Below are 144,179 nucleotides of genomic sequence, written 5' to 3' on the forward strand. Positions count from 1 at the left end.
GGATGGAACAGAGAATGGTGACCTAACCATATGCCACCCTATATGGTAACTTGACTGTGAACATCTTCTGTTATCGAGTCAAAAAGGCTGGGGAGGGAACTCGCTCACTTAGGTGCCCATGGCCAGCTTTGCGTTCCTTTAGGGTAGGAAGGTGGAAGAATGAGACCTCCCTTGGGGTGAGACAAAGGAGAATGGAAATCCATGGACACATCAGATGCAAGGTGGGAGGACAAATATAAGTATGAAATAAGTGGGGAGAAAAATCACATGTTACTTAACCTGTTGTGAGGCTGCAATGCAAGGAGTGGTTCTAGGGGTTTTTATGTTATCATATCATATATTCAGGGCACCATTCCTGAGGTTTTTATCGCAATGACTGCTTGGTCTGTCAAGATAGAGTCCATGAAACAGTTTGAATTTAAAAAAACAAAAACAGCCACCTCTTTTTTTCTGCCTAAAATGAAAATTTGCTAGTATTTGTCACAAAAATTAAAAAGAATGTAGGTTTAGCAGCTCAATGTTAAACACTTTTGAAAATTAGTATAAAATCTTTCAAAAAATTTTATTTTCTATTTTCTTGCAAAGATGCTAGTACATGTTTGGACACGTTACATTGGACGTTTTTCCTTTAGCAAGCAGCTAGAAGCAGTATTTATTACAACAATCTCATTTAAGTGGCACTTCAAACTTTGTAAACTCTGCATTTTCCTGTTATACCACTAGGTGTGAGTGTTGGAGCTTTTTCTGGTGTTGGTTTTGCAGTAATGTCTATAGAAGTTGCTATCGTGTGTCCTGATGAATTCCCAGTCACTCAAGCAATTCCCAGCTGAACCGTGATGACTATCCAGTGTGCAAATGTAAAATCACTAAGTGACTGTCGGCTCCATGATACAGCACCCGTTTGCAGAGCAAAATACCCCAGCTGCATATGAAACTGGCTCTTGCATCCATTTTGCCAGCTGTACATGCATGTACTGGGGAGTGGGAGTCCCTGGTGCACAGTTTTGTGTGACTTTTGCAGAGATGAGGAACCCAGAGTTGGAATTTGAAGGGAAAACGTCACTGGGAGACCTCAGAGGATTTCAGAAACAAATTGTGGGAGGCAGGTGTAGAGAAGGGAGACTAACCTGCTTGAATGGAAAAGATGGGCAATGCCATGTTTGACAGGAGAGAGGAAAAGTAGGGAGCAAAGGTTGGGAGACAAGAACTGGTGCAGCAGCAGGTCGGAGCAGGCCCACCAGGCAGCAAATACTTATCCTCACTCTGAGTTCACTTTGCTCAGGCACATTCGGTCATTGAGAGGAAAGATAGCGGCTGTTAATTTGACAGGATGGTTTGTCTCCCTGCTGTGTTTCCGCTTTGTTTTCTGTCTGTCTTGCTCCAATTGCAGGCATTTCTGGAGGAGTTTATCTTCCTGCCATCAACTCTCCAACTCTATGCACCTAAGTTTTCCTCCATCATTTTTCCTGTTTACTTTATGTCCCTTTGTTATTTCTTAACTAAGCATTCTGCTGGGAATCTTCAAATTGATTACTGATTTCTGTTTGGTGGGTTTTGTCTCTGTGCAGTAAATCACTACTAAACAAATAGTTATTTTTGTCTCTGGTGTCTGTATCCACTGGTTGATAAACGTCCATCAATACTATCTATAAATGGTTTCAAATCCTGTGTACAACTTTAGAAGCTTGGCTGAAATAGATTGAATAGGACATAAATTTATAAACTCCTTAAAGGTAAACAAGTTCTGGAATTTGTGGTGAATTTTCAATTTGACTGTAACTGTAGGGATATGCTGAGATACTGACCTATTTCAGACAAGCCAGAGGTAAAGATGCCATACAAAATTACTGCAGACTTTTAATCATATTAAAATGTAGGTAAAAGGAGTATTGATCCCAAACTTAGCAAAGGTTGGTAGATTTTGAAAGAAAATTGGAGATATTTGGGAACTTTTTGCCCCTTTATTTTAACTCAGGAGCTAAGTGAGAGAATTCAGAAGCAGGCCAATTTTACAAAAACATTAAGTGTTGGAAAATGAAATTAAGTACAACACATTACAATTGTGCATTGAACAGTTGCATCTCATACAGAACTTAGGCAAGCAGGGATCCAAATTTTGTCCTGTGGCATGTAGGTACACTAGTAAAAATTAAAAGTATAGTATAATGTGCCCAAAGATGGTACCCCTTTTGAATCCTCAAGAAACGTCCTAGCAAAGAATGGCCTTCACATGGAAGCATAAGCTGTCGAAAACAATACTACAATTAAATACCAGTAATCATAAATTTATTGCATAATTTAAGAAAATCTTGCACAACTAAAAGATAAAAAGTAGGAATTAGCCTCCAAGCAGCAATATATTTAAATATCTAAATGAAATTCCTTTACACAAGAGAGAAACTGCTATTTATAACATGAAGGCAAATCTCTATTGTGAGGTTAAGAACAGCAAAAAATAACCAGCGCATTTTACTTCATTTTCAAATGTCAGGAGTTAAATTGGGAAAATTTGCATGTGGCTAAATGAGCTGTGGTTTGGGCCCACTCTTTTGTGCCAATCAGGTGTGCTGCAAGCCGTGTGGAAAGAGGTGAATGAGCCGTGATGTTGTGCCCATGAAGGGGATCCTTCCTCTCTGCTTGTGCTTTCAGGCATTGTTATTGTCTGAATTACAAAGCCTCTCTCTGATCCTGCAGGAGAGAAGGCTTTTGCACTTCTTAAGACGTTACATAGTAGAGGTATGATCTAGTCTCAGGCTGGTTTCTTCTATGGGAATGTTCCAAACAACATCTAATATTTAACCATAATTGAGACGTTTAGAAGCAAACATGTTCAGACTAACTTATGTTTTAGAACAGCTACTTCCTCCATTTTCTAGCAGTTTATCACTTTTAACTCCATGTAGCTCAAAAATTAACATCAGATTTTTCTGTTTTATTTGGCTTTCTTAACCCATAGGTAAAACTCTTGGTCACAGATCCATCCTGTTAAATTCTGTAAGGATGATGGCCATTTTTCACAGGAGCTCACATAATCCCAAAGTCCCTCTTAAGTACTGGAACTGAAAGGATCCCTACACCTCATACTGGCACATGTCACGATACAGCAATCTTTTGTAAACTTCCAATAAATTCACTAGAATTCTGAGTTCAATACTATCCTACCATAGAGATACAAAGTACAGAAATAGGAGGTGAATTCCAGCAACCCGAACATCAGGCTGAAATAACATGCCAAAATATGAAACAATGTAGGTCAAAACTTACAATATATTCCTGTACATAATGAGAGCACTCACTTAACATAACATTTTTAGCATCTGAATAGAAAATAAATTAATAGAGAAAACTTCTGTTTCAGGAAAGAGTGAGTACAATGCAGGAGATGGATATTTTTAACTCGCCACTAAGTGGGAGGGGTTACTAACAAGCAAAACTGCATGTTAATAACCCAAAACATAGTAATGGTCATTTGTATATGTAATTATGGGATCAGAAATTCACAAATATATCTTTTGGCAGTACGACAGACTTCATCCACCCACTTGCCTTGTGACGACTGAGAAAAAAAGACACAGTTTTCACGCTTCCCCCCATTTGGTTGGGCGCGATCCCAATTGAAGTACTGTAGAGCCATGCCATTAACATCAACAAATTTCCCTTCATTTATCATGTCATTGACACCCAACCAAAACTCAGACACTCTAGGCATACTTTTCTTGCCATAATCTCGAAGAGTGTTTGTTTCATCGTTATTCCTTGGGATAGCCAGTGTCCCTCCCTTGGCTATGCAGTCTTCGTTGGCTTCATGAAAATGTTTGGTGCCTTCTGATACAAGGTAGCACTTCTTATGGGCCTTTGTCCCACGAAGACAAACTGTGAATAGATATTGGTTTGCATGTTCAGTAAAAGCTTGGGCTATAGCTTTGAATAATGTTTCCTAAAATGGTAATCTTCTAAAGGTATGTTGGGAATTAAGCAGACGAGTCCCTCAGCAAGTGAAAGGGTCTTGCCTCCACAGAGTGGGCCTGAAAGTAGCAGTAGGATCAGACTTTCCTGCTATTCATCCCGTTTCCGTAGGACCTTGTATGCAGCCAGCATGTTGGCGTGCCTTTGGGGAATCTGAACAGACTGCTCACAGGCACTCTGCAAAGCACCTAGGACTACAAGAGATGGCCAAAAGCAGAGCATGCTCTTACAGCTGCTCCAGAGAAAAGGAAGGGTAGACATAGCTGTGATATTAACACCATGAAGTGCTTTGGAGATTCTTTCCTGTGTTTATGCTGATAAACCTCAGGCATGATCTTGAGCCCCAGATTCCCTCCAGCAATGTAATTCTCTCAAGGGTTTTTTTTATTTTGCTGTTTCAGAATGCTAAAATATAACCCAGGCCTGTTGTCAGTGTATCTTACATCACCTTTTAGCAAATAGTCCTGCCTTCACACATTTTTACCTTATTTCATCAGTCTTAAAATGGAATGGATGAGGTATGGATGTTTGTATTGTTGGCAGATGTGAGTTGGTCATCAGGAAATCTATACTTGGCTTCATAGTAGAGAGAGAGAGATCTAAAGGTCTTTTCATATTTATGATGTTTAAGTGCCAAAGAAAAGTAAAGTTTTATGAATTAACTAAGCCTAGTTCCTAGCAAACAAAGGCAGGACAGAAAAGAGCTATTTTAAATGTGTCCTGCTCACGTGAAAAATATTGTTTTGAAATTTATAACACAAATCTCTGTCTGGATGATTGATAAAAGTATATTTTCACCTGCAGAAGAGTACACATTCACCTCTTCAGTTCTTAATTTCTGGTCTTTCCAGAAAAGTCTATCCCTTCAAACTCTAAATTCAAATGAGATAAAGTGCCTTCAATTTATAAAGACTTTCAAAAAGTGTACACTTATTACTGAGCTTGCATGACAATCTGAGTTAAATAATCTAAACATTTGCATTTATAAATCTGTTTGCTTTTAGTTCTACTGGAACATACCAGGGAAGTCTTGATGTAAAGTCCAAATATACTAGAACATTAATTTGGCATATGCTCTGTAACTGGAATTGCCTTGCAGAACTGCTGTCAGAGTTCTTCCAGTCCAAGGTCTGTGTGGGCAGGCTTGCAGGAGTGACTCCTTAAAATTTGCTTTCCAGCTCTCCTAATACAGATATGTGAAAAACTGATTCTCCTAAGGAAAATACTTGCAAGAAGAGAACTCTCCATGAAGGAGTGTTCCTTCTCGGCTGCAGAAGGTAGCAAAGGCCTTTAATAAACTCCTGTAACAATTATTTTTAGAATCCTGCATGGGACTACTTCCAGATTATTTCATTTATTGCTTAAACTCATCTTGTACTTATATTAGAAATATTATCGTGAAACAATATGAACATCTTCTGTCCTGATGTTTTCTATAATCTGTTTCTAATTCCTGTCATCTGTTCTTGTAAAAAAAGTAATTATGTATCTGATCAACAGGATATGGAAATCCACTTTGGACCATATCCTGTATGTTTCGGTTTTTAAGTATTTCCAGTTGTAGTATTCATTGCATTCCTTAGCTGCATTTTCAGGGTCATCATTTTATATTAGGGCTTATCCTTCAAATTTTAACCTTTCCAACTGCTAATGGCCAAAGAAAAGTAATGAATATATTTGCTAAATGTTGAATTCTTTAACAAATTTATATTCATGGGAAAGGTCAGAGAGACCTTATCTACTTCAACAATGCTGCAGTAATGGTGGAGACTGGCCCTCTTTAGGGAGAAAGTATGTGCTGCTAAAAGGCATGTAGCAACATTTCATGGTATGTAGAAAGGAGACCTAGGAAATTCAAGCAAAAGAAGAAATCAGATTGTAATGTGTGTCTTGGAAATGTCCATAAGCTAAAAAAGCAGCTCCTTTTTCAAGTATCACAAGGTCATTAATAAATGCAGTCAGAGCTAGAGGGGTGATAGATCTCTTTTTGCCAAATTTAGAATCCAGTTGAACAGTGTGGGTTCTGAATTTAGAATATAGCTCAGAATAAGTTTTGAGGATAGAAAATCTCCCAGATCTGGTTTCTTTTCTAAGCCAGTGCATGATTACTCTCAAGCTCCTTCTGGAAGCAATACAAGAATTACTTTTAAACAAGAGTTACTTGTCTAGCACAGGCTCCCTCTTTTAAGAAACCTCTAAAGTCTTCTTATAAGAAATTTAAAATAAAAATATTTTGTAAAGCTCAAAAAGCTCTATGTAACCCGAGATGTAAAACAGGGCAACCCAGATATTACCATGCCGAAGGAAAATATGTTCTGTTTCATGTGAATGATGTAATTTCCTCTGTAGTGTCCTCTTGTACATGTTTAAATGCCAAGTTTTGTGTCAACAACTGTGAAAAAGCACAACTGTCTAGTTGGTGCATGTGTATTTACCCTTCTTGTTTTGTTTGGAAATTTCCATCTGGCTATTTAAATACTTAAAGGACTCTGCACATTTGATACAGGATATTTCTGAACTCACACTGGGTATTACTTTGAAGTTTCATGGCAACATTCACATTTGAATGTCACGAACTGCACCCTTTAAAAAGGCTCAGTCCTTTTACCTTCCTTTTGGGATATTCTCAACCTTTTCCATGAATATTTTTGCCTTGTGAGCCCCTGTTCATATCAAAGCTGGGGACCTAACTCATTGACCCTCCAACTTAAACTCTGAAACCCAGCAACCCTCATTGTGTTGCCTTTGATTATACCTAAAAATCACAGCTTGGGGTTGTGCATAGCAAAGACAAAAGTAGTTCTTGCTCCAGATTAGTTCTTGCTCTTAGTGAAGAATTGTCACTTGTACGCCATTAGTTCAGACTTGATTTTACTTGAATGCTTCCTTCAATGCTGGTCTCATCATTACAGCTATGGCATACCATGCCCTTAAGGTGTTTTATTTCTCAGTCACAAATCCCCATTAAAGAAAAGGATGGGTGTGAAGGAGAGAGGAAAGGCAGGGATAACTTTTGGAAGCCATTGACCAGTGTAAGCTGCTTTACCTGTCTGAAGTGCTTGCATTTCTTTCAGAGCATTTACTTCTCTCCACAATTTGTCAATCTGGGTCTTTAGGTCATCTTTTTCTTGAATAAAAGAAATATAGAGAAATGAACAGATACACACACGCAAATATATTTTTAAAATTATATGTTAAAAGCTGGTTCAAAATGTCATGGGTTTCTGCATTGCTGAGGTATGTTTTGATTTCTTTTAAAGATTTTTCCTTAATGAAAGGACTCCTGTAGGGTTCCTATAAAAAACAGGAGGAATGCACCTTTACCTTTCACCCTCATATTTTGAATCTCATTTTCAGTTGGACCGTATCCTAGTAACTGTTTGAAAACCATGGATTGTTGCAGCTGATCATTATTTTGCATGCTAGTATCTAATTTACGGCAAAACTTGCTTGTTTACTTTTGAACCTGTACACCGTAGTGTATATATATGACATACAAATAATAGCAGGGCACAAGTTGTGTTTATTCAAAGAAATGTTATTTCTGTGAGCATGAAAGTTTCACACAACTCTTGTTTTAACACAGTGAGGAACAACTAATATAATCCAACTTCACAGTCTGAATGCGGACAAGCTTGCTGAGCTGCAATTTCCCTCCCCAAGAGGAGCCTTCCTCTCTCTGTCAGTACAGAGAGGGCCTGGTAACTTCAGTCACACAAATTCAGGCTGAATCACCTTTTGTAGCACTTGCAAAAGCACCAAGAAGATGGTGGGACAAGAAAAGAAGCTGATTTGCACATAACTCCATTTTTGTGTCCTCTTTTCCATTCTTTTTACTTAATCATTATCATATTCCATCACCATCAAACAGCTAGCAGGCATGTTTCCATTGCACGAGATGACAATTTGACTGCAGCAGTAACCAGACCTTCAGAAGCCACAGTAATGAACATGAGGAATAAAGAAGTCCTTTCACACGTAGCAGAACTAACAGAACCACAGTTCCTACAGATCTGTGTTACATCACCTAATCCTGCAGCAGCACCCCAGAAAGCTCATCTCTTCTCCATATTCCCTACTGCCTCTGGGGATAACCCCAGCTGTCCTTCATGACTCCCTTGTTCCCCAAGGCAGGACTCCCAGTTCCCCAATCCATGTTACTCCCTGCAAGTCCCAGTTCACAAGAGCCCCTCTGTGTTCCTCTGCTTCCTGGAGGCAAAAAAGAGAACAAGCCGAGCTCCCGGTGCAACCTTTTCATAGTGGGACACTAATGCAGATTTTTTTTTTATTTTTTTTTTCCCCTCCATAAAATATTGGGAAACTTATCCTCAGGAACTCCATTCTTCTGCCAAATTGTTTTCAGGTTCAAAAGTTATTAGTGGAAGGTTGACAGACAAATGTGCTGGCAAAACAAATGTATAAGCAGCCTGTCGTTAAGACACCAAGCTTAAAACCACAGAGATTCAAAAGGAGAAGGAAGTGTATATATATATATATATATATATAACTGTATAGCTCCAGAGCAGTGTACTCATGTTGTACAATGGCTTTATCAAAGCTGCGGTTTTTTCATTGACTAGGAATTTAAATATTTGCCATTAGTGTAACCTCCATCATACCCTCTTTTATTAGAAATAAGTCTTTAAATTAAATACACAGACATTTCCAAACAACATTCAGCGGTTTTGTATTTGCTCTGTAAGCTTTGCTCTGGGAATTTACGCCTCATCTTTTTCTGCTAATTCTTTTTCATTAGTTTGACTTGCCATTTCACAGTACTTTTCACACCGGTAAAGCAATATTCCACAAATATTAGACAGACATTCTGTTAAAATTAGGAAATGGTACAAAACTCTGAACAATAACTCTTGGGAGACTGAATGTTTTATTCTGCTCTTTTCCACCATATGTACATAAATTTCCATTCTTCTAATCTTAGTCAATCTAACTATGTAACTAAGAGTGATCGGCCAGAGTCCTTGCTCAGCTGTACCTGTGAGTCCTAAATAATGTTGACAGAGATGAATAGGCATAACAGAGCAAAATATTTACAACTGTTATACAGCTCTATTTCCATAACTCATTCTGGCACCTTGGCTTTGCTAACTCACATAAAAATCTTTTAAAGGTGGATATAATAGAGACTCAAATGTCCTTTGTCAATAAGCATTTGTTCAATGTTAGTTTCTGGTTCATGCAATGTTATTTAAGTACATAGTAAACTTGTGTAGTCTATAAACTTCTATCCCTCCTCCCAGTTAAACCCCAGTACCTTTCACTCTACGTTTGCTGTGCTTCCTGGCTCTGAATTTGGAAGCCTGGCTGATGGTCTGATCCAGCAGTAGTATGCTTATGAGTAGAAAAATCATAAGTCCAGTTTGTGCCATGTCTCTCTTAAAAAACTTAAGAGAATCTCTTGAAGTTTCTTGTTTAGCAGCTACAAGAGCAAGTGACATAGACACATCTCAGTAGGGACTGACTGAGGTCAGTTTTATAAAAGTGTAGTGATAGGGTTGGCTGTACTCCTTGCTTACGAAATGTGTTTAAAACTTAAGCTGGCTGTAGCATAAGGCACTCCCTTGTTCTCACATCTCATCTGAAATTCCTATTTCCATTTTGAGTTTAGCTGGGGCAGGTTGCTTTTACAGAGGCTGGACCAGCACTGAACAGTGCACCAATTGCCACTAGTAAGTGCCATATCTCCTGGTTTAACTTTGAAGCCAAAATGTATGGAAAAGAAGATGGATGCTCAAAAACACATTGTGCAATGCCAGCCTCAAGGAGGGGTAGCCAAAAGATTTCTACGAATGTAACAGGCTCACCTAGCACGGCTCTGTCCCAAGATGGTTAAGTCATGACAATGGTCGTCATCTTATTTACACTGAAACAAAAAAAGAATGTCACCCCCTCAGTAAATGCAAACACTGCAGCTACACACACACAGAGTCTATATACATTGAGATCACAGTATGCAAGATGTGCATTTATTATTTTATGAATAGTTAATAAATGCCTACTAGATACGACTGCATTTCTGATTAAGAACAGTATGTGCTATCAGCAGGGACTAGTCAGGGGAACAAAAGATAGTGATACCCTTCTAAAGGTTCCCAAGTCCTGACTGTATGGTCAGAGGAAGAGTAAAGCACAAGATGCTTGAAGTAGGACAGTGTCTCTCTGGACTCTGGAGAGCTCTCTGCATTTGGATCTCTTCCATTTGCCCTTGGGCTCTGTTCAGTTTTGTGGGGCTGCCTTTTAACTGGGATTGCTGTAAGTGCTAGAACCTCTCACTGATTTTGGTGGACAACTGAAATTGTCACAATAATGTGCCCATCCATCACACTTTCCCCCCCCCCCCCCCCCCTTTTTTCTTTTTCCTTCCCCATACCCCAAGTAAGAGAGGGTTTGTTTAAAATATTGACACCGAAGTTATCATTGGGTGATGGGATCCTGACAGGCGCAGTTCATGCCATTCAGAGCTGTTGTTCCAGACATCTCTTTGCCATCTCTGCCTTGGTTACATTCTGCTTACAGTGCCAGATTTTTTCAGAACTGTAACAGCAAGAGACTTATTACTTTATTAAATAAAAGCTGAAATTTAGGGACATGCTGTCACACTACATGACTGCATACTGGCTTTTTCCAACCCCCACATACAGTCTAAAAGCACTTCAGTACTTATAATGTAAAACACACGTACACCATCTGTTTTGGATACCTTTAAACAACTAACTGTATTCTAATAATCTATAACTGGTAAGCATCTATTAATCATTACTTAATAAATTTTTCATAAATGCATCCTGATATAATAGAACTTGGTTTCAGTGGTCCTGCTTCAAAATATTGGAGTGTGTTATGTTGTGTAGGGAAATCTCTGGATCAACAATGTTAAGTCCTCAATGCTACTACAGAGCATAGCACAAGAGAGATGGTTATTACAGGGTCCCACCCACCCAGAACTGTCTAATAAATCACTCGCACAGCTGCACATTTCAGTACACAGTTAAATGTGGAAAGGACTGTCATTCCAACTGGCACACCAGAAACTGAAATGTGAGCTGTCAGAGAGGAAAACAAGGAGCTTTGCAAGGGTCTAGTTCAAAATTTAATCTGTCATTTAGAACTAACCCTAAGTTCAGGGTTGATCCATATTTTATCCTAGTGATATTGGGGCATCAATATAAGTTAATTAAAGGCAGACAACTGAATCAATAACTGCCTCCAGTTAGTTTTTCACTTGGTGCCTTCTCAGAGGTTGTGGAATTGCACATGGAGCTGATCCTGAACCACTGCAGCTTGTAGTCTGACATATTAAACTAGTGCTAATTTTGGGCTACCTTGGTAAGGGAGCTGTAAACCCCTGGAGCTTTTTCGTGTGGAGCTTAGCTGTCCCACAGGCTTTGAGAGAGGCAGGACCAGTAGCTGGGGTCAGAAAGAATTTTTGTGTGTTTAAGGGCTCAGTACCAGAATGTATTTGTTCCTGCTCCTAGGAACTTGAGTTTTCTAACACAGGCTTTCTTTTCTTCCTGTGAAATGAGTCTGACAGAAAAAGATTTGTACTCTACTGAGGCAAGCACACAAATCACTAGAAATGGAGATATAAAGAAAACACAGATTTGGTATTCTGAGAGTTCTTGGCCAAAAGCCTGAGTAAAAACTTGTGCTTTTTGAAGTATGCCATGTTATGTCCTTTTAAGAACAGACTGAAACTCTATTTTGAAATCTTCATCCACCTCATTCAGTAGTCTCTCTGACCATTTTACCAGTCTGTGAGTAGCTCAGCTGGACTTCACTCCTAAAACCTGAATCACAAAGCTGTCCTTACAGCTGACCAAAAGGGTATAGGGGCTTGTTTGTCTAGAATTTGTCTAGAGTACCTGAGAAATAGGTTTCACACTTATGACTGATCTATAGCAACTGAGGAAGCAAGTTTAACTTCTTGTATACAGTGTGTGGGCAGGAGAGTCAGAGAAGAGTCAAAATACTGCTAAGAAGACGTAAACTCCCAGTGCTACTCTGAGGAAGCAGGAAATGGAACCACATAGGAGGCCTAGAGTCTCACTGAAGTGAGTACCTGGTCTGTGTATCGTCTTGAAACCAGCATTACAATGTCATTTAGAGTTGTAAATTTTCTTTTACTAGCATAGTTATAGTAATGTAATACAGCCCAGAGAGTGAACACAGTTATATATGTGTAGAAGTAATTTTTCCTGGGATAAATTATTCCTCTTTCCATATCAGAATGTATTATACAAATACCACCCAGACTAGGATGGGATTGTGCTTTTTTTATTTACACCAGAGTAGTAGAACTTCTGCGTACAAACAAAATCGTGGTTTCTCTTGAAGTGCTTAGTTCACTTCAAAGCACTCTTGAAGTGCTTTGTTTGATAAGAAACATCTTGCAAAAGCCATAGCTGCTGTTATGCGCAGGCACCTGGGTTTTTGGCTCCTGTCTCTCCACCTCATTCCGTTTGCTTTCAGACAACTGAAGCATTCAGAGCATAAGCATCCTTTGGCAAAAGGTTTATTTCAGCTTCTCCACAGAGGCTCTTCAAGGTAAAAAGTCTATTCCCCTCAGAGACAGTTCTACCTTTATATGCTCCTGTAAACTAGCTCAGAAAAACTCTTCATACAGCTGTTTTTTCCTCTCCATTCTCAGCCGTCACTGGGTTTGTGGAAAGAACATGCAATTGGGCACAGACTACGAGAAGTTGGTGTGAGATGAGGACTGGATACTGGGCTGTGATCCTGAAGTAGGTCTGGCTGCAGAAGGGTTACATAGGGTTAAGATCCTATGTTAGGGGGATCATGTCCTTTACTTACCCCCTGAGGTAGTAGAGCTAAAAACACTATTTGTAAGAAAACATCTTTGAAGAAAATTAGTGCTTCAGTCTGCTGAAAAGCAAACTGCTCATATGTTCCTAGTAGACTGGCTATGTTTTGCTGAGACCTACAGTGCCCTCCATGCTTCAGAGCTACTTGTGTTGTGGCATCTTTGTCCAAATGGGAAACTGATGGGCTGTATTTCCTACTGAAATCACAGAACACCCCCCCCTCCCAGCATTTCAGTTGTGGAAAATTCAGTTCAGCACAGGATTTGAAAAAAAAAAAAAAAAGCTTGTACGTGGGTAATTATTTGCCCCTTCTACTTAGAGTATAAAGGGAAAATGAAAACTGATCAAGATGTTGCCAGGCTAAGGAATTTCAAGTGGGGCAATCTGAAGAGCCAGTATAGCCAACAAAAGTAGATAACACAAAGGATGCATCAGTCTTTATGATTGTCTCAATTGGTAAATGGGATCCACTGGTTGATTTTCATTTGTTTCAAGTAAATGTAACAAATTTTGCAAGTTCTGCTAGTCACAGATTATGTCGTGTGTGGAAAATTACTGTATGCTTGGTTTCTTTGGCCTTGAAAAATCTTGCAGTCTTTCTTAAGGATTTGATTGCAGTCCAACCAGGTATGAGGCAGGATTATGGCTGACATCCCAATACCAAAGTTATTTTGGGGAAATTTGTACAAACTGTATGTTTAGAAAAGGGCAGGACTAACCTTATGGTATGTGAGGTTTTGTGAAACTTATTAATAATATTTTGGGGGTTTGCAATCAGTTCAGGTTTTTTCCTGTCATGCTAATTTTCTCTTTTGAAAGGAAATTTTCCAGCTACAAGCAATCTGCTCTGTCCATTAGAATCAAAGGAGGTTCCTGGTTTATTGCAAAACCAGACTGCCCACCAGTGACCTGCACTGAATGTCACTGAGTGTTGAAATGAGGGCATTCATGTCGTCTTTGGATTAAGTGATGCTGCTACCCCAAATGCGTGCCTCACCTTTGCACTATGGCACTGATAATGGGATTGATCAATAAATAGGCTTCTCGAGGTGGTATTTTTCAGTTCCAAAGCTAGCTGTTACTACCTACAGGTCTGGTGCTTTTCAATTCCCATGCTGTAAATACAAGCTTCAAAAAAATGAAGAAACTGGAGATATAAATAATGTATGTGTACTGAAAAGATGCATCAGGGCAGTATTTTGAGGTTCTGGAATAAGTGCTTTTTGTATCTCTGATTTGGGGTCTTTGTCACAAAGCATCTCACAGCTGGGTCTTAGCAAGCAGAGAGGAGAGTAAACAATTTGCAAGAGGCAGCAGAAAGGCTTGTCTTGCATCTATCACACGTATTTAAGGCAAATATCGTTATCTTTCCTATGTGACCAAACTATCTCACCTGTACTCCTTTCATTCTCTTGTAATGGCAGGGAATATAGATTATAGGTTTTAAAGCTGAGAAAATACTGCTTATCAAAGTCAGAAGAAATTCAGAATTTAGAATAGATTCACCAAATCTACATGAAGCAATGTTAGCAAAGCCATTGCACTCTTTTTTTGGTTACCTATCCAATGCTGCTCTGCACTAATAAAGTTGCCTGCTTACTGTGTTCAGATATCTCAAAGGAATGGCACAGTTGCCAAATCCTTTTTACTTCAGGTCTTTAGCTGTAAAAATAAGTAGCTACTGAGTGTTTTACTGACTGTCATTGCCTATTTCTTTAGGCAGGAAGGACTCCAAAGAAATAGCTATTTCTTTAGAGATGAATGTTTTGATGGCTATGTGAAATGTGCAGAGAGAGCAAACCATAATCCCCCTCAAAACAGAGACTTTACAGATCAGCTGACTGTGTCATCTCTAAAGATAAGGGACTTTAGGAGAAAATTTAAAGCAGTTTCTTTGCAGTCCAGGTGCAAATAGAAGAGTTGAATGGGGTCTTTTAAAATGCTACTCCTGCGGACTTGGCAAAGTTTCCATGTTGGGAATTACTGGCAGCAGCTCAGTTTGTTTAGCCCTTGGGATGTCTGTGAGAATGTCTCTCTCTTTCTTTTGTAAACACAAATTACCTGTTGTGCTAATTTTTCTCCTGTAATGTTTACTGCCTTTTTTCTTCCTGGAAATGGTCTGAAAACATCCTGAGCATTTAATTTCTCTCTTTAAATATTTTATTTTTTATCATGACAGTCTCCCTAATATGAGGTTTTCCAGCTTCATATTAACATGATCTTAATAGGTTCTGCTCATCCTTACATGCGCCAGACAAAATGATTTGGACAAAGCCTTGATTTAGGCACTGTGAAGCTCTCTAGACAGTCTGAATTGCACATTCACAGGTTCATAGCAGGTTACAAACAGTGCAGCTTTGCATACTGCCAGTAGGGTCGGCCAGAGTGAGGATTACGTTTTGGCTTGTGTAGATATTTGTAGGATTTTCCTATACCAGATGGAAAATCGGACCTTCTCAGGAGCGTCGTCATGTCTCCCTTTGCTGGCTGCACTTCACCCAGGACTTGAAGGTTCTGCTCAGGGGCTGAGGCCTTCTGCTTCGCCAACCCAGAAACTCAAGTTCCCACCTCGTGTATGGCCATACGACCTCTGAGGTCCCCAACTCCTGCGCCGTGGCCCTTCTGCAGAGGTGCTCTCAGAGCTGCTGCTCCCACCCGGCTGGTGTGGCTGCCCACTGACAGGGAGATGCTTCACTCGGGGGCTGCCAGCCTGGCTTGGGGCAAGAAGCCAAGCCACGGCTCTGCAGTTCAAGGCTGTTACGGGATCTGCAAACAGCTTTTTTACCTTGCTTTACCATGGCTTAGAAGCAGCCCTACCCCCATCCACAGGCACGATCAGCTCAGGCACCAGGCCCCAGCGTTGGAAAACATGTGACGTAGTCCAAATAAAACGCTGTTCTTTAAAATGTAAAGGAAGTTTTTAGCTGCCTGGTCAGGAAGGAAAAATGGTACCTAATGGTTGGGAGATGTCTGCTTGTCTCTGCAGGCAGTGGGAAGTGTCCCTGCCTTGCTGGAGGCTGGGGAAGGGGCAGCTGGGGCAGAGACAGATACTGGAACAAGCCCTACCACCATAGACTATGCATGTCTCTGCCCCCATGATGGGACGAAAGTGCAAACCACACACCACATACTGGGAGATGCTCACACAAGGATGCTGAGAGTGGAAAAGAAAAAATAACCTGTATCAGCGCAATTTTCACTAACAGCCCAGTATGTCTATTGAGAAGTAACATTTGTTTCTGGGAATGCTGCCCTCTTGTGAAAGGTCAATAGTATAACGTCCTCTCCCATCCCATCTTCAGCTCTCCTACCCTTAAGGCTGTGTTTTGATGATAGACAGAGGAGTTACATGCTGTTACTCTATTAGATGTCACTTCAAATGCTGTCCCTAAAATTCTCCCAATTACAACACAGAAATCTGTGAGGGCTTTTTTGAAGTCTTGGTTGCTTTTCCCTGTTGAATTCTAGCTTGGGCAGAAAGAACCATGACAAGGTAGCACAGCATCTGCCTTTCCTGTTAGCTGCTGTCTTTAAGGATTTGAAATCTTAGTAGATGTCATGGGTGGGTATTGTAGCCAGACTAGCATGGCTTCCAATGCTGACTAGCAAAACATACATTCACCTATCTTTTCTGATATGTTCTGTAGCTTGTTTGCTGATAGAACTCAAGCTATTTAGTATCAAGCCAGCTTGTTAATGTCTATATAAAATGTACTCACTGCACTGTCTACAATATTTTATGAGTAGGATTAGTCTGGTTCAGAAACTGCAGGACATTCCAACTCCTATGCTACGTGTTTGGGAGAACCCCAGAGTTTTTAAATTAGAAGCTGAAGGAACCAGCAAGAAGGTGGCTGCAGTTATACCTGAAAGGGTGGACTCATCTGCGTTTTAGGGAGATTTCAGAAGCAGGGATTATGGGTCTCAACATACATCCTTCATAACTGAAGAAATTAATGTTGTAACATTATAACTAGCTAAAAGTGGCTGTTGGTCATGAGAAGGAGGATACAAATCCCCACTTCTCGTCTTTTTTTCTTTGTGAAAAATGAGATTCCTCTGGTAGAGTTGAGGGATGCTGTAAGACATGTACCTCTCTGTGTGCTGCTTGGGCTATGTGTGAACCTCATGTCACACTCCTGGATCATTGCCCATCTCCCATGTGTTGCCAGCGCAGTGCAGCATCCTGTCCCTGCGCCACGACCCCACAAACCAGGTGCAGCCAGAGAACCTGAGCTGTGGCTTTGTAGTGTGGGACTAAGCAGCTGGGGATGTGCAAGTGGCAGGGCCACACACCCTGACAAAATATAAAATGTTCTGGGAAGCTTTTTAAAGAGGACTTGGAGTCACAATGTGATTTGTAAGCAAGACATTTGTAAACAAGATTTTTAAGTAAAGAGAAAAAGAGAGATTTGTGTGATCCCCTGTATGCAACTGCAAAGGCAGCTGATGCTTACATCCATCCACAGCCTGAAACCTGGCCTGCACTGTAGTCCCAGCACATGATGCTACATATTGTGCATGCATGTCTGTCGTGTGACCTTACACATCAGGGAAGAACAGAGTTCAAAGACTGCATTCAGACTTGAAGTTTTTTTGAAACTGAAATTTGATTCTTCAGTGGCAACTAGAACAGCAGGAATAAACAGGGTATTTATTCAAATATTTTCAAATAATACTTTCAAATGGAAAATATTCTGGCATTTGCCAAGTAATTTAGACACTGTCTAAACATAAATTTCACAGGATTTTTCATTATTTCATTATTCATTGTCATGTACATTTTTACTGCAGTTTATTCTCATTTCCAGCAGATGTCTTAAGTGCCCTAGGAATGATTAGGAGCGCACTGATTTTATGTTGCTTATCCATCAAAGTAAAAGAGAAAAGACTAGGCTCTCCTCTGTCAGCTTAATTCTCAGGGTAAATCCACTTTGTTGTATGGCCTTACACCAGTGTTACCCAGTAGAGGATCATGCTCACTCTGATCATGTATTTTCTAGATGCTTCATTACTGTAGGAAGAGCAGTTGCAGACAGACACACAGCAGGTCAAACATGTTTGTACAATAGGGGTTTCAAAAGGAATGGGAGATCAGTTGTCCTGGCTTTGCCAATGTTGTTTCCTGAAATAATGCTATGGGCTCTGCCTGGATTGAATTTGCTTCATATAACAAGGTGACATGATTCCACAAGTTACATGGGCATCTGACTGATTAAATTGGCTGATTAATCTTCTAAAGATCTTTGAATCTCAGAATCACACGTGTTTGATACCACTTCATTGCAGTGGGAGAACAAAAGCTTAGGTTTGCCTGGATTTAACATTCACTGCCCATATTCATGGTTGGTGCCTCCCCAGCCACAGGACAAACCTTCTTTGCAGTTCTTACACCTCTCCCTGCAGGGCCAGGTTCCGCGCTGACAGGGAGGCGTGCAGCTAACGTGTACCTGCCAAATCTTATGCTTTACCTTGCTCCTTGCCCTGTGCTCCCCTTGCAGCAACTGGCAGCTGTACACAGCTGCAGCGCTGTGCTGGCAAGCACAGGCTCAGGCTGCAGCCATGTGCCCTGGTTCCTCCCCTCTCACGTGTGCTCGGCAATCAAACAGTGGAGGGAGCTGCTTTTTTATGGCTTTATCAAGCCCTGTGCTCTCCCTTGCTCAACTGACTTGCATGTTACTGGAAGGCTCTCAGCCCACAGAAACAGGAAAGGGGAAGTTCCTGGGAGTTAAATTCTCAGTAAAGGCAGCAGAGTTTTACCTGCAGTAGGCCAACAGCCTTTGTTCCTTCTCTGATAATTAATGGCAAAACAGTCTGGGACCACCTCCCTACCCAGAAGAAAAGTGGTGCCAGGTTACCAAAGCTGGATATGTACAAGTGAGCCAGTAATATTTGCACGGCACTAGATCTGAGCTAGTCCAGCCTGCTGAGGTGGCAAGACTGACTGCTTCCAGATAGCTGGCGGGTTTGCGCGGTGCCTCATGCTGCTACATAGACTTAACAGCTTGGGTCTCCATTAGTTTGAGGAACTTGGTGCTGCACACTGCTACTTGATGTAGATGCTCCCCAGGTTTCAAGCAATGAATGGTCTCTATCAAGGCAGTCCCTTTGCAAGGGATCTAATGTGACCAGGAAACAAAACAGCTGTTCTAAAGGCTAGCAAATTCATCTCTCAATGCAGGACCTGTAAGACAAGTGCTTGCTTTGCTTATCCAAGCTTCTTATACAACCTGGCACTTGATGCAGGAGCTTGGCTGGCCTTTGCATGCTGCCTCTGGTAGAGCGGAGGGCCACATGTCCCCTGGAGTGTCAGAAGCAGCACAGCTGCAAATGCAGAGGAGCAGCTGTATTCTGTGTGCAAGGATTTTCCATTCTGTACTTCATTTACTTGCTCCAGTGGCTCCATAAAACCCGTATAAACCAATACTGCAACCTCGAGAAAGATAATTAGGTTTGGCAATGTGTATAGTGTATTTTGATATGGAGAATTGAGTAAGGATTAAAAAAAAAGGATCCTGTTGTTTCTTCCCCATCAAATAAGTTACAACATGGAAATAAATATTACTCGCTGAATTTTTAATACTGCAGCTATGATTAGGTTCCTTTAGGGGACCAATCAGCTTGATGCTGTCCCTGTCAAAGCCAGTGGTAAAACTCCTGTGAGATTCCAGTTTGAGTTGAGTTTACCATCTTAATGGGAAGAGGAAGGAAGCTTGCAATAATTATCCTCTTATTATCCTGTTTTGCTTGATGATTAGCAAACAGAACACTGTGTAATAACTTTATAAATCGCTGACATGTTGAACACAACGCAGATCAAAAATCTCATATGAATCATATTATGTATGCTTTATTAAATTAACCTACAATGCTAGGGAACGTGCTGCAAGAAAGACAATATTGAAATGAGACTAACATTTAGTATGTGAACTGTGAGAACTGGTTAGAGCAGGTGTCACGCAGCACAGCCAATGGCATCTACTACGTTTAGGTGAGCAGTTGCAGACTGGTCATTCAAGTGAGACCTTAAAGACAATTCCTTCTGTAAATCTCCTGTCGCATGCCTACGCTGAGTCTCCGAGTACTGCCTCTCTCTAGTGACACACTGCATAAACACACCACTGATGTACGGGTCCAACATCACTTGGCAATCAGACTTTATTATGGCATTTGTTTTTACAGCCCAGTATGCAACACCATTTCCCATCTGATCCTCAGATGGAGCAATCCCAGTTCCACTCATGAGGTGAGAATGAGCCAGAATGGCTGGATCTGCAGTCTCATCTGAATCCAGGCACTGCTTGTTCGAAAAGGCTGGGTTTGGGGATCCAGGTTGCTCCTTTCCCTGTGATGCCTACCATAGGCAATTACTCAGAGATGTGTGGAGAGGAGGATCAAGAAAATAGTAGAAAATGCTTATAATGGCCACATTCAGTGTTGGTTCAGGCTCTGAGCCATCCTATTTGATGAGAAAGCAAGGAAAATTTAGACTATTTTCTCTCAACTGCATGTATTTCTATGGGGCTTTGCTGACATGGTCTCAGCTGAGGGCATGCAGCGTAAGGTTCTGTGCATATCCTTTGCTCTGGAGCAAGTATGATTTGAGACACAGCTTTCAGCCATGGAGGCAAAACTTCCAGCTCAGCTGCTAAGTTTAATCAGGATTCCTTCAGTAAGTGGAGAATTAAATGCCGGAGAACTGTAAGTCCTTAAACTAATTGGCAGTATTATGGCATTGGACAAGTCGCTTAATTTCATTTTTCCTGTCTACAATAGAAATGGTCCAGGAACTCAAAGGGATGCTTTTATACGACCAATGAGATACTTGGCAAGTCACAGGAGACTTGGTTTGATTTTTTTTTTTTTTTTTTAACAGTGGGAAAATATTCCTAATATAAAATGCAGACACTAGAAGGAAAAAATGGTAGCAGAGAAACAGAACAACAGTCTGCCAAAGCAAACTGACTTAGAAAAGAAAAACACTTTACTTATCATCTCTCTTCTGTGTTAGCAACAAAAGAAATGTTTTCTTTTAGCAGCCTCTGGAGAATACCATTGATATGACACATCCTCCAGGCCACGTGATGCCTGTATCACCAGAAGACACCTCAGTCACAGTTCAGCTAACTTCACCCACCAGCCTTTACAAATACTGTTTGGTTTTTAGCTTATCACCTGGCCAGCCATTTCAGGGACAGTACAGAAATCCTTATCATAAATAATGCATCTCGCATACCCACCATCTCACTCTGTTGTTCTGGGGCAGCTAAGATGCTGCATCACTTACTGCCGCACTATGTAGCGAAACACATCTCTCCATGTGGGAAATGTATTTTCAAAGATTACCCAGCAGAAGAGCACAGAATGGTTTGTACTGCAACCTGCAGCTTATCAGGAAAATGATGTCTGGCAGGGACACAGCTAACATCTAGCAGAACACAGCACATTTCCAGTTCTGGCGGTTGCAGACGCAAAGCTGCTTCCCGCAGGGCTGCAGGTAGCAGGAGGCTGATTGCTGGCAGCGGCGCCTTGGACCTGGGACAGGCAGAGAGCCCCTGGGCCTGGTGGGCACAGCAGCTCGCAGGAGCTGTGGGCACGGGTGGCACAAGCACCTCACAGCTGTAGCTCTAAGAGCAAACCTGCCCCCAGAGGAGTGCTCACCTCCTGTTCCCTCAGCCCTCACGGTGGAACAGTTCCCTACTATTTTTCTCAGTTCTTTTGGGCTAATTGTAGCATCTCAGCATGGTCACTATGCAAGGAAAAAACCCCCAAAAGTTCTTCCAGACTGATCAAAGCCTTTCTAATTTCAGAAGGAAAACAAGCAGGCGCCCACCCCTGCAGCCCTCCCTCAGTCACAGACCCCATCCACCCAAACCACAACTCTCTTCCCTCTTTTATAGCTGGCAGCTGCTGTTCCTACACTAACAAGTGCCAGTGGCATCTCTCAGCCCCTTCATTTAATCCCTGGCTGGGCAGTTTGCAACTTTGTCTACTGATGTCTGTACCAAGCATTAAACATCATGAGGGTTCAGAAGCTGCAAGATTAGTCTTCCTTTGTCTTTTTAGATTATGTTTCAGTTGAGTCAGTTTTAAAGCTTTTACCAACAACTGTGAAGACTGTTCCTTTCTAAATGAAAGCTGATCTTACATGATAGCAGGTGTTTGAATTTTTGAGAGACAGGCCAATCACTATGAAGGCTGTCAATATTTGTCCCTGGCCTTTTTTTTTTCATCTTGCCCCTAATGCCTGCAGAAGACAAGAACGGTTCCCATATGTGAAGGATTAATCTACCTGTGTTAAGTCCACTAGGAGTTTGTCTGTCACTTTCTGTAGGGGATCAAAGCGGACATGACCCAGTATTCTTCAGGAGGTAAAAAATTAATTTTCCTGAAGCGCTACCAGAGAACAACGATGATTCTTGAGTATTGCAGGGACTCTAGAAACCCTGCAGAGAAAGTCTGTGACCCCCATATCAAGCCTGGTGAGAGGTGGGGGAGCTGTTAGAGTAGCTCCAAGGAGGATATTGACTTCAGCAACAGCAGTGTGTCAGTCACCCCTTTATACAGTAAAAAGCAGCATCTTTTGAACCTTCCCTTTTTCAGCTTTGCATAGGTCTGGCTGGCTGGGGTAGGAAGCAATAGTGCAGCTGCGCCGTTTACCTCCCAGGTCCGTGCTGATGGGCTGTTCTGCAACCCGGTAAACATGCATGGCTTCATACAGAGAGACAGGAGCTAAACTGAACTCTTGAGTACTGAACACTTCATCTGAAGTAAGTGAGTCAGGTTTCTAGTGATGTGGTAAATAACAGAGCAAGACCAGAAAGCCTTCGAGGCTGCCACACTGGAGTGTAACAGTCTGGGCAGTAACTAAACCCCACACCTGTAACAAACCACCCCACTGCCTCCCTTTCAAGCATACAAATAAATCAACAGGTAACAGGCTGCAAATTCTACTCACTTGTTACTCTTGGGCAGAGACATACATGATTCATTTCTATTCATACATTCATCTTCTAACTCTTCATCATCTCCACTGTTCTCACACTTTCCAGTTTCTACACAGCATACTGGTGGTGAGGTGCCCAACACAGCATTGTTACAAATAGCAACGATCAAGGCAATGTTCAGAAAACCATGCCATTTGCTGCAGAGGTAGTTGACGGAGATAGGCGAGGTAAACATGAAAGGAATGGCTTAGTTAGTTAGGATCAACTGAGCACAATCAATCAGCATGACAGCTCAGACTGAGGAGATAAAGGTACATTTGCATTTATACTCAAACCTGTTCTCTCAAAGGAGAACATTAGGATGTTTGCCTAGATGTTACAAATTACTTGGAAAAAAAGGTGCCTTGATGCAGATAGCAATTATAATGTGTTGATTGTTTTGGCTCTTTCTGCAGTGAAACAAAACACTAGCTCACACCAAGGGACTTAGGTGCTGCCAGGGGGAAAACTCCTGCATGGTTCTCCAGGAACTGGAGGTTTTAAGCGTGTTGTGTGCAGGCAATCATGGCCATAGTAGAAGAATCTTTTCTGAAAAAAACCAGCCAGGATTAATCACTAAGCTCACAGAAAATAACAGGAAAATGGAGGATGAGGTGAGACCTAAGGATACTCAGTATCCTAGGATGATTTTTGCATTTCATCTGGCCAAACGCCACACAAAGGCAGCCTGCTGCATCCCTGCTTGCCTGGTAGCAGCCTGTGTGTGTTAGACTGTAAGACAGCCAAGTAGATGGCCCAGTGGGAAAGCTGGTAGAAGGCAGAGCTTTATTCATAATCACAGAGAGTTTGAAAAGGCTATGGCTGTTTGCTTTCAGCCTTATCCTGACCCTATGATTAGGGATGCACTGATCATTATTTGCTTATTAAGACTTAAAAACAGAGGCAGAAATTTACTCTGCTCCTCTTCACAATCAGCAAGTATTCATATGAGCTTTTAGATTATAGAGCAGATGCAGTAACTATTGAAGTGAGATTTTCCAGGGACATTACAGGCTCTAGAACATGTCCTGCATGACTGGAATGAACCAAAGCTAACATTTCCTCTTTGTTTAGATATTAAACTGAAGTTCATTGAACCATTTCTTCCTTTCATGCAGGGAGACCTTTAAAGCCATGTACTCAAGTACAAGGCTTGAGATAACCTGTAAGGTTTGGTAACCATAATCAGTTCTTTGAAAGAAAAGGTGTAAGCCTCCCTGCAGCCCTGAGTTAAGACCAAGACCCAGGGAGAGTGGGATTTTAGATTCAATCATGTCCTTCTGCTTTCTATTAGCTAATTTGGTGGTGGCTGTTTTGGATCCTGTTGTAAGATTATTCCCTTGCAGTATGTTCATTTCTGAAAGAAACTGTCTCTCTGAGGATAACTTGTGTGTCAATCCATCTCCCAGTGCAATCTGAGTGCTAAAATTCTGGAAACGAGTTTCTATCCGTATCAAAATACATTTCCCTGAACACTTCATGAATGGTGCTTATATAATGTTTTGAATTTCTTAGACTGTAATATTCAACATTTTATATCTAAATTGTTAATGTCCTATAAGGAAGCACACTTAGCCATTTTAATAACCTTGAGGTACTCTGTAATAATAATAAAAAAAATTCTTTGTATATCCCTCAGTGACCAAAATGGAAAATAAGACCTCAAGTTTTCCTCTTAACCAATTCCAAGTCAGTTCCCTAACATGACCATAATATTAGAATAAAACATGTAAGCCAAGGATAATGCTATGCTCAATATTTTATTTATATTTTTATGTAAACATAATTTGCTTTGTAGGCACAATATAACAAAAGCTCTAAAGCAACGAATACAATTAAACAGTGTTTCAGTTCACTTCAATCAGGCTTAAGTTAAAGAGAAGCTTTCACAGTTCCTTTAAGGCAAATTGAGAAATAATTTGTTTCACTTGAAAAACTGTCCAATTATCTTAGAGTTGTTTAAACAACACTGTCAGTAGTAAGCACAAACCTTCATTGCTACTACAGTAAGACTTGGTCAGTAACAAGTCTCTGCATCATCATTTTGTATAGCTTGACCTCTACCATTTCAGACGTGATACTACTGTTTGTGGTATTCTAAAAGGTACTTTGGGCTTGTGGGCCAAATTCTGCTAGCACAAATCCTGCTTCCAGAACAGATAGCTGAAACATTTCCATGAATTTCAGTAGTAACCTTCATATATGCCATATTAGTACCAGTAAAACACAGAGCAGAGTTTAGCTTGCTGATAGTAATGCTCATCTGTGTTGTACTTGGGTGGATCCAGAAGTATTCCTTTGTACTCACTGCAATTACCTGATATTCTGCTGATCAGAAAATGGCCCTAAAATTGGCATGAATTAGCATGAAGAGTTATTTTTACCTTGCTAACAAAACCAGAAAGAACTAGCCAAAATTATCTCATTTGATTGTTGTCCCTATGGCGTCTGTGGCCATGACCAAGATCACCCATCTTTATTTGTCTTGAAGGGTAATTTAACTGTAGAGCCAACCATACTGCGGTTTATAACAGAAGAACGGATTTGCTATTCTGCTTGCCCTACTAATTTAAGGCCTTGAGAATGCCACTTTACTGCCAGCTCGAAGGTCACCAGCAATATTGCTCACTTTGGCGTCAAATCAAAATTCCTAGTTATGTTAAGGTTTGTTGCAGGACAACATCATTACACTAACTGCAAAACATAATTGGGCATGTTTCCTACCATTGTCAGCTTATGAGTCGTGAAAACTTAATGGCCTTTATTAAAAGCCCAATTGGCAAGCCCAATACATGGAAAACTTTCACTGAACATGTATTTTTTCTGTGGATAAAGTCCCTGTTTGGGCCTGATATGGCACTGGAAGTGTAGGCAAATCCAGCCTGAAAAGAAAATCTGCTATAGTGAAGTTCTGTATCAACATCTAGAGAAAACTAAAGTTCTGGTTCAATTAATATTTCAAAAGCTTTTTTGGCATTTTTCTCCACAGTTATTTCTTCTCATTATTTTTGAATTTGTTTAACCCAAGGGAAACTCCTTCAGAATGAACATTCTGCACAATTCTCCGGTATTAGAACAGCAACTTCATGAGTACAGTGTAAAGAGATGGACATTAATACTCAGGCAGCAAGATGAAACAAACAGAAAAAACAAGAGAGAATCTATCTTCTAAAACCACACATAAAAGTCATCCAGACCCACAAGTCCTTTCACATTGAGAAGAACCTGTGAAGTCCTCCCTCTCCACTTTTCTGTATTAATTTTTAACTTCTATCACTACAGGATACTTGCAGATTTAGGTGAACAACTAGCCATGCCTGGAGAAATACTTTCTTTTGAAAAAAATATATTAATTCAAAGATATATGGCATTACGCAAGGTCTCTGACATTCCTTTAGCATCTCTACTGTAGGTGATTGCAGTAATTTTAAAATAATTGTTTTAACAAGACAATTGAGGACCTGAGTAGCTGCTGCTTGGATAGGTGAAAGACATGGAAAAAAAATATTTACTTTTGTCATGTTTACTTATAGTTTCCACGAGTGGGAGGTAGATAAGACTAGCTGGTCTTTGAATACTTGATCCTGCAAATAATTACAAACATAACTGTACATATGGAGCAGAGCTTTTGACAGAACTACTCACCTAGATAAAGTTATCCCTGTGCATAATTTCTGATGGAATTAAGGCCTAAAACTCATTTTTAGCAGGGTTAACTTCTGTAGGAATTCAGCTCCAGCTTGATAGTTGACCAACACATTAGCGATTTCAGAGCAGTAAACTCCGTCAAGAAATTTCTTTCCACATACTGATGAGTGATCCTTACCAATACAATTTAAAAATGAAATTTAAAATTGGTTTGGATTTCGGACACAGATGAGTCAGTATGTCCTTAGCAGAAGATGTTGATCTGTCAATAACAATGCTAATTGCTACAGGCAATTAAAGTTCTGGGTCTAAAAAGAGTGGCTCACTGACCTTTTTCTTTGCCTGTAACATACAGGGTAATAGCTGAGATCAACAGGAAAGCATGATAGTTGGCACTCTGAATGAAGTGTTTAATTACTGGTGCTGATGACTAATGTGATTATACAATACGAATCAAAGTCTCTCAATTAATGATTTCTTGCACAATTTCAGATTCCACAATTCTAAATGAGGTATTTTTGAACATGAAGATAGGATTGCTTATAAAATGATAAAGCATGACTGAGGAAAAGGAAAACTTATCTTTTTTGCAACTTTTATCTGTGGTTCATAAAAGGGAAACTATTTTAACACTGAAAATCCACAAACTTAAAATCCTCCAGTTACTAGAATCTTCCAGACAGCAAGTGGGGAATTTTTTTTTGTTACTGTTTCCAACTTGCAAAAAAAGCCCAAACCCCCAAATAACTTTATGCAAAATGTTGGAATTTGCAGGAGAAAGATGCCCATCTAAAATTACACAGTAAGTTAATAAGGCTTTTAAACTGGAACAGAAAAATCCATGGGACTCCTACAGGGAAACCAGGTATTACACAGGAATGTCATAATACTGCACTGGATGAGAATGGCACTTGAGTTCAAAACAACAATGATCAACAGCTCGTAGCTCAGCTGACTGCAGACAAATACAACACACACTGTACTACAGCATTTGTTCACTGATGCACAGAATAGATTTCCCAGTCTTGTTCCCTTCTACTTCATCAATCTTTCTGCATCCACCACCTCTGACTGTTACTGGATGAATGGCATGCGCTCTTTATTCTCGTTGTCCCCTTCATGGTCTTCCTCCTCTTCTCCAGCTTCACTTGTCTCTGTGCTGTCGTTGGCCATCTGTAGGACGAAAGATGAAGGACATCAGAGCACCTTTCACGTTGTTTCATTCATTCTTATTTCAGTTCGATTCATTTGAGAAAGTGACTTTAAAAATGAAAGAAGACATGGGTGCAACATGAAAGTAAACATTCAGTCTGCAAAACTTTTTTTGGCACCACACCACTTCCAGCTAAAATTGTGAACTGTTCCCTCACGGCTTACAGCTGAATTACCTAACAGAAAGCTGCTTTGTAGGACAGTTGCACAAGCAGACTCTGATCTGTGCACTCGTAGCAAACCGGTATTAAGGCTGTCAGATAGGAAATACAGCTGTGTAGGAAGTTTACAGAATGTGCGAGACCTCTGGTTTACAACCCCTCCTGTATCTGGCTCTTCCAGAAACACTGTTCTTTAACACCAGCTAATGGATGGTATCTGGTCCCGTATGAGGCATAGTGTCAGGAAAACTCAGAGCGCAACTGTTTTACATAAAAAACAATGAAACTTTATAGAGCAGGGGATATGTAGATGCTGGCAGAATACACCCGTGACAGCGTGCAAATCTTGGATTATAAAGGAGTGGGCAGAAACTGCATTTCCATATTTTATTGAAGATGTCTGTACAGGTAGTAGGCAATTGCAGAAATTTGTAGTTCAGGATAGCATTTAAGGAGCACATCATGTTTTTTCATATGGGAATATTTATTATAAGCTGTGTAAAGATGCAAGACTCTCCTGTACTTCACCTTGTCAGTTTGACTTGTCTCTGGGGGCAGAACAAGAGTCTGGTTAAGTGGACAGGTGGTAGTGTTTAACAGCATATACTAGTATAACTCAATTCTCTTATACACCAGCATAACCCCTCTTAGGACACAAGAAGATTCTTGTATTATCTTATAACTATTTCAAAACCAACTAAGCAAGGGACCCATTTACTTTTAAAGAGAAATGCAGTGACATTGTACCTCCCCTGTTTGATTACTAGCCTCTGCTGGAAATAAAAATCTCAAACACAACTTGATTTTAATGGAGAAAAGCAATGCTCTGAAGTTACCCGTATTTTTTTAATTAACAACCTTCCTTGAAAGTGTATCAAATTTGTTCTCACCATCTAACCAATGGCTATTATGAATATACAATATCAAGAGAACAGATGGAATAAATGTATTGATGTTGTGTTATGGATTATTGTTTACAGTTTTAAGATGCAGTTCAGCTAATGCCCAGTTTCAATCTGTGAGGTCCCAAAAACCTTCCTTTTCCTTGCAGCAATTTTGTATGAGATTTGGGGCCAATTTTAGAGTAAGCGCGAGTAAGAGCTTAACTGTAATTCCAGGTTCTTTTCTGTTCTTTTGAAACAGGAGATATCTCAGGTCTGAAAGCAAACTTTATACATCAGCGTTGATTTGAAGTCGGTTTTTCATTACCTTCTTTACTGCTCTTTCCTACATCATCAGTGAACGTTTCAGGATGAGCCTGACTTTCATTTACTACTGCTCTCTGTAATGTTTCAGTACCATGTTAAGTGCTCCAAATCCAGTGGACCAGAGCGCCATCACAACTATCTTCCTTCAGAACATTTCTAGAAGGAAGTATTTAGATATTATACTTCATATATTATAAAAAAAGTAAAAGAAATTCCTACCAAGGGTATACTCTGACTTTTATATGGGAATCAGAAAGCACTTCTAAGTTTGTACACTGAAGTAATATTGACTGTGTCTTTTTCTGTTCAATCAACTTATTCTTACTAAAACAGGAATTTTGTATTATGTGAAATGCCTATTGTTTTCCATCACAGGGACAGGAATCGATGTGGCAGTTTTACCCTGATCTAAGACTTGCAGACACATTTTTGGAGAGGCAGATAGCCATTCAGTATAGAAAAGTAACTGCTGGGACTCTAGGAATTACAATTATATTTCACTTTGGGTTAAATATATAAATTACGATTATTAGTTGTATTTAGGTGCTATGGATTTAGAAGAAAACAGGGTAAAAAAAAATAATCGTAAGCGACATGTCTCCAAAAGTCACTACCATGCTTTAACTTGTGTGACTGTACACCATGTATGTAGTGCTTTGCACTCACCAGAGGAGTGGGTGCTTTCTCCACATCCAGAATTAGTTTTCCTATATTTCCTCGGTCATGGATTCTCTGCATGGCCTCCTTCACCTGAAAGAAAGATAACCTGTTGATCATTTTCAGGCACACACTAAGAGAAGCCTGAATTCCTTCCTTCCAAAACCAGCAATATATTTAAGGCATGCTATGTGCAAGGTCATTCAAATAGCTGCTTGAAACAAAATTAGTAGCTAAACATTTTTTAGTGAATTTGTAGGGCCTGATTTTTGCATTGTGTTTGCCAAAATGAGATGCGAGTCTTGATGACCGTTTCTGAAAAGCACAATACGCACATAATGCTAATGCAGTACAAAAGTAATGGTTAGCTGAGGTGCAGAGAGAAATATAGGCTCAGGGATTAATCCTGACAGGTTGTTCATTAGATTTTCTCTTTGCAGAATATTTGTCAAGAAACCCTACTTTCACTCAAAGTATGAAATGTTTTTCTAATTGACCTATGATATTTTTCAATTAATTTCTTTTGCGTTCCTATAGAGGGAATGCTGTATCCAGGCAGTGGCTGCAATTAATGCAATACTGTTGTTCTCGCTGTATAAGCAAGTATTTCTTTCCTTCTTTTTTCTAATTCTAAGTAAGTAGTGTCCTACAGATACCACTAAGACTTGATATTTAACAGCTGGCTGCAATTAGCACGTGAGAGAAAGAACAAAAACCTCTTCTTACTAGTGCACTGGAGAGGAGCTTATTTTAATGTATGAAGTTTCAGCCTATGAGAGCTCAGTGTTGATGAACTGAAATTGTGTGTGTGTTGCACTGAATGTTCGATGCAGAGCATGCAGACCACTATTAAATCACCGAAAATTGGAAGATGTCAACAGTTTCCTCACTTTCATGGTGGGAAACTTCAGGAACTGAAAATGTACACATAAAGGCTGCTTCATATCCTCATCACACTATTTTTTTGCCGGCATAACGGGATATGTTGAGACAAGGAGCTTTATGTTAATAGGATCTACCATCTGTGACATAGTTTTATTGAATATTTTAAGAATAATGGCATAGAAGGTTGAAACAATATGCTGACTTGGGAACAGGTGGGTCCCACAGTACATTTAAAAGCCTGAATCAGGGTCCAGGCACCTAAGATAATGACTGAATGTCTAATACAGAAGGAGGTATGAGATTTTTAAAGATACTGAGCGAATACAGCTTTCAACTTCCAATTAAATTTAATGGATGTTGGGCACAAAATGTCTTTACCATCTGTCAGCCTTATTTTGAAAGCTGACTGCAGTGTACTCAATATTACAACCCTAATTTTGCAAAGTGGTTCCCTCAATTAGTAAATACCAGACTTAAAAAAAATAAAAATCTGTTAGAACAAAAGAAAAATTGCACTGCAAAACACAATGACTTTCTAACTTAGAGCATAATTGTAACTTAACCTTGGAAAACACAATCTTATGAATCCCATTGGATAGAAAGTTAACCTCTAAATGTAGTCCACAAAATCATAGTAACTTTTATGAAGTTACCTTACAGCATAAACAATACCTTACTATCCTATAAGACTTGTCCTGCACTATGGACAATATTCCTTTAAGAATATTCAACAAAGACTCTGAAGAAGCAGCAGTGGTATTATTTTTTATGACTCTTATTACCCAAATCAAGCTATTAGGAGTCTCTGTAGCATGGCATAAATAACCAACATAGATGTGACAGAACTGGAGAAATAAGCAAACACACTTGCCCATCCATTGAAATTTATTACCAGAACATCATGTGGAAAGCAGGGTATGCAACATTTATTTTAATTTGTACCATATCATATTTAGCAAGACAAGTTTGAGAAAACGTGCTTTCCCTGCATTTTTCACATGCACAGTATCAAATTTAAGACTCTGGAGAAAGGTTCAGGAGTTGTTTCCAGGACACTTGTAAGTAGCTTGCAAATGCAAACAGCAGGCAGAGGCAAAGGGAACAATAAAACTTATAACAGTAATAGTGGCTATGGAATCCAGATGGAGCCATTAAAATACATAAAAAATTTGGAAAAAAGTTTGAAGAGCTGATACAACATCTGTGTATTTTAGTGTTATTTGCAGCTTACCTACCCAGTTAGTCAAACTCTGTACTAGTGCACTGCCATTCAGTACATGATGTCTGAGTTAAGAGACCATGAGCTATTTTATAAATGAGTAATTTTTATGTTCATGGCTGCTAACAGTCCACTTATTCAACCAAGACTGCAACTACTCATTTCCCAAGATGCCTGAATATTAAAACCATTCCCTCCTATACTACAGAGGGCAGAAATCATTAAAAACCTTTTTTTGCTATGCAAGTATGGTTAAGGCTTAAGTTGTTCTATGCAGACTATATAAAAACATTTACTTTTTCATGTGAACGTTGAAGTGCTGCATAGTCTGCCTTTCACAGAGTGTGGTATGGACCTTCTGCTAAGTCTCTGCCTGAGTGTTTGCATGTTACCAATGAAGACAGTGAATCACTCTTCACTTGGTTATCATCAGACCCAGGTTTAACTGGTAGTACAGTGAGGCATGTGGAAATCCTGGAATTTATTGGAGGTTCTCTGAAGTGGTTGAAGTTTGATTCAAAATAAATATCCCTTCAAGTAGCAAGGATCAAAAAGGCTTCCCTCTTCTTACAGAATTGTGTCCCTAAGTTACTTTTCACCAATTATTCTATATTGGCTGCTACTTACATTTGTCAGCTAAAATCCAAGTAAACGGATCTGATGTACGTTGGTTTATAATGAGTTAACTGAATTTCTTGTTGTGCAGTATCATCAGCAGAGGGCTCTTGGATTGGAAATAATGCAAAGAAGTGTTTACTAATATAGTTTCCATTGGAATAAAGGACAAAAATTCTGTTGGCCTTTGTTTGCTTTCAGTATAGCTCAGCCCTTAGAGGGTTTGTGTCTAAACTAATGCTAATTTTAGCCTTGAGAGCCCCCAAATTGACACAGTATGTATCACAGAGCTCTGCACTGGAATCAGAACTATTTTTACACATTAGTGAACAACTGGAAAATGCTTCCACTTTCCATGTTATTTATGTGAAGAAAGTTGGCAAACCAGTTACTGAAAAGCAAGAAAGGCCCAGAATGCTGCACTGCCATGCGCTGTCTGATGAATCCGACATAGGCACTCCTAGGCAGCAGTAGAGGAAAATGATTAATAGCAAAGGAGAAATAAAAGGAATCCCAAGTTTGCCTTTTCCCTCAAGCTCACTTGCATTAATTTGTATTTTAGTTTGACATATGTTTTTAAGTATACTGTAGAGTAGAACCATCTTCCCCTATTTGTTCAGTCTAGTGGAAAATGATAACAAACACAGGAAAAGGACCTTTCTAACTCAGTTTGAAACTATTTGCATTTGCTTTAGGGAATGTGCTTTTATAATTGGAGAAACAATTTTGAACAAGTATATTTCTCCCATTCCTTTCAGCTCTACAAATGGTACAGTCATGGATATGTTATCACATATCCTCGTTCAAGGGTTTTTCAGTAATGACAGTATATCTGGAAATTAAGACGACCTGCGGAATAATGAGGTAATCTGTAAAACAAAAAACATGGTCTAGAAAGACAAAACCAATGTACCTCAAGGTCCTTTACAAGTCATGCTTACCATGCCCTGTGAGAAATATTCAAATTCTCATTTTCCATCATAACTCCCCAAGTGCTGCAGATTTTCTGAGCCTTCTATGAGCTCCTTCCTCATACCACTCTGCTGGACCCAAGCACAGAGCCAAGGAATATAAAATGCATAGAGCTTAACTGGGAATGTACAGAACCATTGCACTGTGTCAGCATTATAGGCAAAATTTAGCAGCTTTAACATTTTTTTAGAAAACTTTAATCTATTAACACTGACTTGCACATTTAAAGAGGTGTTATGTTACCAACAGAATTCTTCAAAGAAGTCTTCATATAAGCACAGGATAAAAAAATCACAAAGCTGGCAAAAGCGGCAGCTTTTTTTTTCTGAAAAAGCCTATTCAAGTATATTTTCCTGAGGGTACATTATGGTTGGGATCTCAGAGCTTCTCTTGGATCAGAGCCATTTCTGTCCATCTGTATCATGTATCATACTGTGAAGAGCAACAATTACTGTCAATAGACCTTGGTAGGAGAGTAAGGGCAGAAATGCCTTCATGTTACCGGTCAGAGAATGTTCTAGAAGAGGTTTCTCTAGACAGCTGTGTTCTCTGGAAGTATAAAGTTTGACAGCTGTACTGAATCCTCTCCAATACCACTGTAGTATCTCTCTTGGGGTACTCCTCAAAAGTATCAAGAACTTTGGATATTGTGTCCTCTTTAAACTGCTTCAAACCGGCTCATCTTCTCCAGCCTCAAATCTTCTCAAAATCAAGCTGAGGCATTTACCTTGACCAACAATGCTAACTTCCAGAATATTGTTTAATACTTTCATCTCCTACCAGACTATATCTTCTCTGTCTTCAAAAACAAGCTGTAACAAGGCCCCCCTCTAACAATTTTTATACAGGTAAGTATTGCAAAAAGTTAGTATTTTTAAAAGTCTGCATACAAACTAAAACAGAAAAGCAAAGAAAAAGCAAGTTGACCAGAGACACTGGGTTCTAGATTCAAGGGACAGATACCTGCCTTGTCTTCCTACTTTCAAACATCTGAGCTCTACAGGCTTTCAAATACAATGCAGGTAATGATATACAGTGAAGAATAGGATTTTGGAAATTCTAACAATGGCTAAGTCTGGAATTCCATGTGGGTCTAGCAGATTTTTAAAACCTGGATTAAGAAAGCTCCATACTTCTTCCTTCCAATGAGAACTTTGACAATAACTGGCTGTGACAACAGTTGTTTGCAAATTCAGAAATGATGCCACACTCGGGGTAATGGCATGCAACATTCTGCTCAACCTTCCTTCACTGATTAAAAAATTAGAACTATTGAATATTATAATCTTGTCCAGTTCATACAAGAGCAACACAAAGAAACCAAGACGAACATCTCAGCACATCAGGACAATGCTTGGACTAAACAGGTGTGTGTATTTTTGGGTATTCTGTTTGTGTGGTTTGGGTGAGTGTTTATTTCTGTGCTTCGTGATGGGGAAAAGATTAGTCTGGTCTTTACTTTGTGGGGTTTTTAAAAGATACCTTTCCAATGGAGTAGGCTGCTAAAATGATTCATTCGTATTGCTAATTCTATTGGATTTGGGAAATTTGACATAATTTTAGAAAGACTGATTATGTACCTTGAAATTACTGATACTTAGGTCTTGATGCTAGCTATTACCAAATAAGCCAAAAAAGAAGACACAAAAATTAAATAATTTTTGAAGTTTGTCTGTGAAATTTTAAAGTGGTATCTTTTTGTAAAAAAATTAAGTTGTCACTGCAGCAAAGAGAAAGTTTTCAACTAGGCTGTAGTTCACAGAGACGCCTGTTTAGTCTTAATTTAACAAAACAGCTAATTTAGTAGTATCACATTAGCTCCAGATATTGTTAAAGAAAAATAGCATGGTATTATAAATACAAAAGATTTCCTGTTCCTTGTAGCAATGATATGCTAAATTGATATGGTATCTCTAATAGAAAAGACAGATTTCCATATTTCTTTAGCTAGTACTTCATGGTAGACCATATGATTTGCAAAGTTTTTATTTCACTAAAAGCAAAAGAGAATACTCTATGATAACAGCCATAAATTATTTTCCTCTACTGAATACACCACCAGAGTATGCACTGGGAACATGGTATGATTTTATTGTAGTCATTCTGTCATCAGTGAGCTGACAGCAAGACTAATTTAAAATAAAGTACAAGCTTGCATTAAAAAAAAAGAGAAAAACATTATTTTGGTTTCTTACTAGCATTTCTAAAATAGTAAAGTAGTAATAATAGCAGAGTACTAAACTAAGAAACCAGCTTTAAAGAATCACATTATATCCAAAAATGACTTACATAAGTTTAATGAAGTACTCTGTCAGCACTCCTGAGTAATTTGTAATACATTTCTATGTGAGAAATGTACGTAAAAAAGGCACAAAGAGCACAAAATTAAGCATGTTGTTACCTGTAACCACTCAGACCGGAAAAAAGATCTTCATACTGAAATTAAAAATAGCAGCTACACACATTTTTTTACTCAAATAGTTTCTACAAACCTAAAATCATGAAAAACAAGGTGTATTCCAAACAGAGCAAGTAACATGCTATCAGATTATGATATTACATTTGGGTATTTGCAGCTAGCTTCTGATTACACTGGTTTTCTATAGCTTTTGATGGGGGTGTGTAAAAACAGTCCATTTTAAATTGACTAGAAGACTTTTTTTCCTGAAATACATCTTGTACACCTGCCTTAGTACTAGTGTTTTTCCTACGTTGTCCTTGGATTTTTCTTGTTTGTTTTTAGCACTAATTTTTCCACAGGTGAAATTAGTAACTGGGACAGATTTCTTGTCTGACTGTTCATCTTAAGTCATTCATTTCAGGTCTCCACCTCTACTGTCCTGGTAGTTATGGCACTGATCCTTCAATTTGCTGAAGCCTGCAACTGAAGTGAGACGAAGTGAGGAGTGCAGTGCCTTACAGAAGATATCTTATGATTTAATCTTGGAATCCCATTACAGAACAAGCTTGAAAACTGTACTGAGACCATGATTACTTTGGAAAGTTCCTGAATAGACATGTTTTCCTGGATGTAAGTCTGACCCTTTATAAATAATATGTGCCTGAAACAAACAATTATACTCCAACTTTGTATTGCTATAGTCAAGCCTCTGCTTATTTATCCATTTTACTTCTAACTAATTTGTTGGCTGTTCTGCATTTGAAACCAAGAGCCAACAGTAATCTCCGCTGAGGTATTCATAAATGCTTGCTGACATTCAGCTGTCTCTGGAACTTAATTTTGTTGTTAGAATATAGCAAAAGCAGTCTACTGCTTTATAAATATGGGAAAAGTTAAATGGAAAATGTATTACTAATTATCTGTTGCACCATTTCACAGGGTGAAAAATAGTTTCAAGCCTTTGGATATTATTTTAAACATAATGATCCATTTCTGTATTTGGCTTATAAGGAGCCAACCTCAGGAGTAAAATAAGAGAGACTGCGAAGTTGGAACACTAAAATGCTCGCTATGCCAATATAACACATTGGGGGCTTTAGGCCCATGTTAGTAATATGGATGTTCAGTAGAGAGAAACAATGAAGGCAACATGCCATGGAAAAACTTTCTAGTGTAAATGTCAAAATATAATGCTTTCATCATCCTACGTGAAGCTGTTCAGCTCATTAAATATAATGAATTTTATAAACTTTTTTTTTAGTAAAGTTACATGTTTACTACAGAAAACAAAACAAAAAAAAGGAATTGAAAGATACTGGTGCAATAGAAGAGTGGATATCCTTTTAAATCCATGAGGTTGAATGCAGTCTGTTGCACAAACTGCCATCTACAGATTACAGTTTCTTTTTTGCAGATGACTTCTTTACCCCCTCACTCTCAGCTAAGGCAGGTTTATTGGATGGTGGCAGAGGACTGTGTACTTTCTTTTCTTGGGCCCCTCTGCTGATAGTGGGTTTCCCTGAGGTATATGAAAGGATTTCTGCTTACAGTAAAGGAATCCTTCATTCCCCTTTTTGGTAAATTAGGCCATAGTATGAAAGGCTGAAGAATCTTATGCCAAGGTTACAAATTTAATCCAAGTCAGAAGTGAAATTAGTTCAATTATCTCAGTGTAATCTGTTAAACCCCCCAATCGTTCTAATGCTGTATCATCACATGTTGTCAAAAAGGTGGTCAGCACCCAAATAAAGGGAAAGTCCCTCACCTCCAGATGGGCACAGTGGAAGAAAGCATCAATTTCATTTATGGTCTACAACCGTAATTTTTCCTTCTACTTAGTTCTACACCTTTAGGTTCAATATTGCTGTTTATTTTCACACATCATTTCAAAGAATCACCTTTTGTCCTCTGTTTACACACTGAAAAGGTCCAAGCCTTCCAGCATGTCAAGACTGCTCCCATCTAGCCATGAAATAATCCCCTCATCCATTGTAACCTGTGCTGCAAAGATCACCCCAAAGTCTTACTTTTCCAGCTATATCCCTTCCCTCTAATACTTCAGCTGATTCTTCAGACTAAAAGCAAAGACGTAAGTAGCAACACTTACTTACTCTCTGCATGTGGCCATCAACCCAAGCCTCTTCTGCCCACATCACCTCCTATGAGCACTTTTACTCTGTCTTATTTTAAGCAACCGCATGACTTTTCCTGTGCTGCATTTACACATAAGAGAAAGTCCAACAAAGACCTCTCCAAAGCTGTTGCTTTAAGGATTCTTTACAGTAATCCCCCAAATGGCAATGTTACTACACCCCTCAAATTCTTCCTAAGCCTCTTTTGCTGTCTATGTGGGAGGCTGAAAACAGCTGATTATTTGAGAAGTAGCTGCCATAGTCATGGAACAGTTACCCCGTGCTCCCTCACTTACTGGCTCATACCGCGTGATGCTCTTGGACAGTTTTTGAAGCAGGGACTGTGTCTTCTTAGGGGTGTGTGTATCACATCAACAGAACCCACACGTGAACACAGCCAAGCCTCCTAATCACAGCTGTAGCACACAGAAATAGTAACAGCACCTTTTAACCATCCGTTATTGTACAGCCAATTTCATATGTAAGTATAATAGGTGGAACAAAGCATTTTGCAACAGCCAAATAGCTTTATCCTGAGGCTCTCTTACTTCTGTTCTCCAAAGAATATGGGGAGAAAGGAGGGAGCACCCATTTAGCGTGCTTAACCATCAGAAACAGAATCATATCTCTTCTCAAAAGTGTTGTTTGTTTAACTGTATCATCAATAAACAAACTTTCAAGTTCAGGAGAGAAGGAAATAGCAGGAACGTAGAGGCCAAATACAAGAAAAGCAGAAACTAGCAAAGGGATTTAGATAATTTTCTAAGCATACAGGCATGTGCTAGAACTTAAAGTTAGAAGCCTTGGTTCAGAAATAGGTTGGCAAAGACAAATATTCATCTCATGGGATCTTTCTAACACTCAGCATGGTCTTTGGTTTGGTATTGTTGTACAGAACAGGTCCAAAATCTACTTCATGGTGCTAGTGTGAGGTTCAGTAGACATTGGAAAGGAAAGCGCACAGCATGACCGCTACTTTTTGAGGAGAATTTAGAATATTCTGTGTATACAAACAAATTTCACTCCCTGTTCCACTAGCGTAACTTCCCTGACATCATTAGGTTGCATGTGAAGGAGAAGAGCAGGTATTGGGGGAGAATAAAAGTCTCAGTTGATAAAGAAATACTAGTAGTGTTCAACAGGCTTCAATTATTCGAACATATGTTCTGTAAATGCATATTATCCTTCAAACATGGTTTTCACACAGGTCAGCACTTTCTGACCACTCCTCCACTCTTGGCAGAGCATGAGCTTTCCATAAGGAGAACTCAGTATTTTCCTTATGAAAGCTAAGCGAGCTTCCTCCTATTACCCTTGCCCTAGTCCTCTATATGCAGCTAAAATAAGGAGAAGTTTAGCTTCTGCATTACTCCTGTGCAGGCTCTCTCTGACAGAGACACGAGCTGTCTGCAAGAGCACTCCTTACCAATAATTAATTCCTCTCTCGCTCACTGTCGTGTGTCTGAGAAGCCTGCATCTGCATCATGTCTGCAAAATCACATGGACAGGATCTCCATGGTGATCGTATCACGCGGTATGCAAACATCAGCTGACTAGTCAAGGTTACTTTGGCAACCCAAGTGTCACAGGTAATGATCCAAATCTTGTTCAGATTTATGAAAGAATAATCTGACTTAAAAACTTGCCCGTTTTTCATTCTAGGGCTGGTTCTGTTCTGTTGCTGTTCATAACAGACACTATTTCAATGAGGCCAGAGCTATCTCCATTAGAATTACAAACACTAATATCAATAATATTTAAGCATCATTTGTATGCAGTAATGAAGAAAAAGATGCATACTGCAGTCTGTTCTAGCTGAGATGCCACACAAGCAAAGCTTTAATACTATAGCTTTCATTAGTGCTATAAGGCAACATCATTTTTACTATCAGACTCACTGCTGTGGTCTATCACAAAGCGATGATGTCTTTAATATGAATTGTGAGCTGCATTATAATTGCAGATGCTCTTCTCAGACCAGAAGAGTTTTCTTTCATGTCATTGGCATTTATGGCTTTTAAAACTGAACACAGCACTCCATCCAAAACAAAAAAAAAACCATGTAGTCTGTCTTCTGGATTATGTCTGTTTAGCTTTGGTCTGTGGAAGGGAGGAAGCTCAAGAAACCAAGGATAACAGTTTCTTAACTTGCTGGCAGCTCTGAGGGAAGTGAACCGGTATACTCCCTGCAGATTTTGCCAGGGAGCTAGGGTATGGGAAGTACAGAGCAAAAGTAAATCTCCCTTTTAGGCTACATTTGCCACAGCCCTGTTAATGTGGCTTGGGCTAAGAGAAGGGACAGGACATGGGCTCCCTGGATAGCCTGTGACACACGCACAGTGAGCAGTCACTGGGCTCCTTCGCACTAATGACTGCATCCTTCTACTCTCAAAAGTCACATCTGTCAAAATTCAGTCCTATTGTTTTGCTGGTGTATTTCCTCCTCCCTGATCTTGAAATGTCTCTCTCATGTTTATGCAATATGATTCAGTGGAGTAATATTTCATTGGGAAACATGCTGAATTTTTTATAAAGCTTTTTTTTTTTTCCCCCCCTAAATGAGTTTGCAATACCTTCCTTTCTCAGGCTAAGTCTTCTTTACAAGCTTTTGTAGAAAAGCTGTTTACCTGGGCATAATTACTGATAATTACCCTACCACAGACACAGTTATTTGGACAAAACCATCCTTTTGCTGGTAGGGGTTATTTCCCTTGAGAGCAATGGAATAACCTGTATTGACCACAATACACTTCCATGGGAATGATGTGCATTCACGATAGGAATATTTTCCTTGCACCGTGTAGCAGAATAGCCAGCAGAAAAGTGCTTCTAGTATTTAATTCGCCTAAATGCCGTGGCAAAAATCCTCCAATTATCTGTTTGCATGGGAGCTCACTATATTGGAGGCTGGTAAACCTGCATCTGCAATTGGCCTGGATTCTCCTCTCTTACCTACACCACTAATTCTGAAGAGACCTCTCAAACTCTCTTCGTTCTCCTAGAGGCTGAGGGTAGGCAGCATCTTGCAAGACAGATGGAAAAGCAGCATAATATTTACAGGATTTTGAATAGGCTCTGTTCCTGCCCATGGTGAATACAGCCAGCTCTTAACATGCAGAAATCAAGCACTGAGCATATGCAAGAAGACGCATCAAACTCAGGGTGTCTGGGGCCCAATTTTCATAAACACCCACTGAAAAAAAAAGTGCATGGGGAAAAGATAGATACAATCAAAATCAACTGCTAAAGTGTTAAAAAGTTAGTATCGTTAGCAATGATTTGGAGCTGATTAGAGTATTTTAGACACAGGAGTAGGAAAATAACTTGGGTCATGGAGTCTATTTCCTTACTGTGAAGCTAACATGTCATGTCACCTTGCTAGCATCCATCTGAAATCAAAAATTATTTTATCCAACTCACCTGTTTATGCTCTGTTACGCTGAACTTTTGTACCAATAGTTTTGCCTGCACACATTCAAACAGAAGGTACTTTTAAAATCTCTTTCATTCCTCCATTGCTATTTGCAGCTGCAAACAGTAGCTCTGGCCTCTATTCCCTTCTGCTGCCTGTCAGCGAGGAAAGACCTTTTCTCCAGAATAGCTTTTAGCCTTGCTGTATGTTGCCATGGCAGCAAGACTAAAACCAGACCCAAGATGAGAAAATGTCAAAGGAATAAAAACTGACGCTACAGGCAAATTCTGACTCTGAGTCCTCCCTCGGCTACTGAAGATACCTATTAAGTTATACATCTTTTAGATGGAGAGCTACAGCTGCAGAACTGTGCCGTTTTCACTCTTCCCTTATTCCTATAAGCCTCTGCTGACGTCAATGAGTATCTGTTTTGCCTCAGTAAAATTCAAAGAAAAAGAGATTTAAAGCCTTGTAATTACAGAATAACTGAGCCAAATCTTGCCAGCTTTTACTCATGGAGTTAACAGGGATAAAGCAGAAAAGAGGCAGAACCAATATCAAATTAACTATTTAGAAGTACTAAAGAGCAGTGCTTAGATTATCAATTTGGTGGGAGTTTTCCTACATGGTAAAAGAGGAGAAAAGACCTTGAAATTTGATCCATCAACACAAGACAATTCCAGCAAGTTAGGACAGCTCAGAGGTATTCAGCGCTTTCACAGTTAAAGACTAGCATTTTGGTTGCAAGCAAAGTGCTACGGAAAGAACATCTTTATAAGTCTATGTGTATTATCTTAGAAAAACCTGCACAGAGTGAGAAGGAAAGCTATTTTTGATTTAAACTGGCACAACACAGCTTTTCTCATTATGACTTGTTATTAACATAAGCTTGAAGAAAAAGGGAATTTTTTTCTGTACTAATATGGGAAATAATTACCTTATTACTTTCAAAGTCAAGGGTTGTTTCTGAAGGGTAGAGATTTGGTGAAGAAATCCCTGGAACACACTCAAGCAGAAAAGCCTCATCTTGTGAATCAGGATGAAGCTTTAAAGATCCTGTGCTGGAATTTCTTTTAGAGCAGCAATAAAGCCAGAACTCCTGGACCCAAATCTTCTACAAGCAGTCTGGCTAGTCGACAGAACGTTACAATCATATTGACTCTATACTGAGATTAACCAGTCTGAAGACAAGCACAGCATTGTGTGGAAGGGATACAGAACTATTGTGATAAAGTTAAAGCATTCCTCAAATCCACTGACCAAAGGGGGATCCCTCCTACATCCCACTTCTGGTTGCCACTACATGCCACTGCCTCTCAGGTGCTGTCTGAGTCTTTGGGAATGCTGGTAGAAACAGCATGGGCCCAATTTATACTAGGAAGATGGCTTCAAGCACATCAAAGCCACAAGTAGAGGAGCTCAGAACTGGTCACCTTTATGGTTACCTTTCCCCATTCTGAGCAATAACGCATCTTAGAGTAAGTTGCAGCCAACTGTGCACACAGGGATGCCCCAGACACTCCTGAACCTTGGGGTATTCAAAAGTGTAGTGGCTCAGATTCCACTCCAGTGAGTCTGGTTTGGTCTGCAGCAGCAGTTCTTATACTGGGGAAAACTCCTTTGGCTGCAAAGGAGTTTTGGCAGTTGCAGGCAAAACGGCACTCTGTATTTTGTTAAGATGCAGCAGTCTCCTGCCTAAATTGAATTCATACATAATGTTCAGTTTGGTGTATTCCTGTATTCCATCACAATCTGTTATAACAATTTATGGCAGGAAATAAACTTTATTACATTCATCACTGTGCAATTAAAAAAAGACATTTTATGTTATTGACTATCAAGCTCCATGACATCAGTTTTTATACTCTTGCCTCAGCAATGTTGCCTTGTGATCTCTTTGAAAAAATGTTTAGAGAAAAAACTGCACCAACCCACAAGTATGTCTTGTTCTCTTTCATATAAGCATACTCTAATAGTTGGAGTGTCATTAAACTCTCCCCCTCCTCCACCCCCAGAACATGCAAACTTAATTACAAGTATACTGCTTTGTGTAGTGTTGTATTGTTGTCTTTCTAATTATAATGCCTAGACTGTAGAATGTGAATGTTGTTGATCTCCTCTGCACAGCCTTGCAGCAGCAATCCTGTCTGGTTACTTCTCTGTGGGAATCTGGCAGACGGAGATCCCTCCTGACACACAAGGGAAAGATCAGACAGCCTTTCTGGAACTATATTGTTTCACAGCCATATGAGAACTTCAAGTCTGAAATACTTCCAGAACCACAGCCTATAACACAGACCATCTAGACACTTGCAGGCCACTATCTAAAGACAGAAGAATCTTTGACACCATACTCTGAATTGCCTCCGAGCTAACTAGCTTCAAGAGGTTCCAAGTCAATCCATGGCTTAATTCTGCCTCTGGGCAAATGGGCACAAACATTGCCACTTTGAGGGGGTAGGGAGGAATGCAACAAACCAGCTTGCAAAATATTAGGTGATTCTCGAACATGCATTTATCAAGAATCAGTGCCCATTCTACCATGGTTTTTGTACGTGTATGCAGTTACACCAGAATATAAATGAAATAGCAAAGATTAGGCTGTTTTCTGCAGGGACTCTGCTTCATTTGAGCAATACTTGGGACGATGGGGCCCTGATTCCCAAGGTTTCCAGGCACAGCAGGCTTTACAATAATGGCAGGGTTAAACCTTCACAGTGTCAGTACCTGTGGATAATATTTGTGGATTTAACACTGCTTCCCTGTATGGCTATGTACAAAACCTTTTAATTACATGCCTTGCTTTCTTTGTCTTTACGATAACACACAGTATTTACGTAGTCCATAGGAATACTGCCATGTGCTAGTGCATCACTCAGGTGGCCCTTTAAACCATACCACAGCTTTAGTGTTCAGAGTCAAATATAAGAAAATTATTCCAGAAAGCGCAAAGTGGCTGTTCTATATGCTGGTTTTTTTTTAGTCTTTCTAACCAACAATCCTTGTCATGTTAGAAGATGAATATTGGTGTAGATTGAAACCCTGTTCTGACCTCATACGACTGTTCATATGCTCCAAATGCCATCAAATTAGGGATGATGCAACCTGAGCTCACCCAGGTAACACTGACATTTGAGGCATGAATAAAGATGGTCATTTAACTCTTATGTGTTATTAGTACTGGTTACTCTGGCTCCTTCCAGGATGCACACACCGTTTAGGTTTGAGTGCATGGGTAGAAGATCAGTTGTACTATCACTTTTTTACTACTATAGTGAAAAAACAGCTGTTCTTTTTTACAGTTGTATGTTTAGACCAAAAGCCCTTCCAACTACCTTCTGGATATGACAAAACCAAAAAACCCACACATGGTTACCTTCTTGTTCTTTCCCAAAATTTCATCAGTACCCGTTTATTGTAATTTCTGTTTATTGGCAACAAAACAGTTTATTTTACATAAAGGAGATATTTCTTTGTGTGTCCCTCACTAGAGAGGATTTGCTTTGTTTTAAGAAGCTGCAAAACTGCAGAAAACTTTCCAAAAGGAAGGTCCTTTTTTACCTCGTATTTTTTGTATCTCATATTATTTGACCAGCACTCCATGCTGATGGCCTATATTACTCCCACCTCTTTTGTCTTTCAGGCTTCTTCCAGTTCTCTAATCCACCAGAACCATCATTCAGTAACAAAAAACTCATTTCTACAGTGTCATTATTAGAGACTTCTCCATAGCTTACCAGCAGCACTGATTTTTTCAGTATTTCTCACCAACACTTTTAAACCCAGACTTAAAAGCACTACAACCTGCGTGACAGTAGTTCCCTTTTTTTCTCCCCTAACCTTCCCTGTCGTGTCCTCTCTTCTTTGTCTTGCACTAGTAAGGGTTGCTGACTGTGCCTTGCTTTCTTCTACTTGAACCTTGTAATAAGATCCTGCCTCATGAAAACATGTGCTTCTTCTGCTACCTTTCCCAAATGACAGGTGATTTTTTTGGAAGTCAGGCACAAAACCTGTGACCAACATGACTTCTGCCAATATAATTTTTCATCATATTTTCTAAACAATTCAAGTGAGTCAAATATTTTTAGTCCCAAAGACCTTCTTTCACATAGCCCTTAGGCTCTTCCTTGACCTCCATTTTGAGCTATTTATTTCACAATAAGGGATCTTAAAATCAGTAATAAAAAATTAGAAATTCCTGTACTACCTGTCTGCTTATTTCAAGGAACTTTAAGTCTTCTTTTATTACTACTATGGAGAAGAAATTGTGCTCCATTCTAGAACCACTATTCCAAACCATGGGAACCAAACTTGACTGGTTACAAAATACAGTAAACATTCAGTCTTCCAGATAGTAAAGACATAATTATTAAAAAGCCTTGGCACTACAATTTCCAAAGTCTGAGAAGCTTCATATGCAAATCCACCTACTAGGATTCAATTACAAGAGCACATTAATACTGTGTCTTTGAAAAAAATCTCCATGTTCTTTTGTAACAATTGATTCTCTCCAATAAAATCCATCCCTAATCAGTAAACCAATTACATAAATTCTTGAAAATCATCAAGGTAAATCCCAAAGGCCTCTAAAGATCCAAATGAGGAAATATTTCTCCTTTGATTTCTTGTATAATTTTTTTTTGTTTCAGAACGTAGTACCATGAGGATTGCAAATCTAATTATTCATAAGTCGTCATCATCATATTTTTTGATTATTCAAAAGACTAAGTCAGATCCTACCATTGGGTGCCACTCTGTAACTTCATTAAAATTGTACTTAAACAAAAACCACTGATACATTAAATTGGAATACAGTTGTAACGTTAGAGAGTATGATTCATTCTTAGCCTCAGTTTGAGCTAAATCAATTTACAATAAGATTGAAATCATTCATCTAGGTAAGATGAAAGGTATTTGAATTTATCTTGTTCGCTAGTTGACGGTTTTACAATAGATTCTGCAGTCCTATTTGCTTTATTACTTAAAATTTCTCCTGGCACTGTTAAAATTCTACGCCCATATTAAGATCTTAACTCCACATAAGTATTGTAGCAATGTGATTGCTATAAAAGTTGATTTAGTTTACAACAAGTTTAATGCTCACGTGGAATACTCATTCAGCTTAGCATTATGTTGTATCGACTGAAATCAAATTGCTATGTAAATGGTAGCAGGGAGCCAAAGCAGAAGTGTTGATGTGACAGAAAGTCACTGGTTCAGCTGAGACAGTTTCTAATCTAGTTCAATTAAACATGCATGTGTAGATGCACCAAAAAAGGAAACGCCATGTATACTAGCTACAGTAATTCAGGAAAATAGGCAAGAACTTTAATAACACACATTTTGCTAGCTCTAGGCTACTGTAGGCTTAACTGTAGGAACTCTTAGAATTATGCTGGATGTTTACTTTAAATTGAAGGAAAAGATACAGCATTGTGTTACTTCTGCTCAAGAATTCAAAAGTTATGCCCTTTTTCATCAGGAAGGTTGAAGATCTTTAAGATATTTTACCCAGGACATAACCATAGCACACAACAGCAAAAAACTCAGATTATTCTCAAGGTTGTTGGTATTTGGTGATGGTAGAGAATTCACTTTTACACAACTTTTATTCTACTAAACTGAATGCATTTATGCATTTAAACTAAGATTTGGAGCTGTCTGTGATGCGCAAAGGTTTATTTCTTACAGATACGGCCTACATTTTCAAACATGCACTTTAATACCACATTCAAAGCCCGAACTTTGATATTCAAACTAGCATATTCAGTAAAATGACTTGCTCATTTGAAAATCTTGAATTGCATTGCTTCCTTTTAGTATTGTTTTCTGTAAGTCAGTGACTGTAACATACAGATTTGCCCTCCAAAATATCTTTGTATTCAATCATTCACAGCAGGCTAGTATATAGAGGAAGCTTTTAGTATTGACAATATATCTGCTTTGCTGCCTTGGTGTTAATTTATATCGTTATCTGTAATGAGCAATAATATCATTACTAAACTTCAATACCACATAAGACTCTCAATTATCACATTAAATTTGGATTATATTATGCTAAGAGATGTCTTTATGCCCAAGAGTAATTTTGCTTTTAAAACTCATCTGTGTTTAAAACGATTGAAAAGAATCTATGAGCCATTTTCATTAGGTAAGAACATTTATCTTGATTAATGATTGTTATGCACTAAAATAAAGTGTTATTTTGGATACAATCATTGCATTTTGTTCAGGATAAAATTATGTAAACCAGAAAAGTAAACTTGCTTCCAACTAAAGTTCCCCACTATACTCAGAAAAGGAGAATTTAATCATACTATGCATTAATGTTGTAAAATGTTATAAAATCTTAAAGCTTTAAGACTTTAAAAATCACAACAGGGAATTTTGGATAATATAAAAAAATAATTCCAAATCAGAACAGCCTCATAATCAGGCAGCATCAGAACAGAGCTGTACATAGTGTGTGCTGCTACTACTACTGCCTAAGTGCCCATCACCAACTTTCACAGCCCTTGGGGAAAGCGCATGAGTCTCTTGGTGAACCCCAAGAGTGGGCTTAAAGCACAGCCTGGAAGATGCTAGTTTCCACCGACTGGGATATTCATTCTCTTGCTCTCTAGAGAGTAATGAATTGGTCCATGTTGTGATGATCCAGTAATGAATCTCAAGGTGTGTAAGGCAGGACTCAAACACTGGAACATGTTGACTCATGAAGTTTAATATTGAGCTGTCCTTCCTAATTACAATCAATACCAGCAATGGACCATCTGGCTAATGTGTAGAAGATTATCTACATAAAACTACAAAATTATCTTATCTACAAGTCTTGTAGGTAAGACATTAATAAGTGCTTTTTTTGGGATATTGGCAAAGTTGTATGAAATAGCACACAAAACTTGTGTCATCTTTGCAATAAAGAGAATCTAGTAACCTAATTACACTACTAGTATGGAAAATAAAAAAAAAGAAAGAGAAAAAAAAATGAAAACAACCACCCAGGAGATGAATTTTTTGCTACTGCTGATGAGATTTCCACGAATTCTACCAGTCTGCCAAAACTAGTTATCAACATGATTAGTTGCCAAGAGACAAACTTGGTTTTGCTGACAGAACTAATATTTTACTTTTTCTTTGTCTATTGTTACACTGATAAGCAGATCCCAGGAGAAGAGCTAGAATGTTCACTTCAGAAAGGCATTTCTAAAGCCAAAAAGGTCCAATTCATTTCATTTACCAGCGTTCTGTGTCTACTAACAACTAAACATCCTTCTACTGTAGCTAAAAGCTTATGTCAATGTTATCTCTTTATAGACCAGGCACCCAAAATCCCCAAAAGCAGAAATGCTGAAGGCGTACTATCTACTGATGTTTCTCACCACAGTAATTTTGCAGTCTCTGAAAGCATCTCATTCCCTTCTGCTCTGTTAACCTTTCTGCTCACTGTCAGTCATGGAAGATAGCCACAGGGACCAATGCTGCCAATGTAGCATCATTTAGACAAAATGGACCTAGCACATTTAAATATATAGAGATATTTCCCTTATTCTTATCTCCCACTCCCCTTTTGATTCTTTTCAGTGACTCCTTAGACAGCTTTCTAGGCATTCATTGATTAATGAAGTATTAGACTCCTAGATTATAGCCAGAAGAAACCCCCAAATAACTAGTCTGGATTTTTGCAAATCAGAGGCCAAAACCTCACCCCATATCATCAGGAATCTCTTCCCAGCCTGAAAATGGAAAGGTTTCAAAGGCAGGAGGAATCTGAATTATTTGTATTCTGTATTGTGCCAGACATATAAGGATGACATTTCTCAGCAGCACCAAGTAGACTTTATTATTTCTATCTGTTTGGGTTTGTTTGGTTTTTTTTAAATACTTAGCACCCAGGAAAATAGGTCATTTTAAATTTGAACTGGTACTAAAAAAAAGTTTCAGAGAGAATGAAAACAATCACTAAGAACTGTTAACACAAACCTTCATGACATACTGGGAGACAAGCTGAATTTCTCACATTAGCAGTGAGAAATCTCCCTGCCAGTTCAACTTGAACAACTGAAAGCTTTCTTTCCAACCACTTGACTAATTAACAAAGAAGCATAAGTGGAATTTTTTGACACACAGGAAAATCCTAGGTTCCATTCAGAGGCTCTTTGACTTAAACTACGCACATTAATAGTGCACAACACAAGAATGAAATAACATCTAAATGTGTCTTCGAAAACTTAGTTTCTAATATTTTCCCTTTAGTACTTGCTATTTATCTAGTGTTTTTCATTTATGGCATCCAATAGTTATTTCTCCAAGTGACAGAAAACACTCACTTTTCTAAATCTTAAGAATTCCTTGCCAGTTAGTGGTACTACCAACTCTGTGGAACAGGAAATAAACTGTTAGAATCCATTTGAAATTATTTCTGCTAGTGGATGTAATGTATTGGCATATATTTCACCAACCTGCATGCAAGACTGGGAGAAAACAGGCAGATATTTCATTGCATTATCAGGTAGAAATAAAGGAATAGATTGAAGCACGTCTGGATCAAGGTTATAAAAGCAAGTAACTTTTGTTGTCTAATACTTCATGAAGCATCTAGAAATTATTTTTGAATAGGGAAATGACTCCATGAAATCCTGTTTTCCTGACTTGAGAACAGCTTAAATTCTGTGACTCAAACAGTAAAAATGAAGTGTAAAACACATGTGCTAGAATCAAACATTCAAGATGGACATAGAAGAAACAGAGTATACTCTATCTCCTGGAGTTACGCACATATTGGTGTTTCCAAAGGTGTCCTTGATGTCTAAAGTATATCCCCTCTGCCTTGGTAAAGCTCTCCCTAACTAGGTCTCCAGCTATTTTCTTCCACAGGTACAGTATCACCATATCAGTTCAATACATAAGGAACATGTGCCAATTTATTACTTAAAAGCCAGCTAATACATTTCAGTAAGCAGACTACTCCTGTAAAATACTGCTTCTTCACAGTAATTAATCAGCAGCTTGCTCCATGTAATAGGTTTGTTCTAATTTTTTCTAATAAATGACAAACCAGTTTTTCCCATATATAATCTCCTGTTGCTAATTTAATTAACTGGAAGAATGTGACTAGTTTATCTTTAATAGTGCACACTTTCTTGAGTGGAATCTATCAATGCTTCCTGTACTATTTTTCTGCCTATTTCCCCCTGCCCTCACATTATCCATCAGGAACCAAGTCTACATGTTGTTTTCCTTTGGCCTGCAGTTACAGAAAGCTATTATCTCTGTGGCACACAAGGGCAGATAGAAATGGCAATCTGTCCTGACCCAGAAACACGTACCATGACTCACCACTGCACTTTCAACTTCCAGTGTCTCATGCCTTCTAGAAAAGTATTTTCTGCCTGTGTATCTCCATAACTAATTAATTCTTAGCAGAGTGCTTACTAAGTAGATTAGAAAAGTGCTGTAGCTGCAGGCTGTATTTATGTTAACCGAGAGAGGTTTAGTCTCACACTAGCCAGCTTCTAACTTTTGTAACAGCAACATTTGAACACAGAATCAATGTTCATCAGAAATATTGCCAAAATACTTTTCCATGTCTGCTACTTCATTCCAAAACATTAAGATACCATTCCCCTGAAATGAAACAGCTTACTGAATTTGGTAGAACACATACCATTCTGAGATTAGAGCCCCCAATAAATGCACTGAATCACAAAGGCTCACAGAGATGCTGAGACACAGCCCAGGGGCTTGGCTGTTAGACACCAGAACTGGAAATTAAAAGATTTTCAGGCTGATCCATGATCTTTCCACTAACATGCTGCGTGGCACCAGGCAAGTGAAGATATCCACAGTCTCTTTTGTTATTTATCTATTAAATGAGTATTATAGCATGAATATTCTCAGCATGCACAAAGGAGCATTCTGAAGACTCTAGATGGCAAAATTGTTTAAACACAGGTATTCAACAGGCAGGCTAGACAAAACAAGCTAAATTTCAGAAGCTGTAAACAAAATAAAACAAAGAACAGAGCTGAAATGAATTACTTGTTTCATTAAATTCCATTCATGTAGCTTAAATTTCATGCAGTCTTTATGAATAATATATAGCAATTGAAAATAATTGACTTCTGCTTACATACTTAACAGACTTAACAAGTGAAGTCTGAGTTTCCTAAACCAGCTCATTTACCCAACCTGATTTTGTGGTAATCATAGCTAGTGTCATGTATCTGAGGCCTTATTACGGAGCCACAGTGCCTGTATCCAAGTCTTGTCTTGCTTCTTTCTAGCTTACTTTTAATAAAATCATAATCACATTACATTGCCATCAACAGTGTGCAAAGCCAAAAAGACTACCGGATTATGCCATCATTTGCTGAGGCAGGTAGGAAGGGTAGAATGAATGATGAAGTAATATGAAGTCCTGTTAAACAGCATTAAATTGGGAAGAAACATAAATGAAATTATATATGCATTTAGAAGGAACTCATGTAAGAGCAGCAAAGATCCCATAATCAGGTATACACAATGTTTTAGAAGGAAAAAAACTGCAATACCTAATTAACCTCCAGTACTTTCAAGGTATGTTTTATTCCTCTAAGCATATAGCACTGAAATTATTTTAAGTTTTAATTAAAATTTACTTCAGATAAGCATCTTGGGAAAAATTCTTTGCAAAGCCTTCACTTAAAATCACCTTACTCATGGCTCAATTTTCATTCATTTAGAACTTGTGTTCATTGCATTTAATGTTAGTGAGGTAAAATTCAAGTGCAACAGCTTTCCCCTTACTCTTCCCAAAATCTGAAAAATATTTTGGCCTATAGCTGTGTATAATTTGATTGTGAACAGAGAAGCAAGCTACCCTGAATTATTCAGGTTTTGCTTCTCTGTCTGTTTTCCCCACATCTCTATCTTGACACCTGTTACCTTAGTAAGACATAGCTCCTTGCATTTTTGTACGCTTTGATATCTGCATGAAGCTTGCGTTAAATTTGTGTTAGACTTGTTTGTATACAAAGAAACAACAGTGATGTACAGATAAAACATTTAAATTTACTTTGAACTACAGATGTTTGTTTTATACATTCAAAGGGAACAGAATCTCATACATCGGAAGAACAAAAAGAGAGTTCCAAGGCAGTATCACAGGACAGTATATATGCAGAACTAATACCTGTAAATCAGGAAAGCAGTTCATGAACAACTGCAAATGAAGTACTGTCAGAGAAATATTCGCAGCATCAAAACAAGCGGACTCTGCATTGTAATGCTAGAGGAGCAATCATAGCAAAGGAAACACCAATATGCTCACGGGAGTTTTCACAGAATGAATTACGTTTCCCTCTTTCTACAATATAATACTGCAAAGTAAATTGTTTTATGCTTATGAAAAAATTATTTTCTTCTGTATTTCAGGGTGGGTCATTACTTTGGTTATAAATGAACTTCCATTTTTACCACGTTACTCCAGATTATTTTGCATACCTTGAAGAACAAATACAGGTTCTAAATGCTATGGAAGTCACTTTACTTCAAAAAAGGTATAGTTTTTGTTCATCTGAAAAATTAGTTTTCATCAAGCAGAAAAGATAAAAACCTGTACATGCCATTATTATATTATCACTAAAAAAGAATAGATACAATATGGTATTTAGTGTTCATAACAAGGTACCAGCCTGATCTGATATTATTAGATTGCCCCCTTACTATGTTAAAAGTAACTAATGGGTCAATTTTCTCTATGCCTTACTATAGTGATACATGAAAGGCTTTTTGCCCTAAAGCTAAGAACAGTGAAAGGCATGAAAAGCTTTTGACGAAATTAAAGTCTCTGCTTTAGGGGGTTCACTGCTATTATTCTGCTATCATGGGTTTGAGATTTCCCGTGCCCCCACCCCAAATAATGTTGGTATCATTGATACCTGAAAGCATGCACTGAGATGGTAATCTGCACAAGAGAATGAGTTCAGTGGAAGAAAACAGTTTTATAGTACTCAAATCCTTTGAAGCCACACAGAACAGTGCTAAAACTAGACATACTGTGATGGCTTTGCCCTCCCCAAAACATACTATAAATTCTATATGGAAAGTGTTCCTTTGTCCAGTTCTCATCACTGGATTGCAACTTGATAAGGCTGTGGTCTTATATGTAAGGTCTCCACTGTTTTCCTTTGCATGCTAATAACATAGAAAGCTAATGCAGAGAACAGAAAGTATGTGAGAACAGCAACGTATGAGCAAATGTTGCTTTTAAAGGAAATTACTGCATCAGCAGGTATTCTATAATGTAATCAGTTGCACTGTACTCCTTTAGGTTTAGGTGTTTAAACACAGCTTGGTTTTTCCTTAGCAATTTACTAGAGAGAAAAGCTCTGGCTTCAAGACAAGGAAATCTCACTTATATAAAAATTGTATTTACAGCTAGACCTGCAACATCACTCAATTATTCAGCGCAAAAAAAAAAAAAAAAAGGCACCAGATAGTGCAGTGATCCTTTCAAACTAAATGAAGGTGCAGGTCTCTTTCCAGTCAAAAATATTCTATGCACTGACCACGAGGCACAGTCATTAGAGTCCTCTGATACTCACATCAAGAACCACAGGGCTTGATCCATATGTGCATTTAGTGCCTTGTTTCCACTGATTTCAATCACAGCTGAGTGCCACAGTATATTCCTGGATCTGGGCTACGGTTGTTGCATTACTATTTGCTAAGGAAGGAGCTGCCGAAGACATTACGACGTTATCACAACAAAACAATGACAGAGGGTGATGTTTAGTGCCTACTCTAAGTACCTGCCTGATCTTGTAATATTATCAGATTATCCTCTTACTTTTTAAGAATAAGTAGCAACTCTACTCCACAGGTTTCAGTATCTTCTTCATTCTTACTGGCCCTAAGGCAGTACCAGTCTTTGATACCATTATTACTACCTAACAGTGCACTCCTTTAAATCATCTGAGAGACAAGAACACAATGAATCCTTTGGTACACAACACAGGTCTGTAGTCAGGAGTTTTTCTACAGTCTCACTGGTCACCCATATGGACCAAAATAGCCCAAGTCTGAAAACTTTGACGTGCCAAGTGCTTTTTGAAACAGGTAGGCTAGTGTGAGGGAAAGGGGCCTACATATACTTTGATGATAGGGACCATATTCTGCACTGTCACTTTCCTGACTGGCAGTTCACGTGCAAGAATTTGTGAGTTTTGTTTTACATGCTGTCAGTGCTACCTTTAACTGCTGTAAATCACCAAAGAAGGTCTATATAACTTCTATGTCAATAACCTGTTCTACCTTGAGTATATATTTTCTTTTGCAATTATAAAAAGCTGAAGAAAACAGAATTTTAACAGAGAAGTGCAATGCGTACATTTCTATTCAACACACTAGGTTTTGAGAACCTTCCGTTTTCATCCTGCTTAATAATCTAGAATAGTCTACTGTATCAAGCCAAAGATTCACAGACCCTCAGGAGAATGCCAATGCATAAATGCGCACTACAAATTAATCAGAATGAAACTAACTGCAAATTAAGGATTAGATAAGTAGTTACTAGCAAAGAAACAACCACAAAGCTCAACAAATATTCACTGAATACTAATTCTGTTTTAAACTCTATTTTTAATGAAATGCAATCTTACTAGACAATCAGCTTTTTACTACAGAACAGTATTTTAAGCATGCACCATCTACAAATTATCTTGTCTTTTAAACACTTGAACGCATAAACAAATAGCTGCAAAATAGCGAGACATCTCAACAGCAGCTAATTTATTGTATGACTTCACTTATCTCATGATGAATAATTCCCCAGTTAGATTTCCATTTTAAAGTATCTATGGATTTTCTTACTGTCTCTCTTAGTTAAATCTTTCTTACATTAATGTCATAAAATGCCTCTAATGGCCTACTTGAGAACAGACTTGACTTTACTAGGATTTATGGATGTAAATTTGAGATAAAAATTACCCTTCCCAAGCCAACACCAACAGATAACACAGCAATACAAGTAGTTTTGCTCCACAGCAGTAGCCAATAGTCTCAATCCTGATCTCCCTTGTATCAGCAATAATCTGAGGCACTGAAGAAAACGGAGTCGCTTTTAAGTTACCATCCTGAATAAATTCTGTCCTACTCTCTCTTCAGTCAGTTGGTGAATGTGTTTAAGCAGCTTGTACTGAAGAGGTGGGGCAATCATCCCAAAACAAAGACCAGTGAAACCAGCAGTCCTTCCACTGACTTCCATGGCCTATGGATGAGGCCCTAAACCACAGAAATCAGAATACCAGAAGAGATTCTATCCTAATTAGAATGATCTCATTGACACTCAGACAAACCTTCATTGTTCAACAGGAATAGTATCAAGCTAAGTCTAGTAATTTCTGAACACTCCTATCTTGAATATTATTCAACAATCAACTAGACATCACTTAACATACACTATGTGATAGACAAATGGGAATCTAATAACTTTCTCTAAACCCTGTTTTACTGCCACTTGAAACACTGTAAAATGCAAAATCTCACTGCAATTACAATATTCTCTAATCAGTACATTCTCCTAAATTCAAGCTGTACTCCTGCAGAAAGTATTAAGAAACAAATGCTGTTCAAGGAACCATACAAGGCTTTTAGAACAATGAAATCTTTTTTAGACAGTTCAGAGACCTATTAAAACAGACACAAAACCTTTCTCTGGCTGTTCTCACAAGCACTAGAACATAAAGCCCTCAATTTTGGGGTTATCATGCAAGGACGTGGTCCTGTAGCAGCCAGACTTAAGCAGCAAAGGGGAAATACCACTGTAAATATAATTCATTGCCTCCTAAGATTGCAAAGATGCTTTTCAGTTCTGATACACGGATGGCTATTGCAACAGATACAGGACTGAATAAGTATTTGTACTGTAATACAGTTTTGGAAGAAAACCAGGTGTCTTCCATGTTGTCTTTAGAGAATCTGCATTAATTTGTGAATTGATATTTGCACAAAGAAGGAATACATGGAAACAGATGAAGAGTGAATAAAGCAAGATGAAGAGGTATGTTGGGGATATGCCTTTCATATATAGATCAAAACTTTTATGAATGTGATGATACATTCAAGTACTTAACCATTTGGAAAGGTGTCCCATGGTTAGACTCCTCTGAGATTTCTTCCTTAAAATGTTTTCATTTTGAATGTCACTTACTGGATTCAAGCTCATCTCTATGGCAGAATTACTAGTCAGAGGAAAAATGGATTCTCCCGTGAGCCTCTGGAGAGGGTGATATTCTTCCATGGAAAACTATTCAATCATTCATTTTCAAATGGATGCAGGGAGTCCACCTTTCTGCCACTCTCTAGTTAAACATATTTATTCTCAATGCTCTTATGGGTCAGGAAATTTCCTCAGGAAATGTCAATGGTAAAAATTAGTCATACTGGTTTAGTCTCTAATGAAGACTACTGAGAATGGTCAAATGGAAGTGGACATTTGGAGAAAATGAGGCTTACTCAATAGGAAATGAAAAGCAATCAAATATCAAACTCTGAAGGGAGGAAGATGTTAGAGCTAGGGAGTTAAAAAAAGAAACCTCCCAAAACAGAACAAAAATACATACCAACTCTTCTTCAGTCTGGTTCCATTTAGTGCTCAATTATGACACATTTTTCTGTGTATCATATTAAGTTGAGAGTCAGCCCTAAGTTATTTTTATACCCACAAAAACATATCCCCCAAATGATAATGCCCTGAATGAGTAATATTTCAGTAATACTTTGCAATCGATTAAGGACACCTCCAGCACTGTTATATCCCTGAAGATACTAGCCAAACATTTCCTTTGTAAATTACCAGATAGCTCATGGAAAGTGAGCAGGCGTGATAAATGAGCTGTAGTTTTCTAGACTGTGCTTTTCAACAGATGTATTTACACATTTCACAATCTACCGGTAGGGATGGTGCATGTTACTGCCAAATGTTAGATGTAATGTTATCAAACAGAAGTCTCCCAACAAATTCCCATCATGTTGACTATTAAGATCAGCCTAGCATGTGTAATTTTTCATGTTATGTCCTCAATCAAGATTTTTTTTTAAGCTATTGTTACTATTTTAAATTATCCTTTTCTTACTCACCAATACATGAAAAGTATGTATTTATGCAAACAAAGAAACTGCAGAATGCCTAGAGACTTGTGCCACTTAAATTTTTTAAATACTTTGTAAGCTTATTTAATAATTAAGTAAAAAGCCCCACATCAAAAACCTAAATCTGATCACATTTCTACTTTACACTGTTCTTCAAAGGGCTCTCCCTTTCAGACAACAGCAGAGGATTTTGTCTTGCCCTAGCCAGCTGCTCTTTATCACAACATCTGATTTCCCTTAAGCAGTTTGATGGTGAAAATTAGCCACTCCCATGCCACTGACTGGTAAAACCCTGAGGTATTAGTGAGTTGCTATCAGTAACAGTGTGGCCTCAGGTAGACGTTTTAGAGAAACAGGAGGAGATTCCTGGGGAAATTGTCATTCCTCTCTTTTTTGCTGGAGAGGAACAAATGGAGCCCATATCATGCTGGACCGTTTGCACCTGCTGTACTCCACAAAGTGGCATGTTGGGGTACACTGGCGCAGATGTAGTGATAGCATAAAAAGACAGATAGGTCCCACATTAGCACAGCCTAAGGCAGTACCTGCCTTGTCATATAACCTGGCCCAGGCACGTACAAGCCCCAGTGAACATGCAATGCATCTTGCTCCAAGAACTGCCATAGGCTGTGGAGTCCCACCGTGCAACCCAAGATATCTTACCTGTGTCCATGACTATGGTGGTGCTATAAGGCCACCTGAATAATGAACAACGTGCTGGGCTCAAAACCCTGCCCACAGGGCGTCCAAAATCTTAATAAAATACAATATTATTAATGTATTAAGTCTGATGGTTACCATTTCCTCGTGGATGCATGGTCATACCAGCTAATGTGTTCAGACAGACAGAATTTTGTCGCAGCACCTTCTGAATAGCAACCGTACAATGATACAACCACAATCCATGTTCAGCAGAGCTCTTATAGATCAGGCACCTTAAGTGATGTGTCAGGCTCAGTGCACTTCACAAACACGTAACACACAAATATTAATCTGGCAGTACTACTATAATCATGCTGTTTCTTTATATGTTAATGTCTGTTCACTCCTCCAAAAACACATATGTTCATTTATCAGCATCTTAAGTATAAAGGTCTCAGAAACCGTGCTCTGGTCAAGGGGCTTATAATTGCCCAGGCTATGATCAGATTAGTTTCTTTACATGTCTTTAAGGACAGCTGAGCAATTAGAAGGAAAAAAAGAACCCAAAACCCCACACTCCACAAATATAACTTAGATTAAAAGTGATTTCTGATTTGACTACCTGTGATACATTTTCAGTAACTTCCTGAAAATCTCCAAGCTTCCAAGGTGTGCTAGCACAATCAAGCTTCAGTTTCAGTGTTATATTTATTAGATCTTTTCCTCAGAATAGATTTTAAGTTGTTTTCAATTATAATGTCTGCATTTCACGCTGCATTTGCTAGTCACATTGCATGCACTTACGAAACAGAAACAATTTTCTAAGATTGAAAAACCACATTCATTATTAGTATTTTCAAGAACTTTGCACAAAGCATTTGAAACTCCAGAAATATTTATGAGAGAAATGCGTGAATAATTCTGGATCATGGGGTTTCTGAACAGCAGGGGCTCTGGAGACAACTTGTGCACAAACTAAAAAGCAGAATACATTAATAACTAGAAAACATATTTAAATCTAATTTTGCATCTAGAAGTGCATATATTGCAGAAATTTCAAAATGGGGAAAGAAATTTTGCTCCTACCTCTTCCAAAGCCCATAATGAATCAACCACAGGCTTGATCTTCTTACTGCTGTAGAGATTTAGGAGTTTGTCCATCACACCCTTGATCAGGCCACCTCGATTCTGTTTGAAAAGTAGATTCAACAGGGAAAATCCAGCAATGACTTTGTTTTCCTCATACAGCTTGATAGGATTTACTTTCTCAACCTGCCACCACTGGAAAGCAATAAACAACAGCAGGATTAGAAAAACATTTTTCAAGAAATGTACAGGAAATAAAAATGTCTGGCCAGGTGTGATACACGACTCATCTGTCAGATCTGAAGCAACAGCCAAGAGCAGCAGTAAGGATTTTATTTAAGGAAGAGGCAAAAATGTATACAGCTGACTGACATGTGGAAATAAAACACAGACTTCTGTTGCATGAGATTAGGGTGTTAGAAGCATGGCGAACAGGTCTGGCTTTAGGACATGGGTCTAGAAGTAAGGAATTTGGACCTCCCTCCTTACTTCTGCTATCCTTCTTTGTTATCTCAAGAGAGCCATGCAAGCTTCCCAAACGTTCGCAAGCAACTCTTGACTATTACTCTTCTTTCAGAAACATGAAAACCATGCACTGCTTATCAGTTTCCATCTACTATCCACCCATTATGTCTGTGATATTTAGGCAAGCCTCGTAATATCTAATGAAATTATTTTATTTCATTTAGCCCAAGAGCATCCTTGAGACCGAGATCCCACTTGCTAGCAAGTTTTATTTGAATGGGTAAATTTTTAATTAAAATTTTCATACAATTTTGATTAATTTTGCAGTATAATTACATAAAGAAACTAGTTATTCTTTTATACAAAATTTGACATACTATTTTTTTATTAATTCTATTTATTCATATTTATTCAGTCAAATACCAGTACTGTCTGAGCAACATTTCAGTTAAAATTGATTTTGTTGGGCCAACCTACCCTACAAATTATACACATCTGGATATGTTTATATTAACAGTAAAAAGGCTGCATAGTAAAGATTATCTTGTTTTAGTTCGCAAACACATGACAATAACAAAGATTGTGCCACTGCAACCATTACGAAAACGTAGGAGGCAAAGAACAACTTCTTGCTACAGTCTTTGATTTATCTTGTTTTCAACTACATAGAGACTTTTGAAGCTAATTTCTCCTGGGAAAGGGTTGTTGCTGGAAGCTGTAAATGAGCTCTGGGCAGAAAGATCATATGACAGATCTTCAGTCAAGGCTTCTCCCTCTTTTTCTTGTCTGAAGGCATCGCTTTCACTCCTGGTTAACTTATTTATCGCTAGCAGTCTGTTTGATCTATTTGTCCCCTTTTCAGTCACTAGGATTTCTGAGCAGATTTTTGTTGTAGTAAGCTGAAGAAAAAAATTTTAACATTTGACTTTTGGATTTGTTGACATCATCAATTAGGAAACAAATGCAACATCATCTCTTTGATATCACTTTGAATGAACACAGAGAACCGAAAAATGCATTTCTGTGTGGAACTAACTTCTGAAAAGTTGGAAATGACTGGACACAAGCCTCATCTTAAGAGATAGATCTCCTTTAATTCACCACACTGTCCTGACTGTTTTCAGATATGAGAAACCTACAGGGTACAATTATCTATGCCCATGGATATGATATTCTGCCATAAGTAAAGAAATAATGCAGTCTAACTTTAAACTTAGCTGCATCAGAGATATATGTCTGATAGCCAACAATTTAAATGTACACTGCACACAGATCCGATTCCTGTCTAGCTGGTGTATCATAAGAAAACACATCAGACCACACTGCAGTCAGAAAAAATGTTCTCTTTAGCAATATCAGAAGCAACAACTTAGTGGAGACAAGTAAGAATGATAAAGATGAAAATGCTACAGAAAAGACTGAAGTTAGAGGAAAGAGCAGAATCACAGTACTGGGACACTTACTGATTTTGCAAAACTGAAGAAGCTTTTTGTCTCTCCAGTAACCATGTTAGATGAACCTGTAAAAGATGAGTACATTCACACACAACTTATTACATGCTGACAAGCAGACCATTTATTATATATAAAATAATTTCCATGATTCATATTTAAGAAAAAAAATTCCCCTACGTTTAGAAGGGACTAGCAGACATCCTTATACTTTGGGAATAAATAACAAAGGGACAAGGTGACTGAGCCCTACAACTTTATAGGTATTCTGAGATGACAAAAACAATCTATCAAATCTTCCAGGAACAGTGCTACTAGGCATCTTGACATCAAAACTCTTCTATAGCTCTTCTTCTCTGCAGTAAAATGCCATTTATCTCCGACACACTTACTTAGCAGCAATCACCACACAGGTGTCCTTTCTCTGCATCTGTAAGGACACATTTATCTGACCACTACATGTGTGAACATACATACATTATACACTACAACCTGTTAACAAATGTAATGACAATTCACTGGCAGGGACTTCATTACAAACAGGCAACCAGCTTGGCTTCTACAGTCCAAGCAGATATCCAAGTGACAACCCATTCATTATTGCCACCCTGCTAGCTAGGCAAAAGTCCAAGGAAGCTGGTATGCTCATCCACGATGCCACTGCACCTTCCACTGCAATACAGATATATTCTTCATTTCAGAAGTTTAGCAATCCCTTCAGCTCTCCTCCTACAGAAGCTTGGCCTGCTCTCTCAACATACAACATGGCAACATGGCAGAACTTCAAGACAGACATGTTTACTCAGTATGTGGAGCAGTCCATGTACATGAATTGAAATTTTTGAACAGAAGCCTGGGCTTGAATTCCTCAAAGTCATGTCAAATAAAAACAATAGCATTCTTCCTGAAATCTTCCTCCAAGCTTCCCTCCCCCAAGAACTATATTACAGTTTCCTTGGCCACACTGTGATTCCTATGGTGTGTAGAATGAGATCCAAGCCTTCTCCTACACTTCTCCTGTATCACCCAATAATGTTTAACAATCTGAAACATATGGTCATTTCACTTTTGGATTTTTTTTTTATTTTTTCTTTTTAAGAGTTTCTTTGTATTACCTATTGTTTCTCAATAATTTAGTCCATGCTCAGCTTCGCTAAAATCCTTGATTGGAAACAGTCAAGTTGAGAAAGTATAACATGGTGGCCTCCAGTTCTAGAAGGAGCAGCATGGGTGATTTTAAGAGATTTTAAGCTTTGCAAAGCTTTAGTTTTGAAATATGTACCTGGCTTATTTCCACTCACCATATAAAATGTAAGTCCCAAGTGGTTTGAGAAGACTGAGGCCTTTCCCAGTATTTTCTCCACAAAGACAGTCCAAAACAATATCTACTCCATCTGTCGAGATTCTGAAAAGCAAGAAAGAAATCTCACTTCAAAATAAGATCCATAGGACTGGTCAGCCAGCATGATACAGGCTGATTGTTAACATAATACTAACACGTTCCAGGTACTTTAGAAAGGACTCTAAGCCTGAGGCTTTGACTACATGAAAACTTTCTCCTCATCAAACTCATTCAGTGCTGGAATTTGAGTTTGTTGGGCTAGCCAACCCACACCTTTCAGGCTTAGAAGAGTGGGAAACCATCTTGTTCCCCCTTCTTGAGGGCTTTCAGTAAAATTATATTACCAAAAACAGTTGATAAAGTTCTTTCTGAGTGAATGAAAGTGTCAGAGAACATTTTTCTGGGTCAGTGAATGTCATAGAGAATGTCATGTGAATTTTTGTTATTCACAGCTTATATTCCTTTTCTAAATTTGTAAGGAAACAGATCTTCCTATCCTAGCTCTTCTCAGATAAAATTATGTCCTTGTAAAGTTTAGTCTTCTGTTTCAGACTTTGTATCAACTAGGCGTCAGCAGAGTGAAATCAAGCATAAAGAGAAGTCACCAAGAGCTAGAAATCCAGCTCTAAAGATACAATCAGGCCATATTATAGAAAGCAGAAAGTATTTATACTGTTTTCCAATAAATAGCTTTATGAATGCAGTGTCAATATGACCTGAAGAAGAAGAAAAATACACCCAAATGCCCTGATATAGTTCTTTTTTTTCTGGCAAAACACCAGCCTGCAAAATCATATCACTGGTTTGATCTAAGTCTAATATCCTACCTCCTAACCAAGTAAACAGCCCAAGCAGTAGTAAATTCTTGATTAATACTCTTAAACAATTATGCAAGTAACTGGTACAGACACTACAAGAAACTTGCAACCTGAAGATTATCAAAGGTTTAAGGGGCAGTCAATAGTATCTAATTCCCAGGAGCATCAATCACTCCTGATGACCATGCCTTCTGCAGTGGTATAACTGCAATGAGCAGTCAGGAAAGAGGTAAAGCTTTATGGCTTGTAATGCATCTTCCTGTTTCCTCACAAAACAAAGGTGATACTCAGGCATCCACTGGTTACAAACAGCAACAAAATCGGACAACTTTACTCTTTGGCACTGCTGCCATATGTGGGGTAATAAATTGTTAATATTCAGGCCACTGGATGAGCTTTCACTGTAAATGAATAATGACTTTGCAATCAAACAGCTTCTGGTGGCTTCCACGGTTGAACTGATTGCTTATCCCCTAGGAACGTTTCCACATTCGTATCGCCTCTGGGTTTTTGGTTTGGGGTTTGGCTGGTTTTTGGGGTTTTTTGTCGTTGTTGTTCATTTGTTTGGGGTTTTGAGTTGGGGTTTTTTCGTTTGTTTGGGGTTTTTTTGACTGCTCCCTGATGAAAGCTCTTCCCTGGAATACCCCAGTCACCTGCAATAAAGCAGGTTCCTACCACTATCCTTTCTCAACCCTGTGCCCACCCTTTCCTGCTCACAAACTCTCAAGAAATGAAGAGCCTTCCCCTTCCCTTAGGGCTCCCCCTGACCCCGTGTGCAGCAGGCAAATGCAGACTAGACGTCTTCCCTGCTGGCCAGCCAAACATTTTAAGCAGAACATAGTATACAGCTAATGTACAGCAAACCAAACAATTACACTGTTCCCCCCACTGCCTCTTTCAAAAGACAATTTGTCTTTACAGCATTCTCAGAATCCCCACTGTACTTTTTTTTTTCTTTTTTTCAATGCAAAGTGAAAATACACAGATCTGAGCAACAAACCAGAGTATTGGCATATTCTACAGGGTGCCAATTCTGACTTTTAATCAGGACTATCAATTGTGCTAATACTACACACCTCTATATCAGGAAAGAAGCACAAACTAGCTTGTTGCATCTACATTTTATCTTTTGTAACCAGTGGTTCTCTGCCTCATTGGTCTGTTGCAAGGTGAAAAAGTATGTGAAAATGCAGGATCACCAAAAGGGTTTTTAACAGACTTAACAGAGCAGAACTCCACCCCTTCCTAACCAGGTCTCCTTTTGATTTCAGTAGTTACAGCGTGTTACACAGAATCAGGGGTGGTGTCAGAGAACTGTCTCAAAAAAAGAACTGTTCTGATGAAGGGCAGAAGCAGCCGTTATCTGCAATCATAAAGTTATCAGAAGTTAAAGGGGCTTTATTCCTTTTTTTAAGCACTGATTTCTGTTGTATCTGCTCCCATATCACATATCCACTTAGACCAGATCCTCTGCTGCCCCTGCCAAGTGTTAGGATTAAGGTTGGTGCTGAACTCGGATTAGTGTTTTCAAGTGTTCTTTCTTGCTGAATCAATGTTTGTAGAGTGGAGATTGCCAGAATTCAGTCTTCACCCCACTACAGCAATTTTCCAGGGGCAGCAAAACACTTAGGTATGTATACTTCCCCAAGAGAAAGGCTATCAAAGGGCTGAAGAAATGTGCTGCAATTCTGAGCTGTAAGAAAATGGCAGGTGTGTCATCTGCTGGACAAGCCCTATCTTTTTTAGTGAAACTTCCCATACAGAAAAATTTTCCTTTGATAGAAAACGTCCTTTGTGATGGATCATTTCAAATGTTCTCTTAAACCCTGGGGAGCACTCCAGAAACAGTAGCAAGACACCCTGCTTTCTGCTCCAACACCAGTCTGGATTGCTAACAGCTCAGACCAAAGTCTGCTATATACCGAAGGCCCTCTTTGAGGGCTAGTAACCCTCGTACCAAGAGACCTTCTGAGACTTTGCATGTCACTGAGGAACGCACAACTTTGACAGGGAGCCCGTCAACTGTACTACCTTGGGGTGCCCCTTTGAGAAATTTCTTGTTTTATGCCCAGCTACATAATCTAGTATTTTGACAAATACAAGATGAAGGGAAAACATTATTCTTATCTGACTAGTAAAAATCAAAAAAACATTTTTTACTAAGATTTTCTTATCAATTCTAACATTTTGCCACCTGTATCAACATCAATATCTAAAACCAGCAAACTGGAAAACAAAGTATTTGAAAGCATGTAAATAGAAACACACATGATGACTTCAAAAGGCAAGAGGATGATTCTAATCTGAATGCAAACAAACAAAATCTAAGGATCTGAAATTAAAACAGACATTACGTGCTCCGATATCAATCCCTGGCAGAGGATAAAAACCCAGGCAGACAGAAACACACCAGAGAACTCCAAAACCTGCATAACTTAGAGCCACTGAAAATATCTTATTTGGTGCATTACAGTGAGCTGCTACATATGCAGATAATAGCCAAGTACATCCTTCTGTTAAGACCTTTATTCTTTTTCACTTAGTTTACTTGGCTTGCAACAGATGTCCAAGTATGAACATGGACTAACAAAGCTTATGTTGCTTAAAGAAATAAGGAGATGTTTGCTATCTTGTCCCTTGTAGTAGACAGATAGAATATCTGGAATAAACGACAGTTCCCAAACTCACAAATATAATCTCTTCCCACAAATATGATCAATCCAGTGTCTTTCATAGTATTTTGCCAGATACTATACTTATAGTATACCCTTACTCGGGAATATAGGAGGAAGACAGATACCCTTACTCAGGAAAATAAAAGATTACCTTTTTACTTCTTGAACATAGTCTGCATTTCTGTCAAACAGGTGAGTTACTGAGTCTTTGATTGCTTCATGTTTGAAAGATGAAGCTGTTCCAAAAACAGTAACATTGGGAATAGTTGAACAGAGCTGAGCAACAGCTTGACCCTGCAAACACATTATTATGTTAGTTCACCGACATGGAAATTGGTTGACAGACTTTGCAGCTGCCAATTCACTCATGACACAGCAAAATCCAAGACCAAACATGTGCAAGGACTTCCCAAACTAATCTCTTGCCAGTGCAATGCAGTTCAGCCACAGGAAAAAAATACACTTAATCAAAAGGATATTCTGAAGACAAAGCAACTGCAGGGATAAGAGTAATTTAATGTATCTAAAATTGTATCGGGAAAGAATTCTTCTTGATCTTTTAACAATGGCAGTGTAATTTAAGGGAAACAACATTAATTTACAAGGACCATCAAAAATGATTACTCAAAGAGTGCTAGAGAAATATTTCTCATTTGCTACTTGCATCCTACGTGCATTTCCTCCAGAGTCCCTTGAGTAATGTCAGCAGTCCTCTCTGCACTTCCTACCTCCAAAACAGTGTTGACTGCTTCTGCACGCGATTCAAATCCTCTCTGCTCACGGGGAAGGTCTTGCAGCACCTGATGCCAGAACAGAATTTCTGGCAGAAAATGTGAAAGTACTTAGCTCCTCTGGCACTCAGATACAGCTTTTATGCTTCAGGTTTTTGCTGTCCTAGTACAGAAGGTCTAGTCAGTCAGTCCCAGGACTGTAGTCTACCATTCCTAAGCGATCACATTTTCTTGTGGTTTCAGGGGGAGACAGAAAGTCGGTATAACAAATACTGCGTAGTAAAGCAAATCTGGTTTACCTCTTATAAATAAGAATAATTATTACTGATTATTCAAAATGCAGGAATAGCCTTGAGTCACACTAACAGGTCTGCTTAGGCCAGTGCCCCAACCTCAAAACTTATCAACAGCAAAGGGGATAAAATGGCCTAGAGCATGTATAAGAAAGTCATTCTCCTAGTATATCCCTCCTGGGTCTGGGCAGGAACCCAGTGGAGTCAATGAAATGTTATGTCAGTGTTTAGGCAGGACTTGAGGGGTTAGAGAATTTGTGCATTCAAATGTCTGTACTCCGACTTTCCAGCTTTGAGCCCCAGAAGGCTTTAACTTCTCTAAGTTTTAACCTCTAATTTCATGAGGCTGAGAGAAGGGAAGTACTGCGTAAATGCTGAGCCATCTAGATTTCAAAAAAGATCCTAACGGGTCATCTTTTTACAACCCTGGGTTTTGTTTTACTCTTAACACACTAACAAATGGAAGACAGACTTTTGGTAGCCACATCCTGCCTCTTGTTGTAACCACATTACTCCACTGGAGCTAGCACGGTTACAGGGATATGCCCAGAAGCAAGAAACAGCACTGTCATTCTAAAAATAGTGTCTGATGGAATTCAGCAGATTCTTACTTACATTTACAGCCAAAAGATTGTCATTTGTAAACTGTATGCATGACCAGTAAAATCATCCATGGATAAACAAATTTCTGTTCATTCCAACCAGAAACCCTGATCATTAGTATGTAAATACCAGTAATCAGTGCTTGGGTTTTATTTACAGTAGAACAATTAGATAACCCTGCATACCCTCGGGGGTCTTGGCATCCTCACATATAATGCTGAATGTAATTGCCAGTGACAATCCTCTGAGCTGAACATCACAAGAGAGGACAGTATTATTATTCATATATGGTGGCATCCAGGAGTTTCAGATTGGTTTCTTACTGGATTAGTAAAGTAAACAGCTACACAGCAAGGCACAGTTTACATGTACCTTTGGACAGGTACCAACAGACACAGAGAAGAGAGCAGAAGAAGGGATGCATTCTCATTCTTACTTTACAGACGAGAAATAGAATAGCACAGCAAATTGAATAACCTGTCCAACAACAGCTCAGAGAAACTTACAGCAGGACCCAGGTAGGAATGCTTATTCATGGCATGGTAATCCAATACCAAACATAAATGACCTTTTCTTTTTAGAATCGTCCACCATTTTCCTGGATTGGAATCCCTAATCTCTTAGAAATCATAGGAAAATCCATTCCTGAGGGGTCTCATCTCAAGATGTAATGTTTGGGGGGGCAGAAAACATTTCACTCTTCTCATACTTTACTTCTTTATTACTTACCATCTCATTCTGAAGCCCAGGTTTTAGCCTCCACAAATATTGTAACATAAAATTACACGACAAAAATTAATCTGGATTTTGTATCTCCTTTTCTCAGTCATTTTCACTAGCAATCCTCTTTTCTCACTTTCTGTGTCTCCTAGAAAACCATCACCCACAGTGATTTAGGTAAGTCAGTATTTTATAATGTATGCTAGTTGAGTGAAATTCTGACATTATTGATCTATTCTCTAATTAGTTTTCTGCATTTTCAATCTAACTTGGGAAAGCGCAGGATAATGAGTATCTCCTGAACCAAAACCACTGAATGTTTAAAAGGTCAAATATTAGAGTAGAAAATACGTGTTTTTTTATCCTGCAGAAGATGATTAACATTTAACAAACTGACAGTCATATGAATAGGAGAAATGCACAAAAACCCCAGGATGTGCATACCCTATTTTCCTCCTGTCTCAAACTTGTTAGTACACCTCTCCCTCCCCCCATAGAGATAAGCTTATCTAAAATCCCAGATCAGAATATTTTCCAGCTTTCTGTAGATATTTAAAGCCTAAAACTGACTCATATGACCAGTACTTTTTATAATTGGACAAACAACATCACTGAAGTATTTTGAGGCAATCCCACGAAACATTCTTCTACAGCTTTCTGCAGATCTTAATTTGAAGTTGACTTGTAGTTATTTTTGTGCAAAGTATTCTTAGTATTTGTATCTCAGAAACCTATGAATAAAGGCTGATATTGGACTTTTCTGGCTTTTCCCACCAAAACAGGAGAATTGAACTCAACCTATGAACTCAAACATTTCACTAATTTCTGTGGAATTCGACTAAGCTCCAAAACACCACTGTGGCTACGCAAGTCACTCTTAAGTCTCTTTTCTAATCCCTCAAGTCATCTAGCTACCTCTGGATTAGTAGCTAGTGTTTAAAGGGCTATACATGTTAATTGCAAGTATGTGAGGCCCCGACGTTCAGAATGTCCACAGTTGACAAATGAAGTATGCCCAAAGGGTTTTGCAGCTGGAAGGAAGAACATCCTCTTCCCAGGGCTGTGGAGGGGGAGGCGAGGTGCCCGTGCCCACCTCTCACCAGGACGCACCCCTTCGTCACAGGGGCACACGAGCCCTCTCTTGTCTTTTGGACGCCAAAGCCATTCCCCTCCTCAAAAATGCTTTGTGGTAGACAGAGACGAGGGCTTTCTGTCTCTTCCCTGCCCAGACAAAACCACATCATCTCTGCTACCAGCTTTCACTGTGGAGACCACATGGACATGAAAGCAGGCACCGTGTTATCAGAAACAGTGTATGAACTCTAAAACCTTCCAAGAAGGTGTCTAATTAGGTAGGCATGATTTGAAAAATGAAAATAAAACTCTCCACATGCCTAATTTTTCATACACGATGCAAATTTCTACATATAAGCACTGACTAGATTCTTGCTTCCTGAAGCCAGGAAAATTAATAAGTGGCAAAAAATAATTCTCACTTGGACAATTAATTTTACCTTTAACAGGACTTAGCAGTCTTTAAAAAAAAAAAAAAAAAATCAATTCCTTCACTGCAGGGATAGACATGGTTACAAAATATTCTCTTAAAATGGAATTAATCTCCTCTAAAATATATATATTTTATATACTACTTATCATGCAGAACTCCACATGGTGAGTCCTCAAAGGAATGAATAACTTGGGTTGAAGCATTCTGTGGAAATGAAGCATGTCTCCTAATAATGGATTTGGCATAGAAGTCTTACGTCTCTTTAGCTTCAAAGTCTGTTTGATGGATTCCTTTTCAATGTATCCTGTCAATTTATAAAACCAGTATGTTGAACCTAATCTACATATATGATTATTACAGAGTTTTATTATAAATGGATATTCTTACAGTAGTTTTAGATCCAGTAAAAAGATTTAGATTTCTTTACATTCCTTTGCTTTAAAACCCAACTTTGAACCTGCAGGACTGGAAACTTCTCATACTGAGATAATCACATAAAACCAGAAAAGTGTATTTTTTAAGAAGCAAAAATGAAATAGACTGTTCTGTGAATTTAAACAATTTCAAAGTGAAAAAAGTCATTAACATTTAAAACTCAATACAGAAAGCATGAATAGAAGAAAACTTACTAATCTAATTAGCTTATTAATACTAACACTGGATGAAATAAGGGGTGTAAGTTAGTGGATTTCCTAAAGAGTCTGACCAAATGGCACAGGCCAGATTTCAGTCTGATGTGCAAGCTGTGCACTGAATTATAGCAGTTATAGGTCAGTATACTTTCAAGAAAGCATCTTTTTCGCTATTATGTAAACTGAGGCCAGCTTTATAGCAGGAAAGAACAAACTATCTAAAAGATACCACCCTGCAAAACTACATCTATTAGAACCAATAGCATTGTTGAAATTATCATTTCTATGATATGTTTTTGCAGCCCGAAGGTGCTATGGCATCTTAAAAAAGTTATTCAGACAATCTTGCACAAGAAACCTGTCTGGAAGCAAACGTGAAAAGAATCCACATTTCCAGAATGCTTTGATGCCACATAACCAGCTCTGAAGGTGGTATGAGGTACACAAACATAGAAAGAAAACTGCAAGAGAAGACATCTACTAATGTCCTGGCATTTCTCTGGTGTTAGGAGAAGTCAGATACACAACACTCCACCTCCTGAAGGTGTCATTTTTCCAGTTACGGCAGAGGAAATTGGAAACCAAACACTAAGGTGAACACTGCAGAGTGGACAAACTGAAACGTCATTCTTGAACAAGGGTAAGACAGCATCTGCTACACTCAGTGCACCGCAATTAAGTTTTGGAGTAGAGGGAGGGGAACAGTCACCATGAAATGATGATCTCTTTTACCCTCAAAATCTCTTCGTTTCTGCAACAATTAGCAGGGCGCGTTTTTTTCCTACCCCCTCACAAAACTGTGCGGCTGAGGCACATCCAAAACTCAGAGCTGGCTCTCCATCTGGCATATACCCTCTTCAGTTTAAGGGAGCTGCGACAACATACCCCAGCCGAGATCCTTGCCCAGAGGATGCAAGCTCTACCTGAAAAGGTTGAACAGCCAAGAAGAGTTAAGCGCTGCCCGTCTGTGACACGACTCTGCAGGGGATTCAGGGAAAGGACATGTCCTCTGCGAGAGGCAAAAAGAAAGGCCTTCAGAGACTGCAGCCTGCTTTGGTCAGGGAAACTGCTTTTTGTGTATGACTCGCCAGGCTTTTGTGTTTGATTAACAGATTATGCTCTGAGGCAGTGTCTGGAAATGGACTCGGGCATGGCATTGGGACTCTCCGGAGCTGCTGAGGGAGCACATCCATTGCTTTAGAGGCGCTCAGTGGCACAGGGCAGCTCAGCATCCAGATACCCTGTCTGGCTCTAAGTGAGATAGCTTCGGTACTTAAGGCAGCCTAGACTTGGTTACACAGAGCTCTGCGTGAGCTGATTTATTCCCTTCCTTGGCTGCGGGAGATGAAATAAGAGGAAAGCACTTAATCAAATGCAGAACAGCTATGAACTGCTAATATAAAAATAGCAAGTGCAGTCCAGGGAGGTATCAGGTAAAGATTTCAGCAAAGTGGGAAGTATTAATGCCATTGTACAGTACGCTGGCCAGGACCATCAGAAGAGTGGAGTAAATTCTAATTATTCACGTTCAAGAAGGACTGACTCAAACACAAGAGTGCTATTTACTGTGATACCAACCTGCTAGGTGCAGACAGACCTAAATTCAGTCTGCCTATACAATGTTTAAAAGGATCAGGGATGCTGTAAGACTTATTTTAAAAGGCTCCCACTTTCATACCAGCTTACTGCTGCCTTGCTGCCAACAGCTCAGAGCCCAGGAAACATGTATGTATCTGCCTGGATTAGTGTCTGTAGGACAACCAAGGAAACAGACATCTGACCTTACAAAAAAAGGGGTATGAACAAACCTGCTTTCAGCCTGAAAAATGCAGGCCAAGGAGAGATCTGATTCTGAGCTTGTTCTAGCCATAAACACATCTACATCCCACCAAAAAGATGTGAAAAAAGTGCCCCAAGAGGAAAGAATACCTAATTTTAATTAATGGACAACACCAGCAGAAGAATAAAGATGCATTAACTGGCCACAAATAAAGTCTGGAAATTGAGAAAGATTTCTCACTAAGCAAGACAGTGCAGAGAGAATTTGAAGGGATAAACACATAGGTATTATTTTAAGAAGAAATTTGATAATTCTCTTGAAAGGGTTCCTATATACTGCCTGTGATAGCAGGTGACTAGATTTACTAAGGAGTGCCAGTTCTTTGTCAGATAAAATATCACCACTTCAGTGATTCAGTTTGGAACACATCCTCAAATATTTGCAATTTATGCAGGGGAGACACAATAAAAAAAGAGTTTTCCTGCCAAGCAGTAACCAATCCTGCCAAGATGACCTAAATCTGTTGCCAAGTCAGATTTACCCTTCAAATTCAAACATGAGAGCTGCATCTGTAACTTACTCTGCACTTCCTCTGCTGCTGAGCCTGAAAGGGAAGGTCAGATCCCAGCTTCAGGATAGCAATCGATGTTTCCGCATGAAAGGCAGCTTAATTTTAGCATCTCTAAGATTGAAATGCTAAAGAATTGGCTAGTAATTCTGCCTTGCGTCTGAGGGGCTAGGCTAAGTAATGAAATTGAAGTGTTCACACAATCTTGGTAAATGACCAAACTTTTGTGCTCTAAATATTCAGAATAGGAAGTACATAAAGAGTAAATGAATAAGCAAATGGGCACAATGGCTGTCTCTCACAAATCTAAATCCCTGATTAGAGGTATTATAGAGACTGGATTTATTAAAGCTAGAAGAGAAGAGTTGAAGGTTTTTTTGCCCCCTCCTTTTTTTTTATTTGGTTGGGGTTTTTTAATACAACAGTCCTGTATTTGTACTAATTCAACTAATCCAGGATACAGTTTACAAGTTTACATTAGTAATTTTAAGAGCAACTTCATAATCTCATACAAGCTGGCACTGTGACTTGCACCAAATGCACCGACTTAAACAGTTTTCATGTTAAAGAACTAATTGCTTCGTACAGCAGAGCAGTCCCAGCAGGGTGCATGCTCTGCTCAGTTTTCTCAGTGTATTTTTTTCAGTCGCCACATTGCTTCATTTGAAAAAAAGATGTGGGAGTCTATTTGTGAAGGGAGCTACTCTACCATTGTCTTACAGTCATTTCAAACATCAATTACAGCGTTTTACAGTTAAGATAGGCCAATATATGTCCTACAGTAAGTCATATGTTCTTGCAAACTCATATTTCCGAGCATTAATTTCTGTGTATGGATAACAGGAAGTTTTTGAAGTTCAGTGTTAGCTGACTTTCTCCTTATTTTAGGATCAGTTCAGAAGGACACTTAAACATTTCCATAGCTTTAAGCATTTAAACTCTATTTGTATTACACAATTATATCTTCTGTTAATTATTGAACTGCCCTGCTACTCAATATAATGGTTTAGCAGAAGTGTTAAGCATCCTGCCAAGCAGAGGCCTGAAAGGGAGCATATGACAATTGTTGTCCTTGATAGATCTTGGTCAGTAGCAGCTTGAGCAATGACAACAGAATGCTTTTCGAGGTATGAATTTCTCATCGAAGTCTGACTGAATCATGCAATGCAACTATGAGCCTGTACCATGCCTTCATAGAAGGCCCCTAAAATTTCTCCAGCCTACTTCGCTGTCCAGGCTGAGAGTCTCAGTCTCTCTTAACTGCCCCTACCTCAAGAGGGAAAATGAGACAGGAAAACCAAAACAACCGCCAAAGCAGCCTCCTTACCAAACAATCGAAATCAACAAGCCAGCCATACAAAAAAAAAAAAGAAAAAAAAAGTCAAATACAATCTCTCCTTTCAAACCCCCCTTTCTAAGCACTGCAGCAGGTCCTCCTCTTCAGGTAGAGGGCTACAATACACCAACAGTGTCAGAAGCAGAGTTTGTGAGTGTCCACCTCTCTCCTCCTGGTTCAGAGAGACAAGGTGCTTCCCTACCATGAGATGTGTTTCCTACTGTGAACAGGGAAGATGGCATGATGCCCTGACCTTTTGGCTGAATGGGTGGCAGGGAAGGTACTCCTCTGGTACATGGAACAGGATTCAAGTCTCTGTAACAGGGAGACAGGCACGTGAGGCTTTTTTCAAGATATTATCTTGGTACATTTCCTTTTTCTCTACATCATCTTCTGATGTCCCCTGGAACTTCTGGAAATAAGTAAACTGACTTATCTAAAGCATCCTGTCAGACATTAAAGGATACTGTCACATACTAATCATACCCCAGGCACAGATGGGAACAAAATTGCTAAAGCTACCTCACTAACAAAAATATCTATAAATAAAAATAAGGCCACATAAATAAACTGAGGCAATAGGTAAGTAAAGGTACCAGAGAATTTTCCCTGCCTCAATTTATTGAAAAAGCTGCGGGATCCTCCTAAGAGGGAACCAGAACAAAGAACCTCACAAACGTTTCTGAAGCAACAAGTTCTTTTTCATAAACTGCCTGAAGCAGCTAAAATAATGATCTTGCATAATGAGAAAGGAACAATTACAAACTTCTAGTCCCACAGGGAGCCTATTGTCTCATTAAAGTGTTCTGGAATTTCTATGACATTTAGAAACAAAATGAACAGGTTTCCCACTTGCTGAAAGTGGGAATGGGTCTTCTATCTATTAAAGCAACAGCACAAAAAAATACCTCTTCCCATAGCGATTTCAGTGCCAGTTTTCTGGTTTACTAACAAAAAACTTTGTGAGAATGACTTGTTTGACTGAGGCTGTTAAAAGTTTTCAAAGCACTAACAGACAGATTATTAGAGCAGTTTAAAGAATAACACAGACCCCTCTGAAATTTTTATGTCTAGTTAGCAGAAAAGAAAAAATTCCATGCATGTTCAGAGTGATATTTTACCTGTAAGACCTACCAAGCAATGGGAAGTCTCTCCTTTCCAATTCTAGCTATACATGCTCTTCCCTTACAAGGAACAACAGGCTGCATGAGGCACTCTCCCCTGTGACAGAGCGATCAGCATCCTGTCTTGCAGGCTACCCAGCCCTGTCTCCCTCTTACGTACAGTCCCTCCTGGATCACACACAGACCTTTGTCAGTCATGGGCCAACTTGGCTGCTCTTCCCGCATCTCTGGTCTTTCCCTTGGAAACTCTGTTCTATTTAACTACTTGGCAGGTGGCAGATCTGTTTTCTCCTTGCTCTCTTGGCAGCAAACAAGAACCCATCCTTCCTTTAGCTTCTCTCAGAGAAGGTCCACAAGCAGCCACAGCAGAGGACCAGTCAAAAGCAGCAAATTGAGCATCTGCGCTAAGAGGAAGCCAGCAGCTCCCTGCAGGAACAGCCCAGCACAGAGGCTGGGCACTAGTGAAGAAGACTACGTGAGAGTTGGTAGAGCATTAACAGTACTTTAGAAAGGAATAACAGAGGCGAGTGAGGTTAGAAAGAGGAAGAGAGAAAGAAGGAAAGAAATTTAGCAAGTACACTTTATCTTAATAAGGAGAAGGAGTTCATTTTCTCTAGATACATTCATATGCGCAGGGATTGCTTTGGGGCGTTTTGCTAATTCTGCATACTTAGCTTGGGTCTGTATAGTGTCAGCTGGGCAAATGGCCTTAGAGCTAACGCTGAGCCTTCAATTCCTGTAGAATATGCTGTCCCCCTGAATGTGTGGCCTCATGTTGCTTTAACAGTCCTAAATTCCACATGAAAAGATTTAATATTAAAAGAACAATAAAATCAGCCATAACGCTCTAGGTTGTTCTGTGCCAAAGCATAATACGATTATAAATTCCGTTCGTTTACAGAAGTATTCCAAGAGGACCATTTACTGCAAGTAGGATTATCGTTACCTAAAAATACTTTGTAAAGGGAACTCATGGATTTATTCCTTTGATTACAGCCTTCTTTTATATGAGAACCTGAAAGAAGGTCTAAGGGCATAGAATTAGGGATAAGGTGTTTGGGGCTGCCCACCAGACCTCAGTAGACAACAGAATATTAATTTAGCATAAATAAGGCATAACAGGAAAACAGAAGAGGTACTCCAATTTGAAAGGCTGAGTTCTGCTAATGTTCTTAGGTTGTGAAGCCTGTCTTATGGAAAAGGACTGCATAATTTCAAAAGTAAACAAACTCCCCTGTCAGTATCTTAATATTTTTGCACAAGCGTAAATATTTTCCAAAGGAGAGAGATTTTCCTATAAGATAGCTCAAGGAACTGGTAACACAAAATGCTAGTTTTTCATTTCATTGTGTGGCCTGGTATTCCACTGAATTCATCCTACTGTGGCTTTGCCTATGCAACACACCACCTCCTTATTAATGATCCAAACTACGACATGCAACAGCCACCACTGACTCAAATTCAGCATTTGTGTATTTTCCTCAGAGTTGGCATGATAATGCTTTTCATTGCTTTCAATCCCTCTAAGACAAAGGGGGAAGGAGAAACAGAAGTCTTTCACAGAGAAAGCATCACACACACTCGCACACTGTATTTGCAGGAGTATTCCAAGAGGGCCATTTACTGCAAGGAGGATTATGGTTACCTACAAATACCTTGTGCAGGGAGTCAACTTATTTATTCCTTTTGTTACAGCCTTCTTTTACATAGAAAAAGTACAAGATGCCTAAGTTCAGGAATGCAGTGTTCGGGACAACACTTGCTCCTTGATCTCTGACAACCAATTAGGGTTTTTTGGGTAGAGTTTATTGTCAGAACATTTTTATTTCACCAAAAGCTCCTGCCAACCATTCACATCAGCCTTTTGATGGGAAAACAAGATGCAGTTCCCCCCACTGCAATCCCTCACGTACGGAAGTCTGATATCGAATCAAACTGCAGGGTCTGGCTCATTTCAGAGATCGAGATGCATCAGACTGCTTCAGTTACCCAGTGACAGGAAAGTAAGAAAAGTTCCAACTTACCACCCCACCTCCTGCAGAGTGAACCAGCACAGACATGCCTTCTCTTAGGTTAGCAACTTCAAAGAGCATCATGTAGGCAGTTACAAAGTTCATGGGAAACGCAGCAGCTTCAGAAAAACTCATGTCATCTGGAATCTTGTAGACAAATTCTACTGGGGTACATACTACTTCAGCCCATGCATTGTAGTTTACAAAAGCCATGACTCTGTCTCCAATCTACAAACAAGGAAGAAAACAATGTTGAGGATATGGCTGCAGTGGAGACTGTAGAGAGCAACTGGCAAGACCCGCAACGATCCTGTTCAAGCTGTGGGTCACTGACTGTGAAGATAACGGTGCTCACATCTTTGGCAAGATAGCAGTTACACTTCTCAGCTTTGGCCTTTTGCCATTTTTTAAATTGTATTCATTTAAAAAGTTGAATTTAACAAAAATATCCAAACAAAGTTAAAGCCACCTCTTCTTTTTTTGCTACGCTGCTTCTCTGACAGAACAGTCTTCCATTATCACTAATACAGATCATCCTTTGCTAGCAGAGCTCCTAAATAACAAATGGGGCTGTAAACAATGAAAACAGCATTCTTACTAATAACCAGGAAATTTGCTTACAGAAAAAAGAAAAAAAGGAAAAAACATTATAATTATATTGGTGAGATGCGTGGAATAAACAAAGCTACATCCAAGATAATTTTCACTTTGCTTTCTCAGTCTTCACACTAACTCAGAGCTACTTTTCCTCTCTGTGGATTGAGAAGGGGAGGTCTTGTACTCTGATAGAGAGAGCACATGAAAGGGTTTGGATACGACTCATTTAGAAGGTAACACCATCTGTATCCACTCTCCATTTTTAATGTCTTAATAACTGATCCTAGCAATAAATTTCCATGATTGTAATTTCTACAGCTATGTGTCAGAGCAGAATTTGACCCTGCAACTTCAAATACCGCACCTTAAACATACCTCTGGATTCTGAGGCACTACTAAGCCTACAAAGTGAATCTGACAGGATTTAAAGGAGCAATTAAGTATTCTCTTTGAACGCAATGTTTCTCTACTCAATTTGTTTGGAAGATACATAGTAGTGAAAGGGTACTTCACTATGGAGAAAAATATTATTAACTATTTTATTATTAGTATTAGATACAATTGGGTGCTCCTAGGAACCTTTCAGAGGTCGAGGCCCATCAAATTCATGTGTTTGTATAATGGCCTTCATTGCCAGCTTCAAGTTTTTAAAATGGAGATAGTGACTCCCCACAGACAAACAAGAAAAATAACAAGGCAACTGGAGCTCTGAGGCTCCTGCAGGGGTACAACCAGACTTGGAAAGCAACACTCATGTAAAAGTAGAAATTGGTCTGCAGGGGCTACTAGGGAGAGCCACAGTAAGCAAATGTTTGGCCAGTGTATATTAAAACCTTCGAAGGCACAACTCTTACAAACTCTCGATAATGGCTTGTCACCAGCAGCCTCTACGCATCTTTTACCTTGCCCTAGACCTCTTTGCCTTTCTATAATACACCAACAAAAATAGCATCCTTAACCATGAAAGGAGCTCTTCAATGGAGCCACAGTATAAAGGCATTAATAGCATCAAACTTCAGGACTTCATGTTTTAACTAAAACTAACAGCAGCTGTCCCTCTAAAATACCTTTGCTTATCTGACTGATATTCCCTATCTTACATTCTACTAATACCCACTAATGCTTTAGAAATACTACAGGTTGTTCCTGGATAATTTCAACTATATTCCACAGCAATGGAATAAAGCACAACACTTTTACCTTCAGGCAAACATTTATAGCACAAGCACATTTTGGTCTCCCAAGTACTTGTCATCACTTCGGCTTTGGGATATTGTGGGTTTGCTAAGAGCTAAGGTGCTGCTGACAGTTCTGAAAGGTTTGTCTTTTAGAATGAGGATGCTGAAACAGAACTGTCATTCCAATCTCGCCAAAATGCCTCCTCCTTTTGAAAAACACATTCAAATTAACAATGCCTGCCTGGTAACCAGTCTGTGGTTCCCTTTTGCTGTCAGAGAAGCTTCTAAAACCTAAAGTCTGATAGGATTAGTGAAGATGTTAACATGTCCTATATCCTTGCAAACAAACATAAGCAATTAGAAAAAGAATGCAGAGAAGTCCCTCTTGGTGATTCTCAAGGGATTTCTTAGTAACAATAAATACCATATTTTAACACAAACACTATACAGACCCTAGTCATCATGTCAGATTTGGCCTTAGCTCCTGAGAATCATCCCCACAACTACAGAGAGATCAGGCCTGGTGCATTTGAGCTCCATAGAAATCAGCTTTTTCTTTTAATGGGAGAAGGAATAGGCATTACACCATTATTCCATAAAAAAGGCTTTCTTTCGATGTAAAATACGTTCTTATACATTGCTGTCAAAATGGACTGCCATTCAATGCTGTCATTTGTTATACAGTAATGCAATCACAGCAAATGAAGACAATAAATGCTGGCAATATCTTGGGTGTAGTATCTCAGGTAGTACAGACTAAGTGTAGGGTTTAGGGTTATTCCATGCGGGGCCCGGACGACAGGACACCAATATGATGATTCAAGTCGCCAGTTTATTGAGCCTAGCTGATCATTCTTATACAGTTCTCTAAGTTGCTTAGAAGCTTTGATTGGCTGCTGCACGCAAGCATTTGGTGTCCACGCGCACAAGCATAAAATGTGATTGGTTATATCGATACTGTCCACATGTATAAACATAAGATACAGTTGGTTATACTAACTCTGTACACACGCATAAACACAGGACATAATTGGCTATATTAACTAGAGCATGCGAAACTTGTCTCAGTCCAATTGGCCAAGATAAGCCCCTGAATTGAGGTTGTTTGTGCCAAGTTCCCTTTATCGTGGAATGTGCACCTGTGTTTTTCTAATTGGGATCTTTCTTTTTCTATCTTCTTGTTTATTCTGTTCAAGGCCTTCTAAAGGCATCTGGAATGCTCTTGCGACCATGAGCTACTTTCAGGCCCAGTACTTAAGTTCCATGTAATTGACTCCTACAACTAAGGGCCTGAGTAAGACACTTCTTCCAGAGCACGAAATGCCCACGACTTTAATGTGACTTGAACTGGAAGACAGCAACAAAGGCAAAGAAGGTCAGAAGACATAGGGTGCAATCTTTGCCATTCCTGCCATTGCTATGGACAGAGGTAGCAGCATATGTCAAGGAGACAAGAAGCATCTGTCATGCTCCTATTCTGTGCAAGAAATCCATAATGAAACTGACAGAACATTCTTGTTATCTTCTTCATGGTATGTTCTCCGGTTGATGGGTTCATACCTGCGCATAGCAGTTATTCTGAGTGTTGACCCTTCTGATAGATCACTCAAACACTACCATGGCTATGCAGATTATATGCAAAAAATAAAACACCACGGCTTGTTTCAATTTCAGGGAGTACACCAGAGCACAAACATGTTCTATAGACAGAACAAAGATATAACTTTAAAAGAGATCCAGTATATTCAGTCAGGTGCACAGTTATTCAAACGAGAACCGTATGCTGAGGCCTCATAATGCCCTTTAAAAATACCAAGAACTTTTAAACTGAGAATGCTGATCTAGAGCAGATACTGTCTACACTCCTTTCATAGATTATTCTTCAATATGGAGCGTAACTATAAAACACAGATACTAGAGCAGAACAACTAAAGCAGTAGAGTTTTTCGAACAGCAAAGTTATCATTCAGCTTGTCACAAAAAACATTGGAAGATTATGACTTGTTTCAAGGCAGAGATGGGGCAGCTAAGGGAAGGTAGAAAAATGTCCTAAGAAGAGCTCACCACTGAGACCCTACTAGAAACTAAATTGGCCATTATCTTCACTCAACTGAGAAATCTTATAGCTCTTCTAGAAGAGCAAAAATGTTACCTTTAAATAAAAATATTTTAGGCAGTTGCCTTAAGGTTGAGATACAGTAAGGATTCAGAAAATGCAATTACTTGATGACATGACTGACTCAGGAAATAACTAAGATAGGATTGACGTGCATTAACTCAGATTTTAATTCAAAGTTTTTCTACATTTAGGAAATAAAGTGCAAGATTGGAGGGAACACATATGTTTCACATCAATAACGGAATAGGAGGTAGGACAGAATGCTGCTTATATGTGATAAGAGATACCAAAGACTACATAATGCCAACCAGTTATGAAAGCTTTATTATATACATTAACTATTTGTCATTTATCGCTATTCTGTTAAGTGAAATAGATCCTTTTCCTGAGTGATCAGAATAAGTCACATACCCAGAATCAGGGTCCCAATTCTATCTGCATCTCATGAATGCACATGGTTTAAGAAGCAATGCCTGTTGTAGATGAGGGTCTCTAACTCAAGGTCAAAAGTTGGAATTAGAATCAGCAGCGCATGGGCTTTGACAAACAGAGCAACAATGATAGCAAACATGGCCAAGACAAGAAACTTAACTCAATTTCTTGCACTTTCTTAAAGCACATCAGTCATGCTTTCCAGTTCCTATTTAGCCAATAGGATATGCACATGGCACAAGTGACTTTTCAGGAAGGATTAGAAGGAGATGACAGTGGTGGCTTTAGAAAGTAATTCAAGAGGTCATTCTCATGCTTGGGAAGCAGCAAGGAAAAATTGCCCTTTCGAATCTCAATAGGGTGGTGAAGGCTGCTGTCACTGGCAGACCAGAAGGGATTAGGGACAACATACTCAGTGAACTGGTGATTATTTAGTCTTGTTCTGAAAATAAAGAAAGTATTACCTCAAATCCTTTCACGCTGTCTCCAAGAGCTTCTACAATTCCAGAGCATTCAAACCCAGGGACAAGTGGCGTCTTAGGAGGGTTGTCGATATTCCCCTGTCGCACCATCAAATCAATAAAGTTCAAACCACTGTAAAACACAGGTAAAAAATAACATCAAGACTGTTACCATAGATCAAAGCAGAAGAGGAAAACTTGACCTGAGTGATGGGAAAGCCAGAAAACTTCAGGGCAGCATTAAAAAGCTGGGCTCCACAGCATAAGAGGGACGCAGCAGACATTCTCGTCCTTCATGCGTGGCACAGACTGACTTCACACTGTGCTGTACAGGCCTCAGGCAGAAGAGTACACATGCAAGGCAACCTCATCTGTCATTAGCCCCAGAGCTTACAAGATTGTTTGGGAGTCACACACAGAAATTCACTAAGGACATTTAAAAATTCAATACAGTGAAACATTAAGATTTCTATGAATGCATTACTAGCTGGCAAGTAAACCCAGTTCAATTTAACAAGAAACCCCCAAACCTCACACATTATAGAAGTTCTGCTCCAAGAGCAACCTGATGTAACTGTCCTAACCTCTGATGTGACTCCAGGAAAGAATCTTGTGTTCGTCCCAGGCAGGAGTCCAAACTTTGACATGAACTTATTAAGTATCAGAAAGGCTGTTGTTTTAAAACTGTTCCTCCTGGATCACTTTTGTACAGTTTTGCAAAGGTTATTTGGGTCTTTGGAGCCTGCAGGGTTGCTGCTCAGAAAAAATACAGGTGTTGCCCTGTAGTCTCAGTTTTGCAAAAGTCTTGAAGCATCTTTGCTTTGTCTTTTATATGCTATCCAATTTTATTAAGTAAAATTCTGTGGCTTTCTAGGCAGCCACAAAAAACCCAAGCAAAAACGGTACCATTTATCTACTATGTGCATATACTGATTACTGGCACAAATGCCATACATAGTTAAAATGTCTAAAACTCATAACTAGCTACGATATGCTTCAGCATTAATCCATTGTTCCAAAACACAGCCCTGTATTTATTGTTAGCCAAAATTACTGCATACTAACTCCCCCGACTCTACGAAGCTATGCACACAGTGAGTTGTACTCACACATATGATACCAGCAACTGCTTGCATACATAAAATTACTGATGTGCACAAGCATTTATAAGACAGAGCTTTAGTCAGATACTAGTCAAGACACAAACAGACTGAACAGACCCAAAAAACAAAAAGACAGATTAGACACAGAGCATAAGCACGAAGACAAGACAGCATTCATGAGATGTAGGTCACTGGGGGGTAGGGAGGGGATTTCACCAAATGTAAATATTTGTAATTGTGGTGGAGGGTTTAAGAGCAACCCAAACCCACAACTTTTAGCTCTGTAAAAGCAAGATTACAGATTATTTTTGAAAAACATGGCTTTTAACAGTCTAGTTTGACAAACTCAGGAGAAAAATTAAAAATAAAAGGAACAAACCAAAAAAAACCCTCAACATGCTCACACACAAAGCTCATAACATTAAGCATATGGAAGGTTAGGAGGGGTTTGGCACAATTAAGTTTGGAGCTTTGAAATGATTTTGGAAAGGCCACTTCTTATCCAGTGGCTAAGACCACCTCCTACATCACCACTGTAATGTTGATAATGAAAGAGAAATTCCAAATAACATAATGCCTGCAAGGCAGTCATCATTTGGCAGGAGAGGAAAAAAAAAAAAAAAACCACCACCACCACAACAACAACAACAAAAACAAAAAAAAACCACCAAACCAAAACACCACAAACCCAAAAACCCCACAACACACATGGTGGCAACCATTGTCTATGTACATTAACTTCAGTGATGATCTTTTGAATACATCTTTCCACACTGTGAGCATTTTACAGAAAGTTAACTTTTTCTACATTCCTGCAAGAAAGGGCAGCTGGAGGTAGAACTGCGATGCAGGAACCTGCGTAGGAACATGCACCATGACATCATAACAAGTAGGCAACAAGCAGACAGATGGATATGGCAAAGACCATAGCTATTTGATAATGACATATGATTACAAATACATTATTGCAGCTCTTTCTAGAAACATTAATTCTTACAAAGTAACTTGACAGACAATTTTTGAAAGGGCATATATGCAGTTTTGCATCTAACTACATAATACTAGCAATTCAGCTCTGCTCTAGTTCCATTTCTCTTTCGTCTGTCTTCATCCTCAATAAAAGGCAGCAATATTAAATAAAATAGAGAGTTCATCTCTATTACGATGAACTTACAAGACAATACTAGAACAGGTGTGATAAGGAGAGAAAACACTACACAAGGTACATAATACCCAAGTCACATGTTTTTATGATTTTAATTACTAGCTGGAACATAGTGTTGATCAGCATTTCTAATCATTTCTAGTCATTTTCCAGAGAGTTTCTTTTTCATTTGCTCCATCTTTGATCTCCTATATGCCTACATGTTGTCACATCCCTGTTACTCTCATACATGCATTTGTTCCCATTCTTCTCCACTTTCAAATTAGGACAGAAATAAGTTCTTTTATTTTACCTGCCAAATTTGAACAATTATGTTGTATGGTAAAACCAGCAATTTTTTTTTTCCCTTTGAATAACCTGGAGGGCCCAAAGATGAATGGCTAGTTCAGTAACTACCTCCAAGACCCCCAACCTTATCAAGTCCTTCATTGAGATTCAACCTACAGCAGACACAGGAAAAGGGAAGTTTGGCTGCACAGAACATAACAAGAAAATATGTCTCATGAAGAGTGGTGGTTTTAGAGAATAAGCACAATTAATTTTTTGTATCAGTACAAACCAGCACAGCCTCTTCTGGTGTGTAGCCAGAGAAAGTGACTCCTGAACTTTAAGGGCAAATGCAGAACGAGAAGTATAAACGCAAAGTGATCCAGTGATAAAAAGTGCAGAATTTCTTGCAGTCATGTGTTTTTAATCCTAAATCAAAAGCTGAATGCAAATGAAGATAGGGAAGGATATGAATTACCAAGATCAATACACTGACATAGGGGTTCTGCAAGAACCTTTCCGGGAAATACCAGGGATATTGGCGTGAACTGCATAAACTGAATTACCTGTCCATCTCTGGAGACTGAATTTATAAAACATCTAAGTATCTTTGAATCTGACTTTCCAAGTCTGCAATTCTCTGCCTTAACACCAGTTTTGAGGATCTCGAATATTATTTTCTATACTTGTGGTTTAGCTTTGCTACATTTTTATGTGTGGAAGGTCCAGCAGATAGAAAGCTGTATTCTAGACTTCTTTCACCATCAGACCAGCAACTTGGTTCTCCTTGCTCTGCCCCATCCGCTCAAGGATGCCCGATACGTTCCACTGCAAAACACCAAATCATGCAGACCATCCTTCACTTTGGTTTAGAGAGGTGCTGCTTTTGATCTGTCCTTCTTACTTCACTGTAAGACTCCACTGACATTATTTACTGAAGTTAATGAAATACAAGAGAGAAAATAAGAGGACCACGGAGTTTTATATTCTTAAAGTCCTTTCTCTTACCCCTGGCCAGCAAACTGCCTGACAATCATTCTAAAAAAAAAGTGGAAAGGTTTAAAATTATCAGATCTTATGCTTTTTTATCCAGAAACACCCACAGTAGATGAACAAGACTTCCTTTAAGAACAAAACTGATACACTGTCCGCTACTCTGCTATACTTAGGATTTCTTTTATTTGCTACCAGCTTTTTTAAAGTGCTGTTATCTCACAGTCACAGAGGCAGAAGGGTCACTTCAGCCTCGTTCCTCATGACACACATGTATAGCAGCACAAGGAAGAAATAATCAGAACAGAGAAAAGAAAAATAAAGTGAGGCAATTACAGGACACTATTCCTTATTCACACATCCTACCTCAAATACTGCCTCAGTTTGTTCTAGCTACTTGTCTAATCTTTAAACAATATGTATACTAGTGTTCTGCAGACTGCAAATTACAGTACCAACAAATACAGCGACTTCAACTGCTCTGTCATTATCAATCAAAAATAATTTCAGGAAATATGCAGAAGCTGTGACTCAGCTTGGACATCGATGGCTGTTCCATTTCTTAGTCACTGAATGAGGCTAACACATGACTCATCTCAGCTGACACATTTTCAATTGGATCATTGATATTCCAGACCTTCAAAAGAATTATTCATCTGGCTTAGTGCTAATAGCAACATATCCTCCATCTCCTCCATTTATAGTACCATACTACAAAACATATACATATGATTTAACCGGTGTATACATATGATTCAACTGGTTTCATCCCCTAGTGAATGCAGAGACCACATAGAACTTGCACTTTTTACTGATATATACTATTTATCATGCATGCACACATTCTTCTTAAAGATTATGTTTCTCCACAAGTTGATGGAGAAATCATCTATAATGATGGTCAACTGCAAAACCGACTCAACTAAAAACATTCTTCTGTCATCAATATGTCTTACTGGAGCAGCCCATCTTTGGCATTTTCAGCACCGCATGCATTAACGTGTGCATTCTACACTGGCCAAAGCCAACAGACATTTTTCTCACTCAGTCTCCCAGACTAGACCGCAAGTCCATCATCATCCTGATCAATCTTCTGTATTTACAGACTCAGGTCAAGAAGATCAGCAAATTGATTTTGCCTTGTTTGGAAGCACACTTTGGTGACCTGATCACATTTCAGCCCTATGGCCATTTCCAGCCAGGAATGACAAGCAGACACTATACAGCCTACAGGCTCCTCCGGCATGAAGGGAAGCTTCCAAAACACACATGGTATTGTGCAACCTGGCAGTAACTATGAAGCAGCTGAGTGGGTCTCCATATGTCAAACAGCAAGCATGCAAATCATACAGCTCACTAGTGATAATGCAACCCTGGAAAGCAACTGTAGTAGTAGCAGAGCTGACAATTTCTATTTACAGCCAAGTGTTCTTTTGCAGGTAACTTCCTATTTGTGATACACTCATATCTACTGCTTTGATGAAAGTGGAATTCAGCCAGGTACTGGAAAATGCTGTAAACCCCTTGGGCATTTAAAGGAATATGTCAATGAGCTCAGAACAATTTTTTTGCATGTTAACTTTTGTTAACTCAACAGGTGAAGAAAAGTCACTTGGAAAACGACACAGTCCATCCTCAAATGTAATTACAGCCCTGTTTCATAGCAAAATGAGCTACCCAGCAACTACTATGCTACCATTATTTCTTATATTCACCTAGCATGGAATTTCTTGCATTTCCCATTGTGCCTAGTAGAGAAAAGAATAAACAAATGAGAATGCAAAAAATCTCAGCCCTTCATTTATTAGTCATGATTCAGATTGATGGATATCACCCTTTTTCATGGGCAACACCTTGCGGGGGGGGGGGGGGGGGGGATACTCACATAGGTCACAAACCTTATGATCCCCCTTAAGTTCAGGATGGAAAGCCCCAGTGTCCAAACAGGCCAAGACATTTAGCTACATTAATCTACTGGGACATTCCAAGATCTGAGGCACATCCACCTCATACATGGTTCAAAACAAGCTCACTGACCCATACCAGTATCATTTTTAATGCAAGTCACTTCTAAAACAAACAACTTGGCCTTCACCGTGGAATTTATCTTCCAGAAGCACCATGTTTTCACATAGCAGAAGAGGACAACAGAAGATAAATCCCTGCCTAGGCAAAATTAATTTGGTCTTTGGTCCACATGAGGTTCTGTAGGAAGATCCTAACATTGCTTCTGCCACTTAGAAAAACAATCCTATTTTCATGAAGGAACATGTGAACTGAGAACCGGCTATCTAGAAAGAACAGTCTGCTCCAATTGTCTGGGAGGAAAAAAAATTAGCCTTCGAGGAAAGCTCGTTTAAGGATGCTACCAGATCACTAGCCACTTGTCAGCTGGCCACAGGAATTAAACGCTGCTAAGTTATCCTCAGCTCCAGCTACCCTGTCACACCAGCTCCGAGGAAAAACTACGATGACTGAAGCAAGCGATTCCCAAGAGAAAAATAACAGCTAGTATCAGAAAGGAGAGGGACTGGTGCTGAGCAACACACGCAAGCTGGCATCCACATTTCCCAGAGAGAAGACAACAAAACCCTGAACACAGTTGGCCAGTTCCCGCCCCCCCCCCCCCCCCCCCCCATTTCTCCCTGCTGGTACCGTGAAAATCAACGACGACTTTTTTTTTTTTTCTTTTTCCTTTCCCCCGTTCATAGCTGCTGCTGCCAGCACACGAACCCCCCTCTTCGCTCCACGCCCGCCCGGTACCGAGTGACTCGGAGCTGAGCCCCGACCCCGCGGTGGGTTTCCCGGGTGGCAGGAAGCTGCCGAGGCAGCTCGGAGAGGGGCTCCCCGCCGGGCCGGGGGGAAGCCACAAGTGAGGGAAGTTACTACAACAACCGACCGCCCCGGGCGGCGGGAGGGGAGGCTTGCGGGGCTCGCAACCCGCACCCCGGCCCGCCGGGAGCCTCCGCCCGCCGCCCCCCACCCCTCCGGCCCCCTCCGAGGCCAGGGCAGAGCCGCCAAGGCGGGGAGAGGCGCGGGGCCCGACGCGGGTGTGCGTGGGGCAGCCCCCCGGCCTCCCTCCCGCCCGCCTGAGGGGGACCCGCACCCCGCCCGCCCCCCCACCGCCGCCGGAGGGAAGGAGAGGGCGAGAGGCGATACTGGACCAGGCTTTGACGCGGATCTTCAGCTCCCCCTCCTGCGGCTCCGGCATGGCTTTCTTGGACACGCGGAGCTTGTTGAGCCCCCCGAAGGCGGACAGCACCACGGCTCTCATCTCCTTCGTGTCCCCAGCCCGCAGGCTGCCGGCGGCGCTGCCCTCGGCGGCTTCCTTGCCGCCCTCCTTCTCGATCATCTGCTCCGTCTCCTCCGCTCGCTGCGCTCCCTCCTTGGCCATGGCGGGGCTGCGGCGGCGCGGCTCCCGCCGGCTGCTCCTGTGCGAGGCGCGGTGCCGCCGTCTGGAATGGCCGCGGGAGAGGCGAGGCGAGGCGCGGCGCGGAGCGGCACGGCGGTCGCTCCCTCGGTCGGTCCGCCCGCCCGCCGCAATGCACCGACTAGCTGCGCAGCGCCATCCGCCGCCCCGGCGCGCCGGGAGGCGGCCCCGCGGCGCCCCTCGCCGGTCCCCTGCCCTTGCGCGGCCGCCGGAGCGGGACGAGGGCGCCGGTGGCGTCGTGAGGGGAGCGCCCGCGGCCGCCGCCGTGCCGAAAATCGCACCTGGCGCCCGGGCGGGGCCGGCGCTCCCCTGAGGCGGCCTCGGGCGGGCCCCGCTCTCCCCTGAGGCGGCCTCGGGCGGGCCCCGCGCTCCCTCCTGCGTGAGGGGCTGCCGAGGCTGGGGGCGGCCTGGCTCCTCTCCTCACGGGCTGGGCCCGCCAACCGGAGCGAAGGGCCTGAAGCCGCCGGTTGGAGCCTGCGGCCACGGCCGCGCCTCTCGCTCTCGTCCCCACCGAGCAGGGGTCCGGTGCTGGAGGTGCTTCCACGCCCCTGCGAGGCAAAGCCGAAAAATCTTCCCCTCATACTTTTCATCTTAGGCCTGGGCACAGCCCAAAGCCCCTGAGGAACTTGGAGCACAAGCTGGGGCCATGTGGTAGGGCGTCTGGTCAGACTGACCGCCCTCCACACCTAATGGCATCATGGCTTAAATCTCCGCTTAAGGTGCCCAGGTCTCGATCATCGCTGGGAAACCAGGTGTGCAAAGTCATTCCTTGCCCGTTCCCCGTCCTGAAGCTGTTCGGGGCCAGCGAAGCGAACAGTCTTAGCATCAGGAAGATCACTCAGGCAGGCAGTTGCCTCACGACTGACAGACGCACTTGAAAGCAAGAGACCGAAGCTTGAGACCCTGCTGTAGTGCACATTTAAACCTTTATACAACAGCTCTCTTCCCAGTGATCGATGCCGGTGTTTGCTGGTTTCTGCAGGGACCTTAATCCCTTAGTGCGAGGGCAGGGTGTGCTCCAAGACATCTACCAGCTGGAGCTTCCTGGGACTGGCCTGGTTTGGGGACCCTAACCAGGCTCAGGCATCAGCCACTTAGCTCTCTGTTAATGAGGGTGGGTGCCTGCAGCCTCATCTATGACAGCTGAACGTCTATTTTGGGGGATTGCTAACTGTGGTTCTATGGGTGTCTAAATTTTGTCTGTTGAGTTCAGTATTAGATGCTTGCACCAGTTTGTTGATGGCCCCTCGGCCTGAGTAAATCCACTTCTTACATGCCTAAAATTATGCATGTATTTATGGAGTCAAAATTCTTTGCAGCGTGCTGTGTGTATAGCGAGCGTTCCTGCAGACCTCTTTGTGGACACAGTTCTTCCATCGACGCCCTGCAGCAACTGAGTTCTTAAGAAGTTTCAGGACCTTTCTGACCCATGGTAGGGATTATCACCACCATCCCTTTGGGCTGTAGATTTGTTGCACTCTGAGTTCATCAATATTCCTTAATTTCACAATATGCATTGATTTTATCTTGGGTTATGTATTTAGTGTATTGTATTTAGAGGAAGAAAAAAAACTTGGAAACATCTTAGCTATAACGAGTAAGGGGGTAAAACATTTTTGTTCACATTAATGAATAAAGTAACATATAGACAGAGGTTTTGTATTTCTTTGTACTCAATATGTAACACTTTGGGGGTTTTTCTGCCTAGTCTGTAAAAAGTTTGCAGACAAAATGTTTTTTAAAGCCCATTTCTTAGAATTTGTCATCTAAGCCTGTCATAAATGAAGCAGTAAACAAATACATGTTAGGAGCAAAGGAGGAGTACTAGCCACAGGGAAGCTTCACTAGCTTCATTATCTCAAGAAGTTCAAACAGATTTTATCACAAGTGAAGCCTGATGCCTCAAACACCTCTTATGTTGTCCTTAAGATATGTTTTGGACAAAGATTCAAAACCAGCTCATTAACACCATCAAGAATTTTCTGTGTGATGTATTAAAGTGATGCCATCCACTTCATTCTAAGTAACAGCTTGTGGAGGGATCTAACCGTTTTAAAGGTCATGAACCTCTTTTAGCCCCTTGCTGCCCTGGTAATACTGTGAATATTCCCTTCCCTGTTCCCTATACTTGGCTAATTCAGTGCTGTAATAGGGAATACAAAGTTCTGTCACTTTAGATCTGGCCATTTGAATGCATGACCAGGCGGGCAGCAGCTGAATAAAGAATAACATGCATTTGACTCCAAATGATTCACTCAACTGGCATCTTATTACAGTTGTAACTCAAATGCACGGTAAAGTGGAGAATGACTGAGGAAAGGAAAGCAGATAGCATATGTCAACTAAGTGACATCCAGAATAATGAAGAGGCTCTGGGGCAGCTCACTCGCATCACTCCAGTAGTCTGAAACATCCAAAGAAGTTAATCTGGACCTTTAAACTGCATTTGTTTTGCATTGGTTTGTCTGCTACTGCAGTCCTGTTTTATGATGATGACTTGGGAGTTTTCTGATTGACCCTATTCATAATGATTTAAAGCTATCTCTATTCTTCCTTGGTCCTGAACCAAAAGTAATGTATCCTAAGTGATTTAACCATGTACTGTTTACAAGTCAAAATGATTGAAGGATGGCTGTTTTGTAGAAACGTAATGTCTTGCTTATGGTAGAACCGGTAATTGCACAGTTCAGTTGTGGCAATGGAGGTAACATGTATCAGGTATTTTTGCATAATCCTGATTCCATTGGTTTGATTTAATTCATAACCACTTCTTTAAGAATATTAGACGATGCAGTACAGAAGCTTACACCAAGATGTAAAAGCAGGATTTATACTTACAGTTGACTGTAAATTTAACTACTCTAGACATAGGCTTGAGGTGGCCATTTACATCACCTAAGACTTCAAGAAAAACATTCTAGTGGTGGCTTTCCATTGTCTTCAGTGGCTGGTGGATTAGGCCTGTAAAAGTGAAAACATAGGACTCGATTCAATGGGTATAGTCAAGTAGTGATAATATTAATGAACATACTGTGAGAACCTGAACAAAAAGGAATTAAGAGTTCTGCTGTCACCATCTTTATCTGCTGGTCAAGTTGGTGATATCTATGCTTTGCAACAGTGATTTTTAAAAATGCTATGTAGAAAAGAAGGGAAATGGAACAGTGTACTTGTGGATAAATGCTGGCAGTTACAGTCAACATCTCTTGCTGATTCAGATCCCTTATCTTCAGAACATAATAATTTGTTCAGCGGAAGAACCCATGTATGACTATATCTGGGACAAAACAGCCTTCTTCACGGATACTGTTTTGAGGGTTCATGCCTGAATTTCATGGAAGGGAGCAGCCATTCAGGATAAATCTAATTGTAGTATTACATACTTTTGGGGTAAGATAGCTGAAGAAATCAAAGTTGTTACTGGAAAAAGAGACCACATGGAACGTCAATCAAAAACTCAAAGTAGACAAGTTAAATGCAAGGTTTGATTCTGTGTGGAAGTAAAAAAACCAAACTAAACCAAACCAAATAACCCTTGGACCTTTCTGGAAAAGAACTATATTAGATCCCTGTTATGTACTTCGTATAAGGGTTTTTTGGAAGAAGAACAATGAGGTTTGTGTTCAAGAAGGACTTGATGTCATTGTATGTTTCCCTTCTTAGCAGGACCAACATTTAAGACTGAGTAATGGCTAATCACATTGCTCAAAGGAAATAACACATAAGTGGCAAAACCAAACCCTCAGTTAGAATGGATAATACTGCATTTTTTTATCTCAGTAATTTTCTCTGTGGCATAAATCACATTTTGTCTTAGAGATTAAAGTATTAAAAATATTTTTAAGCTAAATGATGTATTTTTCTAATAGTTATAAATTACATTAGTAAAATCATAGTGATATATGTTCTGGCTGCTTTAATGCATAAACAGGGCAGCTTTTAATACGTTAAGTTCCAAAACATTGTTTTCTTTACAGTCTGCTGTTACAAAATTCTGTTTAGTGCAGGGACAGAAAACAAATCCCTAGGACTCTCTTAACTTTTCAATCTTATTCAACATTTTCCCCTTACAGCTTTGTGTGCTATAAAACATCCATATTGCTTGACAGTTGATGCACCTTATGTATTACATTTTGAGAGCATGTTCAGAATACCTATTTCAGTGGTTGTTATAACCTATAGTCCACAACATCTCTTATCAATAGGAAAATGGTTTTAGTGACTTTTCCCCCCCGTATCCGTGCGTAGAATGTATTAACAAAGAAGGACATTTCCAAAGGAATCTCTTAAGAGTATAGTATGCTAGATTTATTTGTTTGGGCTTTTTAAAAACAAAGGAGACCTCTATTTTCTAAGGTTAATTCACATTGAGATAATTATTTTATTTTATCTTAGCCAGGGGCTTTCTCCTACTGGTGGAGTAATGTAAGAATCATAGAAGCAATGAAGCAATTCTCTGTTTATAGGCAATGAGAAGAACTGTACATTTCCCTTCAGTAGATAGAACCAGTTTAAAACTCCTTAGAAACATCAGAAGTAATGAAAATGTGTTGTGTTTTAAATTAAAGAGGAAAAGAAATCAAAGCATTCACACAGTATTTGGCAAGGCCAATATATGCCAATAGGACTTATCCTGTTGGCTGACCAGTTATTGTATTCGTTCATTACTTTACCATTCATCTTGTACAGAAATTGTGCTCAGACAATTCAGTGATGGGTACAATAGAAATTAAGTAAATGGATCACATTATTGATGATCAAGAAATAATACAATTTAAGAAAATTTAAATGGATTGTGAAATCTTTACTTCATGGTGATGATAGTCATCAAAAAACACGGACAGACCAAAATAAGCCCTTTTAACAAAGCTTCATTTATATATTTATTTTTAGAGCCATACTATCCATTTGCTTAGCTAACTGAATACATGGTATAATGAAAAAAATACTGTTCAGTATCTTCGTCTGCTGTCTGTACATTCTAACACTTCCATTGTGTTTTCTGAAAGCTCCAAGTATTTTTTTACACTGAAAAAAAATACTATTATATTATTTTTGATAGTAAAATTGAAGCTGTATGTTTCCTTTTTGGACTCAACTTTGAGAAATGAAGAAAAAAAAAGTCAGAAAATAATTACAGAGATGGTTAGTAAAACACAAAGAGCAAAGTTACAGGAAGTGAGTACATCAGTACTGTCATTGCTTAAAAGCATCACTCAAGCAGACTGGCGATACTGTCCCGACTCCATCATTTCAACTCTTTATGACTTGTTTCCCTCTGTAAAACTTAAGGTGAATCATTTTACCTCGTATGAATGATAACTAGTAATACACACTTACAGGTCACTTGTAGTACGGCGCAAGCACTAAGTACCCTTAGACTTTTTTAGGATATTACAATGCCATCCCTGAATTCCAACAGGTTTAAGACATTATTCATACCTTGTTTTTTAAGGTAATTCATAGCAAAAGTAAAAAATTATTGCACATGTTAAATCTCCTGTTAAAAGTACTGTGGTCAGTAACTGGATTGTTATATATCTGGGGATGCACTCGTTGCTTGATGACTCCAGGCACTGAGAAAGAGTAATCCCGCTTGGCATTTTGACTCAATTTGGTCTCAGTAATTATGGATCCAGAGTAACTTGTTAGAAGCTTGTGAAAAAATGTCTCTGAACTTTACAACAGAGCTGAAGTGTACAGAAGAATGAGAATTCAATGAATACTGAGAATAAGTTTGAAAAGCATATCCAGTTGTTATACTGGATATATATCCAGTTGTTATCCACTCTTACAATACAGTGCACAATATCATCAGGAACATCTGTCTGTGAATGTCATCTTCCAGACTGATTACATCTAATAATGCATTGTATTTTTGGTCAAAGTTACCTTGACAAATTACCGAGCTATTTTACCTTTCTGTGGCTCTTTTTTTTTTCTTGTTTTTATATGTGTAATACAGGTAGCTCCTAAATCTATTCAAGGAAACAAAAGTGAGCTTTTAGGTTTACTAAGCTGAGCTCTGTTTTGCATATTGCTGAAGTTGTAGTCCAACAGCATGTGACAAAGGTTGCTGCTCTGGAAGCAGTGATGCTTCTAGCTTGAATTTAAACTTGAAGGCATTATACTAATTTACAGCTCTTGTGAGAGCTCTGTCACAGCACAGAATTTCTGTAGGGTTTATAATACAAAGAACTGTCCTTTTCCCTCGCAAAGTCTTGATGCAGCTTTCAGTGCCAGTCTGGTTGTGCCCTCTGTGATGGGCCTTTTGAAGAAAGGAACAGGATTCTCTTTAGCATAATTGTGTTTTCTATGGAGTGTTTTATCATGGTCTATTAATGGTCTCTTTTCCTCAGCTCCATAGCTAGTTACTGCTTTCTAACTCATTGATTTTAATAAACCCACTGAGTGTGCTGCTGTGTTCTCTTCTACTCTCCCTCCTGAGGAAAAAAAAAATACCCATAACAAAAAACATAAATGCCAGCTTATTAGGAGATTGGTTTACTCTGAGCACTCTTAAGATGCTAATGGAACTGTTCATTACAAAGCTGCTGGGTTAGATCTCACTTGGGCTGGCAAAACCAGGGATTTTCACTGAATAAAAGCATTTGAGTTTGTAGGCAAGGTTTAGAACCGGTATTCTTTTTTGCTGGGATGGAGTTAATTTTCTTCACAGCAGATCATATGATGCTGTGTTTTGGATTTGTGACCACAATAGTGCTGATAACACAGCAATGTTTTAGGTATTGCTGAGCAGTGCTTACAGAGCATCAAGGCCTCCTCTGTTTCTCCCACTGGCCCAGCAGCAAGTAGGCTGGGGGGGCACAAGAAGTTGTGAGGGGACACAGCTGGGACAGCTGCCCCCAAGTGATGGAAGGGGTATCCTATACCATATGACATTGTCCTGAGCAGTAAAAGCTGGGGGAAAGAAGGAGGGAGGGGGGACATTTGGAGCTACAGCTGAGGCCCTGCTTTCCTGGAAATGGCTAAACATCTGCCTGCCTGGGAAGCAGTGAATAAAGTCCTTATTTTGCTTTGCTTGCACACGAAGCTGTGCTTCACTTATTAATCTGTCTTTCTCTCAACCCACGAGTTTTCTCAATTTTGCCCTTCCAATTCTCTCCCCCATCCTACTGCAGGTGAGAGAGTGAGCAGCTGTGTGAGGTTTATCTGCATGTCGGAGTTAACACACAACACAACCAAAAAGACAGCTGTCTTCTTTTATAGTAATTTTAACAGGTAAACTGATAAATTAGGAAACAGGCCTGAAAAATCTTCCTGCCTTTTCCACCTAGAGAAGTAGTTCCTTAGACTACAGTTAAGCATACTAGTGAAGTACTTTAGGTAAGCTTATACTATTGATAATAGCACTGTAGCCAATATTTATAATAGCACTAAAGTAAGCATTCTAGTTTTATGATATTTATTGCATCTGTAGCTGTATTTCAGGGTACTGGAGGATAACTGAAAAACAAGTATTGTAGTCTGCATTTGCTGATACCATTGTTATTACAGAAGAGGACTGACTATGCCATTCTGGTTTTTAGGGGCTTTAAAGCAGCATTGGCTTAATTTCCAGTGTGCTTCTCAATAATAATCAGCTAAATGTTAGATAAAGGTGATTTCTGGAGACAAAATTAGTGTAAACCTTGCATAGCAAACCTTCATAGTTGCAACCAAGACAAATGATTCTTCGGTGCTCGAGTCTTTTGAGAAATCGGATCTGGTCAAATGGACTCGACAGTTATAAGCACATTTGGAACTTCTGTTGGAAAAAAAAGTCAGGAGTTGAGAGCCCATTCAGCTTTCTCAAACTTCTTTCACTGATACCAAGCCTGTGCGGTAAGAGACATCTTAGTAGCAGGGTAGGACGTGGTTGTAGACTCAAGGTAGACAACATATTGTTGCATAAGGGAAGCATTCATGTTTTTCTCCCTCTAGAAACTGTGCAGATGAATTCTAATTTTGATAACTTGCAAACTATCAGGAATAAGTATTCAGAGAAGGTATTTAAACATGAATTGTAGAACTTGGCCACAGTGGACATTAGACCATGAAGTCCCAACTAAGGGGTCAAAGTGGGGACTGCTTACTAGCATATTGTAATCACATTGCATGATTGTGATCGCTGTGCATTTCAAAAATTCCTTTTTGAGACATTGTTAAAAGGCTTCCAAGTCCTGACGAAATGGCCTTTTATGTGGAAGCTTTAGATCATACCAGCTATCTCCCTGTATGACCTAACACAATTAGATATCCGTGTAAACAATGATTTGCTTGATCTTTTGTCCAGTCTAAGAAAAACTGCAAGAAAATTTGGGCACTCTGGATAAATCTTTTTCTTTCAGGGTAAAATGGAAGGGCCACAACTACTTCCCAAACATGGAGTTTGATTGCCCTTCGCTCTGAGATAATTTTATATCTAAAGTCTAGCTAGTTGATATATCAGATGATTTAAATTAAAACTGGAAACCATTTTAGGCAAGAGTTTGGAATGCAGCCAAGAGTCACTTTGTGAAATCACAGTACAAGGTGGACTACACAAGTGCTGGCATTTGCCTTACCCTTTGAAGAAATAATTCAAAATGCAGTCTACATCTACAGTTAAAAATAAAAGTCAGGAAGGGCTAACTTGGAGAGTGAAGTCAGGACAAAAGAAATTGAGATTTCTAGGGAAATTAGTATTTTGCACTATACAAATAGAAAATCTCTTCCCTTTTTTTGTTGCATCAAAAAAATAAACAGAAACTTTTCTGCTTGATATTTTAACCATGAGGTAAGCAATGTCCTTTCATGGTAGGTAACCAGCCAGCACCTGTCTTCAAATGTAGAGATGCTGAATAGTATCTGGAATCTGATGTAGAGCAGAAGGGGGATTGTGTTACTGAATCAGATCCAAATACCAATACTATCTTGGTTAAGCTGCAGCGTCAGAATTACTTCTGCTGAATGTCACCCAAATTTCCTCAGAGACCTTGAAATCAGTGGGATTGTCAGGCATGTGTAGTCCCAAAAGATTATGAAAAAAGGAATTTTTCAAATAAGAGGCCAGACTCTAGTCACCTTGAAGTCACCTCCTTAGTAGGAAGATGCAAGAGACCTAAACTACTTTCAAGTCTTTAACTGGAGGGTTTAACTTCTCCAGTTTAGAAAAGATAAAGCTACTGTTGGGTTAATCAAGCTAAAAGAGGAGCAAGAACCTATCCACAATTATTAGCTAGGTTCAGAAAAGATGAACAGTGCTCCAGAAAGTCAACAGTGTAGGATTTTTCTCTTATTGCAGTAAATTTTAACAAGGGGGGGGTGGAGGGGATGCAGAGAGGGGGTGTTGAACTTGCTATATTTTGGGAGAAGTGTGGGTAGGAACACGAACAAAAGAAGAGAGAAGGCAGTGCCCTACAGACACACCTAAGCAAAAATCTGGTATCATTTCATGGGAAGCAAGCACATCAAAACAGAAATCCATGTGAAGCTGTTAAAAAAAAGGTTCATGAGTTACTTTTGAAAATGCATGCCTTATCCAAATAAAACATTCCTTTAAGGCAGGCAAGAAATCTTTTACATAGCAGGATGAGTGCTTAGTGGTCTGAAGTACTGTGGGTGAGAACCATCAGGGACACAGAACAATACTTCTTTTAGCGATACTCCAGCTTCATGGCTGCCAAGACTGATCTCTGCAGGAGACTTCAAATGTTATACAGAAGCAATTGAACAGAACACCTATCAGCAAGCTTCCTGGATGACTAGGCAGCCATGAATTTAGTGACCAAAGCCCTCCTCAAATAAAAATACAGAGCCAAGTCTTGTCAAATTTTGGAGGGAACTGCCAAGAATTTTAGCAAAGATTCTGACGGACAGTTACGGTGATCACAGCCCATGCTGCTGGTGAGCAACACCAGAAATGGAACGACTGAAGTTAAAAGGGAAGAGATCATTTTAATCAGTAAAATAAGAGGAAATTAAGAGGCCTTTAATTGGGAAACTGTGACATAGACACATCAATGTCAAAAACAGTGGCAGTACATTAGCCCCATCGTACAGTATTGGTGCACAAGAGACAGAATGGCCCCAGAAGGAATAGGTGCCTGCCAGGCTCTGATTTTTCTGCTTGAGCACCTCAGCCAGGAGCTGGTTTCTTTCCCAGGATGGAGAACAGGAGATTCCTTCATCAGGAAAAAAGCCATTCTGAAAGGTTAGTCCAGCCTAATAGCAGCATATCCTTACCCTGAACATACATGGTCCTTGATAGAATTACAGGATATGCTTAATGATACATTCTGATAGAAACTCCTCTTTATCATTGCTCTCTCCTTTGAATTGTGCCATCTAGGAAGGAAGTGCTTGTGCAGTAGATCTTGTAATACACCATCCAGTGTATTCATGATGCCTGTATCAACCTACACAACATGCATATGCTGCTAATGAGTGACAGAGCTTAAAACAACTCCTAAATCACAACTTCCAGTCCTCCTCTTATTGATTTATGGCTGTGATCGATATCATGCCTCGCTCAGTTAACTTCCTATCATCTGAGCTGCTGTAACAGATTTTTCACATCCACAGATCACCCAGTCTGTGAGGTAAATCTCTTTTTCAACCAGCCCAACACATTGTGCCTCACAGCTGGTTAGGAAAAGAGCACATTATTAGTCCACAAAGAGTTATGGAAGATTAGCTGTCAGGAACTAACTAACTATAAACAAAGCTGCAACTTACGATGACAGTTTCCAGCAGTTTAAGGTATTCTTGCTTACTCCATGTTCAGCTGCTCATTCCCACAACCTGCCGCAAGGTGTTGCCTTCCTCAGCTGGGCTGGCCCAGTGGCTTATGTGGCCACACTGTGAGACACATCAGGGAACTGCTGGGACTTAAAACACCCCAGAGTGTCAACTACAGGAAAATAAATGTCCATGCAACAAGAACTTAGAGGAACAGTTTCCATACTTTATCACTCAATGATCTCTTTCCCAGACCTTTTCATCTCCCATGCCATACCACAGACCCTCTTCCATAAGATATGTCACCTTATGTGCCAAGCTGAGGACAAGCAAAGGTATGGGATTCCTGCTGTTAAATATTTTCCTCCTCTCTGCAGTTACAGAGGTACCCTTCAGCCAGGACTGGGCCTGATGCTGCAGCTCTTCCTCTACCTTCCAGATACTTTCCCATCAGTCAATACCGAGATTTCAAACTCATGGGGACGAGCCTCAGTAAGGTGCACTCCCAAAGGCAAGGATATTCTAAAGTGAAAATCACTGCCATAAGTTGTGCCCTTTGCTTCTGAGCTTAACTAGAGGAGCATCCCCATGAGCACCTATTTTTGCATGCTGTCTAGCTCTGGACTCTTAACTGCAGATGTGCCAGTCATGCCAAGGAACGTGGATTTCTAGCTCTGAACACTTGCCAGATTTGCTAGGACAGGGATATTCCAGTTGCACTTTGTTCAGTGGTAAGCATTATCACAACGAATCCTAGCTCCCTGTAAATGACACAATATTCACTTCATGTGAAAAATGATAGTATTTTATTTCTTTACTCAAATTTAAAATTCTCTATCTTCTCTTCAGGTTACGGTGTATTTAACATTGAGCAGTCAGTCATCTACATTATATACTCAGAGGCTCTTCTGAGCATCAGTCTCTTACGATTCTTTATTGGCTTCTTTTGTAGGTTCTGAACAACTGTTGTTTCATATTTTGTGGGTTACAAGATGAAATGCCAGCTCTTTTGGATGAGCCAGAAGAGTGCTTCCAGCCTAAAGCTGAAGTCACTAAAATTAAGCTGTGGTGACCTACTATTAAGAAGTAAGTCCTTTTTTCTTTCTTTTTTTTTTCCTTTTTTTTAACATTTAAAACTACATTCTTTAACACTAGTTTTAAGTAGACTGAACACAGTTTGCTGATTTTGTTGGAAAGTATAATGGTTTGTGTAGAGTCATCAGGTGCCAATGACAACCTAAACACTGTAGCAGTTTAGATGAAGTAGTTGTCATGACAACTCAATTAACTTAATAAACATATCTGTATGCAGCAGCAGCTCATGTCCTCTGCGTCATCTTTACCTCAGCACAAAGCGTTTTGAGTATATGTGCAAATGAATCTGTCCCCCACCTGTTTGCCTCTCCTCCTCCCCTCCCAACCAGGCAATGATGAAAATGAGGTACCACGCAGTACTGCTCACCACTCCTGAGCACCTCAACTGCAATAGTTACAGGAGTGTAGCTGCTTCTGACAGGGCAGAAATCCAGGTCAAGTCATTGTCATCTTCCTTTTCCTCTGACTTCTCCCCATTCTCCCCTTGAGGTCAGCTGATTAGGTCACCTTTCCAGAATTGGCTTCTAGTTCTATAATTAAAGGAAAAAAAGGACAGTTTGTGGATAAATATACAGTAAACTACCTGCTTGCCACTAAAGTCTGTTTTCACACAAAGAACTAGCACAATCAAATATGACAACAAGCCTGAGGTTGTCTTTAAATCAGCAGGTTTTGGTACCGCATGCTTTTTTAGAAATATGTAGCATAGCAACTTAAGTTACTCAGATAGCACAACTCACCAAAGATCTATGGGCTCTGGAATAATTGACATATCTAAGTAAGTGAATGCTCAGGTCACAACTAAGTTTTAATTGCTGTCACTACAAAAGGAATGTAATGTTGCTTCATAAAACAATAACTGTTCCAATACCTCCCTCAAAACACAAAGCACCAAGGAAAAGAATAGATAAAACAGAAGGGTCCCATATTAGAAAGTTGTTGAGATTATTGCAGGTTGAGGTCCTAACTGCAATATAAAGAGCAGGTAACATCCACCTGCAATCATCTAGCACCAGTGGCTTTTTTTATGTTTAAGAACATCTATTTTCATGTTCCATCTTTTACCTACTGTATATTTATCTGTCAGAACATATTGTGAGGGTCTTAACAATAGCAATAAATAGAGCCCAGGTAAGTAAGGCATAAACCAGAAGGAAGATGGATGAGAAATAACAAAACAAAGCACAAAGGTACATGCCGTAGTCCTAACAGAGCACCTGATAGACTTTAACTGTTAGCATCATCATCATTATTTTCGTCCCTGTCACATCCTGGTAGTGCCCAGACTGATTTTTGCTCTTGAAAGAAGCATCAGATCTATGACAAAGTCCTATTTAGCCCAGGGAAGTGGTCAGTGAAACCACATTGGAATTTTAAGAAGAGACTAGTGGCCCTTGTCTGGTTTGCATTACTCTGTGCAGAATAGTTTCCACTGGGGTGAATTTTATCCAATATTTAGTCTGATAGGAAATTTGAAAGAATATAATATAGGATCTCATTCAGGAAAGCATTTAAGCCACTTACTTTTGTCCTTCTTGGCTTTGGTGTATTTCTAATGGGATATAAGTTCATCCCTAAAATTAAACACAAATTCTTTTAATAGAGATTTTTTCTCTCAAGTCCCTAGTGATTCAACTAGTAAAGTTTTAAACATTCTGCTCTGTTTAATTGTAAATTCTTAAACATTAGAAAAAGGAAAGAATTCTACCTTTAATATTTTTCCTGCTTTAAAAACACATAGATAGAGAGTAAGTGCCAACTCCTTCCTCAAAACCCTAGCAACAATCATCTCCCCCCCCCGCCCCCCCAAGCTTAAATAGTGTATTCTGAAAAGATAACATTTCAGTATCACATTTCTGGGCTGTCAGATTCAAGCAGAGAATGATGGATGAACTAAGTCAGCATTTACTTAAGATACAGCCCTCACTTTAGGAGAATAGACATATGTTATGACTGTTTTTGAGGTGCATCATCCCATTGTACTACTGTGAAAGTTTGAAGCCTAAGTATTCAGAGTCTGTTGTTCTCAGGCACACATACCTGAAAGTCAATAGAAAGTGCCAAACTGAAGAAATTCAGTCCAGAGAAGGTTTAATTACATAGAGTGGAAATAAAAGACAAAGGTTATTCTGAAGAATTTCAGAAATATTATGAGAAATTGTGAAGAGTTTTAGTTTTGCTGCCCAGGCTAGTGTGAGGGAAATGGGTGTTCCTCTCCTTTGTCTACCTTTGCAAGGTAGCCCAGGACTCTGAGTCCCTGATGGCTGAAAGACACTAATTTCTGTGCAAGTGTAAAAGGACTCATACTGACAGGCACCTGGGAGAAAATTTGGATTACCAATTCAGTAAGAGCTCTGATCCTATTTATCTGATCAGTCTCATTGAAAGCAAGGAAAGTTTCTTCAAGCTTTTGAACAAATCACATTTTTTTTCGTACTGAATAAAGCTTAAATTTACCATGCCTGCTTTTCTAATGGACAACTCCACATAGTAGACAAATCATCAGTATCTCTGGAACTGCAGTGATTTCCACCAGATACAGATCTGACTCACAGTGCCTAAATGTGACTGAAATGTCTTTACATCCTGAGTTCTGCAATACATCTTCAGGAACCATATGACTGCCCACCACACAAAATTGTGAACCATCTGTCTGTCCTGCTTAATAAGCCTTAATGTTTAATAAGTAAATGAAATATTTAATATTTACAGTAATCAGGCTGCAGGCTGCGCAGTTGCCAAGTGCAAAATGGCCAACAGAACATACACAGCTGCATTTCTGCCTCTGTGGATGTAGCTGAGGAACTCCTCTGATGCCAGACACTTCCTGAAATTAACATTTATTAATGAGCAATCTTCAAGAGCAGAAAGTTTTCCTATGCTTTTGTTCAGCAGAAGGACACTTGTATTTTAAGCAGGGCCTCTGGACACAAATGTAGGTATTAATAAATAGGATCAATAGTTCAAGCAACGGAGAAACTTTTTTCCCCTCTTTCTGTTCCCGTTCACCATCCTCCATCCTTCCCTGCTTGTCTCTTTGAATTTGAAATTCACTTATTTTTCTTCATGTTACACTCACAACATAAACTGGTAAAAATGCTCACCTAAAACTTTTCAGCTTGGACATCTGTGAATAACCAGTTTAGATGTAAAAGACACAACTTGGAGGATGTCAGAACAGCTTCCGTACTGACAGTTAAGACCAAAGGATGTATCTAAATGTGGCATGTTAGCAATATTAGATACCAGCCCCCATCTGGCCTATCTGAGAAGAATCTAACAAACAACGCTACTCAATAAAGTTTCACTGGAGCATTTATTTGGACTAATGCTCTTAAATTCAGAGCAATGTTTTATACAGTACGTAAATTAGTACGGTAGTCAGTTATCTTTAGTCAAAGTTAGAGTAAATAGCACAGGAAATTCTAATAATTAAAATCAGTGTTATAGTTTTAAATAACAGGAATATATTTGGAAGACAGTTCTCAGACCAAAGAGATTTTTTCCTTCTACTTGGGAGAAATATTTTTCCTAGCAGAGCACTCTTTCTTGTTCATTTCTAGGTCTTAAGAAAACCAATTATCAATTTGCATGGCTTCACTAAACAGCCATATAATGGACTAGTCAGAGTGAACAAGGTGGGCTAGGGATATTTGAGATCTGCTATTCATTCAGTCTTGAAGAAAAGCATGAATCCCAGGTTTATAGTGTATCTTAATGTTGCTCAGCCATTGACGTACAGTCAGTCTGAATGAATCAGAAGAATAGCATTATTTCTAGCACATTAGAACAAATTCCAGGAGAATTACTTAGTGAACCCATTGGTCCGGATGTCATCATGTGAGCAAAACAGAAAGTTATATGTGGTCAGTCGTGCAATGCTGAAAAGATACACGAATATAGTCCCATTCTAAACACCTGTAAATCCTGTTGTTTGGATAAGCCTGTACCTAGCTGCCCCACGGAACCCAAGAGCCGGTCTAAGGTCGTTGTAACCAGTTGGTACCCGAGGGTTACCAGCGCTGGCCTGGAGGCTGGTCCAGGCTTGCTCCGAAGCACCTGGGAGGTGGCACCCTCTGGTGGCGGTACGCTGGGATGCGGGCTGCTCATCCCTCCTTTTCTCCAGCCACACATCACTTCCTTGGCGTTCGGCACAGCACCTTTCTAATTCTTTGGTCTTTTCCCCTTACTGGAAGGGAGATCTAACTATAGCCCCTGCTAGAGCAACCACTTGCTGTTTCCCCTCACCATATAGAATCTGTTTCTTAATCACAGAACTCTTGTGCTCTTACATCCAAATCATCTCATTTTTTTCTCAGTCTTTTTTTGCAGCCTTCCAGAGCTCTGTCCAGGTTAACAGGCTTTCGCAGATACAAAGGTCTCAGTCAGACCAGCTGCCTTTTAGCTGTTTTTAGCCCGACGATTGTAGAGACTGTGCTCCATCCACTGCACACACCTTTTTTCTTTTCCTCAAGTAAGGAACAATGTGATGCCAGGTGTATAACACCGACTTCCTTTCTGTTAACAGTATTCTGTTTTCCAAGCATTGGACCTTTGTTTACATCAGTTATTAATTCATCAGTTACTGCATTTCTAATTTAACAGTTAATAGCTGAAATCCACAAATAATGCATTCTCTATGACTTCCATTTTTAGCAATGAAACCTGGCAATGAACTATAGTACTCCCATTTTATTCAGTTTGTTTCCCATAAATATCTGCAAATCACTACTGTAGATGATCTAAAAAGATGCTGCTCTTAGATTTAGAATTACACCCTAATATTTTAAGAACAACTAACACCACATTCTAAACAAGCTTCGGCTTCTTTAGAAGTACTGATTTATTAAGTAGAACTACTGATAGCACCTGTTATGCAAATGTTAAGAAGTAAAATAATGAAAGATACAAGATAAAATATAATGGAGATACTATACATTATCAGTTAAAGTAAGTGTGCAGTATAAACTAAAGCCTCAGAGCATGTACTTTGGCACAACTGTGCTAAGGTCAATGAAATTACTGTGATTTATGTCAGCTACAGATCTGCAGCAATTAAATTACTAGAAAAATAAAATAGTTTCATTAATTTCTCTAAAACACTATTTAAATGTCCTGTTTGCCAACCCCTTTTCTACAGGTGTTTGCTTCTATATAAAATCCATCTGAATACTGATTTACATCACTATGGCCTTAATCCTTCAAACATATACAGAGCTCTTTGCCTGGAATTATTCATATTCATTTCAACAACTGGATATCTGACTCTTACTGGGGCTCTGGAGGAGCATTATGATCTACCACAGGGCTCAAAGACAAATTTAACTTTCCTCTGAAGAACAGTTCCTGTTTGTTGCCAGTAGTTCTGGATTTTACTATAGGCATAAAAGGGCATGCCAGCACTTCATTACAAACAGATATGGAAATATTTTAAAGCAGCTGTGCTAGCAGTCAAGCACTGCAGCAGCTGCAGGATGAATGCAATATATGTCCAAATGTACTTTATAAGAGTGGAGATCAAGACAGACATAGGTCAATAAATGGTCATGACTGGACAGTCTAAAGGATTACAGAATTCAGGATGAGAAGAGGTAAATGTGCCCAAAATAATGAGTCTATTGTTAGCCAATGACCAATCTTTCCCCTGCAGCAGATTCTGACAAACAGGATGATTATTCTTCATTAATGTGTCATTGTTACTTGGATGTTTTCCTTCCTAGTGCACGTACTTTCCATTTTGAAAAACAAACAAAACCTACCCTAAATCTGAAGTACTAAGTAACAGGCAACCGTATAGTATAGTAAATTTGATTAACATCATAAAGCATAAAGAAATCTATGTTGAAACTCAGAATCCCATACACTAAGTGAGCATTCTGACTACAGAATTATAGCTTCTGCAAGGAATCAGAAACAAGTGTGATTCCTTTTTAAGTCTTCCTTATTTCTTAGATTACATTTTGGGAAGAGATAAAATTAGAAGGACAAAGGGATTACCTAATGACTTTTTTTACTATAACTTTTTTTTTTTTTAACTGGAGATGGTTTAACATGTACTATTGTGAAAACTGCATTGCTATGGCAACCTACTAAAAAGAAGAATCACTGAAGGTACATCACATACATATTGACATGTAAGCACTCATGAGGTTTTCCTTAAAAGACAAAAACTTCTCCAGATTTTCTATTTTATAAATGTGATTTAGGCATAGGCTGAATATAAATAATCTTCTTTCTTGAATATTTACATTCTCATCTAACTATAACTGCCTTAACCCTGCATGAACTCTAGCTATGCAAAAGTGACAGGCATTTTAACTGAGCAGCGTACACTGAACTTGAAATGAAATGAACATTTTACGTTTTTTCCCCACACAGAAGTGCTGTAAACTAGTATATATGCTATATCCTTTCTACAGTAATTTTCATTATTTTTATATGGTTTTAATTGTTAAATGCCAATTTACATATCAAATATATAAAAATGTTAAATGTTCACATAAATGTTAAATACCAAAAGCCTGATTATTTGAGCACTCAAAAATATAGAAATGTTAAATGCTGAATCACTGCACATTAACTAAAAGAGTGACTAACAACTCACATTAAACTGTATGCCACTTATTTTTAGTTAACTTTATATCATATCAGTAATTTTCTTGTTCTGATACAAGCCTTTGCACTCATTTTACTGTCATGCTAGCATTACTTATCCCATAGCTAGAAAATGTAATTTGGAATATATTTTTAATACCTTTTTTTAACTGAGCAATGGCCTTGGTGATTTGTTTGTAAGAAAAAGTACAAAGAGTAAATATATATGTATAAAACACCCTTTCAGATTGGGAGCTATATTCACATACCAACAAACAAGGCATACATGCATTTGCAATCAATAATTTGAAGTAAAGGAGTCCTTTAAATCACCCCATTCAAAATAAAAGCAGATACAAATCTATTTTAATAATATTCAGGTATAACACAGGACCAGTAAGAGAGAACACTGGGACACCCAGGTCTTGATAAGTGCTTTGTTACATTACTTTAAAGACAGATCTGAAAAGGAACTGAGGCACTATAACACTGCAATATCAAACTGCAGAGCACCTGGCCCATTGAACAAAAACAGGGCCTTTTTTAGATGCTGTATTTTCCCCTGTACTCGGCACTGGTGAGGCCGCACCTCGGGTACTGTGTTCAGTTTTGGGCCCCTCACTACAAGAAAGACATTGAGGTGCTGGAGCATGTCCAGAGAAGGGCAACCAAGCTGGTGGAGGGTCTAGAGCACAAGTCTTACGTGGATCGGCTGAGGGAACTGGGATTGTTTAGCCTGGAGAAAAGGAGGCTGAGGGGAGACCTTATGGCTCCCTACAACTACCTGAAGGGGGTTGTAGTGAGGTGGGTGCTGGTCTCTTCTGTCAGGTGTCTGGAGATAGGACGAGAGGAAATGGCCTCAAGTTGCAGCAAGGGAGGTTTAGGTTGGATATTAGGAAAAATTTCTTTACTGAGAGGGTTGTCACACATTGGAATAGGCTGCCCAGGGAAGTGGTTGGGTCACCATCCCTGGAGGTATTCAAAAAGCGCGTAGATGAGGTACTCCAGAACATGGTTTAGTGGGCATGGATGATGATTGGACTCGATGATCTTGAAGGTCTTTTCCAACCTAAATGATTCTATGATTCTATGATTCTTAAACTTTTGTATACAGTAAAAGGGAGAGCTAAGTGTCCGACGTCGTGAACCAGTTTAAGGGCAGAATACAGCATCTTCCAATAGGAAATTCTCAGAACAGCACACTTGCTAGATCTTTTCCCTTTAAAGTTTACACAGCTTCCCTGAAGCCCAAGGCCCAGGGAAGGATTTGTCTCCCTGGAGGATCCACCTTTTCATGAGTTTGATCTCACACAAACAACACACAGTCACACTCTGCTTCAAAAACATGAGGTGCAGAGCAGTTGCAACTTCCCTTTAATACACTATTTAACTACACAGGGGTGAGGGTTACACACTTTCAGTTCTCTCATACTTCAGAGGTAGTATCCTGAGAAATGCCTGCATTGCCAGACTTCGTGATACTCTGCTTGGGGCACTTTCCACTCCTTACCTCTTAAAGGTAGGAAAGAGACTACAAACGTGACCTGGATTGGTTAGGAGGGCTGCCTAGGTTGGAGGGAGTCATATTCTAGTTCCTGCCCCAAGAACTGTGGAAGAATTTTATCCAAAGATTGCACAAGGAAACAATTTCCCATTAGTAAATGTGGGACTGGCAGAATTGCAGTTTTAGTAACAAGCACTTAAATTTCCTTCTATTCTTTTTGTGCTCAAGTTTTTTGGGCAAATCCCAGATGGATATCTAAATAAAGAACGAGTATTTTGAGTTAAGAAAGTACTTCCCTAATTTTGAAACTTATCTCAGTAAAATTATGTAGGATGCATAACATGAAGCATGAAGGCCCAGTGGTTTTACTGCAAATCACTCTAAGTTTTGTTTTTCAGCGAGTTCAAATGGTTGATTTGATTAAAAAATCAACAAGATTTTCATTTGCTAAAAGGAGCAACAGTTAAAAGGAGCAACAGCTGTAACTTGTTGTTGTCCTTACAGTTCTACACAATAACGTTTAAAAAAAAGAGAAATAAAAACAAACTAAGGTTTGAATTTGTACAATTTGTACAATTTCTGTGCCAGATCTGGTGGAGAGATGAAAAAGAAAAAAGTCTGCTGGGAACAGAGGCAGATAGTAAGTTAGTAATTTTGTCTCTTGGTACCTGCTTTGTTTACTAATCAAAGGGCTAATTGCTTTGCTCTATTTTAATTAACAATGTTCTTATTTTAATTAGTTACTTTTCCTGCATACATTAGCATTGAGAGAAAACACTGAGGATATGAATAATATGATGAAGGGTTTAAAGTTAAGCTTTTAAAAATGTTTTAACAATTTCACAAGTGTTTAATAATGAAAAATAAAGCTGTTCTTCATAAATGTGGCTACTACTTCTCCAAGGATTTCACCCTAGCAAAAAAAAGAACTTTTTAAACTTAAAAAGTCAACTGATACCAAATATAATTAACATAGGCGCCAAAAGAGCTAATGTAGGAATATGAAAGGTTTGATGGTATTTAGATATGCTAAAATGTTCAAGATGGCCAAATCTTTTGAAACATCCCAATGTGACAGCCATTCTCTTAAGAACCAATCTCAACATTATTAGCAATTATCTTTGAAACTTAGGGAACTTTATCTTCTTCCCTGTCAGAGGCTGGGAAAAGGCAAACAGTGCCCTATGAAAGAACCGGGGAACTCATACAAACTGTTCCAATTCCTGGAAGATATCAGAACAAATAACCTTTACGTAAGTACTTTAATTAACAAGAACATATGTAGCAACCATCGTCTTTTTCCTATAAACTTTTTGACAAATGTGTTTACTTCCTCTGTGGGGCAGGTAACAGGCTTGGTGTATAGGGAGAACTATAAATACTCAAGTTTTGGATATAGCCCTGCCTAATGTTCCTCTGTGCAACCTAAGAAGGGTTGGTCTATATGAAACCAATAGCAGTATGTTACACAGCTGGTTAGAAAACCACACATGGTAGTTAGTATTTCATTGTCAAAGTGGCAATTACCAATTGGGATTCTGCAGAGACCCGTTCTGAGTGTGCTTACTCTAAGTTGTAAATGAAACAGAAAATATATTCATTAAACTCGAGGATAACAGCAAAATGGAAATGTCTGAAAAACACACTAGTAGATCATTGAAAAAATCAGAATGTAATTCAATATGGACAAGTGCAAAGTGGTACGTTTGGTAGGAATAATCAACTGTTCAAATATAGAATGCAATAAATAGAAATACAGGAACAATTGGCGGTGTTTTCAGAAAAGGATGAGGCAACTTTAGTGGCAGAAGTGGAATATGAGTTAATATTACCATGCTGCTTCCCAAATAGCAATCACAGTGGGATACATAAAAAGGAGTAGTGAAGTAATCCTGTCCTGTCCAACCCAAATAAATGGTTAACTAGAATACTAAGATCAGGTTTGATTATCACATATTTGATAGGGGGGGAAAATGGGGGAGGAAGGTTCACTGAAAATTCTGGACAGCAACAAAAATGACAAGACATGTATCGAAAATGTGACTGACAAAAAAAACCCTGAGGGAATCTGATCATTAAGTCTCAAGATGCCTTAGGAAGACACAGTGATATAGTTTTCAGGAGTGCAGAAAGTAACTAAGGAAATGAGCTGCTCACCATTCTGCTACGTACAGGACAAGAATCAAGTGTTCCTTGGTACAACTAAAAACTTTGTGAAGTGTGGCTAAAGGACTACAATGGATTGTCCAGGGAAGCTTAAGAAAAAATTAGGTATTTATCAGAATATCATGTATCTGATTCCATCTTTAGGTGGCAAGAGATGAGGCTAATTCTTGAGGTCTTTTCCAACCCAGTATTCTGATTGCCAATCTTGTACTTCTTTAATGCCACAGCATAAATAATGTTTAAGGCAGAATACTGTAGTAGAATACTTACCACTGAATTGCCTCTGGGAAGAGACAAATACCAAGTATTGCGCAGTTACAGCAGGGAGAGGAGGCAAAGTGAAACTCAGTCCTTGCAAGAAGATTTGCACTGATTTTAGCCTTGATTTGTTTTGGTACAGATCTGTCAGCCGAGTGCAACTTCAGCATCTTTCTCTTCTTCAGTAAAAGGTCATGCTGCTGTTACCAACCAATCACAAGCTGGTATTTCAGTGCCTAAATGCTACTGTCCTAGCACAGCAGCTGGAGAATGTTATAGATGCAATTAGGAGAAGCAAAAAAAAAAAAAAAAAAAAAAAAAATCCCAGAATTTGGTTTCCTAGAAAATCACAGTTAGCTATTCAAGCCATACTTGGGAAATATTTATTTGTAAAAAGGATGTATTTTGCTGAAGTCACAGCCAACTTCAAGTATACAAAAGCTGCTTAATGTAAAAATCTGACTTCTGCTCAATTACAGCACAGTTCATAGGAATTGTCAGCAACTTTTTTATCACACTTGTATCCATTAGCGAATGGAGGGGGGAAGCACAAAGTGCAAACACCCAGAACAACTGAGTGGTGTTCTTCATCTTATTCAAGACTAGCACTAAGACACATGATTATGGTAGACACTGAATGCTTTCATCTCACACTTCTTACTCAGACAAGATCAGCTGTTTAAGGACTGTTTACTTGCAAACTACATCTCAAATCCAGCCTAAGTCAATTGTGCCTCTAAAAACTTAACCATTTGGCAATAAGATCACAACCACTATGAATAAGCTTCTAGTTCACCAGCAGTGAGGAAACAAGGATTCACAGCACAAAGAACACCATGTATCCGACACTGCCAGGCTGACTGGTAAAGGTTCAACTCTAGATAAGCATTTTAGTCCCCATGAATACTCAAACTCTACTTTTCTTTCCTTAAGATAACTCCCTATAGGAGCTCAGTAAGTGATGCTAACAAGATGCTGAGGAGCAAAGTTCAGTACTGTTGCCTGTATACTAAGTTTTCCATAGCCTACAGAATTTCCTTGTGAGAAATGTTAAATTGAGCAAGAGCAATAGAACTCATTAAACCTCCCTCTTCCCTCCACAAGCCCAACCAAAACAAAACAATATTGTGAAAGCACTTGCCACCTTTTATATTTTTATTGTGCATTTTGTAAGTGCTTAAAGATACCACGCGAGACTGTATGCATTATGTTGTCCATACGTAGTATGCCACACAGTAAGAGACAGACAGATAGACCCCCAAAAGTTTTCACATTCTAATTCAAACAGACAAAAATCAGATAAAATAGTATTATCTCATTATACAGAAGGCAAACCACGGGAAGTGTCTTAGATCACACAAAACAAAGGCAGAAACTAAAACAGATTTTCCAAAACTGTATATAAAGTCCATCAAAAATACCATGTGCTTGTGGCAACTCTAAAACAGATTTAAAATTATATGAATCTAGTTACGGTTTGTCAGCTTAAAAAATATTATTTAAAAATAAATTTTAGTAAGTCCCAATTCAGAACAAGTTCAAGTGTGACATTCAAACAAATCATAGGTACAAAGGGAATAAACAAAAACCCTTTTCCTCCTTCAATATAAATTGCTAGACCAGTTTGTCATAGATTACTCTTCTTTCTTTTGTATAAGGATGCATATAAATTCATGAAGTTTTTCTCTGAGGATGAAATTAAGTCATCAAGATCATAATCAACTTCAAAGGTAGGTCTCTTTCCAAAAACTACAAGTGCAAGAAATACAGCAAAGTGTGCAGTAAGTCCCCATATCTTGAACGACATTTTATGTTTATGGTCATCATATATAAAGCAGTGCATCCGACTTAAGTAACCAGTTGAAGTTTTATAAGGCAAGGTCTTGTAATTTAAGGGCTTGACAAAGTACTCCAATGGCACAACAAAAACATCGCTCACTTCATCTGGATTAGGAGTGGCCTGGAATGTATCCTCTATAAATCCTACAACTGGTGTTACCAAGTGATTCATCTAAAAGGAAGAAAAAACAACAAAAAACCCCCAAACGCTAAGTTTGTACCAAGTAAAAGAATGTTCTTTAAAATAAAGACATTTCAGATGTTACAAAACGTGTACAAGAAACCTATGAAATATTCTTAACTGTAATGCAATTTAGTCCCTCTAATGGCAAGATATTTATATTTTATTTTAAATATATTTTAATAAATGTTAGATTTTCTTTTTATATTTGTTAAGCATGATAAACAATATTCTGTTCATCCTGTATAATCAGATAGCAGTTAAAGAGGTTTGTCAATCTGCTTGTTTGTCAATCAAAAACATGCATGCTCTCTCACAAGTCTTCCTTATTTACTTGGGCGAGTTCCAATATTAATTCAAATTTTCCAAATCACCTATGCTTTATCATATTTCTCTATTTTCCTAGGATATAGAAATATTTTCCTACAGATACAGAAATATGATAAAAGTATATTTAGTTACAAAATATATACACTTTTTGAAACTGCTCATTTATGGACATTTTTATTTTAAATATAATCCCTTCTTCCATAGGGAGGCAAAATCTATTGAAATAGTAGCTTGCATAAAGAGGACACCAAAATTTTTTAAGATATGTTGCTACTTCTATTTATTCATACCAACAAAGCATCACTGTTTATCGGAAAGCAGTAACAGCAAAACTCAATATTTGTGCTATTTGATGCCAGTCTGGAGAGACTCCACCCAAGTCAGAATCACTTGGAATGTACGCACAGAGAAGACAAAGTAGAATCCGACAGGTAAAATTTTTGTGGTCCAAAACCACATGATCTTTTTTATTGACTGAGGCTATTTGCTGGAAAACACTAAAACGAGTTATAAAAACTAAACTGATCCTTTTTACATATAGCCTTTGAACTACATGGCTTTAAAGTTATCGGTATGGAAAATATAATTTAAGAAATAAAGCATTTTGCAATACAATTTTAAAACTAGTTATTTTGTTTTTTCATGGGGGAGGATATTGCTAACAGTAAGTGGCTAACAGATACAAAAACAAGCAGTAGGCATATTAATAAAGAGAAGCTGTTACCTGAAGAACAAAAATAAAGTCAGTAACCCCTCTGTACTATGGGATAACTGATCCTATTAACACTGAATATTGTTATTGAAATTGGCAGCCTGTTAATCTACAGTGATTTACACTCCGAAGACCACACCTCCAGAAGAGAAGTCTCCTTGCTAGAGTTCCATACAGAATCACAGTCCACAAAACCTCCAGAGGTCCCTTTCTGCCTGAATTAACCCTGCTTTCAGCAGGATATTGAATGAGAAAACTTTTAAGGTTACATCAGGCTGCTGAGGGAGTTGTCTGGATGAGTTCTGTGTATCTCCAGGGATGGAGATTATACAGTCTGTCAGGAAAATCTGTTCCAGTGTTTGGCTAATCTCATGGGAAAGAGTATTTTCCTTGCATCTCATCAAAATTTCATTTATTGCTGCTTGTGTCCATTGTCTCAAGAAGAACCTGGTACCATCTTCTCTATAACAACCCAGGAGGTACCTGAAGAGAGCAACTAGATCCCCTGCTAGCTTTCTCTTCTTCAGGCTGAGCAAACCCACTTCTCAGCCTCTCCTCATAATCCGTGTGCTCCAGCCCCCTTACTATCTTCGTGGCTCTCTGCTAAACTCTCACCAGTTTAACACTGTCTTTCTGGTACTCCAGTGTGTCCATAACTGGACGTGGTAACACCAAATGTGGTCTCACAAATACCAAATGTGAAGCAAGAATCTCTTCGCTTTGCTGGCAACACAAGCTGCACGCTTTAAGAAGCGGTGCTTATTTACAGTTACAGGTTTGAAAAAGTCACTATTAACTTTACAAAAGAAAATAACCCAAGCTTATTTTCTAATGATATGCTGACTTGCTCAGTTTATTGCTTACTTTATCAATTCCAGGCACAAGCCTACAGATGACTTCCACCTTCTCTGGCTGGAGTCCCACTTCTTCTTTAGCTTCTCGGAGAGCAGTATCAATTTCATCTTTATCAATTGCTTCACTTTTTCCTCCTGGAAAACACACTTGCCCTGGTGACCTTCTCAGCTAGAATTTAAAGCAGTACTACTGTTAAACATAACAAGTTTTACATTTCTTCCTGGATCCACACAGACGCTTATTCATATTGCAGTATCACTTTATGTTTGATTTATCTTTCCAGTCAAAGAAGCTGGAAGTGGTGCTAAGAGGTTTCTGCAGGGCAGAAGAAACATGCCTTATCAAGAGCTACACAAGAAAAAAGTTGGGCCTATACCCAACTAATCTACAAACACTATCAGAAATACATATATCACTTGTACAGTACTGTGTAATTCATACCATACATTCTGCTTTAATACTTCATAATTTATATTATTTTTCATCATCTTGCTTGCATAAGAGACTGATGGATGAATCTAGAACGACAACTAGAACAGTGAGATTAAAACACTCAAGGTAAGAGCAAGAACTTCTGAAATACACATTTAAATAATGTACCTTTAAGTACGTTATAGTAATAGGCTTGCGCATCAAAGATCAGAAAAAGCCCATTTACAATCAGTTTATCAGCTAGGTAACTGTAATTATTAGGGTCTTAAAATTTCTAAGCAAGACCCCCAAAACCTTCCATTTTGCAGCAACAGAAAAACAGACAAGTAAATAATCTCTGAATACAGGTGGATGATCAGGCTGGGGGTGGGGTGGAAAACAAAGAGTTTTAGAAGAAAACAAAATGCTGGCAGAAGAGTTCTGGGGGACTTAGGTTGTTGCCCTTCCTTTCATAGAAGAAAGAGAGAGAAGAGTAACATTAAATGCAGATTCAAAAGTCACTTCAATAGAAGCTGCACCGCATTGTCAGTTTTCTTAAGTCATAGTAAGCAATCAAAATTTCCTTTTCTGATCTGGAAATCATCTTTTACTGTCACAGGTTTCTGGGTATCCAGCGTTTTTCTGGCACGCAAGTCCTAGACTCGTCACAGGCGTGTAAAAACACCCGCTCGTACCCTTCGGCACGCCGCCCGGACCGAAGTTTGGAAAGCAAGGCTCTAGAGGACGTGGTAAGGATGGGACCTGCGCAAGCCCCCGAGGGAGAACCCGGCGAGGATGTGGCCGTCCGCCATCCCGCCGAGGCTTTGCTCCCTGCCGCCCCCCCGAGAGCCCGGCTCCGCGCACGGCGGGCCGCGGCCCCCGCTCACCCACCTGCATCGACCTGAGCGTCAGCAGCAAGTGCAGCTTCCCCTCCCTCACCATCAGCGGCAGGAGGACGGAGGCTTTGGGCAGCGGCAAGTGGGAGAATCTGTCTCCGACATCGAACTCCCTCAAGCGGAGCCTGGCTTTCTCTTTTATGCTCTCTCTAGAAGCAAACAGAGCGGAGCGCCGTGACACCCCCAAGCTCTACCCCGGCGCCCCGCGGGCAACGGGGACGTGTTTCTCCACAGAGGGGAACCTTAACGGGCGATAGGCCGCTGACACCCCGCTCACCGCCTCCCCGTCCGCCCGGGCCTGCTGCCGGCGGACCCGGGCAGGGCTCGGCGGCGGCTGCCGCCCCCGGCCGAGAGGGGACCGCTGTAGACGCTCCCCCCCGCCCCGGCCTCCCGCAAGGCCCAGGAAGGGCTCTCCTCTCTGCTGCCTTCCTTGCCGGGCTTTCCCCGCAGCCGGCGGGGCGAGCGGGGGCTGCGGACGCCGCCGCGGGCGGAGGCATCGCCCACGGGCAGCGGAAGAAGGGCCAGGGACGACGGCTACCTTCCCGGCCCGTCCTCCCGCTCGGCGGCCGCCATCTTTGACACCCCTGACCCGCGGGCAGACTTTCCCATTCCCCGTCGCCTTCCCCCCCACCCCCCCACGCCCCGCCCCGTGACCGACGGCCAGTCCCTCCAATCAACACGCAAGATCGCCGGGCTCCGCCGTCTGATTGGCGATGGGCAGGCCACGCGAGGGGGCCCTCACGGGACGGCTGCGCGCGATTTTCCCGCTGCCGCCGGGGAGCGTGAGGCGCCCCGCGGCGGCGGCTGAGGCGGGGGCTCTGAGGGCACTGCTGCCGGGGTCCCTGCCGAGGGCCGGCGAGCAGTCGGCGGCAGCTTCCCCGGCCTAGGTTTACGCGGAGAACGGCGGCGTTAGCTGCCAGCAGTCCTCGCTCCAGCTGGGAAAAGCAGAAACCCACGGAGCCGTTTGGCATCGCGCCCCGCCGAGCGGCGTCCGTGGCCCGTCCTCAGAGGGGCGAGGGAGGCGGCTGACGCGGGGCTGCCGTAAGAGCCGTTCCCGTTGCTTTAGGTAAGGGGTCCACTCATAGAGGCGCTGGCATCGCTTTAAGGGGCGGCCCACACGGCAGAGCACAGCCTCCAGCTATCGGGGGGCTCCGGAAGGCAGCGTTGCACCCCTGTCAAAGGCTAGTCACCTGTAGCACAGGACTCTGGAAAGCTAAAGGACATCACCAGACCTTCTTGGAACACAGACGCCTAGCTCAGTACTCTGAATTCACAGTGAGGGAAAAAAAAAAAACAAAACCAAACCAAAACCCAAGGTCTCAAGAGTTTGTTTAATCATTTAGTCCAGGTAGAAAACAGTGAAGTGTCAGAGACTGCCTCAAGCTTGGCGCAGTTTCTGGGCGGTAAAATTTAGCTTCCAGTTCTCATTAGGGACACAAGTAGCAGAAACAATTTCCCACTATAGCGGTTTATCATCCAGTCTTAACAGCTATTAATGAGCGTTAACCTGTATTCAGAGTAACACCACAATGGTACAATCAACACCTGATCCCTCAAAAAACAAGACACAACACCCCACATTACATGGAATGTATAAGAACTAATCTCACTGTAATTACCTTAATGTTTACTTTTTTCCGTTGCATTAAGTGAAAGAACCAAATATGTTTTCCATGTGGTATGTGCTTTGTAGAGTTGACTTAACCTCAAGCCCTTAAATGCTTATTCATCCTATTTGTTACATAAAGTACTGGTGTATATATTTACACACACAAGCTCGCATGTAAAAATAAGTGCAGTTTATATACAATATGCATAATGTGTTACTTCATATAGTAAATTAAAACCCAAGCATAATTACATACACATGTACAGGTCCTGGCTGCATTCCAGCAGAATATAATATCCATTTTATGGCCAGAGTTCTGTTCAAGTTTTAGTGAAACCTGAACAGAACTCATTCACCTTTAAGCTGTTTTACATAATTGCTATAGGAAAAAATTATAGAGAGTAGTATGTTCAGGAAATGTAGTTCTCCAGTGAAAAGAGCACAACTAGTAGATTACTTATTATTCATCCACACAGCTGTACGTGCCACTGAACTATTGTTGCAGAAGACTGATGTTATCAGATCCTATATTTCTCTTTGGCTTTCTCTTTCAGAATGCAGATGTGCTAAAAAAATAAAAGTACAACATTAGTCAATCTGTGCCTTCAAAGAAAATGCAAGAATGATTTTCAGTTGTATTCCTGGCATTGTAAGGAAAACACACCAGAACAGTAATCTTTGTGAGTTTGGTTGCAAGTTTACTATTTGCAGTAAAATTGAGATGTTAATATTGCTTCCAAGCTCATCTGTAATTTATACATTTGTATATTCTGAAGAGGTCAGGTTTGTTCAATTATTGTATCCTTTTCATATTGCTTTGCAATAGCATAGATCCATTATATGTCTTTTAACAGAACTGGTTTGTCTTATTAAAAAGACTTTGAAGTGGAAAACTTTTCCACTTAACCAGATTTAGGAAAGTACTTTTGAAAACTCAGGAGGGAAAAAAAGATCAGCTCTTTCTATCAGTTACACTCTTTCCAAGTCTATTACTCAGTTCAGCCTAAGGACACTGCAATGGAATAAAGAAAAAGAGATCTTGATGGACATGTTACTCAGTGTAGGAAAAACCTTCACACACAGTCCACACACAGCCATCTTAAAGACTTGGCTAGAAGAGAGCAACATAGGATTTCACTAAGACAGACAAACATCAAAATAAAGCCAAATTACAAGTTACTTTCTTTTCAGATGGGGCCAGCAGATTGTATGCTGCCAGCCATCCTGGAGGATTCAAAATATCTTACAACACAGCTGGGTTTGTGGAGTAGATTCATAAAAAGGTGAGGCATAAACAAGTTCTTACACATTTACATTGAATTATCAGCTTGGCACATTAATAATGTTTTTGCCCTTTTAATGGAAGTTTCTAGTCAGATTTGAAGTTTTGTTAATTGTTGAGAAGCTCCTAGTATAAGCTAATATTCTTGCTGTTTACCTGTGGTAACAGTCATATATGTAACAGTCGAGGCACACATGTATGTACTTACATTTAGATCTCTGAAGTATTCATTATAATCAAGAGCATATCCAACAACAAATTTATCTGGAATTTCAAAGCCTATATCTGTAAGAAAATACAATTCTTTTTATACTTGGGTGGTGTAAATAGCTTTTAGGTACACAGTTTGTATTCAACGCATGCTTCAGCTATTTAAGTGTAATACCTAACAAATACATCATCTTGCTTTCAAGGTACTTAGCATGCTTCTTTAAGAATCAGAGCCGTAAATTGATGACAAAGGTTAGAATCTATACTATCCCCACGAGTTAGTAATACAATTAAAATGTTAAGAGAATGCATTTTAAGAACAAAATAATTATTTAAAACCTACTTAGGAAGGAGTCCTGGGAGAGGGAGACAAGGAATGAGATTTTACAGAAGTGTAATAGTGGATGCACTGCAACTCAGTAGGGATTTTCAGTTTGAAAACAAGGCAAGTTTAATGCAGACTCAAAACAAATGCCTTTTAGGGTCAAAGCCAAACAATACAAAGTTAAGGTTGATTCTCTTTCTGGTATCTGCTAACAAATCACCAAACCTGCACTCAGACCAGCTGGGGGGAAAAAAAAAAAAGAAAAAAAGAAAAGAGGCGTCGTGAGGTTTCAGCATGGGACAGGCTGGTTGTCAGTTTAAAAATTTTTTTTTTTTCTCCCCATTTCTCTTGGCCTTCCTGAAACTTATATGCTAGTTGTTAGACTTACTCCATGAAGTGAAATTATGAGATCGTTTTTTGGACAACCAGAAAAACGCAGTACTTACAGTCTGGTCTGTAACCTGGACTTCGATGTGTCCTTTTAATGAGCAGGCTGTAAGGCAGAGCAGAGGTGGTTATGTTTTTTAGAATATGTCTTGCTCTAAGCTGTATACTTCACTACTCCTGCCCCTCCCCATAAGCTTCTACAATCATGCAGTTAAATTAAAACAATGAGATTATTGTAACAGAAAGAAGTAGCCTTATAATTGAGGAAGAAGCGAAGGCTCTGATCTAGGTTCATTCTGAAGGTCCAAATGACTCTGTTGTTTTACATTTAGTTCTCTTCAATTCTGTATCCCAAATCATTATCTTTTCATGTAGCAATGTATCAGCAAACTAGAATAGCACAGACAGGTAAGCAAGTTCAAGTGGCATGTAAAGATTTTAGCAGGGAGGGAAAGAGAAGAGCACGAGCTGGGCAACACCACTACGATTTCTTCCACAAAAATCATATCCATTCTTGCTTTTCTTGTGTGCTTCTGAAGAAACTGAGAACTTCCTGGACAGTCACTAGGAGGAGCATAGCTGGTACATAAAACAAGAAGTGTTCTTTCAAAGCATTGTGATTACTTGACAGAGACAGGGATATTAAAAAAAAATTCCTTTGAGAGATCATCTAAAAGCAGATCTAGAATGCTACTTGAAGTCATCTTGCAAGTGCTGACAAACTCTTAGACTCTGAAAACGTGTATGACTGAGGATATTAAGAAAAATTCTGAGTTGTCATTCTAGTATTGAGGCAACTGAGAAGGTGTTATGAAACCTATGGAAAGAGCTGAATTTCCTTCAAACTTAAGGAGGTAAGAAAAGGGAATCCATCAGACTTTATGGACTAAGCAAAAAGAGCCAGGAAACCTTTTTTATTCACTTTAACAATGCAGGTGGTTGTGCATATGTAAAGTTCCTAGTTTAATAAATACTTAGTTTTTCACCAGCTGGATAAGGATTGCTTCCTGCTTTTACTTCCTCTTCCTCCAAACTTCAAACAAAAACAGACACCCACCAGCATACACTGACTATTCACCTAAATGATTTTTTTGTATCTTCTCATAACAATACATTAGTAAATGGCCATATCATTATACCTTACAACTTTTACCATCTTTGGTTCGTTGTCTTTTAGTTTTGAAAGTAGCGCTTTCATTGTTCTACCAGTCTCAATAATGTCCTGAAAGAGATAAAAAAATATATTATCCTCCAAGTCTGAAAGAAAAAAACCCCAGACTGTCAGTGGATTAATTTAAAGCATAAAAACCAGTCAGCAACCGTGGCAGCACAGTAACATAATTAACTGTTTTGTATTAACTTGCAAAATCAGGAGAAAAAAGTCCATGTTTTTCCCTCCCCCCCCACTCCAATCTTTACTTACCTCTACTACTAACACATTCTGGAAAAGATCATGTAGGGAGAGAAAGAAAAGAAAATATTTACATGGCAACATTCAGTGAATTATACAGCCAGGAAAAATTTGCACTACAAGCTTCAGTTACAGGTAAATTGCAATTGATTTTCAAAGGAGCTTGTCACTTAACTGGTTACATTATTTTAGTGCCTTCTGAAGAGTCTTTCTGTAAGTATTTATGGAAGCATAAAATACTGTGAGAAAGCCACCTATGTCACGTTTTATATATTATTCTATGTATAGTGATAGCATTCTAGAACCATACTGCATGAGTCAGTTTAAGATGGTTCACTTCTGGGGGCTGTGCGATAAAATGTAGAATAGGATCTTTAGAAGCATTCAGTACTGATCCCATTAAGTTTCCACTGGGATCAGTGGAAATTACTCACTGTTTCAAAGCATGGCATTTTAAACCAGAGTTAAGTGACTGTAAATACGTAGTATCAAAATCTTAATAAAGATGGACTTCCTGGAAGATACACAAGAACTGTTCTTGCCTTTTAAAAGCTGAAGATGCTAATTCATACCTTCCCACTTAGCGTAGACAGTTCCTCACCAACAATACTGATTTCTTCTGTAGGTGAATCATTCTAGAAGGAGAAAGAAGAGAGGGGAGTCACATAAAACATGCTCAAAAGTGTTATCTTGTATGTGTACGAACGCTGTGCTGCTCTTGCTTTTTGCCTATCAAATGACACTTGCAACTTAAAAGCTGTTTTACTGAAGGAGTGCTGTGTAAAGTAGCTGAGAGCAAGAGGAGAGAGTGAAGTGTCGGTGCAGACAGATGTTTGCATGGAACAAGAGTACATCCATATTCATGGAATAGATACCATTGCTTTCAGCTATTTTTGTTACCCCAGATTGGTTTTAGAATTCCATGAAAAATTTATAGGGTATTGTAAACTGTTGTATTTAGCATGGGGTAAATTTTGATCAGTGCACAGAGCTGTAGCCTTCAAAGAGGGGAGAAGATAAACCAGAAAAAAATAGCATAAGTCACTGGTTTACAGTAATTGGCTTGGAACAACTACGATTGGTTCAGGCAAAAGTTACCTGTTCCCCAACACACAGATTATGAAAACAAGTCTCTCTATTACTATCTATACAGAATAAAAAAATAATGCAGAGAAAGACAATAAGCAAGTCTGTGATGCTAAGCTCCTCCCCATACTCCCTCCCACCAAAGGGTGCCATGGTAAAGACAGAGTAGAACCTGTATGGAAGCTTTAGGCTGGAGAGGAGGACATAGGAGACCTGACCCTGGCTTTGTTGTGTTAAGTGTTCTGCTATAGGTTCATTCTAGTGAATATACAATATCCATCTGATTGTTGGGGCAGATTGGTAAGTCAGTTGCTTTTCAGTGTGTAATAAATTGAATTGCTTTGAACAGGATATATGCATAAACTCAATTTTTGTGGAGTTTTCATATAAACTACCAGTATTCAGAATGTCAATCTATGGGGAGAGTTGATTTTCCAAAGAAAAGAGAGTTGCTTACACAGTAGCTTTTTATTCTAACAAAATCCACAGTAATAGGCACAGATTTATCACCATTTTGATTCAGTGCTTTTATACGGTCCAGCAAATCAGCAAAGAACTTATAGCCTCCTTTAAGGACACAGAGAGCAACAATGTGATGGCTTCCCATATCTTGCATGATATCTCTAGCCAAACGTTCTGTCCTGGAAGGAAAACAAACAAACAAACAAATCCTTTAAATTGTTTTGTATATCATATTTGTTTGTCCATATGTTAAATTTTGATCTTGCTGTTAGGTTTTTGTAAACAGTAAATTGTGACCACATTAAGACACAGGAAAGTTAGTTACATATTTGCAGTTCGCAAGATGATGCCTACTCCACTTGACATACTGTTGATTTAATCTATATATCTAAACAAGACAGGATAGGAAAGTTTAAAGATATTTGAGATAACATGGAAACTTAACTGGCATTGTAGAAGAATCCTCTCTGTAAAACTCCTTTTGTATTGAACTCCAGAACACAAGTGTTACAGCTGCAGGGTTTCCATGTTTCTCATGGGCTATGCAGGGTAGGGCCTCAGTCTTTTCGTTTGGAGGGAAATGGATCATTGGCATCACTGTCACTACTCTTTGTTGTTTACCCTCATACCTGTCCAGGATGAGTCCATGAGGAATGAAGACTCTTTCTAAATCTTCTTCGTAATGCTTAGGAATGCAAAATAGATTTTTGTTATAGCCAGTTTCTTCATCTCTTATCTGCAAATGAAAGGGAAATAGCTCTAAGAGTAAAACCAGATCCATACCTTCCAGTCTCAGATAATGTGGAGAAAGACTCCTCTGCCCACACACCCTTCAATAATGTGTCAAAATAAAAATATATCTGAAAGTTTTTGAACTTTTTTGATAGAACAGTTTACAATCTGTCTGATAATTCAGGAGCTAGTGTGCTTGTCTGAGATGTGAATGGATAGATAACTACTTTGCCCCAGTCATTATAAAAGAAATTCCCAACCATCATCAACTCATGAAAAACCCAAAAGAACAAAAACCCTCTTGTATTCTTCATTCCCCCTTCTGCAGAGCACAGTAGCTTGTTCATGTGGTAGACAAGCAAAAATTAAAATTTAAGGCAAGTAGATTGGGATTACAGCTTGATCTCCAGTCAGCAGGTGACTTTAGGATGCTGCACTGCATTGACCATCATTTTCCATTGTGCAGAAGAGAAAATTCTGTCTCCTAAGTGTGAATTCACAACTGAATTTTTGACAAGAGTTAAGCACATACCAACCATCAGCTGTCTCAGAGGACAGGGGAGATGACTTACCCCAAAGGAGAAGCTTTGAGATGGTAGTGGGAAGAGAAGTGCCCATAGGGGGGAACCAGAGACCTGCTGTGCTGCAGTTCAGCTCGTTGTACTGTTTGCCCTGCTAGCAGATTGCTCCTCAGCATGGTTGGGGAGAGGCCATAGCTACTTCCCACAGATCAGGGCCTTAATCCTTTTGCCACCAGGGTTTAGGATTACAGTTCTCTCTTCAATATGCTGGCTCCAGGCTGTTGCACCCAGAGGTGTCTGGATGCCTAGAAGTTCTCCATTTGGGCTTCTCTTCTGACTAGTCTTTTGGCCCCAAACAGATTGTGGTTTTGGATTCTACCACCCTTCAAGACCATAATGGATGCTTTGGCCTTTGTTCATTTATGAAGTGGTGGCACAAAAGCAGGCAAGAAAGAAATATAATGACGTAGAAACAATTGGGAATAAGAGGGCTAATATGTAAGTATTAGAAATAAGTTAAGAAAAAACTCGAATTAGTGAGATTGTCACATATAATATTGCCCTGTTATTGTTAAAAAATTACAGAACTAATTGAAAGAAAAATACAAAGCTGGCTCAGAGTTCACTAGTGCAAAACAGGTTAACTACACACCAGTTGCATTCAACAGAGCTCAGTACAGTGGCTTGCTAATAGACAGCACAGAGCTATGAACTAGGCAGTAACAGCATAAAGTATTGCTAACAAACAAGTTGACACCTGCAAACTCTTTAGGCAGATGAATTGTTTTTAATTCTCCTTTTTTGGCATAGGAGAAGTGAGTGCTTAGGAAGAAATGAAAAATGGACTGCAGGGAACAGGAGTAGGTTATTACTTGTAAAACTCACAGCAGCCACAAAAATGAGATAACCAATTACTGCTGTTTATTTTAAATTGGCCACGAAAGCCTACTTCATTTAAAGTTAAAACTAGAGAGACAGGTGTGAACAAGAATTTCAAAGAACAGATTATCGTAGTACAAGGCAATGCATATAGAATCTCATCCTGGCTGAACTAACTGTATTCTGCAAGTACTCAAAATTGATAGGCCTTGATGTTCCAAGTTAGACTTACAGAATAGTCTTGTAGTTGAGCACTGTTTGGAGTGTCAGGAGTACTATTTTGCCTGGTTTAGTTACTATTTTCTTCATGGCTGAAGTCAGCAAAGTGAAAGCTTAGGTGAAGGATTGTTTTTAAATTAAGTTTGTTTGTGCTTTATTAATCTTGGAAGAGATACTGGCAGTTACACTGGTATCAGCTGTAGATCAGGCTAGACACTAGCATCTATGAGCAGGCTTTAATGCAGTGCAGAACTGCTTATTGTTGTTTGCGTGTTATATTAACCCAGTTGGCCAGTTTGAAATGGGCTAATTTCTCCCTGTCTGAGGTTGCTAGTGGTGACAGACAAAATACACACACAGGATATGGGATTCTGTCAACAAGAAGCAGTGATGATAGGACCTAATTATAAGCATTGGCCAAAGTTAAAAGACAGTTTTTGAGACTACTGGAACACACAAACATCATTTTCATTTGGAGTACAGAAAAAGCACCTTTAAGTATAGTCACTGACATGACAAACAGTTTCAAAAGTGCTGTAGGGTGGGTTGGTTGTTTTATTGTTGGGTTTTGGTGTTTGGGTTTTTTTTGCAAGATCCCCACCTCTGTTGCATTATGCATAACTGCACCTTAAATGCAATAACTACTCTACCTGCGATTTGAGCAGTTTTTCTTTTGCCCAGTCATGATACTGATTGCCATATTTAATGGACTTCAGCCTTACAGTTTGCTTTTGCAGCTATAAATTGGGCTTTCATCTGCACAGCAAGTTAAAGTTCAGAATTTAGCTTCTTGCTGCATTTGATGAGAGGCATCACAACTTGTTCAGCTCAAGTGAGGGATGATCTTTGTCCATGTTACTGTAACTATTGAATAAAGCTAATCTTGAAGCATACAGGTGTGCATAGTGATCACTGCTGAGAGCTACTCCAACAGTGCAGTTTAGTACCTTTACTTGGTTAATGACTATGCTCATTGAGACTATTTTGTGCAAACAATATCTGCTACATTAATATCTTGTTTGTTGCTATGTGTGAAACATTTTTTATGGTCTGCTGAAAGGTTCATGAACAGAACCTTAAGGATTGCATCAGTTTGAGCACCACATCACCATAGCAACAGGCTGCATATACCTTACAGGCTCATAAAAAGCATTTGTTTTGTGGCACATGCTAAATAATACAGCAGCATCCCATTATAATAAAGCAGTCTACTAAACTATCACACAAAGTCATTAAATTTTTAAATCATGAGCTTATAACTTGAGAAATTAGTTGTTTAATTTAGATTCAGTCTCATCTGTTGCTCATTTACTGATGTAGGCTTCTGAATTTAAGGGGGGAAAAAACCAACAAAATTAACTACATCAATTTTGTACAATAAAGAGATTCATAAATAAGTATTGTTTCATCAGCACAGAATGAAAGAATATGAATGTAGGTATATTAAAATCAAATAAATAATGTCCTAAGTTTGTAAAAAAATTAGGTCTGTTAAGATGCCTCTGTTCTGAAAGCCAGTTTTTCTCTTGAGTAAATATAAGAAACAAGGCCTTTCATTAGTCAGTATTTCTAATGTTCTACTATTTTTGCTGAAGCTAACCTCTTCCCCCACACCCAAAGCTTCCTTCAATCAAATAACCAAATATGAGTGCATTATGCTTTCTTACCTGCAGTCCACGAGCCATAATCTCACTTGAACTATCCTATCGGAGAATGAGTTGGTATTATTTGTCTTGCTCTATTTTCATCTTGCAGTCAGATCATGACCTGCTTCTAAAAGGTCAAAATTGTCATCTTTCCTACAGGAAGCATTACTTCCTTCTGCTAATGCCCTGACATCACAATCCCAGGTTCTTACTTAATCAGATTAACCAGAAATAAAATAGCCATGAGCCCTGCTGTAACCAATCAGAGTAAAGATATGGGGAACGAGGGAGATGCAAAAAGGAAGTTCATTAATCAATTAGTTGGAAGGTCTAGGTAGAATAGTATTTTTTTTAACTGAAACCACAAATAAGATATGTGGTTGTAGCAGGTGGTAATTCAGTGGTATATGTATAGAAGGTAATTTTATATACCAGTTTCTTACATAATGTTTGCACATCCATTGTTGTGATAAAGCCCACATCTTTTAAAAATTCTTGTGCTAACTTGCACCCAAAAATTCAGTATTTGAATAAACAAAACCATATTTTTAAAAATGACTTGAAGCAGAGGTCTGCAGCTGTTGAGACATGGTGAACCCTGTCTGACATTCTTGCAGGTCGTCCTTTCATAAAATGAGGGGGTGATAGTTCCAGTAACATGCTTCACGTAATTTAAAATCAAATCGTGCTGACATTCACTGTAATCTGATTATTTTAGTGTACCAAACTGCACTATTATCTGGGATTAACATGAAAGTCTTAGATTTCTAAAAATTAATCCTACTAACAAAAAGAGCTAAAGCCAGCTTGCATACAACATGTTACAGAATGTTCTTACCAGATTGGGTACATTTTATTAATTCGACGAGTTCAGTGTTTTCTTGGGGAGAAGGCACATTAATGAAAGAAAATTTTTCTCATTTCTTTGTAGTCTTACAGATGCTCTTCAGGTCGTGTCTGATAACACTTGGGATAATGCAGAAATGTTCTTCCAAGTGGATTAATAGGCATATCCACAACTTTCAGTCATATGTTAAATACTAGTACTATTTGGGAAATATTAATGCTTTAAGGCTACCTGGGCCCTATTTTATGCACTTAGCAATACCCTCCTTCTATGAATTCCCTGTCATATTCCCTACCTTATAAATGCGAGCTCTCTATCTTGTGAAAAGCGTTGCTTTTCTAATTCCTAGTGTAAAGCACTCCTTTCTAGCTGGTAGTAAGTTATGTTCAAAAACCTGGAGAATTTCCTTAACAAAATCCTCCTTTGAAAGGAAACATTAACAAAAACCATACATGTAAACAGTGATGGCTATCACTTGAGCAGAGATACTCTCCCTTCCTTATTGTCAGGTGCCAAAATGAAGGTAAACAGCAGCACTGCTCAGGAGCTCATGCAAACATACATTGCCTTTGTAAGTGTTTGTGGAGAAGTGAGAGAAAGAAAAGGGGAGGAATCCCGGACTAGTTTGTATGTTTCCCCTCTCCTGAGCTTTTCAACCTAGTGTAATTTAGCTGTACTGAAAAGGAGGTTGGTGCTCTGGAGATCCCTGAGAGGATGATGCCATGATAGAATACTAAGTGCTGCAATATTGCTCATATCGATTGCCCATGTATCACACCTACAGCTTTATATGACTAGTTCTAGGATTTAAAGAATTTATTTTTTTCAAATTATTTGCAGGGAAAAAAGACACTTAAAGGCTTCACACTTGTTTGTTGACTCTCATGTAGTTTTCCACATTTAAACAGAATTTAGTGTAGTTTTGCTAAAATCAACAGTATGGGTGAGAGTACTTGTTTTAAACCTCTTTCTAATGAAGGGGTTAATTATTGGCACTATCTCAGTTTACAATTTCCAGCAGACTAACTGAGCACAGTTACTGAAATTACAGTGAAGAAATAAATCTTGTGTGCATATCTGATATGATCTGTAGCACAGAATTTAGCTCTACCCTCCTTTTAAATGCTCTGTTCTTCTCTATATTATGTAATTTTTTTGGCATGCTTAATCTCTGTATAGGGAAACCTTGACTGCAGATCACACATACTAGGCAGACTTCTCTCTGAACAGGCCACCTTAAAATATTCTCAAGTGTAATATGTATTCTTTGATTCTGTCTATTAGAAGAACACCTCTGTTATGTAAATTACTTTTATAAATCCCTGACGTCTTTACTTGAGACAAGTTTGATTCCACGTTACTGACATTTTTATAAATTATACACTGGACCTTGCAAATCTCTGTGTCTCCTTTAGGCACACCATACTGTTTGATCTTATTTGAACCGGGCCCAGTTCTAAAGTCCTGTTTAATTCTGTTTCATAAAAGGATTGCAGAAAATCCTCCCCAGTGACTTTATTTCTGAGTTTTTGCTGCATTGGGAGTCTTGTCTGAGCTACAAATGAGCAGGGACTTTTTGACTAGAGTCTGTGTTTAGAAGGAGCAAAAGAATTTCATTCATAAGGGATGCATGCATATATATGCATGTATTATATAGTTATATTATTATTAAATTTTCTTAACAAGTACTGATTTCTCGTTAGAGAAACTGACAAAAAAAGAGACTGTTGTGACATTGCTTCTTGATGTGGGCATCTGTTCAGCTGGAATGAGATTCCTCTAATTGAACTGGGAAAATAAGTGTATTCTACTAAAATCCCCACAGATGGAAAATGTCAGACAGGCTACCATGTGGCCTCCAAAATTTTATTAAAGGATTAATGAGAAATAGTCAGGTCAACAGCCCATGTGGGGAAAAAAGTAGATTTTGGCACTCTGGAAGACTTGGAATAGAAAAGTTTAGTGTTGGGAAAAACATACACTTTCATTAAACTTTAAGCTGTTTCAAGAAGCCTCTGCTTACTCTATCTGAAACTCAGAAAACTACTTCCCAGATCATATTTGTTTGAATGAATTTAGGATTCTCAGTAAATTCCATAGAACCATAATAGTAACCACATACCACTATCACCTGGCAAGTACTTGAAAATCAAAATAAATGTGTTAGTGGTCTCAATTAGTGGGCTGAGATTTGCATTATGAGAGTTACTGGTACTATGAATGCTTTTAATGTTACATTCTGAAGAAAGAAAAGTTCACAGCTGAAAGTTCATGCTAAGACAGCCCTTTGTCAATGCTGAATAATGAAAATAGAATGTAGCTAGTTGGCATCCTTAGATGGTTTCTCAGTTGTAAATTATGTGATCATACTTCCATAGGAAAGAACAAAAAAGTTTAATTATTTGTTCCATATAGGAGCCCCAAGTGCATCTTTTTAAAGTTAAATGTTTTGAAGAAGCCAGTGCACCCAGCAAGTCAGCTATCAATCTATTGCCCTTCTCTAAATAACAGGATACTGAAAGAGCCAGTAAGTGTATCCCCCACAAACAGACTGGAGATTAATTAGATCAGTACTGAGAGCTTGGTAAAATCAGCAGCCAGTCAATACAGAACAACACTGCTCTTTTCTTTGTATCTATTCCCTGAACTACTGAATCAATAATTAGTTTTTTCAGGACATGATTTTGCTGTTTACATACCTAAGTTTGTTAAACAGTTTTACACTGTATTACAATTTGAAGTAACTGGTCTTGAGACTGCTGCAATAATTTTAAAGGTCCTCAGGAAACGTTGTATAGGCACTAATTAAGTCCTGTCAGGCATTGCCTTTTAATTATTTTAAATCGGAAAGCAAATACATGATATTGGAGATACTGTACAACTGTTCCATTAGATTACTAAAACCTTACAAATAAGACATCAGAGAAAGTGTCCACTAGAGGGAAGCCTCCACCATGGAAGACAATACTTGCCAAAGGGGAAGAAAAACCTACATTTTATGAAGCAAACTTTCTAGACTAAGAAACTCTGTGTTTGATTAATAAGTATACAGATATCTCACCGAAATGCAAATACAATCAGGTAATTTAAAATAGGCATCTTAAATATTTAGACCAGTTCTGAACTTGTGTAATTGTGGATTACAAGAAAACTGCTCTGATTTGCATCACTGAAGGCTTCACCCATGGGCTCCATGTTCCAAGTGGCTGATAAAGCCTTATATTAAAACTGAGCACTTGTATTCAGTGACTGATGTGTTATTAGGGAACCTGATTAATACACTTTGAAATGTCTTGACTTCAGTAATTTGGAGCCCATCCTAAATCTGTTTTTTGTTTGGCACTTAAGTCTTAGATAAGACCAGCTGCCTAATTGGTTTGCTGAAAAGCCATTTGGAAAAACTACACTGGACATCCCGTGGTAAACAGTGCATGTTTACAATTAGAAATTAGAAACAATTGCACAATTTTAAGTCTTTGTCATATATACTCCTGTAGATTATGTAGCTCTTTTACATAGAAAATCTCATGAGTATGAACCTTCATACTTTCCTTGGCTATTTTCTACCTGGTCTGAATATGAGATTTTTATTATTTTACTGAAGCAGAAAAGTGATCTAAGTCTTGACCAATATTGGATATTTATAAATGTTGTGCTTGAAAAGGTCTTCTGATTTACAACTCCTCTAATACCCCCAACATCTGGCAAACACAGACTGATGGCAGAACTTGAAGGAAACACCCCTGTAAAAGGTGACTCAGATTTAAGTTTGACTAATTCTTGAAAATACTCTGACACCAATTCTTAAACAGACGAATGACAAGTTCTGCAGACTCAGACATTCTGATTGCTGACCTGGAAGAAGTGTATAATATTTATTAACAAAGCCTTTCTGGTCATGACATAAAAGGTGGAGTGACCGTGTGAAGGAAACCTTTATATACCTTTTGCCACATTTGTTTTGTAGATAGGAAAAATGTTTCAGTCTCTTGGACTGTCCATATTAGAAAGTCATTTTGAGAGAGGATCTGGTTAAAACTAGGGCAGTAGAGCAGAGAGACAAGGAATCAGGACTTCTGGATTTTATTCACACCTCTGACACACAGTTTATTTGCTGTACGACCATGGCAAATTTATTTTCCTGACTGCTCCTGCTGTACCTCTGACCCTCCTATGTGCCTGCTTTTCACCCCTTTCCTCCTGTAATCAGCTGACCTTAGTTTTCTGAGACTTCTCTCCTGTGGGGTGTGCAGGTCATTGTTATTGTTGGGAAGGTGCCATTTAAGAAAGACTGTTGCTGTCATTAGCTAATGGTCAAATTAATGATTTAAAAAAAGATTGTGGTCTATTTACTTGAATGTTAAAATACAGTTGTTATAGTTTAATGTGTCAGTGAGCAAACATGAGTTGCTCCATAACTGCCATAGTGTCCAGTGTGTCTGATCAAGTTCCTCCACCCCCCACCAACAGCTGGATGAATTGTTTTACCTAGGGAGCAATGGGTGGTCCAGGAAGCAGTCTGCTCTGCTCTTGGGGAGCTGGACTCATCTTCACTACGGAGATGTTTAATAAAAATATTTGTTGAACAATGGCTTTATCTGAGTGTGTGATCACAGCTGTTTTATTTTAGCAATGTAACAGCAATAACAATTAAATCCATATTCCTCCTTGGATATTTATTTTCCTGAATTCATTCTTAATGTGGTGAAAGAATTTGGTGTGAATTGCTGAGTTAAAATAGAACTGCATGTAGTGGATTTCAGATTACTTGTATTACCTTTCTGTGATTTTTCTATTACTTGAGACCTTGAAACTCTATAAAATTACATACCACAGAGGGGCCACATTTTAAAATATTCTAAAATTCTTCCCTCTAGTTTTTTTCTAATCACTATTTTTAATTGTTAACAATGTTCTGTTCTGCAAAGCCACATTTGACTATTAGAAAAGCTAAGTGTCATCTTCCCATAACAGCATGTAAGAAAAATGTGGACTATGCATTTTGGTAAAATAAAAAAAATGCCTTTTTAAAATACCATGCAATTACTGCATTCAAATAAAGATACCTCATCTCTAAATCTCAGTTTTATAAACCCAGCTATTTCAGTGTTGCCAATGCCTTTTGTTGAGATGTTGAATAATGAAGATGACACTTTTGTATAAGCTTGCTTAGGAAGATTTTACTGCTTCTACTTATGTTTACTTATAGGTGATTCCAGTGGTTGGCAGCTGGCAGTGAAAACCACTGCTAGTGTGCATTAGCTGTGCAGGCTTGCCCACAATCTAAAAAAGGAAATTCAGTGCTGGTCGGTACCATTTCATAAGACAATGGAGGGAATAAAGAGAAAGCTTCTGTAACTGATTCTCAAGTTTTCAATTCCTTCCTCAGATCTCCATCAAAGTACTCCAGTTACTGCCTATTGAATCTGATGGGATAGATGACTCTTTGGAATCTGTTTACATAATTGAGCATCTGAATTCCATAGGGGGCCTGCACCATTGTAAAGTCAGTAAATCCTAGTAAAGATGTTCACAGAATCATAGAACAGCCCAGGTTGGAAGAGACCTTGAAAGATCATCTGGCCCAACCTTCTGTGGGACAGGGACCCTAGATGAGATTATCTAGCACCCCGTCCAATTGCATCTTGAAAACCTCCAGTGACGGGGACTCTACCACATCCCTGGGGAGATTGTTCCAGTGAATGATAGTTCTCAATGTAAAAAAATTCTTTCTTATATCAAGATGAAACCTCTCCTGGTGCAACTTGTATCTGTTGCCCCATGTCTTCTTCATGTGGCACCTTGTGAAGAGGGAGCCTCCATCCTCTTTGTAGATGCCCTTTAAGTACCGGAATATGGTGATGAGGTCCCCCCTGAGCCTTCTCTTCTCCAGGGAGCAAAGACCTTAACTCCTTAAGTCTGTCCTCACAGGGCAAGTTCTCCAGCCCTTTGATCATCTTTGTGGCCCTCCTTTGGACCCTCTCCAGTATGTTATAATATGCCTTTTTCATACTGCTGAAAACTTTGTCTTTTTTCCACTTCCAGCACTCAGGTTTCATGCCTTCACTCTCCTTGCAAATTTCCTCCTATTCTGGCAATGAGAGAAGAACTTCTCTTGTCCTAATATCCTGTCACCTTATTCACTGAATTCGTTTCCACCTGGCTCTTGCATCTCACAAGTAGTATTACAGCTTTTCCATTGTAAAAGCATATTCTCATCCTCTTCATCAGCTACCTTCTTTCTATTCTCCCATCACACATCACCTCTAATTTCTCTCCATTCACTGAGTTATCTTCATGGGAAATGTTAGGGCTCTCATTTCTTAATTCTGCACTCATGGCAGCTTTTGACCTGGTTAATGTCTTCCTCCTTGAACACTTGTCCTTGTTTTGCTTTTGATTTCATTATCTCTCTCCACTCAACGGTTTCTGATCTCTTCTAACATATTTTATTTTATCTCACATTTTCTTTTATGAGGGAAAGCTATAACACAAAAACAAACAGGATGTACTTTCAACATAATTCACTTTTATCCCCATCAGAGATAATAAAAAGTCCTTCCTTAATTGAAATGAATGGATTATGCCCTCAATGCACATCACACTATGTTTACATAATTTGATATATTACTTTTATTTAATTTTTTATTTGGTGCTGTGATGGATGGTGTGAATTATTGTATTGTTGTAATTATTGTATCCAGTTATTTCTACTACCTCTGCAGCAAAAGCCTCCAGAGATTCAGAGTAGTTCACCACATTTCTATCCTGCACATATACTGTAATTCAGGTAATTGCTTTCTCTTCAGTCTTATACAACCTGTATCCCAGACAGGCAGATTTTATATATATTTAATACATATATTTCGCCAGCCTAAAAACTAAACATGGCTGGTTCATGGCACTTGACAGCTGTTACTGAAAGAAGTCAGGAAGTTGGAAAGATGTTATGCTGGAGGCTTCTTATGTTTAGTTTTGGATTACTCTCAAGTAAATCATTCAGTGTTAATAAAACAATTCAGATTTCTCATGAAGCCTCCTTAGGCAAATTTTTTTGAAAGCAGTAATTCTGAAAAAGGATAAGTTTTCAGCACTGATAGTTCTGAAACTGATTTATTTGCCCTTTCAAAAGTCTTTTGCTAGTGTTTTGAAAAGATGCAAGAAAACAATCATCATTGTAACAAGTGTCTTTAGCTCTGCTTTCCTTTCTAAGTCATCATTCTAACCTAGTGCAAGGCCAAGTCTTGTTTATGTAAAGCGTATAAAGAGTTACAGGTTAAATCTCCTGTTACACAAAGTCAAATGGGAATTACTGATTTATTCTATGAAAAACCATACATTTTATGTAAGACCAAATCTGGAATATTTGCTAGAAGCCATCTCATTGAAATCAGATAGGTTTTTAAGGGATTTAAGCAAACTAGATGTACAACTCTCAGCACTTCTGAAGATACTAGCCTTCCACTGACAGTCAGCTTCTACTCCCAATTCATTATGCCTCAGGTTTTCAGGCCTACGTATTTGAATGTCACCTTTACTCTGACCAGAATTTGAAAAATTAGTATGTAGTTTTGTGAATGCACAGAAATTAGTAGGATATATAAAAGATTTTTAATGAAACACGTTGTTTTACGGTTTCCTTATGCTAGTATAATGGCTTTGATCTGTGAGAAAAGTAATAAAACCAGAATTGTTGAAAATGAATGCCGTTCTACTGTAGTTAATTTAGATCTACTTTAAGATGCATATTCACTGATAGTTAAACCTATGCCATAGGCTGTTTATAGAGTGGAATTAATGTTATCTAAGTTTTAACCCTCAAATAATACTAATATTTAAAATGTAATAGTTAAGGCTTGTGCTTGTTTATGTCAAATTGGTTTGTTTGAAAGAGATTGATAAAATCCAAATTTTTCATTTATAAACAGTCTTGTTTCATCTAAACCTGTTTATCCTGTTTTGATGTATTGCTGGACTAGCACTGCTGTTTGTTATATGCCCCAGACTCAGTGAAATTAATTTCCTATTCATTCTCATAATGACAGTGAGTGTGTTATGCAATGAGGACAAGTTAGGTTTGTTTTCAAGTCTCCTAGAAGCACCTTGGCTTAGAGCAGAAAGCTTTTATGTCATCAAAAAGATCTTCCAAGCCTATTAATAAGGAAGAGCCATGCAAGTTTTTATGGCACAGTGGACACAACAACTGGTTTTTGCTGTTTGCCATTCACAAGAGTATGTCATAATGAAGCTAAAAACCATGGTTGAATATTAATGAAGGCAAACAGTATACATTCTTCACTCCTTAACTAGTCTTTTTGACATTTCATTTGAGTGTATGCCAAAACTGACGTAAAACTAATAACTAAGAGGGAGCCATCTTACGTAACATTGTGTGATGCCCTCATGACATAGCAACTTAATTTTCTTTTTGCTTTGTTGCTGTTAACAAGTATTTCAGAAAGTGCTATCCAGCACTGACTGAAAAAAAGATGACTTTGTAGAAGATATGATGCAGTGGTAATCAAGAGAAACTAGAATGTAAGAGTGCGGGCTCAGATGCTGGCTGAAGATCACTCAGTCTAGCCGCAAATCTAAAAATGCACCACTCTATGGTAAAGCTGGAAAATCTCTAACATCTTGGCTTTTACTAACAGAAAAGAAGAAAGTTAAGTTCATGGAAGACAGCTGTGATAATTTTGGTCATTTCCAGACACATTAAATTTTCATTATAGCAATTATTCTTTTAATTATCTTCTTAAACGGCTTCCATTTTAAAACACCTTCCACCATGATTGGCTTTTCAAAAATTAATTTTAATCAGTTGGGTTCCAGTTTAGGAAAGCACGAAAGTCTGCATCAAGGGCTATCCCTACAGAAGGCAATAGCTAAAACCATTCTTGACTTCAGGCATGTATTAAGGCTTCAGTCTGGCTTCAGTTGTGGAACTAAAGAAGTTAGAATGATTCATACATAGAGTAAACTGGAACTGAAAAAATCTCATATGCAGCTTTGCAGCCTCTCCTCTTCTAAGAGAATGTCTGTGACAGCTGCATTGTGGAGTGGCAGAAGGGAGGGTTGTCTGTGTGTCATAGGTAGAAACTGAGACATTAAGATCTTCATGTTTTCAGAAAAAAATCCACAAAGACACTGTCAGGAAGAGGCTGTAACAGCTACATTTTTGTATGGATAATAGGGTGCATATAGTGAGTCTACCCTGGAAAAACAAGACAGGCTATTAAAAGAAAAATAAGTTTTGGACAGCTAGGGGGTATAATAGTACTCTCACACAGCTGTGTCAATGGGCTCAAAGCAAAGGCTTCTGCGTTGAGTTAAAACACACAGTATGTTGTTATGCTTAAGTGTATTTTTAAAAATATCCATCATCTCAAGCTGTGTTTTTTCTCTGGAAGCTAGAAAAGGTTGAGGAATGGGCTGCCAGGGAGCAGCAAGGAACAACTGCTGCTTAAAGGACAAGGAGCCAAGCATGGTAACATAGCAGGCAAGGCAGGGGCCTCACCAGCCAGGGCTTAGTCCCACAGTACCTGACTGAGGTGAACAAGATGGGACTGGGGTCAGCCAGGAGTCCAAATCACCAGAAATGGTGATGATGCAGCAGGTCCAAGGTCAAGCTGGGAAGTCAATCCACAGGTCATGTCCAGTGATCACTAGGCAAGTCCACAGCAACAAAACAGATCCAGCTGAGCTGGAGACAGGTACACATATGATATAGCTCTGACAAGGACTGAAAGCCCAGTCCTGAGCTTAAATGGAGCCACTGGGGCCATGGCCAGAGGGTGCTGGTGGAGGTCCCAGGTGAGATTGGACATGACCAGTTGTCGTGGTTTAACCCCAGCCAGCAGCTAAGCACCACGCAGCCGCTCACTCACTCCCCCCCATCCAGTGGGATGGGGGAGAAAATCGGGAAAAAGAAGTAAAACTTGTGGGTTGAGATAAGAATGGTTTAATAGAACAAAAAAGAAGAAACTAATAATGATAATGATAACACTAATAAAATGACAACAGTAGTAATAAAAGGATTGGAATGTACAAATGATGTGCAGGGCAATTGCTCACCACCCGCCGACCGACACCCAGCTGGTCCCCAAACGGCGATCCCCTGCCCCCACTTCCCAGTTCCTATACTAGATGGGACATCCCCTGTTATGGAATACACCGTTGGCCAGTTTGGGTCAGATGCCCCTGCTGTGTCCTGTGCCAACTTCTTGTGCCCCTCCAGCTTTCTCGCTGGCTGGGCATGACAAGCTGAAAAATCCTTGACTTTAGTCTAAACACTACTGAGCAACAACTGAAAACATCAGTGTTATCAACATTCTTCACATACTGAACTCAAAACATAGCACTGTACCAGCTACTAGGAAGACAGTTAACTCTATCCCAGCTGAAACCAGGACACCAGTAAGGCCTATTGGTGCACACAGGGCCCTGACACAGGCCACATGTTAGGGGGACCCAAACTGCAGGAGGTTTTCTCTTTAAAGAAGCTCAGAAAAGTCATGCTTAGAGTTAACCAGAAGAGAAAAATCACAAATAAGGCCCACCTTTGACAGTTTTTTATGTAATACCTGTTCATATTTGAGATAGATATCTGAAAGACTGGAAAAGAAGAGCAAAAAGGAGTTTTATTTACTCTAGCACGAGAGTTATGAGATCACGCAAAATCTGTTCAAACCATAGAGGAAATAGTAATTTCCAAAAATTCACATATCACATTAACCATTCAGGTTTAGCACTGAGGCTTTGAATTGGTTAACCAGAATCTAATTTGTTTCCATCAGATGCTTTCACAGCTATGCATCTTCAGAGGAAGTGAGAAGATAAATGGCATAATGTAGAACAGGGCAGCTGGTTTGGATTCTTGTCCTCGTATATGCTGAAAGATCACTAGAACAATTATTCTTACTGTAGGCATGTTCAGACAGCCCATCATCATAAAGTTAACAGAAAGCATATATATCTCTCAAGTATCTAGTGAACTACATACCTCCCAAGCATTGTCAGAGATGTCATTTATATTCCTATCCAGATTTTTTTTTCTTTTATCATTATTCAGGAAGAATATGAAAAAGACCAACTTAATCTTTCATTAACATAGATTTTTCCCTGCTGTAGACTGTGAACTTGGGATACAACAGAGTCTTTTATATGAATTTTTGCATCCTGCATCCGTGTACAACAACCTTTGAAAAGAATTTTGGGGGAATTACTTTTCTATTTTTATTTGTGTGAAGGAGTAATCTTTCATATATGTGCAGTCAGGTGTATTATTCAGGATAATGGGGAACTAGGATAGGTCAGGTAATGGAAAACAGACATCGTGCAGGTATTGTGAGATATCAATGCAGAGATTCCCCAGGAACTCTGTCTGCGCAGTTATTTCAGTTTTGGTGCAGCTTAGCAGTGACCCTGTTAGAAATAGGCTACGTTCAACTTCTTGGGGAGTGTCCACACTGTGTATCCCTGCTTCTGAGGCCTCTTACTAGCTCAGACCCAGAGTACCAAAACGTACAAAAAATCCTTTTCCATTTGTTGTATTGCGAACCCACAGGCACAGCCATATAGGAAAAATGTCTAATTACAGAAATCATTTCAGCTAGGGGCTGGGAGGTAGGCAGGTTTCCAGTGGCTCCTGTGACTTATCACAACAGTGCAAACTTCAAAACTGAAATAGTCCTATAAGAGAAACTTTGCGTAGCACCTACTGAGAAATGTGAGATAATATACGCAAAAGAGAATTTCAAAACCGGTATCTAAGGAACAGGAATAAAAAAGAATATCCAACAAATAATTTATATGGTGACCAATTTTTCTGTCAGTTCTAATGTAACTTGTCACATTGTATGACATTAATTTTTTATTCCCTTTCAATGTTTTTTTCAGTGCTGATTTGAAGGTAATAAAAGATTTTTCTTTCTTTTTGAATCATGTGTCTGGTTCTCAGGTTTTGGGCATAGATACTAATTTATGTGTTTTTTTGAACATCTCTGGATAAACTGCCTTATTGCTATCCAAAGAGAAGACTCCGAGTGCTACAGATTGTCTCTGACAAACCTGTACTGTAATACAGGGATTGACCTAATCCCTTTTAGTCATAGTTAGTGATGACTTTGGGCCACATTCTACTATTTTTCTTTAACTGACACTACAGATAGCTACAGTTTTCTTAATATGTGTACTCGTGAATAAGGAGTTAGTCTGTCTGTGTTACAATGTGTATATGTGGACTCAGTATCTGGTCTTATAACACAGACTGAAAATTCTATCTGAGGAGCAATCTATGACTGTGCTATTGAGACGTTACTGTGTTAGATATGTGCCAAAGGCAGACCAGGTTCTTCTCCTGTTCCAAAAACAAAAGGAAGCAAATATTTTCTGATCAACTTTTGAATGTTTGCTTTTCCCTATGGGCCCAGCTAGCTCAGCTTTTCAGCATACAGTGAAATTTCTATTCCTTTCCCAGTTTGTTCTGTTCCTTTTCTATATACTTGGATTGCACCCTCTGCATTGCTCAAAGTGCAGACACAAATTAAGAACCAACTTCATATTGTCAGGCAGGAAGTCAATGTCTTATTTTCTTTCCTCTTGTACTGCTTCAGATAGGCCAGCAACAAGCTAACACAATGAAATCAAAATGAGTAATTGCCCAGTTGCTAATACCTAACATGGACAGATACAGAAGAGGTAGTGACTAATTCTAGGGAGACTAGGCTGATGGCTCTTGAGTCAACTAATACAAGAGTGACATTTCTAAATTTATCTTCTCATGTGCACTGTGGAAGTTGGGCCTACTAATTCAAGGTTAAGTTCTTAAAGGTATATGTGTGTGCCAGGCTCTCTGATTTCCTATGACTACCTCTGGAAATTTTGTCTTTATTCATTTTATGGGAAGCGTCTTTTCCCTCCTCTCAAATAACAGTGAACTTTTCAGGATGGGGACTGTCTTTGGCTAGTGAGTAGGTGATCTTAATGTAAGGTGATCTTATGTTGTAATGCAAACAACTAATGATAAAAGTACTGCATTGGATACAACTCAAAAGCAAAAAATGAATTGTCAAAGTATCAGGAAACAGTATGGAAGTTCCTTTGTGCATATACTAATTTTTTCTTGTTTGCAATGCTTAGAGAAGAAAATTAAGCAATATAAATTAAGCAGTATTTTATAGTGGTATAACTGTGAATGCAGCTAATTAGCACAGGGAAAAAATTATCCTAAAAATAATGTTGGAAATGAAGTCTAGTCAAAAAGATGATAATGCTTATGCTGGCTGTGTGACAAGCCCCAGTACAAGATGTCTAGTCTGTAGATTCCACCACTGAGTAACTCATTGCCATAATTCATGTAAAACAATACAATTTTATCATTCTTCCAGTAAAATTAAGTACAAACTGGGCTTGTAGTGCAGCATTTATGCTGGCCTCTATGCCCCAAAGGTCATTGTATTGTCTGCATAAAATGTTCGAGTCGTATTTGAAAGAAGAGTAATGGGATAAAAATGTCTTCGTTGTAAGTGTTTGCTTCCCTGGAGTGTAGGAGCTCTCGAGTACTTAACCATAGTTCTGTAGCAGATGGTGAGCAGCCAAGCCACTATAATGGGATGAGAATCTCTAATGTCAATGTTGGCTTCAGGGATGAAAAATGCACAGTTTTTTATAGAGAGAGGTCTTTTACTTTCATCTGCAGCATAACAATAAGTGTTCAGCTGCACTTCAACTAAATGGGTTTCTTTCCTACAGCAAATAAAGTGTCTATGTTAGGATAATAAGAACTACCATTGTGATGCATAAAAATCTGGTTCTGCTGAAATCAATGGCAAGACTACTTGATTTCAGTGGAATCGAGGCTTCACCAGTCCATTTAAATGTCAAATCACAATAGCAGGTATTTCTGCTTTGAGCAGTATCAATAGGATTCTGGATATTCAGTGTATTAGCACTGACAGCATCAAAATTAGATCTCATTGTGAATGACAGTATATAAACATTCACTATATGGTTATCATTGTGCTTAATGACTCAGTTTAAAAGTGGGTCATAGCAGTTCTATGAGACAAATAGTTCTTAAGCCTGAATCTATGCAGATAGTATGGGAACAGAATCCTTTTTCCCCCAGAATAAACAATGCTAGAGGAGACAATTTTATGCTGAGTCTTCATTCTACCATTTAGAGAAGAAACACAAAGTGGAATTCATGCAAAAAAATCACAGAAGTGGAGGCAGACTCAACTGCAAGCTGGTCTTGCTCCCTGCCAACCCAAACAGGGAGCACCGTAGTCACTTCAACACGGAGTTCACTCTCAGCTTGCTGAGTCAGCTCAGAGCAGGGCGTCCACTGTCCTCTCTAGCAATATAGCACACTGGGACTTCGGCTGTGAGAACAGTGTACATTGTGTAGAAGTGTTTTCTGAACACTTCAGCTCTGCAGGTAACAGGATTTACCTGCTACCCAGCTTAGACAGGGCACGTGGTGTGTTTAACTATGTCCTCCCATTGGGAAAATACTCTGTTATGAATGACTACTATTTTGCTCTTTGCCTATCAGCTGAAGTTGCAGTTTTCAGACTACGCTAAAATGCTTTATTCCAGTTTTGCAGCAGAAATACCTGCATTCCCACATCCTATCACACATGCACATACACACAGACACTTTCACTGCTGCCTCTTTAGTTTAAGTCAGGGATTGAAGCATTTTAACATCAATATGCTCATAACAAGCAAAAAGTTAGTAATAAGAAGATAATTCTCTCCTGTGCAAAGTTTTTTTGTGTGTTAACCAGCAAAATCACATCTTGCCTTAGTTTCTGAGGTGGTGGGAAAAGGAATTATGCTTGCTGGATGAAATCTGAAATGGTTTCGCTCTGAACCAGCTGGGAGTCACGGGACTGGAATGATAGGATCAGGAGAGCAGAGACCATTCTGGTTTGGCACGAAAGAGGAGAGAGAGATACGAGGGTCGTGGAAGACATCAAGATGTCTGAATAAACAAAAGGGCTAGACCTCAGCTGGAGTAAATCTGAGAAGATGCAATGAATTCAGGGAAATCTACTCCGGCTTACTCCAGGCCCACAGACTTTCCAGGGTTTGCCTGATCTAAATCATATAGCAATTCTTTTATAGTTTATCCCATCACTAATTATTTGGTGTATCTAAGGGTCTGACATTCACTTTTTGAGGCTTTTTAAGAACTGATTTTACCACAGGATTCAGGGTAACATTTTTTAGACTGTTTGGTGTCAGTGGTGGTTTTTTCTCTTCGAGCTTTGCTTTGTTCCACAGCTGTGGTTTTATTGGGAAAAATCTTCATGTAGCATCCGTTTTTTCATTGCCTGTTCCTGGTGATGTTTGCTGGAAAAAAGCATAGCATTTCCAAGTTGCAAGTGAAAAGTGTGTGCCCTGTCAGGAACCTTCCCCCAACCCTGTCAGAGTGACAGGTATGCTACCCAAATCCTACTCAGAGCTCTGATTTTATAAATAGTGGCCAAAGTACAAAAGGCAAAACCTAAACAAACCTGAACATAAGTCTAAAAGCTATAAACCCAAACAGTCCATGAATCAAATGATAAGATTCCACAGGATGAAGAATTCATGAGTAACAAGCATGTAAGTTCACTTGGTACCATGTTGGAAATGTGCCACCTCCTGCAACTGGTAATCAAATCCACCTGAACTAGTGGTTTATGACTTAAATAATGTGAAATATTTTCCATCTACTGTATTAGAAGCTAGATTAGAGAAATCAAAAATAAAGGTTTAACTACTCAAGAAAATAAGAAGAGAAAGTTGTGTTTTCACAGACATTTCCTTTGCAGTAAATGAACATTTGCCTCCTTTTAGCATCCTCTTCACTTATGGGGGAGGAGGTTACCTTTCATTTATCAGAGGCAGCAAGATATTTCTGCTCTTGGAAATGTTGCCATGAACTAGATTTGTCTCAAATGGAGTCTAATTTCTCATTACCTTTCTAACATTTCAGCCATTGCTGATTCCAAAATGAGGAATTTTGAAAGGTA

General features: G+C 39.3%; 4 protein-coding genes across 4 annotated transcripts; all 4 read right to left on the reverse strand.

Annotated features, from left to right (window-relative positions):
* Window positions 1–2,275: 2,275 nt before the first annotated feature.
* CLEC3A (C-type lectin domain family 3 member A) lies at window positions 2,276–9,453 on the reverse strand. The gene is made up of 3 exons (XM_075039371.1): window positions 9,239–9,453; window positions 7,013–7,093; window positions 2,276–3,873 (listed from the first exon to the last, which is right to left on the reverse strand). The coding sequence occupies exons 1-3, from the start codon at window positions 9,420–9,422 to the stop codon at window positions 3,482–3,484; spliced, it is 657 nt and encodes a 218-aa protein (XP_074895472.1). The 5' UTR covers window positions 9,423–9,453; the 3' UTR covers window positions 2,276–3,481.
* Window positions 9,454–24,533: 15,080 nt separating this feature from the next.
* On the reverse strand, window positions 24,534–89,032 carry VAT1L (vesicle amine transport 1 like). The gene is made up of 9 exons (XM_075039987.1): window positions 88,710–89,032; window positions 82,021–82,150; window positions 77,243–77,458; window positions 66,076–66,218; window positions 62,391–62,494; window positions 61,102–61,157; window positions 59,174–59,368; window positions 29,688–29,771; window positions 24,534–27,613 (listed from the first exon to the last, which is right to left on the reverse strand). Exons 1-9 carry the CDS (start codon window positions 88,937–88,939, stop codon window positions 27,515–27,517), a joined length of 1,257 nt encoding a protein of 418 aa, XP_074896088.1. The 5' UTR covers window positions 88,940–89,032; the 3' UTR covers window positions 24,534–27,514.
* Window positions 89,033–112,455: 23,423 nt separating this feature from the next.
* NUDT7 (nudix hydrolase 7) lies at window positions 112,456–117,169 on the reverse strand. The gene is made up of 4 exons (XM_075039988.1): window positions 117,077–117,169; window positions 116,534–116,687; window positions 115,241–115,399; window positions 112,456–113,325 (listed from the first exon to the last, which is right to left on the reverse strand). The coding sequence occupies exons 1-4, from the start codon at window positions 117,145–117,147 to the stop codon at window positions 112,942–112,944; spliced, it is 768 nt and encodes a 255-aa protein (XP_074896089.1). The 5' UTR covers window positions 117,148–117,169; the 3' UTR covers window positions 112,456–112,941.
* A 1,496-nt stretch (window positions 117,170–118,665) lies between these two features.
* LOC142036246 (hypoxanthine-guanine phosphoribosyltransferase-like) lies at window positions 118,666–127,346 on the reverse strand. The gene is made up of 9 exons (XM_075039372.1): window positions 127,329–127,346; window positions 123,940–124,046; window positions 123,306–123,489; window positions 122,335–122,397; window positions 121,775–121,792; window positions 121,491–121,573; window positions 120,411–120,457; window positions 119,638–119,714; window positions 118,666–118,713 (listed from the first exon to the last, which is right to left on the reverse strand). Exons 1-9 carry the CDS (start codon window positions 127,344–127,346, stop codon window positions 118,666–118,668), a joined length of 645 nt encoding a protein of 214 aa, XP_074895473.1.
* Window positions 127,347–144,179: the final 16,833 nt, after the last annotated feature.

This window comes from Buteo buteo, chromosome 11, assembly GCF_964188355.1.
Source record: "Buteo buteo chromosome 11, bButBut1.hap1.1, whole genome shotgun sequence".
Lineage (NCBI taxonomy): Eukaryota > Metazoa > Chordata > Aves > Accipitriformes > Accipitridae > Buteo > Buteo buteo.

Bases quoted from the DNA above. Each gene is read 5' to 3' on its own strand.
- CLEC3A (XM_075039371.1), bottom strand. From the start codon at position 9,422: ATGTCACTTGCTCTTGTAGCTGCTAAACAAGAAACTTCAAGAGATTCT. The intron at 7,094-9,238 runs GTACTGGGGTTT...CTTTTATTCAAG, and splicing joins CAGCAAACGTAGAGTGAAAG to AAAAAGATGACCTAAAGACC. The intron at 3,874-7,012 runs GTAAAGCAGCTT...ATCTATTCACAG, and splicing joins AATGCAAGCACTTCAGACAG to TTTGTCTTCGTGGGACAAAG.
- VAT1L (XM_075039987.1), bottom strand. From the start codon at position 88,939: ATGGCCAAGGAGGGAGCGCAGCGAGCGGAGGAGACGGAGCAGATGATC. The intron at 77,459-82,020 runs GTAATACTTTCT...CCTTGTTTGTAG, and splicing joins ACAGCGTGAAAGGATTTGAG to ATTGGAGACAGAGTCATGGC. The intron at 62,495-66,075 runs GTAATCTTTTAT...CTTGCTTTTCAG, and splicing joins TATGTTCAAGAAGTAAAAAG to AATCTCGACAGATGGAGTAG.
- NUDT7 (XM_075039988.1), bottom strand. From the start codon at position 117,147: ATGGGAAAGTCTGCCCGCGGGTCAGGGGTGTCAAAGATGGCGGCCGCC. The intron at 116,688-117,076 runs GTAGCCGTCGTC...GTTTGCTTCTAG, and splicing joins CGGGAGGACGGGCCGGGAAG to AGAGAGCATAAAAGAGAAAG. The intron at 113,326-115,240 runs GTAAGCAATAAA...TCTTCCTTTTAG, and splicing joins TTGTGCCTGGAATTGATAAA to ATGAATCACTTGGTAACACC.
- LOC142036246 (XM_075039372.1), bottom strand. The intron at 120,458-121,490 runs GTATAATGATAT...TCTGCCTTACAG, and splicing joins AAGATGGTAAAAGTTGTAAG to CCTGCTCATTAAAAGGACAC. The intron at 119,715-120,410 runs GTAAGTACTGCG...ATTTTCTTACAG, and splicing joins TCCAGGTTACAGACCAGACT to ATATAGGCTTTGAAATTCCA.